Source organism: Chlorocebus sabaeus, chromosome 22, assembly GCF_047675955.1.
Source record: "Chlorocebus sabaeus isolate Y175 chromosome 22, mChlSab1.0.hap1, whole genome shotgun sequence".
Taxonomy (NCBI): domain Eukaryota; kingdom Metazoa; phylum Chordata; class Mammalia; order Primates; family Cercopithecidae; genus Chlorocebus; species Chlorocebus sabaeus.
In genome coordinates this window covers 87,623,546-87,764,991 of record NC_132925.1, presented here as the reverse complement: position 1 = coordinate 87,764,991, position 141,446 = coordinate 87,623,546, and the positions used below count along the sequence as shown (strand labels likewise).

Sequence of the window (141,446 nt, the reverse complement as noted above, 5' to 3'; positions counted from 1 at the left end):
CTGGTAGAGGGGGTTTATTTCCTAATGGCTGGTGGGGACTGGGGTGCTGAGGGATTGTCACAGACTGACTTCACTTCCCCATCCAGGAAATGAGCCGGCCTAACTCTGCCTGGATTTTCCTCATCCCCTGGGGAGGGTTCTTGCCTCTGAGTTGGGGTAGGGAGAGACTAGCCACCCTCAGAGACTGGGTTCCAGAGGAGCCTTTCCCAGGATGTACCCAGGGTGGCTGCCACCTCCTACCTGCTCCCCTGCCCCACACACCTTCGGTTCTCCTAATGTCCTAACATCCACATGCTCTCCTGCTCTGGGGTCACTCTCCAGGCAGTCTTCCTAGATTGATACAGGCTGGGAGGAAACATGTTCCCAACACCCAAAGCAGGCCTGGCCTCTGCCTGCCCCAGCTCTTAGGAACCCTCCCCAGCAAGGCTTGGCCTGAGGCCGTGGGCCTCCACCTTCCTTCTCCTGTTCTCTTGTGGGTGCTGCCTCTCTTCAGTCTCTGTCCTACACGTCAGCCCTCCGGTTCTCCCTTGTGTCTCTCCGTCTTGTTTCCCTGGGTTTTATCTTTGTCCCTTGGTCTCAGACTCAGACATGGCTGTGTCTCTGGTTCAGTCTCCATCTCTGCCTCTCTCTGTCTCAGCAGTTGGACTGGTAACTCCCTGTCCCCTCTCTAGCTCTGCCTGGCTCTCTCTTGTCCTGTCTCGGATTATCTCCGCCTCTCTGTCGTTGTGACTCTGGAACCCTCCCTGCCTGGCCAGGATGCCTGCTCAGACATCTGCTCCAAATGCCACGCACTGGGCCTCACGAAGAGCTTAGGGGACTTGTAGTCTCAGCTCTGGCCCAGTGCCAAGGGAGCCACTGTGATTCCCAGGAGGCAGGCGAGGGAGAAACCAGACAGAGGGCCTCGTGCCTGCTCTGCTTGTCCCTTGGGGAGCCTAATGACACTGGGCCTCCCCCTGCTCAGGTCACTGGCCATGCCCCCCCACCCAGGCCAACTCCCAGCACCACATGGCTCATGGTCACCCACCCCCCCACTCCACTCCCCACTGTATCTGTGTGACCCTGGATGAGTTTCTGAGCCTCAGTTTCCTCTTCTATAGAATGGAACCAGTTCCAAGGCCAGCTTCAGCAGGCGTCAGAAGGTTAAATGTCAATGCACATGGCAGACATCTGGCACTGTGCCCAGCCTGCCGTGGTGTTCAGTAGAGTCCCCGTTACCATCACTGTGGCGGTTATTCCAAAGGATCCCCAGAGCCATGGCTAGTCGGATGGTGGCTGGGTGGAGCCACTGCTGCTTGTCCCCATGTGCACCCTGCGTCCCACACCCGTCCTTCCTCTGCTGGGCAGTAGACGCCCCCACAACCTGGGACCTGCCTGTCTTCGGAGCCAGTCTGAATTCTACACAGTGATGCTCACCCAATTAATTTTCACTGGCTTGGGGATATATATATATTTTTTTAAGAAGACATTTTTCCAGGGGGAAAAACACGCAGGAGCTATAATTAGTTGGGAAGAGGAAAGAAGAGCGGAGTGTGTGAATCACCAGTCCCAGTGACAGACTGTTGGAGCTGAGCAGAAGTTTCAAGAGAAGCCACTGGGGTGTGGGTGAGTTGGGGTGGTGTGTCGTGGGGATGGCACGCTGCGGCAGGCAGGCTGGGGTCCTTGAACACCAGGTCCAGGGATGGGCACCTTCACCCCTCACCCTGAAGAGTTTTTTTGCCCTGTCTCTCCCTAGACCCTGTCACGCAACACCCCATCCCAACGTTCAGCTTCCCTGCAGCTCCTGTCTGCCCTGACCGACCCCAGGACCTCTGCGCTCCCCAGCCCTTGCTGACACAAGCCTAAGCAGAGAGACTAGCACTCAAATGGGGAGAGGGAAACTGTAGAGGATTTGAGCTCCAGGGTTTGGAGACTGTCTAGTCCAACTCCTTATTCATTCATTCATGCATGCATTCATTCACTTAGTCATCAAATGCGCAACTACTGCTCTCTGCCTAGCCCACAGCCAAGCAAACCGAGGCCCAGGGAAGTGCCAGGCCTTGCCCAAGGCCATACATCTGTGAGTGGGGCAGCCTCTCTGCCTGTCCGTCATCACTAGCTCTGCTGAGCCAGACTGTGGCCAGGGCTCTGACCAGCAAGGTGACCACAACTGGGACCCACTCTCAGAGCCCCTATCCCGATGGGAAGGCAACCAGGTACCTGTTAGAAAAGGAACCTGGAGTGGACCAGCCTGGTGGACATGGAGGACTTCCCAGGGGAGGAGGAAAAGCAACATGACAGCAGCCGTCATGCTGGGAAGGACCTTACATGACTCAGTGTGCCTAAGTTCAGGGAGTGGCAGGAATTGGGGTCAGACTTGCTAGAGAGTGAGGCTTCTCGGGCCAGGTCATTACAATACCCATTTTGCCCATGTTTCTTCTGAGCTCTTGCCTGAATGGGCGTGACCTACTGGCCAGGGGCACCCTGGGGCAATGCTCACCATGTGGCCTTGGTCCTTGGAGACCCTCCACTGGTTCTTCCTGATGCCAGGAGCACCAGTCAGTCAGTGGACCAGACAGGCAGTGACCAAGGAGTCTGGCCCTGGGTTTCTCCCTCCCTCCCTCTCCCCTGGCTGAGAACCAGCTGCCTGACTCTCTAGGGGCCTCAGCTCAGGCCTCAGGAGGGAGCACACTGGAGCAGTGTGGCCTGCAACTGAGAGCAGAGGCCCCAGGTCCCCAAGGAGGGGATGCTTCCTCCCCTGGGAGAGCGTGGCATCATTCGGCACACAGAGAGCTCCCTTCTAACCCCAGACCAAATTAGCCTTCCAAATTATAGGCTGCGTTTCCTCTAAATTGGAGACTGGGTGGGAGAACAGAGGCCCGGCTCTCTTTCCTGCTTCCTGTTCACAGAGGGCCCTCAGTTGGTCTAGTCCCAGATCACAGGACCACATTCAGAAAGAATTCAGGACACACACACCCTCCTGCGCCTCAGTTCAGGGATCTCCAGGTCCCAGACCAGCACCCAGGGCTCAGGGGAAGCCTGTACTCTTCTGGGGTTTGACAATGAGCTTAGAGCCAGCATGGTTCAGATAAGGCCAGCCTAGAGTTCTGAGGTCATTTCTGGGGGAGGTCATTCATTCAGAAAACACTTTCTGGGTACATTCTCTGTGCCAGGTGCAGGAGAGAATGAGAAGGTGCACAGGTGGCTGTGGGAATGCCTGGTGAGGTTAGGGAGGGCTTCCTAGAGGAAGAGGCATATACACTGAGACCCCAAAAATGAATGTGCCCTTGGTGAGGGGAAGAGCGGGGAAGACAATTATAGGAGGAAGGAGCATTGAATGAAAATCCCAGGAGCAGAGAGTGAGGAAGTGGGCATCAAGAAGTTGTTGGAAACATTGGTTTGTCCAGATTGGGGGGTGGGGAAGAGTGTCAGTCAGCCACAGTGGGAGGATTGCATTTCATCAGGGAGGAGGCCTGTGAGCAGGGGTGAGGGGGTGGGGAGTGCTGTGCAGAAGCAGGGCTGGACCCATTGCCTGACCCAACCGGAGGGCTCCTTGGGATCTCTCACACTGGCCTCCCTTAGGCCCCTTCCACATGGCCTCAGGCCTTTGGAGAAATAATTAAATTTACTTCAAGGAAAACATGGGACATGGGTTTTATTTCATGTGACCTGAAATGAAAGTGGCTTCCTATGTTTTTGCTAATTGGCTTGGGACTTTTTGTGGTTTTCTTTTAGAAGAAAGTTATTCTAGATGTTGAGAATAAATGCAATTATTGTTTGGTGCTGAATGCAGAAATAAAAGGAAAATACCTCCCTGAGCTCACCCACTCCGGTGTTACAGAAGAGACGAGTGAGGTGGGGAGGGGAGGGACCTGTACAACGAGGCCCCATAGCCTTGGCAGCCACACTACTTGCTCCAGGGCAGGAGAGGGATGACTTTCAGGGCTCAAACGGGACAGAGGATGCTTAGTGGGGAATATTCCTAACGGGGTGGAAGAGAGGAACTGGGAGATCCTCCAGCTTCTGATCTCACTTGCATAACTCTCCAGACAGAGAGCTCACTGCTTACCAACTGCCTGGTAAATTTACCTAGCTGCAGTAGTTGGACAGTCCTTCTTGAGTGAGGTGCTTCTCCCCTCAAACTCCCAGCCAAGGTTTTCTGCATCCTAACCTCTACCCACCCTCTGCCCCAACTTTTCATCTTTCCCCCCTTGGCCTGAATGGAGTCTGGGGCCAGGGTGGACTCCGTGGGTAGGGCCCTGGGCTTCTGCAGGCTGCATGACACTAGCTGCCCATCTGATCTGTCCTGGGAATATGGCCCCAAATGGCTGAGGTGGGTTCCAGGCTAGAGCCTCCCCAGCTGGCTGCCAGCGTGTGCACGTGAGGAGAGGCACAGTCTGTTTCCTGGACGCCTGGCCTGTCATCCTGCACATCCTGCCTGGACTGACCAGGTTGAGGACACAAGCCAGTGGGTAGAGGCAGGGCCAGACAATTTCATAGGCATTGACAGACAAGTGGAGCACCCCATTAGTGACCTCCCTTGCTCAGCACACATCTGTTCGGCCCCTGCCACGTGTCTGTCCCTGTGATGGACACTGGGCCCTCAGAAATGAATTAGCCGGGAATCCACATCCTGCCCTCCTAGACCAGGAGCCCTAGGTCTAGACAGGCATGGGGAGACCACAGGGAACAGTATAAAACCTGCAGCCCTGGCCATACCAGCAAAATCAACTCCAGACTTTTGGGAGTAAAATCCTACAGAAGCCACCTTCCACCCAGCAGCCAGAGAGGGACCTCTCAAAATCACCCCGACCTCCTGCTCCTTCTGTATGGCCGGCCATGGCTCCCCAGTGCTGGACCTATGAGGCCCTGTGTGCCCCTGATGCCACCTACCCTCCAGCCTCCTCCCTGGAACTCGACTCCTTCCCTCCCCTTCCGCTGCCCCAAACGCTCTCGGGTTTTCTTGGTCCTTCTGGCCGTCTGGCCCTTGCCCAGGTTTTCCTCTCTGCCTGGAATATGTTCTCTGTCCTTTTCACCTGCTAACTCCTAGTTACTCTTCAGATCCCAGCCCTCTCCCAGGGCAGCTTGCTCAGCCCCCAGACTATGACAGCTCATGGCACCTGCTCCTGTAGCCCCTTGCTCTGCTCCTCATGGAATCTGCAGTGAGAACCTCAACTGTATGATTATTCAATTGGTGTCTGCACCCACTACAAAAAGCAGGCTGTGTTCTCTTGGTCACTGCTGTATCCCATCACCTCACCCCCTGGATGAGCCCTGGAGCACATGCTTAATCAATATATGTTCAAGCCGGGCGCAGTGGCTCACACCTATAATCCCAGCACTTTGGGAGGCTGAGGTGGGTGGATCACCTGAGGTCAGGATTTCGAGACCAGCCTGGCCAACATGGTGAAACCCTGTCTCTACCAAACACACAAAAAATAGTCGGGCATGGTGGTGCGCACCTGTAATCCCAGCTCCTTGGCAGAATGAGGTGGGAGAATCACTTGAACCCTGGAGGCAGAGGCTGCAGTGAGTTGAGATTGCACTACTGCACTCCAGCCTGGGCAACAGAGTGAGACTCCCTTTCAAAAAAAAAAAAAAATATATATATATATATATATATATATATATATATATATATATATGTATATGTGTGTGTGTGTGTGTGTGTGTGTCCAGTGTGGAGTAAATAAATATAAAAACCAGTGTTTCCGCTAGTAGAAATTTAAGGTCAGGATATCAGGCCAATAGCATTGAAAATGCAAGTCCAGGATGGGTACGGTGGCTCACACCTGTAATCCCAGCACTTTGGGAGGCCGAGGCGGGTGGATTGCCTGAGCTCAGGAGTTCGAGACCAGCCTGGGCAACATGGTGAAACCCCATCTCTACTGAAAATACAAAAAATTAGCCAGGCATGGCGGCGTGCACCTGTAGTCCCAGCTACTCAGCAGGCTGAGGCAGCGGAATTGCTTGAACCCGGGAGGCGGAGATTACAGTGAGCTGAGACTGCACCACAGCACTCCAGCCTGGGTGACAGAGGGGGACTCCATTTCCAAAAAAAATTAAAAGAAAGAAAGAAAATGCACATCCATACCCTCATGCTGAGGATGTCAAAGATAGTTACACTCAATCATAAAATGTAACCATCCCTGAGCCAGCCCCAATGTCACTGGCAGAGGCTGGTTCCCAGGCAGCCGGGAAGCTAAGGGAAGCTAACCACAGCAGCAGTAGCACTGACCATGTGTTGGGAGCCACCTGGGCACCAAATGAGTGAGGAAATTTTTTCAATGAAACACATTCGAATGTAAGAATTCAAATGTGTTTGAAAGTATCAAAGCAGGTGTAGCCCAGGTTCACTTATTGACAGCCCTTCCCTCCCTCCCTCCCTCCCTTCCTTCCTTCCTTCTTCCTTCCTTCGAGTTGGAGTCTCGCTCTGTCGCCCAGGCTGGAGTGCAGTGGTGTGATCTCAGCTCACTGCAAGCTCCGCCTACTGGGTTCAAGCCATTCTCCTGACTCTCAGCCTCCTGAGTAGCTGGGACTACAGGCGCCCGCCACCACACCCAGCTAATTTTTTGTATTTTTAGTAGAGACGGGGTTTCACCATGTTAGCCAGGATGGTCTTGACATCCTGACCTTGTGATTGGCCTGCCTTGGCCTCCCAAAGTGCTGGGATTACAGGCGTGAGCCACCATGCTCGGGCATCGACAGCCATTTCTTCAGTGCCAAACTCTGTGCCAGGGGTTGCCTGGGCACTGAGGTTGTGGACAGACAGACCCTGCCTTTGCCCATCAGGCTGAAGCCAGGAGGCTCAATGGACCTGACCAAAGGGAAGGGAAGACATTTTCTCCCGTGGGAGGTGCGATCTCTGGGCATAGCTGCCATCTACAACGCAGCAGAGACTGATCCTGTCCTGCAGGACCCTGAGAGGCTTGGGCCAGCCTGGGGCCCTAGAACCTCCTGTCCCTCTGTTGGGGGCCTGGGCCATCGCCCACGCCATCTGCGGCCAGCATTCAAGCAGCTGCAATAGCAGGTCAGGGCAGAAGGACCCACAGAGACAGGCTGGCAGCTTGCCCTGCTCATGCCTTCCCCTTCCGCAGGGCACCCCTCCACTGCCAGCCCATGGGATGCAGCCTAAAACCAGCTTCTGCTAAGGTCATGTACGAGTCACAACTCAAAGCAGCCCCTCCCTGGTGCTGGGGCACTGCTCAGTGTGTCTCCATGACCCAGACTGCATGATGTGTGTGTGCTGGGTGGGGGTGTGCAGGGGATGGGGGTGCTCTGTGAGGATCGACTCAAGGCAGGACTGAGTCTCCCCATCACACCAAAGTCCCCAAGGGCCCTAACCAGGAACATGATGCAGCCAGCCAGCTTCCCTGGGGCCAAGCCCCCATCCCCACCTGGCAAGACCCTTGGGTCAGTGGCCCGGGATCTTCAGCGGCTGTGCTGACGTGCCTCAGCCCAAGGCTGCACCCAGCTGTGCCCCGTGCAGGCAGGCAGGGCTCTGAAGGATACAGGAAGCTCTTCCTCTGCCAGGACAGTGGGACCATCTATCAGAGAGATAAGCGGTAGCCAGAGGGCAGAGCTGGTGGAAGGAGCTGTCTGGAGGAGATAACCCGGGGTCACTCAACAAAGGGCAGCTCATGGCCCCACTCAAGCCACCTAGACCTGGGCTCTGACACCCTGCCCCCATGGCCTGCTGGCCGCAGACATCTGGTTGCCATACCTCGGAGTAAATCCTAAGGCCCTCTGTGCACAGGTTACTCGGGACCTGCAGTCGGCATGGAGTGTGGTTCTTCTTTGTATTCTGTGCCATGGCAGGGCCTCTACTATGGTTCTGTCTCACTCATTTACAGACTTTACAGATGGGGAAACTGAAGCCTGGAAGTGGCTTTGGTCTGCTCTGGTCCAAGGGAGCAGGCACAGGGTCCTGACTTCGCCCTCAGCCCCCCAAGCATTGGACAGGGAAGAAGCCACATGGCGCTGCATCACTGGGCATTTATTGTGTGTGTCCCCACATGCTGCAGTGCATGGCCCCTGTCCTGTTCCCTCTGCCCTGCCCTGTGGACCACCAGGTCCTCCTTTCTAAATGGAGACAATGCCCAGAGAGGTGAGGTCACCAGCCCAAGGTCACACCACTAGAAAGTGAGATTTGAATGCAGGCCTCTTAGAGCTGCATTCAGAGCCTCAGCTGACCAATGAACAGCACTGTCTGCCCAGAGGGGCCTCGGGTGCCCAGTAGAGGCCAGAACAAACCCCCAGGGCAGAAAACGGTTAAAAGCTGTCACCCACAAACTGTCAGAAGACCCTGGGCTGATCTGGCCACCCCACCTCTTATTTATTGAGTAGGACCCAATAAATCTGAACAGATTAATAACTCAATATTGAGCAAACACATGGGAATACATAATACAACCTTTCCCCTTTCTGAGCCCCTGAAGTTGTTCTGGCCCATCTTTAGGGCTTCACACACTGGTCCTGACAGCTCCCTGGGACACACCTGTCCATCATCTGTTGGACTCTCAGGAAGAACCATCAATAAGGACAGTGCCACCTGTGGGAGCCAAGAACCGCCCAGGCCTTGGATCACAGAGATGGGAGGAGGAGGGTGAAGGAGTGAGGAGCCCCTTGGCCTGGACTGGGAGCCAGACTCATCATCACCCTTTGGTGGAGACTTCTGCAGCCCTCACTGTCAGGGTCTCTAAGGGCTGGCGTGTTCAGGTATTGAAGGAGGCTGGGGCCAGTCTTGGGGATGAACCCTGGCTTTCTTCTCTGCCCCAACGTCCAGGGCAGTGGACACAACCCAGAAGCAGTTGAGAGCTTTTCTGGAAAGTATTTTCCGGATGAATGGTTGGAAGGGGCACCTTGCAGAGTCTTGGAATTCATCTGGCAGGCAGTGGAGGGATGGGGGCCTTTAAGGGGCCTGGGACCTTTCTGGCCATCATCAGCATCGGGGGGTTTCTGGGTGCTCTTTAGCCTTGGCCACCCCAGGAAGGGACAAGTGTGTGTAAAAGGAAGAGTCCCTGGGGCCTGGGGAGGGAGCCAGGGAAAAAGATGGTCACTCAGAAAGGAGCCCACAGGCTGTCGGATGTGTGCCAGCCCCACCACCCCAGCCCCTGAGAGGCTTCCACACGGAACGGGTCCTTCTTTGAATCTGGCTGAGGACCTCCACTTCCACCCAAGGCTGGATTCATGAGAACTTGAGGGTGTGAAAAGGATTTTTGCCACATGACATGGGTTGAGTCACCTCATGCTAACCCAGAGGGGAGATCCAAGCCTTCAGTTCCCCTGAACCAGAGACCAGGCCCAGGCACGCTTCTTAGCAAAGCTCCCACCCTTAGGACCTGGGTGGTTGCTGGCTGCAAGATCCCAGCCAGACCAGGCAGATGACACTACTGACAATAACAGGAACCTGGGGAACAGCACCCTTCTCTTGTTCTGCTCCAGACACTGACTAAGCTTGGCTTCCCAGCACTCCCTCATTTAACTTAATTCTCATGATCCTGGGAGATTTGCCCAATTATTTTCCCCTGTTTTACAGATGAGGAGCTGAGGCCCAGGGGAGTTGAAATGCTTGCCCAGAGTCACAGAGCACCAATAACCCTAGTACCCAGATGCACACTCAGAGGGACTGAGACACTCTGCTCAGCAGTCTCATTGCTCACGAGCACACTCTTTGCAAGAGGGTCTGTGACAGCAGAATCCTTAATGGCAAATCCCTGGGAAACTGGAAATGTCCATGGCTGGCCTTTGCACAGGACCCCATTGAGCCAGACATGGAAGCTGGCACAGAAGGCAACACAAGCTTGTTGCTGGAGGAAAGGCAGCTGCAGCTAGTATAGATCAATCCCACTTATGCAACACGAGTGTCAGAGACAAAAACTGGGGGCGGGGCACGGTGGCTCACACCTGTAATCCCAGCACTCTGGGAGGCCAAGTCAGGGGCATTACCTGAGTCAGAAGTTTGAGACCAGCCTGGGCAACATAGTGAGAACTCATCTCTACAAAAAATAAAACAACAAAAACTTAGCCAGGCATGGGGGCACTCACCTGCAGACCCAGCTACTCTGAAAGCTGAGGTGGGAGGATCGCTTGAGCCCCTTGCTGCAGTGAGCCATGATCACACCACTGCACTCCAGCTTGGGTGACAGAGTAAGACCCTGCCTCAAAATGACAAAAACAAAACCAAAGCTAGGTGGCTTGGGGAGCAGATGGGACAGCCCGCTACACGCCCACTGGAGGGTAGCCACAGATAGGGCCCTAGGACCACATCGCCACATGTCTGCATGCTTGCATGCACACAGACCCCCCAGCCCCCCGGGGGACCCTCCTGGCCTCTCTGCCGGGGCCTCCCTGCCTACCAGGCTGGGATGAAGGGACTGGTGGGCTGGGCCCACGTCAACAGCAAGGAGTCCTGGCCAGTCCATGGCAGTCTGGGGGCCTTGGCTCCGCCCTTTCCAGCAGCTGCCTCCTCCTTCCTTCCTCTTTTCTTTTATCCTGCTTGCTCCCACCTCTCTGTCACCTCTGAGAGGTCCCGAGAAAGAGTCCTCAGTGGCACCAGCCACACACATGACATGTCCTGCTGTTCAGTCCCACACTGCATTCCTGCCCCCAGCCCGTAGCTGCAACAGGCTGCCCCGTAAAGACAGTTTCCCTCACTCCATCCCTCCTTCACGACCACAGGGTGTGCCTTAGCCTTGCAGAGCCTCAGTTTCTTCATCTGTAAGATGCAGAGAATGCCACACATATGTGGAGAACAGGTGTGTCTCGTGGGCTATTTGTGAAGATGCATTGTACCCCCCAGTTTCATTGCCTGAAAGATGGGGAGAAAAATTTCTTCCCATAAAGATGAAAGCATACGAAAGTCTTCGTGCAGAGCTTGCACAGAACAAGGACTCACTATACGGAAACAGCACTCTCATGATCACGCCAGGCCCTGCACTGCCCCACCTAAACCTCTGGGGTTCTGGTCTCACACTCCCCATTTTCCTAAGGAGGAGTCTGGAGCTTAGTAGGGTTAGCAATGTCCCCAAGGTCACACAGCTGTAGGTGGCGGAGCTGGGGCTCCAACCCAGGGTTGTCCTATACCTGCAGGCTCAACTCCACTGGATGACCTGCTCAGCCCATGTGGAGGGCATCTATGGCCCTCACTGGAAGGCAGCCAGTTTTGCACAGGGTTCTTTGTCTGAGCCCACAGAACACCAGGGGAGGAGGCTCAGGCACGCCTGCCTGGCTCTGCGTTCAGCCCTCTGGACAGGGCTCTGAGCCCAAGTGGGTGGCTGGGCAGCTGCCAGCTTGCAGAGAGGGGCTGAGGGCTCTGCAGGAGCTTCTGCTGCCCCTGGCACCACTCTCCCAGGTCCTGGGGTGGGGTGCGGTGGGGGCAGGAGCAGGTGGCCTTGGGTTAATTCACTCTCCTTTTCTTGTGTGAGGACCCCTGAGGCCACAGCACCTCATGCAGTGTGGAGAGACCAACCCGGCCTTGCCTGGAGCAAGCTAGGCTCTGGGCAGATGGTCTCTGCGGCTCAGCTTTGGAATTCCAGGCACATCCTGAGGCTGCAGCAGAGGCTGTGGGGGATAAGCCAGGGCCTGGGCCTGCATGGCTGGGAGAGGCCAGAGCAGACACCCCCAGCACCTGCTGCGGCAGCATGGGGAGTGACCCTGCAAGGTCTCAGGAGGACAGGCGCTGTGAGTCTCTAAGAGGCCTCCACCTGGCCTGCGCCCTTCTCCCTGCTCTCATGCCTTCAAGGACTCCCTCCCCACTGTTTGTGAGATTATAGCTGAGTTCCTTGGCTGGGTGCCTGAAACTCCCTGTACATCCCAATTTCACTGTCTGAAAGATGGGGAGAATCATTCCTTCCCATGAGGATGAAGTAAGGTGGTATGTGCCTAGAAAAGAGCCTGATACACATGAGGGGCTAAACCATGCAGGTTCCTCTTCCCTGAGACTTCTGAGTTCCCTGAGACTTCCCTGAGTTCCTCTTACCTGTGACTCCTGAGAAATCAGGTATCACAGTTTAAGCTGCCTAGGGTGGTGCACGGTGTTGAATGGATTAAGTACCTTCTCACTGTGCTGCACTCCTTGCCCAGTAGCCTGGCCTGTGTCTCTCTGTTTCTCTGTCACTCTCCCTTTTTCTTTTTTTGAGATAGGGCCTCAGTCTGTCTTGCAAGCTGGAGTGCAGTGGTGTGATCATAGCTCACAGCAGCCATAAACTCCTGGGCCCAAGTGATCCTCCCACCTCAGCCTCCTGAGTAGGTGGGGGTCACCATGCCTGGCTAATATTTTATTTTTTTATTTTTATTTTTTGAGACAGAGTCTAGCTCTGTCGCCAGGCTGGAGTGCAGTGGCACAATCTCAGCTCACTGCAACCTCCTTCTCCTGGGTTCAAGCTATTCTCGTGGCTCAGTCTCCTGAGTAGCTGGGATTACAGGTACTTGCCACCACACCCAACTAATTTTTGTATTTTTAGTAGAAACAGGGTTTCACCATGTTGGCCAGGATCGTCTTGATATCCTGACCTCGTGATCCGTTTGCCTTGGTCTCCCAAAGTGCTGGGATTAAAGGCTTGAGCCACCACGCCCAGCCAATGCTGGGCTAATTTTTTAATTTTTTGTAGAGATGGGGTGTTGCCATATTGCTCAGTCTGGTCTCAAATTCCTGGTTTCAAGCAATCCTCCATCCTTGGCCTCCTAAAATGCTGGGACTACATATATGAGCCACTGCACCCAGCCACCTCTGTCTCTTGGACTTACAGGGAACACAGGGCAGAAGTTCACTTACCTCCTGCTGGAAAAATAGACTTTGTAGGCAGCAAGGGCTGGAGGCAGGGGGAGGAACAGATGACCCCCTGAGGGCCTAGAGAGGGAGGGGAAGAGGGAGGCCTTGCCTGTGTCCGGCATCCCAGGCTATGCTGTGTTGAGGCCGGGCACTGCCAAAGCCAGGGAGCATGAGGCTGACCAGCCAGGTGTGTTGTCATGGTGCCCTCATGATGCCTAGGGAAGGGCAGCCGTTCAGTCTCACACCCGCTAGAGACTCTTGGAATTCAGCAGGGAGTGGTCAAACAGCACTATGGAGAGTGGAGCCACCTCATACCCACAGGGAGGACAGAGGCCTCCAAAGACCTCCACCTGGGGGCACACAGGGTGCAGGATGCCCATGGATGAAATCTGAGCAGACTCCCTGGAGGAGGGGGCCTCTAGGATGCCCATGTTTGGGCAGAGAGAAGCCTGAGTCCCAGAAAGGTGAAGGATGGACAGGGAAGGTCCACGAATGTGTAACACAGGCCTGGGCAGTGGCCTGGGCACCGTGGGCCACATTCTTTGGGGAGGATGATGGACATGATCCTATGGGAGGGAACAATCTCACTGGGGGAGGCTGGACAACAGCCGCCAGGTCCAATGTGAGCCAGAGAGCCACAGATCAAGTTAGAGGCTAACCCACTCCACTTCTCCCTTCCTTCAAGCTGTGATTTTCTTAGGGCAGATTCCCAGGAATGAGATTACTGGATTAAAGGTCGTTCATATTTTTAGGCCTTTCGATTCAAGTTGCCAAATGGCCTGCAGAAAGCATCTCCAGATCCCCCACCGTTGGGTTATGAGGCAGCCAGGGAGAGCTGAGACACCATCCCACCCCCACTTCAGAAGGTCAGCTATACCTGTGGCCTGGGACGAGGCTGCCTGAGCTCCCCCTAGGATAAAAGGACCTGCTGTGACATCATGGCCCACGCCACAGCCTCATGGTCCCTTCTCTGGGCTTCCCTTGCTCCCTCTGTGGGAACATAGGAGTGGGTGAGCCAGCCCTACCCTCGTGGAGTCTTATGGGTGTTCCCATAGACAAACAAGTCCCACAGCACCAGGACAGGGTGGTGGGCACAGCGAAGGCATTTCACTCAGCCTGGGGCTGGGCAGCTTCCTGGAAGCGGCAATGCCAGCCCATGCAGGAGGCAGCCAGCTGGGGACAGGAGGATCAGGACAGGTGGGCCTTGGAGTGGCCTTGTCCCTGTGCCTCTCTAGGGTTGACCCCAGGACGAAGCATCCTCATTCCATCCCTCCTGTCTAGCCAAGGGCTGGGGCTCTGGGTTCTCCTGCCTCACATTCTAAGTCACTGAATTTCTCTGGGCCTCCGTCTCCATACTCACAGTCCAGTGGGAACCTCGTGAAGGAGTTAGAAGCACTTCTGTGAAGTCTTCAGCTTGGAGCAGTGGTTACTGCTGGCCCGGGTACCTGGGAGGGAGAGTTCTTCTGGGAGAGGAAGCATGGCTGAGCCCACTCAGTCCGAGGGCTCCCCCAGCCCAGGGTCAGGCTCAGACTGCAGCATTCAAGGAGCCCTGCTGCCAGAGGAGAGACACCTGAGGCCTCCTTCCTTCTGGGCCTGACCTCTGCGTCTCTCTGCCCTCTGTTCCCTGAGACCCAGTGCCAGGGCAGAGTGGCCTAGCACCCTCATCCTCCCAGCCACCCACAGGGTCACCAGACGGTGTCCCCCATCTTCAAGGCAGCATTTCCATCCCCCCTGTCCTCCAACTGGGGCACACTCCACAATGGCTGCTTGGACAACCCCTGACGATGCATCCCCAGGGCTCTTCCCCCAGCAAGGTGAGGCACCCAAACTCACTCCCAGCCCAGAGACTGTGGGGTGCTGAGGGGTGCCTGGGAGCTACTGCTCCCATCCCCCAGCAGGCACAGCCCAATACCAGCTGCTCTTATCCCCCAGGGCCTGGTGGTTCAGACAAGTTCTCCCACACCTGATGAGACAGGTCCCTTTATGATCCCCATTTAAATAAGGCTCAGAGAAGGGAAGTACCCTGCCCAGGGGCATACAGCTGATGCCCTCTGAGGGTGAGATTGGAAACCAGTCTGACTCAAAGCCAGACTCTCAGCTGTGCCCCAGAGCTCACCCCACTGGGATACTGCCATATGTGATGCTCACCACCTGGCTTGGCTATGTTCAGAGCTTTTTTTATTTTTTGAGACAGAATCTTGCTCTGTTGGTTGCCCAGACTGGAGTGCAGTGGTGCAATCATAGTTCTGTGGCCTCCACCTCCCGGGCTCAGAGGATTCTCCCACCTCAGCCTCTAGAGTGGCTGGGTCTGTAGGTGAGTGCAACCACATTCGGCTACTTTTTTTTTGGATTTTTTTGTAGAGACGAAGTCTCACTGTGATGCCTAGACTGGTCTCAAACCCCTGAGCTCAAGCAATCTTCCCACTTCAGTCTCCCAAAGTGCTGGGATTACAGGTGGTTTTCAGAGCTTTTGTTCATCAGAGGTAACTGACCCTTACCATAGCCCTTGGGGAGGGGATGCACTTACTGCCTACAGGTGGCAGCTGAGGCCCAGAGACGGAAGGGCTGGATCACATACCGACCACTCACCGACACCGGATGCTAGTGGAGTGACACCTATACAGAGGGACGTGCTCAGGAGGTCCAGGAGTAGAGGCTGCTGGGCTGGGGGAAGGTGGGAGGAGGGGGCTGGTCTGCAAGGGGCTTTCTGCCTATCCCAGGCCCACCACCCCAGGGCTGCACTTTCAGCAGCCCCAGTATTTTATTGCCTGAATGGCAAAAAAGCTTTCAGCATAAACAGTGCTGTGTGAATGTGGAACAAGGTCTATAGGTTGGCCTTTCGAGGCCAGGTCTCCCCACCTCTGTGAGGACCCTGTCAGCTGCCCCAATTATAGCCCTGGCTCGCCTTGTCATCAGACCATCATTGTACTTTTCTCAGAGTGCCTCTTCACCAGAGGACAGAGTAGGATCCCCTCCCAGAAATCCTCAGGACAGACAGGGTGACTGTTGGGGGCCTGCTGGTGTATTCTGCCTCGCAGGTATGATGCAAGAACTTGCAGTATATGGACTGCCAATAGCCCTCTACAGGAGTCCAGCCAGTGTGCAGATGGGGAGACTGAGGCCCAGAAAGGCCAGGGACCTGGCTGCGGGCCCACAGCCCTTCGGGAGCAGAGCTGGAGTCAGGCTCCAGAGCCTCAGCCTCCTGGCTCTGCCTAGGAACACTCAGGCCAGTTGTGCTTCGCCCTCAGGCCGCAGCAGCCTCCTCTGCCTAGTGCAGCCCAGCTCAGGCAGGTGCTGGCCACCTCAGGGCTTGAGCCTGGGGCAGAGGCTGGAGCAGGCTATGTTGGAGCTGCGGCCCCGCCCTGGATCCAAAAGTTGCCTGAAGCCCCATCCCTCTTCCCTTATGGCAGCTGCCGCAGATCATCCAGGGATCCCAGAGGAGGCAGCCCCCAGTGTAAAGAGGCCAAACTCCCACTTCTCTCCCAGACATCTTGGGGTAGCCTCCACCTCTCTGTTCCTTGGATGGACACAGTTCAGGGGCTACCTTGAAACTGAAGGAGGTTGAAATTGGGCTCAGAGCCGAGGCTTTCCCCTTCTGCTGGGGGCTCGGCACCTAACCCCCTCCCTGGGTCTTGGGCTTGACTAGGCTCGAGGAAGCTTTAGGCACCAAGGACTCTGAGGCTGGGGTGTCAGCAAGACTGGCAGCTGGGACAGAAGGGGTCCTTGGCCAGGTCTGGATGAGACAGCACCCGCTTCTACCCCCGACTGCCTGATGTTGGCCCAGGCTGAGCCCAGCACCCTCAAACCAGGGGAGCAGCCTCACCCCCACCATGTGCTCCTGGCAGCCTCTGCCAAGGAACCCAGAGAGGGTGACAGGGCAGGCAGGCTCTGGGGAGGCTGGACTGGGCATTTCCTGCCAACAAGTGCCAGGGCTTGAGTCCCCTGAAGGGGTGAGCCTTTAGCCTTAATCAGAGGAAGGGAGGCAGGGCAAATGGGCAATGTGTGTGTAGTGCCGCCGACCTGGCAGAGACCATGGCTGAGGGGATGGGCAGCCATAGGGACTGCAGAGCAGGCCTGGCCCTGCAGGTCTCCAGCATCCTTGTAGCCATGTCTGCCCTCAGCGGCCGTGTACTGCCCAGCACCCAGGGCGGTCACCCTGTGACCAGGCCCCTGCGGTGACCAGCCCGACCCAGCTGCATCCTGACCGAGTTGCTGAGTCTCTGTTCTGCCCCTCACCTGCTGTGGGGTTTCAATGATCACTTGACCTTTCTGAGCCTCAGGATTCTCATCTGGAAAGTGGGGAAGACTGTGGAACCCAGGTGCCCCCGGTTTCTAACTCAGTCCACTCCTGAGTTAGAAAGAGCTCACCAGGGTAGAGTCTGCTGTGTTGAGGGGGTGCCCTGCTTCGTTGAGCAGAAGCGGCATCCGGGCCCGTGCAGCAGGGCCTTCTCAACACAGACTGCCCGGATGGTTTGTGCTGCGCAGATGACCCAGGGTGAGCCCCCAGACCCATCAGCCTTGAGAGTCATCTGCATTCCCACGGGGCTCAGGAAATCGAGCTTCCCTCCTCACCCCTGGGTGATGAGTTATCAACACTCTTGCCATCTGCAGGCCCAAGGCTGTGAGCACCCTCCAGGAGGCCACCAACCTGTCCCACAGCCCTTATTTCCGAGGATGTGGCTTGGGCCCCTGATGGCTGGATTCTCAGGCATTTTTCCTGACCCAGTTCTGACCATGCAGGGTGAGAGGGTGCAGTTTCTGTCTTGGTCCCCAGACTGGGGTCTCTTCATCAAGAGCAAGACAAGGCCTCCCACCCCTCCCCACTAGGAAGCCCCCAGCAAACTCTCAACATGTGGAGAAGGGAGGAAATGTGGGGCTCCGGGTTCCAAACCCCCAGGCCCTAACAAAGGCAGAAGGCAGAACTGGGCATGGGGGAGAGAGTCTACCCTGGGTAGAGCCCTGTCCCCCTGGGTCTCTGTACAACCTAGTATTCATGGAGGGCTCAGGCTAGCCCAAGAGTGAGCAAAAATGGCCTTGGGCTAGCTCACATCATGGAAATTCACTGGGAACAAAAGTCTGGGCACGGGCCTGGCAAGGACTCAAACCACAAGGCCTCTTCTATTTCCTGTCCCCCATGGGTCAGGGACTCCTCCCCAAGGAGGCATTGGCCCATCCCACTTCAATGCTCCCTCTTGGGGACCAGGACTGGGTGGGGGCAGAGAGTACAAGTAGAAAGGCTTACACCTTAGAGTCATAGACCTGAGCAGAGCCTGGGGGCCCATCTCTCCCAGCCCCCTTTCCACAGATGGGGAGACCAAGGCTCGGGGAAGGGAAAGAGCAGAGCAGAGCCAGGTGTCTTCATAGAAGGCCAGCAGTGAGCCCAAAAGGCAAAGGTGTGGGAACTGAGGAGGGTCCTGGGACGGATGTGGCTGGGCCAGATGAGAGACCGTCCCGGGCTCCGGCCAGCCTGGGCAGTCAGCCTCCCTTCCTGGGCCCGGCTGGGTGGGGGCAGCAGGGCTCAGGCAGGCGGGCTGTTGATCCAGCCCGACAATGATGAAATGGCCCCTTTGTCCTGCGGCGCCAAAGTTGCTGTGACTGGAGGAGGCGTGACGTGAAAGGGTCATTGTTCCCACTTGGGCAACCACTCAGGGAGCTGGAGGACCGGCCCAGAGCAGGCTTCATGCCAGCACTGCAGCCCTGCCTGCTGCCTGTGGCCGGTTGGGGTGTCCTGGGCTCCCTGCTCCTACTGTGGCCAGTTGCTCCCCAGGGCCAGGGCCAGCTTGGGCACATGTATCCCTCCTCCACCACTATGTCCCCCTCCCTTCCCCTCCTCCCTCCTGTCTGGAATACATCACAAATGAGGTATTCCACATACACGTGAACACTGCTAGATCAGACGCCTGCAGGTACCAAGGAGAGCTGGGGGGTGGGGGGTAAAGAAGGTGCTTTATCCTGGGACAAGGAAACATGCCAGTGACATTCACATGCTGAGGCTGTGACCTCAGGAACATCTCCTCCCCACTCCCACCCCCAACCTGGGCACCTTGTGGATGGAGGGAGAGAGGGCCAGAGAAGGGAAGTGGGCAGCCCTGGGCACCTTGTGGATGGAGGGAGAGAGGGCCAGAGAAGGGAAGTGGGCAGCCCTGGGCACCTTGTGGATGGAGGGAGAGAGGGCCAGAGAAGGGAAGTGGGCAGCCCTGGGCACCTTGTGGATGGAGGGAGAGAGGGCCAGAGAAGGGAAGTGGGCAGCCCTGGGCACCTTGTGGATGGAGGGAGAGAGGGCCAGAGAAGGGAAGTGGGTGGCCCCGGACCATTCAGCACAAGCTCATGGGCTGATGCCCAGATTGGACCTCACTCCCCACCAGCCCCTAGACATGATGGACCTCCATTCTCTCTGGAAACCTGAGGCCCCTTCTCCATGCCCCCATTCCTCCCTTGTCCCTTCAATCCACTCGCCCCTGAGCAGCTGTCCCTCGTGAGATCTTTCTAAAACCAAACGTTAATTGGATCCCACCCTAGCTTCAAACCTGCTATGCCACGTCCAGAGAAATCCCAAGCGCTTGTGTGGCATTCAAGGCACAGCAGCAGCCAGGGCCAGGAGCCCCTGTCTGGATCCTCCCTCAGCCCCTGTGCAGGAACGCAAATCACAGTAAAGACTACTTCATCTTCCCAGGTCCAGCCTCCACCCTTTCGCTCTCACAGGTCCTGCCTCTTGAGTACACATTTTCCCTCCTCCAGGTCCCACTGCCTCTGGCCTCTGGGGCTCAGGGTGGGGGTGGTCAGGAGTGGCTGGTCTGGGTTGAAGTGAGAGTCTCCCTGGCCTAGGTGGCCCACTGGCTTCAGTGCCCAGAACTACTCTCCTCTTGGGCTCTCCACTGCCCCCAGCAGCTGGCATCAGGCTCAGCCTGACCCAGGCTAATTAAACCCTCCCCCAGCCCAGAGGAGGCTCTGGCTCCAGCTCTAGACTTTTTTCCCTGGAGGGACAGAGCTAATTAACCGAAAGGGTTTAATTAATCAATTAGCGTGGCCTCCAGACCCCTCCACTTAGCTGTGGCTGTGGCAGATATTTATAAACAGGAGCTGCCAGACCCTTCTCTGGCTGGAACCTGACAGAGGGGTGGGCAGGCGATCATGGTGGGCACAGGAGCAGTGAACACGGCTGCAGAGGCAGGAGGTCCTGTCAGAGCTGCGGAAGCGCCAGCCCCAGCGCTAGAGCACCACCAAAGGCCTGGACACATGCAGTCAGTGACTCTGGGACATATGGGGGGACACAGTGAGGCAGATACTCCGGGGCCCCGTGCAACCCCTCTTTGTGCACAAGTCACACAGGTCTGACACCCAGAGCTAGGTAAGTTCCCAGAGGTGCCCCAGACATATGGCCAGGGTTGCTGATGATGTCCAGCTGGACACAGCACCCTGGTCACCAAGACCTCCAGGGATGGGCCTGCACAGAGGGCCATGGGAGCCAGAGGAGACATCAGAACCCCAGCTGTGGGACAAGGTGAGGGAAGACTTCCTGGAAGAGAAGACATGTGCAGTAAACTCAGGGAAAGAGCAGACAGGCCAGGCGCAGTGGTTCACACCTGTAATCCCAGCACTTTGGGAGGCCGAGGTGGGCAGATCTCTCGAGGTCAGGAATTCTAGACCAACTTGGCCAACATGGCAAAACCCCATCTCTACAAAAACTACAAAAATTAGCTGGGTGTGGTGGCTCATGCCTGTAATCCCAGCTACTCAGGAGGCTGAAGCAGGAGAATCACTTGAACACAGGAGGCAGAGGTTGCAGTGAGCCAAGATCGTGCCACTGCACTCCAATCTGGGTGTCAGAATGAGACTATGTCAAGAAAGAACGAACAAAAGGAAGAAAGGGAAGAAAGGGAAGGAAGGAAGGAAGGAAGGAAGGAAGGAAGGAAGGAAGGAAGGAAGGAAGGAAAGGAAGGTAGGTGCCTCATGCCTGTAATCCCAGCACTTTGGGAAGCTGAGGCGGGCAGATCACGAGGTCAGGAGATCAAGACAATCCAGGCTAACACAGTGAAACCCCGTCTCTACTAAAAATACAAAAAAAAAAAAAAAAAAAAAAAAAATTAGCCAGGTGTGGTGGCGGGCACCTGGAGTCCCAGCTAATCGGGAGGCTGAGGCAGGAGAATGATGTGAACCCGGGAGGCGGAGCTTGCAGTGGGCCGAGATCGCACTACTGCACTCCAGCCTGGGTGACAGAGCGAGACTCCGGTGAAAAAAAAAAAGAAAGAGAGAGAAGAGAGAGAGAAGGAAGGAAGGAAGAAGGAAGGAAGGAAGGAAGGAAGGAAGGAAGGAAGGAAGGAAGGAAGGAAGGAAGGAAGGAAGGAAGGAAGGAGGGAAGGAAGGAAGGAAGGAGGGAAGGAAGGAAAGAAAAGAGAGGAAGAAAAGAAAATAAAGAGAAAGTAAAGAAAGAAAGAGGGAGGGATGGAAGGAAGGAGAAAGAAAGAAGGAAAAAGAAAGAAAGAAAAGAGAGAGAAAGAAAGAAAAATAAAGAGAAAGAAGAAAGAAAGACAGAGGGAAGGAAGGAAAAAGAAAGAAAAGAGAGAGAAAGAAAGAAAGAAAAAGAAAGAGAAAAAATAAAGAAAGAGAAAGAGGAAAGAAAGAGGGAAGGAAGGAAAAAGAAAGAAAGAAAAGAAAGAGAAAGAAATAAAGAAAAAGAAAGAGAAAGGAAATAAAGAAAAAGAAAGAAAGAAAAGAAGCCAGGCGCAGTGGCTCACACCTATAATCCCAGCACTTTGGGAGGCCGAGGCAGGCGGATCACCTGAGGTCGGGAGTTGGAGACCAGCCTGGCCAATATGGTGAAACCCCATCTCTACTAAAAATACAAAAATTAGCTGGGTAGGTGGTGGGCCCCTGTAATCCCAGCTACTCAGGAGGCTGAGGCAGGAGAATCGCTTGAACCCGGGAGGTGGAGGTTGCAGTGAGCCAAGATTGTACCATTGTACTTTGGCCTGGGTGAAAAGAGCAAAACTCTATCAAAAAAAGAAGAAAGAAAGAAGAGAAAGAGAGACAGAGAGAGAAAGAGGGAAGGAAGGAAGGAAGGAAGGAAGGAAGGAAGGAAGGAAGGAAGGAAGGAAGGAAGGAAGGAAGGAAGGAAAGAAAGGAGGAAAGGAGGGAGGGAGGAAAAGAAAAAAAGAGAAGTGAAGAAAAGAAAAGAAAAAAGAAAAGAGGGAGCCCATTGAAGGGGGTTGCGGCAGGTGGAGAATATTCCAGGGAGAGCATGTAGCACGCACAAAGGCTGGAGGCAGGAACAGCAGGAGGTTCATCTCCACTAGAAGATGTCCCCTTCTGGCAGATGCCCCCAGACTACCTTACCTGTTAGAACTGGGTGTCCCTGACTCTCTGCCCCTCCGGCCTGTGCACTCTAGGAGGACAGCCCTGTCTCCACACTCCCTCCCAAGCCTCCCCAGCTGTTGTCAGCTCTTCTCTTCCATTTCCCCGCCTAACCCAGGTAACCTACAGGTGCATCGCAGTCCCTTCAGAAAGGGAGTTCAGGGCTCCTTCCCACAACATGCTGCTTTCCTCGGGTTGGCACAGGTGGGAGCCCAGCTGGTGTCAGGGATGGGAAGGGGTCAAAACCCAAAGGTCTCCTGACCTCTCATGCCTGGAGTAGTTGAGAGCAAGGACTCCCAAGGCAGCCAGACCTGTGCCCAGACCCCAGTGGGGCCCCTTCCTGACACATGGTTTCACAGTTCTCTGTCTTGGCTTCCTCATCTGTCCGTGGGGGATAATCCAGCACCTGCCTCCAAGAGTTGCTGGGGAGATTAAGTGAGTTTACCATGTAAAGCCTGCAAGACACCCGGCCCAGCACAAGGGCCATGGTTGTGTGTTATTATTATGGCTCTTACTGCAATTTGAACTGCCAGGCGACCGACTACATCGGAACGGATCCCAGGCAGGACCAGGCATGAGGGGCATGGCAGGACCTCACACTGAGGAATGATTCAGCCCCCAGTGCTGTCCTGGGCGCCTGCCGTGTGCCTGGCACTGCCAACATGTGGCTTCTCTAAATCAGCAACGGTAATAGCTGAACGTAAAAGACAAACAACTCGGCGTTCCTTTCGGAAGCCAGTCTGGAAAAATGGAGCAGAGGTGTTTGTCCCAGAAATGCCACTTCTGGGAAGGAGGCCCAGGGAAAGAATCTGAGATGTGGAAGAACCACACCCAGACTCCCTGCCCAGAGGTGCTGGTGAGACCACCCGAGTCCCAGCAACCAGGCAGGGACAGTGGTATCCAGCCTGCCTCTCCCCCAGCGGCCAGGGAATAGGGCTGCAGGGGCCCGGCACCAGGGATCTGGGGAAAAGTGTGAGCTGGGCCTTCGCTCCTGTAGTTCCTCCACTGGGAGCCCCAGCCCCAGCCCCTATACTAGGTTCCAGGGGCTGAGGAGAGAACTAGGTTTTGGGCATGCGAATTAGGGGGACCAGAGGCAGGCTCAAAGGGGAGTGGTGCTGAATCTGAGGGCCAGGTCCCTCAGGGTCATTATTCTATCTCTTGTCAGTGGAAACAGGGAATTGGAGAACTGAACGGGGGACGAGGCTTGTCTGAGATCACACACAACAAATTGGCAATGGTTGGGCCGGAGAGGTGCCCCTCAGCAGGGGTGGGGATGCCACAGCTAAACGAACTCACCTGGGCTCCTATTCCAGAGGTCTAGCTGAGCAACAGGCCCTTCATCCTGCTCTCTCCTCTTGAATTGGCAGTTCTTATCCCCATTGTACAGATGAGGAAACGGAGGCTCTGAGATGGGCCGTCAGGGCTGTGCTGCCCTGGGGGAGTTCCCAGGATGCATACGGATCTTGGGGCCCCCTGGCTCTCCCTAGGTGCCTAGCATGTGGCTGCACAGTGAGGGTGAGGCAAGCTTCCCTCAGGGGAGGTGAGTGGGGGCTCAGAGTCCCATAGGCCCACGCATGCCCCAGCTAAGCTATATCCTTCTGCGTGGCACAGTGGCTGGCTTTCACTGTGGACGTGGCGTCAGACAAGCTGGGACCCTCTGTTCACACCATGGGTCTCGATTCCCGTGGGGCCCAAGTCCTGCTGGTCTGCAGATGTGTCCTTCTCGCACCCTCTCCAGCCCTCCTGACCCACCCTCAGCGACTGTCCCAGCCTCCTCCCTGTCCCTTGGCCTGCGCGCTTACCTTTCAGGCTGCTGTCCACTCAGCAACTAGATACTAGATCTTCATTGTGACAGCCAGACCTCATCAGCCCTGTTCATGATGCCCTCTAGGGGCTCCCCTGTCCCCTAAAGAGGTTCCTCCCTGGCCCATGACGCCCTGTGGAAGGGCACTGCAGCTTCTCCTCCGCCTGCAGCCCTGAGGCCAGAGGAGGAGGTGAAGGCACAGAGGGAGGCGCGTGGAGACCCCACACATGCGCGGAAGCTACATGGCAGACAATGGCCCCTGGAGGTGTGCAACAGGATGGCTCTGGGAAGGGGGCTGGCTGCCTGGGCAAAGAGGGGTTCTAGCAAGGGCCAGAGTCTGCGTCACGGTCACCTGTGGGGGCTCATCTGCCCCAGCCAGAGACAATGGGGCCAAGGCCTCTAAGAGTTGCTAATGATAGTCTTTAATGACCATGCCTGGAAAGAGATGACTTCACCCAGGACGCACCCTGATGAGAGGAGGCTACAGTCACAGGCAGGCGGCTCCTCCATGGCTATGAGACCTGCATGGGCTTGTCTAGTCAGAGGATGGCAACACTGTGTGTGTGTGTGTGTGTGTGTGTGTGTGTGTGTGTGTGTGTGTGTGTGTGTCTGGTCCCTCACAGAGCCAGGGACACCCCACCCCTCTGCAAACCTCACCTTCCCCATCAGCACAGGACTGGGGAGCAGAGTGATTACGAGCCTTCCCGGGGCTCTCAGGTGGGCTGGGTCTCAGGAGTCAGGTGAGAGCACTGTGTCCCGGTGGGGCCCAGAACAAGCAGGGGAAAAGATGTCAAGGATCAGGACCTGGACACCCTCCTTCGGGGCACCCACAGGTTAACATGCTAATGTGCTCCCTCCAGAGAAAGCTGGCTCCCACATCAGGCCCTCTGGCTTCTGCCAAGGATCTGGGAGTAGGTGTTGGTGTCCCAGACATATCCATTTTGACACAGAGGGAGGCACGGTGCAGTCATGGTGTTGACCCAGGTGCGCAGTACATGGGCAGTAGTACATGGGCAGTAGCAGGGACGGACAGGCTCCAGTGCAGGCTTGCCACCCACCCCAACCCTGGTCCATTCACAAGGCATGACTGCCCTCTGGGGAGGGGCCCCGTGGGGGCGGCAGGCAGAGCATGGCCGTCTCCTGAGGGCTCCCTCTGCCCCCAGGCTCAGAGCGGGACCACCCTAGGGAAACGTTCATCTCTCCTGTGGTCTCCTTGTCGGAACCCCTTCAAGGTCACCGCTCCACAGCGCTCCAAGTGCTTCCTCGTATCCAGCCTTAGTCAGTCCTCATGTTGCACTTGATTCATTTATCAGAGGACAAGTTGAGGGCCCCATTATCCTGCCACCCAGCGTGACATCACCGAGCTTCCCTCAGGCATGTTCCCTCCCTGGGACTGCCCAGCCGGCACAGGAAATGGCTGCTGGATGAATGTGCAAGTGAGTAAGTGTCTTGGATCCTCCTCCCATGTGAACACTAAGCGGCCAAGGAGTGGACCAGATCCCCGGGGCCCAGGCTGAAAGGAGGCAGAAACAGGGACCAAGGAGGCAAAGAATCTCAGGAGAGCAACAGGACTGGGGGACAGAGATAAAGCAGGTGCACCCCCAGGGAGCCAAGTGTCCAGGAGCTCAGGATGGCTGCACTGAGGGCCTCAGGCACGGATGGCCTGGAGCAAGCAGGGCCTGAGGAGGAGAGTATGGTAGAAATGGGGTGGGATAGGAGGAGCTCAGGACGCAGGGCCACGAGATGGGAGCCCGAAACCTGGGGGTGGGGGACCGCAGTCCTGTAAGTGTGGCCCAGCCCAAGGTCACAGAGCAAGGACCCAGAGCCTCGGCCACTCAGCCATGACCTGGCCGTCTGTTCCCCCGAAGGGAACCTTAGCCAGGCCCAGTGCTGAGGTAGGAATTTCTACAGGTAAGGAGGACACAGACGGTCAGAGAGACCTCTGGCCCCAGAGTGCACAGGGGTAAGTGGCGGGGCTGGCCCTCTTCAGGCACTCCCAGTCCTCAGTCTGAAGAGCCGGCTCAGGAGGTGGCTACTGCTCCCCCACCCCGTCCTGTGCTTGGGCACGCTGGCACTACCAGGCACTTACTTGGTTTGTCGAGGGCCCAGCCCCCAGCCCAGCACCCGCGGGCTTCCCCAGGCCTGGGCAAGGGCAGCAAGAGGGAACAAAGGCCCAGTCTCTGCCTGCTCAGGCCCCCACCCCCTTGCCTGCCCCTGGCACAGAAGGAACAGGGCCCTGAGGGAGCCCAGGAGCAACAGCAGCACCACCCCTTGTCGAGGATGCAGCGAGAAGCCCCCTCCCACCCACACAGGCCTGCTGGCTGAGCAGCAGGGTTCTTCCCAGCTCCAGATAGGAGTGTTCGGGGGGAGAGCTGAGGGACTGCAGCCACACAGCTGGAATTTGCACCCAGGCCCCACAGCAGGCAGAACCTGCCCTCTACCCCTCACCACAGGCTGTGCATGATGGTTGTGACTGTGTTCTGGTACAGAGGAACTGAAGAACAGAGATGAGGGAGAGAAGAGGAGAGCCTGGGCACCCCAACAGGGCAAGTCCCAGGCTGAGCCACCCTCACCCTCCCGGCCCTACCCACCTACCTTTCACCTGGGTCCAGCTCAGTGCTGATCACGCGGTTTGCTGAAGGGATAGAGTCGGGGAATGTCAGAAGTGGGGAAACTAAGTCAGCTTCCAGGCCTCTTAAGTCCTTGACGGGGGTTCACCTGATCCAGCCAGAGGCAAGGGAGACCTAAGCCACTCTGGAGCCTCCATTTCCTGATCTGTAACTCGGGGCTTGTTGCCCACTGGGGGCCTCACTTCCCCAGACTGTGGCCCCAATCCTTCTCCAGACCTCCTCCCTGCTCTAGCCCAGGGCCTTGCTTAGACCCTACCCCCAGGGGAGCCTGGACGGAGGCTGATGCCCACCCTCCCCTGTACACACCTGATTCCTCCCTGTGAACCCAGGTCAACAATGTGCTCGTCATGCCACAAAGCTGAACAGCACTCAGGAACCAGGTGCAATCGGCCCTAAGGGACCTGTCCAAGGCCACCCAGCCCTTAAGCAGCAAAGAAGGGCTGACCTGCTCACTGCCCACTGACATCCCAGGACCTGCAGGGGCAGGGTTAAATGCACATTCTCCTCTCTCATCCACACAGCAGCAAGAGAAAAGGTTAGGGTTCTAGGGGCTGCAACCTGGGCAATGCCTAAGCAGATAGCCTTGGACAATGAAGGGCGAGTCAGGGCTCAGTTGTGTGAACTTGGTCCATACAACCTCTCCAAGCCTTGATTTCAGCAGAAGCCCACAGAGAAAGCCCTGATGCCTCTGCCTGCCAGTGCCTAAGAGCTGGGGAAATGCCACCTGCCCCAGCTTCATCCAGAAACTTTGGCTGCTCCCTCCCATCTGCAGGGCACCTTGATTAGTCTAAGCAAGTGCCCAGCAGACCCGAAGCAGAACCAGGCCAATGCATCACAGAGCAGGCACTAGGACGCCGGTGGACAGATTCCTTCACCTCCTTCCCAGGCCCCAAGCCCTTATCAGACACGACTCATTTTAAAGAAAAAATAATATTTATTTGCAATATAAACAAAGTCCCGTTGTTGGTTCGGGATATATATATGTATGTGTGTGTATATATATATGTAGGGTCACAAATCTTCCTTCATAAGATCATAAAGCAAAACTGGCCACCTTCTGGCATACCCTCATTTATACAAATCTGGTGCATCTTTCTGGGTTTTCTTTTTAAAAATAAAAGAGAGAAAAAGAGAACCATGTACAGCATGGAAGCTTGTTGTCAATTTCTCGACTGTGGCAAGATTTTAATCTGCTGCCTTAAGAATCCCTGAAAACCACCCCTGTGAGGTAAGAAGCAGTGGGGCAGAGTTTTCTGTGGCCTCACTCACATGCTGAGTGCTGCTCCGTCAGGGACCCTGGCCCGACCCCTCTCCCTGCCCTAGGCCCTCATGCAGTCCTGACACCTGGTGAAACTGAGGCTGGAGAAGGAACAAAACTGGAGGAAGATAACGGAATCCGTGGCTTTGTTCTGTGGAGGCAGGGGGAAGTGAACAGAGCCTCACCCCCCTTCTGCTGGTCCACTCTTGCCCCACTTGCCCCTGCCCTAGGGTTGAAATGGGTGCAAGTCTCCTGGCAGTAGAAGGCATGGGCAAGATGAGGGCAGGGCAAGCTTCCAAGGGGACAAGGGGGCTGCCAGTGGCAGCCAGACCAAAGCGACAGGTAGGGAGAGGGAAGAACCTGGAGGTAGGGCTGGGTCTCACCACCTAAGCTCTCCCCAGCCACTGGGCCTCCACTCCCAGTTACAAGAGAGAGGAGAGGGAGAGGGAGAGAGAGAAACAGACAGACAGAAGTAGTGGCTAAGTATATAAAAGGGCTCAGAGCCCAGGCCCTCCTAGGGGCTGAGCCCAGAGGGCTAATGCTACTGCCTGGCAGTCCCCTGCGGCCCACCTTCTGCGGGACAGCGGCAGGGACCCGGGTTCCCCACCTTCTGCCTCAGGGAGGTCTGCAGGGACCAGCAGAGGGATGGATGAGAGGGCAGAAAATGCAAAGCCCACCATCCAGCCCACCAACCACAACTTGCAGCAGTCATCACAGGCGAGTGCAGGGCCAAGTCAGACCGGGCCAAGGGTGGGAGGCGGCACGACTGGGGGTCCCAATACCTGAAGAGCAGTAAGCCACCCCTTCAAGAAGGGCCCGCCGAGGAAATGGAGGCTTCACACATGTGCAAAACGCATTTGGTCAAGGTCAACATGGGGTCTGTCTTTTCCATTAAAAAACAAAAACAAACACAATACTTGCTTTTTGAAATTGAACGAAAAACAAAACTGATAACATTTCTCTCTCTCGCAGGATCAGGAAAGGGATGAAATACTGGGTTATACAATCCACTGTTGCATGTAGCCTGAAAATAACACTTTTTGTTAAAAAAAAAAAAAAAAAAAAATCAAGAAGAGCTCAAACACTCTTTGTGCTCCAGGGAGCTTGGATTTACCTGCCAAAAGTAAAAAGTAAACTCAGGTCCGTGGATGTGTCTTTAAAAAATAGCCAAACTGGCTGGGCCATCAGCAGAAAGGAGCGTCCTGGACAGGATGAGGCCCTGGTGGATGCCCAAAGCCACGTGTCCGAGAGCCGAGGCCTCTCCAGCAAGCCCTGCAGAGGGAGACCTTGCCTGCGGGCCCCGCCCCCAAGGATGGTGAGGGGCGCTCCGACACTGAGCAGCCTGGGTCTCTGGGCACAGGCGACATCTGGGGGTTCCTCAGGCCAGAGGTGGCAGGCTTGGGCTCTCCCACCTAGCCTTGTGGAGAGCCGAGCAGGGGCCTGGTGCCATGCCCCCCGTGCACCAGGCCTCACGTGGACTCCAGCGTATTGAGTGGGAACAGGTTGTGGTTGGTGGGTGTGGAAAAGTAGAGCTGCTCACTCGGTGCATGGTTGTCGCACGGGCTGCTTAGCCCCAGCGTCCGCTCAAAGTCCAGCAGCTGCCCCATGAAGTTGAAGTTGGGCGAGATGTTGGACTTTTTTCTCTTGACAAAGTCATAGGCGTCGTTGAGTGACAGGTTCATCTTCTGCATCAGATAGGCCACAGTGACCGTCACTGAGCGGCTGATGCCTGCCAGGCAGTGCACTAGGACACCACACTTCTTGGAGCGGGCTTCATCTGAAACACATCGACATGGGTCAGGGAGGTGCCTCCTTCAAGGAGCCTTCCCACATGGGTGGCCAAGTTGGGCTGGGACACAGAGGGCAGCATGGCCGCTGGCTGGTCTTGCCCGACCCCTGAGGGACCTGGCCAAGCCCAGTGTGGGTAGGGCAGCAACTTGGAATAGAGGTCAACAGCACTGCTGTGGAGAGGGCTCTGCACACTTTAGCCCCAAGGCACTGGACACCCGTGTCTCAATTTCCTCATCTATAAAATGGGCCTATTTATGTACAGTGGTCTCATAAGGACCTGTGAGGGGTCAAGAAACATGAACTACTGTAACGCCTGTGACCATGGCTAGTTCTACCACTGCCATATGCATTGTGACTGCCTCACGGGCATCACCTGCATCCTCTTGGGTCATCGGCACCATGGCCAGTGAGCCCATTTTATCAACGAGGAAGCAGACAGAGACAAACTGGCAAGCCCAAGGCCACACAGAGGCTCCTCCTAGCTCAGCACCCGCTGCTGCCAGGCCGTGGCCTGGGACTGGGGGCTGGGCTGGTTCTCTTGGAGCTGCTCCCATGGGTTTTCCTCGAGAGTCTCCCAGGAAAGTGGCCTGAGGGAGGCTCCTCTGGAAGGAAGGAAGTGGCCTGGCCCTGCACTTCGCTCTGCCCTCTGCCCAGCTAGTCCCCAAGGCCTTAACTCCAGCTCCTAAGACACAAGGACTGCGATGCTGGCCACACTATCACTTGTGATGGGGCTTCATAAGTGAGGCGTGCTTAAATGGGCCCCACCCCCGCCACTTGCTAGACCTTCCGCAGAGGCCCATGTGCCAGTGATATCTCCTACCACAGCCGACTGGATGCGGCCAACCTTCCTGTCCCCTTTCCCCTCCAACCCTCCCAGCTTCCCCCAGTGCCACCCTCAGACTCCTCTGCCTGACACATAGAAGCTCAATAAATACTGGCTGAGCTACTGAACAACTCAGTCTTGTAATCTCTCCTGGACCCTGGGGCAGCTGCCTCTCTGTGTGCCACAGCTGTGCCAGGGACATAGATTCACAAGAGGCAGCCATGGGGTCCTTGATGTCCCCACCACCCTGACTCTGAACCCTCCGGGAGCCAGGCACACAGCTAGCACTCAATCAATGCCTTCCTACAAGACGACACATGGGTTCACCCACTGTTCTTCATTGCCTTTGTCCTGGCAAAGCTTCCTCTCTCGTCCCCGCCCAACCAAGGGTACCAAGGATTAAGCATACAGTAGGTGCTTCCTCCAGACTCAGGGACTGACAGGGGGCCCCATGGCTAAGGCACTGGGGCAGGATCATCTGTCGAGGAGACAGACATTGTGGCTTCATGTGGAGCTATGTGGTCTGACCTCGAGATTAGGGGTGGGAGAAGTGTGTGCTGGGATGAGCCTCCAGCGGTGACACCAGGATGTGAGGAACGCCTGGCCCCCAAACCCACCTCCAGGTGATCCAAAGAGAGTCTGTTTCTGCTGGCTTTATTTTTGGCCTTTTCAGGGTGTAGCTGGTGACTGATCCTGTCCCACTGACTCCTAAGGGATGCCTGGGCCTCAATTCCTTCACTTGTCAAATGAGGAAAAAGGTCCCCCTACCCAGATGGGGAGGAGCTTTCAGGAACGATAAAGGCACCCATTAGCCAGGCCCAGCCTGGCAAAGCCTGCTTTCCTCTCTCTTTCCCCCTCCCTCGTTGGGGGAGTTCAAATGCTGAGGCAGCACCCATAGCCCTCTTGGCCCCCAGGGTGGGGGGCAGGGCTGAGAAGCTCCAGGCAGCCCCAGTTGCAGCCCCTCCCCCAGGCCTCAGCTTCCTTCCTTCCTCCCAGCCAGGCACCTACTTTTGGTTCCCAGTAAGCGGATGAGGCGGGGAAGCCTCCCACTTCCTGTTGTTAAAGCTAGCCCAACCCAGCTGACACCAAAACGCCCTCCACTGGACACAGCCACCATAGGGAAAAGACGGCCCAGGCCACCCCCACACCTTGCCACTGGAGGCTGGGCAGAAACATTGGGTCACCAGGCTCAGAGATAGAGCGTTTACATTCATCCTGAGCCCCCGTGCCCCTTCCCTGCACCCTGGGCCAGGGGAGATGACCTTCGGTCTCACAGCCTCCAGTTGGCCAAAGAGTAAAGCCAGCAGGGGACCCGAGTCTGCTGAGGCTGGGGATACAGGGACTCAAAGGGCACTAAGCCAGACGGCAGGACACACTGCTCTGGGGAAGGCCTTTCTCCACTCCCCCACCTTCTCTTACACTCCTCCCTACACTCCAAGCGAGCCCTACATGCTGCAGAGAGCATCTGGAGCCTGACCGAGCTAGCGGTCACCACATTTCAATAGCTGCCTGTTTGGGGTGTGCCTCTGGCTCCAGGGAGGGCTACCTTTCAGCCCTCTTAAGTACACATTAAAGCCCAAAGAGGCAATATGACAACCCCATCCTGGAGAGACACGTGTGCTGAGGCGTGATGTGGAGCAAGTGAGACCCGTGGGAGGTCTGCGCGCTGTGATGTTTCAGCTTGCTAAGCCCGAAACAACATCTAAGCCAGGAAAACACGAGCTGGACAGCAGAGAGCCCATGAGGTGCTGCCAGCTAGGGGGAGCTCAGGGCTCAGGAGACTGCTCAGGCCCCAACAGGTATAGGGGCACAAGGGACTCGGTGACTCACAGTAGGCATGGGTACACCCAGGGGCACACGCTGGCACACGCAGGGCACACACAGGTCTCAACAGGCCCAGAGGTACCCAGTCAGGTGGGGGCGCCACCCAGAGTCCTGCATACACCTTGACACGCCCACCCCCCCTGCCCAGCACACAGAACCTACCAATGAAGCTGATGGCCTCAGGGAAGAACTGGGAGAGGTTCTGGCTCCAGTGGTCAGAGATGGGGATCTGCTTGTAGGTGAACTCGCCGCCGTGCTCAAAGGCATTGGGTAGGTTGGGTGTGACGTTGAGGATATACTTGATGCCGTACTTGCCGAGCACGTCCAGGTTGGTGGAGTCCTTGGCGCAGCCGAGGTAGAGGTAGGGCAGGATCTGGACAGGGAAGGCTGGTTGGCTGGATGGCACAGGGCTGCCGTCCGACTCGGTGGCACTGCTGGGCAGCTCTCTGTCCGACTCGCCGTCGGAGCAGTCAGAGCTGATGCGCAGGCCCCCCAGGCCCAGCACTGAGGTGGGTGGCGAGCTGCTCGGTGAGGAAGAGCTGTCCACGTTGGTCTCGCAGTGCTCAGAGTACTCTGTCTGAAACTTGTTGAAACCACCTGTGTCCGGAGTGAGACAGGGCCTGGGTGAGAGGCTGGTGAGAGCCCAGATGGGCTGCACAACCCAGATGGGCTGACCAGAGATGGCCAGGACTCCCCACGCCAAACACCACGACACCGACGGCCAGCATGGGCCATGCCAAGCATCTTACACGTGTGCCCTCTCTTGTGTTCTCTCCATCTAAACCATGACCACTTCACAGACAAGGAAACTGAGACCCCAGGAGGTGAAGTGACATGCCTGGACTCCAAACTGGTACCCATAACACTTCAGGGCCCCCAGCCATGCCACCAGCTTTAGGGCACTTGAGGACAGGCCCCAGCTAATTCCTCTTCTGCAGCTCCCACGCACACCTAGCATCCATGGGTGTTCAGTAACAGCTAAGTGGTAAAGAAAAGCAGACAACCCCATTTAGCCAGCACCTCTGGGTTGGCAAACTCCTCTTATAGATGAGACCACAGGTGCCAGAGCCACATCTGGCTCAGATAAGAGGCAGAGAGGTCCTGGGCTTCCTGAATGGGAGTCTAGTGGTTGCCCAGCCCCAAAACTACAGCTGGGGAGGGTAGTGGGAAGGTACTGGCTGGCCCCTTCCCCCAGGAGGGGCAGGTTTTTGAAGGGGGTCCTGGCTCCACTTCTCTAGAATCCTCCCTTAGAACACAAGCCTCCCCAGCCTTGGACCTGCATCGGGGGAGGGCCACTGGGGCAATACAGGGACAGGAGAAATGGGGAGCCCCTTGCAGTGAGGCATGGGCCCTGCGCCCGAGGGTGCCGCAGGCCTCCCCTCCCCTCCCGCCCGCCCCGCTGCCAGCAAGAGGCCATTTTGGAATGTTAATTGGAAACACCGGCCTCAGCCACTCGCCCCCCGGTGCTGCCTCTCCCTTCTGCAAGCTCTGTGGCATCAGGCTAGGGACCTGGGGGTCCCGAGAGACCCGGGCCAGGGCAACGGTCCCTGCCCATACCCTGCCCCAAGCGCCTCCTAGAGGCAGCAATTCTCCGGTGGAAGGCGCAATTCCCGGATCCAGGAGACCCCAACCCAAATGGTCTCCATGCGCTGGAGATGAGGATGGTGCTATGAAAGGTGCCTTCCTGATCCTGGCCTTCCAGAAACACGAATTCCAGGCTGGACTCGGGCGCCCTGCTGCTTTTAGAGTTCTGGGAGGCAGCGCCTTCCACCTCTAAGGGGCTCCACCGGTGCCTAGGCACTACTGTCGCCCCATCAACAGGAAAAAAAGGAAACCCCAGGCATGGGAAAGTTTGTTCCACCCACTCGAATCGTGCCGAGAAAGGGGGCGCAGAGGGAGCCCCGCGCCTGCCAAACCACACGGTGGGGACCTGACTCCAGGAGGGCGGATGCAGGCCGGGGACGACGTGGCGCCCAGCGGGGCAGGCCGAGCGCGTGGAGAGGAAAGCGCCTCCAAGGGGGGCGTCAGGGAGTCGCGGGGGGCCCCGATCCCGTAAGGCGTCTCGGTTCTGCCCTCACCTTGGAGGTAGTAGGCCTGGCAGCCGTCGTCGCGCAGCTTCTGTAGGAGCAGGCCGAGCACGGAGGCGGGAGCGCCGGGCTCGGGCTGCCACTCGGCCGTGGCCTCGTCATAGAGCAGCACAGTGGCCGCCTTGCAGCGCGTGGCGAAGCGCTCCTTGTCGGCGTGGTTGGGGATGATGGAGCGGATGGGCAGGTTGCCCTTGCGCAGGCGGCGCAACATGAGGCCTGGGATGGCCAGGTTGATGGCCGTCTCGATGTGCGACGACTCGAAGAGCTCGTGCGGCCGGCAGTCGAGCAGCAGCAGGGACGCGCCGCCGCGCACCTCCAGCTCCTCCTGCAGCCACTCGGCGCTCTTGCAGGGCATGGCCCCTGCTCCCGTCGCCGCGCCCGCCCCGGTGCCTGCGCCGGACCCCGACCCCGCACCGGGCTCGGACCCCGCCCGGGTGCCCCCAGCCGCCGCCGCCCCCGAAGTCGACATGTGCGCCCGCGCTGGGGGGCCGCGGAGCTGGTTTTTCATGGGGACCGCGGGCGGCCCGGGGCCGGGGCCGGGGCCGGGCAGCCCTGCCCTGGGACGTCGCCCCGGCCGCGCGGGCCCCAGCCGCGTCTCCGGGCGCCCGCCTCCCGCCGAGCTGCGCGCCCGCCGCCCCGGCCTCCTGGCCTCCCGGCCTCCGTCCCGCCCGCCCGGCCCTCCGCGCGCACCGCGGCCTGACAGCCCCAATTAAACAGCGGCTCCGGCGGCCGCGCGCCGAGGCGTTCTCCAGAAGGCGGGGCCGCGGGGGCCGGCGCCCGGGCTTAAAGGCGCAGCGCCTCCACCGCCCCTCCCCACGGGGTACGCGGGCGCGCTCGCGACCCGAGCCCCGGAGACCAGCGGTCGGGCCCTCCCCGGCCGCCTCCGCACCGTCGCCCCCTGGACTAGCCCGGAGCTGACTGCGATGCGCCTAGGGGCCCCGGTCCAGACGCCCTCACGGGTTCACTCTGCGCGTGCTCCCAAGCTCTTCTGGACATTACGGGAAGAGCGGCCCTGGGGGCGTCCTATGCCTGGCACCCCCACCCCACATTCACAAGAGCATAGTTTTTCTGGGACGGGGCGTGGTGGGCGGGGGTGGTGGTCAAGCTGAGCAACCTCTCCTCCTCCCGCCTGTTATCCCATTCATTCTTTTTGTCATCGAGTTCATTCAACAAGTGGGAATTGAACGCCTACTACGTGCCAGGCACTGTGCTAGGCAGTCACCGTTTCGGGGGACCTCATCGTTTTCCTGACGATCACAGGCTCCAGACCTGAGGGGGAGCGTCTCACGCCAGCAGGCCTGATGGGAAATCAGGACCTGGGCAACTGGCGGGGTAGGAAGACTCAGGGCCGTGCCACCTTCCGTGGGCAGGGGTGGAGAAATCCTGGAAAGGAACAGCTCTGGGAAGGGAACGCGAGCCCTTTAAGAAAGCTTTACAAGCGGGGTGGTGACAGGCGCCCAATGAAGCGCCACGTGACTTTTTCCACGGGGCCGGTGGGAGTGGAATGCTCCTTTATAATCAGCCTGCCTTCCCCAGCCTCCCTCTCAATGGACCAATCAACTTCCGCGGTAGGTGGGCGCCTGCCATTCAGAGGGCCAATCCTGGCCGAAAGAGGCGGTGGCGGAGGGAGGCGGGGCCCGCCGCGGTTTCCACCCAGCGCGGAGAAGTGGGCGGGGACTCCGCCAGCGCTGTGTGTCGATTTGCAGGCAGGCGGGGCAGCGGAGGTGAATGGACCCCGCAGGTAGCTCTAGAACAAAGGGGCAGCGGAGGTGAATGGACCCCGCAGGTAGCTCTAGAACAAAGCGGCTCGACTTGGGCGGCGCGCTTGCGCAGGACCTGCAGTACTTTCCCTACGGAGCCAGGATAGGAGCTCTAGGCTGGGCCCTGCTGTCTGTCTGGTCCATTCTTTTGCCTGGCGGGGTGCCCCTCCTTGGGGCTTAAACGCCCCGACTCCTCCCAAGGCTGGTCGGCTCTGAGACACCTTGCCCCCATCCCTGACTGTGGGGAGCGGTGGTGCTTGAGGGAGGGCCTCTGGAACCCCGAGGATTTGAGCTTTCCGCTAACCTCTGACCAGAAGGCACGCAAAGGGGTGGCTCAGGAGCAGTCCCTGTCCGTCTTTCAAGCGAGGGATAGTCTTTCTGAAGGGTTTCATCCTGGGCCACAGGGCTGTGTCCCAGAGGAGCAGGGGTCTCTCCCACAATCACACTCTCAGAGTGTGAAAGGAGAAGCAACTCTCCGCCCAAGGTTGTCCTGGGGGTCCCAGGCCTTTGGAAAGAGCTTCCAGGGCCCAAGAGGGCAAGACTCAGATTCTGTCCTGCCACTTGCAGGTGTATCGTGTGACCTGAGTACGGTTCTTCCCTCTGGGCCTCGGTTTTCTCAGTGTAGGAGAGTGCTAGTGTGGACAGAGCCCAAGCCATCTATGAATGCATCCGACTGGGAGGACATGGTCTGCAGCCAGGCCTCTTGACTGGCAGGCTGGATGCTGCTTATCAGGGATGGAGGCAGCACTCAAAAAAGAGGCCTGAGCAAACTCCCAGGGAAGGGTGAGCTGCTGAGCAGTGCACCATTCACTCAGCAAGCTTTGCTGAGGGCCTCCTGAGCACCAGCCTACCTGGAGCTGGAGTGACAACAGTGGAGCCTCCGTCCTCCACTCAGGCCTGGCTGCCTCTCCCCTCTGCTCCACCACGGGGTTGGATGCCGGTCTGGGCACTCCCCCAGGCCTACCACAGGATGCACAGAGACTCCTCTTTCTCTAGGGAAGAGACTGGTCTTGGTGTTCTCTCCCCAGACGGGTCCATGGTAGCTCAAGAAGGTGTCAACTGCCCAATAAGTCAGGGTGACATCCCTGAGGGGCAGGCCAGAGTCACATCAACAGGAGGCTCATGCTGTCCTCAAGTGAGACTGGGCGCATGTCCCACGGCACTGAGGCACACTTAGTTCTGAGTGCCTGGTGAGGAATGGGCCATTGCTCTCACTAGCGAGGGAACAGCTGAAATGGGAGCCTCCTCTGAGCCTCCCCAGATCCCACTACCCACACGAGAGGAAGAACTACCCTGGAGAGAGGAAAGGGGCCCCGCCATCCCTCGCATTAGCTTGCAATGACTCCTGTCTCTCTCCCTTTAGACTTCTCTAGCGGGGCGTACACCCTGGAGGAGAGATCTGTGAGAATGTGTGGAATTGGAAAAGCTCCCGCAGCAGGAGGAGAGGGCGTCCTCTAACAGGGAGGTAAAGAGAGACAGATTTGGATGAGTTCAGGAGAAGGGGGAGCATGTGGAGAGGGGGTGACAGTGGAAGCAAAGGGTTGGCAGGAAAATTAACCAGCCCCTGAGGTGCCAGCAGGACCCTGGGTCCCCACTGGGCAGGTTGGAGGAGGTTGGAGGAAAGGCCCTAAGTCTTGGTTCTCACTAGGCGGAAGAACCCTCAATCCCAGACTTACAAGGCCCAGAGCAGGGGAGGAACTCGCCTGTGGTCACATGGCAAGAGACCAGAGCTGTCCCTGTCCGGGGCCTTGCCTGGCAACTGTGGGCTTCCTTCAAGGGAGAGGGTCTTTTTTGGCAGGAACCAGGTGCCCTGGGTGATTCCAAGGCCTTGGAATCATTCTTCCTCTTTAGAAATGTGGTCTTTCCTGCCAAAGGGTTCAGGCCTTCCCTCACCTGCAGCTCCCACAAGGGGTGTCCAGCTCACTAAGGTCTCCCTGAGGGGCAGGGTGGGGGAGTGGGAAAGAGGCTGCCGGGAAAGGTCTGTCCTTGGGGATGATCTGGTTTCAGGAGGGGGAGAGGAAGTGCAGGTGGGACATGCTTAAACTCTCTGAAGACTGTCTCTCCTTCCCACACAGCCCCAGGCCTTGGCATAGGTATTTCCCCTGCCTGGACAGTTTTCACCCTCAGCCTTTGCCTGCCTTCGGATCCCAGCTCAGAGTCTCTGAGCACAGGGGCCTCCTCGGATCATCCAGGCCCAGATTAGCTTCCCTGCTGCGTGCTCCAAGGACCCCTGTCCCCTCCTCACCCCATCTTTGCTCTACACCCTATCATAGTCACTGTCCACCACCCACCACCATCTACCACCACACTACACTTGTCACCTGGAACGCCCAGGGGCAAGTCTGCCCTGCCTCAAACCTGCTCCTCCTCCTGCCATCCCTTCTCATCGCATTCAGCCAACTGCCAGGCATGAACCCACGAGGCACATCTGGAGCTGCCTTCCCTGTCTGCACACATCCAGCCTCAGAACCACACAGAGAAGGGGCCTTCCTGGCAGCACAAGGCCTCGCCGTGGTGGCATGTTTCATGGCCCTTTGCTATTCCTCTGGGAGGAGCTGAAGGTCCCTAAGAGCAGATGTGAGCTAGTGTGCACCCCTTTCCCCCCAACACACACATTCATGTGACTGGGTGATCAAGGAACTGTGTCATCAGGAACAGTTCAAGTGCCTGAGAAACAGATTTACCTTTTCCCACTAGTGCCCATGGATTTCTTGCAAACGGGCCACCACGCTTCTAATGGACAGGCTGAAGCAAGGGGAGGGTCAGCTTCTTGCCCTCCTGGCCCTAAGGAGGCTGGCACAGATCTAAGCTAAGGAGGTGGCTTTCTATTATGGGTCTGTCTCACATCCCACTGTAAGGGATGAGCAAGGGCTGAGCAGGGGCCGGGCACTCCAGTCTGTGGTGCCTGTTGCTGGAGAGTAAGCCAGCTTCTGCCCAGAGCAGCCCCACTAGGCTGGAGAGGTGCTCCGATGGAGGCCTGCTGAGACCTAGACTTGCTCTGCTTGCCCTTGAACTTTGGGACAGCTTCTTCCCCAACCCTTGGTGGGGTGCCTGCCTGGGCCAGTGTTCAGCAGCATCTAAGCCAGGCCAGGAGAGGACTGTGAAGGGATGGCAACTCTTCTGCCCTGTACAGAACTCCTGGCTGCACACATACACATATACATATAAGGATACACACAACACAGGCACCAACACACATAGTCCTATCCATATAACCACATATGCTCATGGGCACATAAGTGTATGTACAGAAATACACAGATACAGACCTATACGTGTCTGCGGAAATACATAATACACGTGCACACACACTCTGTTGTATGTGGACACACACCTATCCAGACCCACATCTGGGTGCTCGCGACTCCTATTGGGGGGATGCCCACAGACATGTCCTCCAGAGGGGCGGTTACCAGGCTGGCGGGATCCATGCTCCTCTTCCCCTGCCCTCTAGTCACCTAGGCTCACATTGTCCCATTGGCTGTTGCTGGTATCTCCGTAGCAACAGGTTCTGGATGGAACCAGAGTCCACCCCTGCCTTTCCAGCGGGGGCCTGTGAGGCCCTAGGTAATGGCAGTATAGTGTGGGAAAGCTGGGACAGCTCTGGGGTGGGGGAGCCATGTGCCTATTTATCTGCGCCCTCTCCTGCCCAGGTGTGCAGGGCAGACCTGGTGAGAGTGCAGGGCCTGGGGGAGCAAGTAGCCCTGGCAGAAAAGTGGGTCACGCCCAGGATGCTTAGAGCACTAGACATGGCAGGACGGAAGCAAGGGCCTGGGAGATCTGTGGGGAATTCCCAAGGCTGCTTAGAGAAGGCAAAGGGAAGAGGGAGGAGAGAGCCTGGCCAAAAGGGAAGCCTCCCTGTTCATTCTCAGACATGTTCTCTGTACCTGCCCCATACCAGGGAGTGTGCAGAACAGTGAAGGGGGGACTCGGATGACACAGACCAACATAATTCCTCTCTCTCAGAGCTCCCCACCCAGCAGTGACAGAGCAAGCCCTTGGCCAGCCTCTCCACATGGAGTCCCTGAGTTCACTCACTTGAGGGTGGGCTTTTCCAACCACAGCCCAAGGGGCCAGCCCAAGGATGGAAAACAGAGGACACACACCTACCGCTCTTCCATGCTTTGTCCCTGGCAGACATTACTAGTCAACCACAGCACATTTTCTTGCTGAGCCATGCCCTGGTCTCAAAACCCTCCCAAGCAGGCATGACCAGCCGATTGTCACAGGCGAGAAAGCTGAAACCTATTTGCTTAGGTTCTAGTTCATAGCCAGACCAGCTATGCCCCTCCTGTCCCCACTGCCAGCTCAGCTCACCCTGACTTCCTCCTGCTTGCTTCCTACACTGTGCACCAGATACAGTGCCCCAGTATCCACATGTGTCTTCATTCCATGCCCCAACCCTCTGAAATCATCTCCAGCTTCTGAGGGGCCACAGCCTCAGGAGGCCTTCCCTGCCTAACTGCAACAGTCTGCACCTTCTCCTAATCCTTTCCTGTGGGGCCCAGCATTTTACTTCATTTTGTTTTATTTTTATTATTAGTTTTTTTGAGACAGGGTCTTGCTCTGTCACCTAGGCTGGAGTTGCAGTGGCTTTGCCACAGCTCACAGCAGCGTCGAGCTCCTGGGCTCAAGCGATCCTCCTGCCTCAGTCTCCGAGAATGCTGCGATTACAGGTGTAAACCACCACACCGGGCCAAGTCCAGCATTTTCTACCCTCTACCCACTTAAGGGTACCTCAGCCTGCAGGGTCTAGGGTGGGGCTTCACCCCTGTGGTTTCTTCCCCTAGGTTAGCCTCCCTTTCATCATCGAAGTCCCATCTCCCATGAGGTCACCAAGGTCCTGGATCCCACCCTGCCCTCCGTTGCAAGCTCTCCCAGGCATGGGGCCCCCTTCAGAGCAATGGGCTTCTGCTGGGCTGGTCAGCCTAGGCAAGTGAGCATTTAAAACTCTGCTTGGAGCCAAGTAGGGACTGATGTCAAGAGGGCCTGGTTTCTGTTCCCACCAAAAGGCCACACCCTGCTTTGTCCCCACTCCATTGCAGCCTCTTGCTTTCACATCCTCAGCCCTGTATTCACTCCGGATTCCTCAGTGGGGTGAGCAGAGCAGGACTTGTCTGGCCGTTCTACAGATAGGAAAGCTGAGGCCCAGGAAGGGAAGTGTCTTGCCCAAGGGTCTGGCTCCAGCCCCAGTCAGTTACTCACTCACCCACCAGGCCTGGGGTGAGTCATGGTGGCCCAGGTGATGGGAAGGAAACACATAAACACGGGCAAGTGGGAAGGACGGTCTGCAGGGAGGGTGGATGCCTGCCTCGGGCTCCCAGTGATGAGTTCCCACACAAGCTCTCTTGGACTTAATGGGCTTGCACACTCCCGACTGTCTCAAAACATCTTCCCTTCTGGCCTCGAATCCAGGCTTTGCATCAGCCATGGGAGCACTGCCAATCCATTTGACAAATGGAGAAACTGAGGCCCATGGCCATAAATCAAGCAGTGACAGGGGGCTGGGCTCCAGACTAAAAACCCAGAGCTCCTTTCCCCAGTCCAGGGGTTCCCAGCTGGCTCTGACTGTGGCTCCAGTCTCCTCCAGGCTCAAGTACAGTCCACAGGGAGCCCCTACTCTGCCAACTCTTTTCCATCTCTGGGGAGACCCAGTGCTAGCAGCGGGGGAGACAGACTGGGAGGACAGGCAGCTGTGCACACCCGTAAAGAGAAGGGCTGTCTTCCACAGAGCATTCGTGCTACCAAACGCCTTTTCTGCCTCCATGACAGATATGGATAATCCATCCCAGGACTCAATTTCAGAAGCCATCTGGTCACCACTACACAGCCCAGGTTCTCCCGCTTCTCCCCTAGACCACATCCCGCGCCTCCTCCCCAGGCCTCTGCCTCCATCCCAACAGTCATTCCCCACACAGCAGCCAGAGGGATCTTTTGAGAAGGTGGAGGCAGCCTCTCCTCCTCCACAGCCTCCCACTGTCCCCAGTATAGAGTCCACACTCTGCATAGAGTCTACACTCTACTCTGTAACCCCCTCCTCTCCCTCTTCTCCTCATCCTGGATTCTCCAGCCACTTTCAATCTCTCACCCGTACTTCCCCAGCCCAGGCTCCCTCTGCGGGGCCTCTGCCCTCATTGGTCCCCCTGCTGAAACCCTCCTCTCCCAGCTCTTGCCTTTGACTACCTTCTTATTCTGTCCTCCAAACCCGCTCATCCTCTAAGGGCCACAGTGGGCACCTGGGAAGTGGCAGAGCCAGGATTGGAACCCTGGCCTACTTCTAGACTCTTCTGTGTTGTCAGCCATGAGCATATGGTCCTGTGATTTAAACATGTTTGGGACCAGGTGCAGTGGCTCACACCTGTAATCTCAGCACTTGGGGAGACTGAGGTGGGTGGATCACTTGAGCTCAGGAGTTCGAGACCAGCCTGGGTAACATGGTGAAACCCCATCTCTACAAAAAAAAAAAAAAAAAGCTGGGTGTGGTGATGCATGCCTGTAGTCCCAGCTCCTCAGGACACTGGGTGGAAGGATCTCTTGAGCCTGAGGGGCAAAGTCTGGAGTGAGCCATGATCATGCCACTGCACTCCAGCCTGGGCAACAAAGCGAGACGCTGTCTCAAAAGAACAAAGCAAACAAAACCCACAAACAAAACCAAACAAAACATCTTTGGCCCTCCCTTGCCACACTCGATTCCAGAAGCCTCTCACTTCCATTCCCTCCTTGGGCCTCGGCCTGTTCTGTATGACCTGCCCAGAGTCACTCAGTGAGAGTCTGTGGAGCCAGAGGGCTCTCTGCCATGAAGGGATGGACCTGCTGGCACCTTGCCTGGCAGGCCTCATCCTGGCCTTGGACCATAGCCCTCAATTTCCCCCACCCAGCTGCAGCTCCTCCGTCCTCCATAGAATGAGCCCAAACTCCCATCTCTTCATGGACCTGAGGGTCCCTGTGGTTGTAAGCCTGGGTTTTAGTACTACACCTCCTCACTACCCCCCTTCAAGCCTGGAGGGGGCGCTGGGCTGGGTCAGGGGCTCTGACTCACCTGGGCACCCCATCTGCTGACACTGAGGTCATCCCTAGAGAGCCAGGAGAAGCCACTCAACAGCCCGGGGAAATCAGGTGTGCTGTATCTGATGTCCTCAGGCCTCAGAGGCAGCCAGAGGAGAAGGGGAAAGGACTCAGATAAGCACAGGTGGACTGCGCTCCCTGCTCCAAAGCCAGAGTGAGGGCTACATCCTCACCTCTTGCATCCCCTTCCCCACAATCCTCAGCATCTCTGCCCTGGGATGATCTCTCGCCCTGCCTTACACTCCAGGGCTTGTGGGCCGCACCCCATGAGCCCACCTGGGAGCCTGAGGGATGGGAGCCAGGGCTTTGCAGGAGCAGGAATCCTTAGCTGCATGCCCACCTTGCCACCATGGCACCCTTGGCCCCCTGCTCAAAGTTGCTGATCCTTCGAAGGCCACCTCTGCAGGGAAGGGCCTGGAGCCCAGGTGGTTTGAGCAGGGGATGGGGAGGGGGAGAGGACATCTCAGGCAGGCATTTGCTCAGCCAGAGCAATGGCAAGAAGTAGTGATGGGGCTGGGGGTTGCCCTGGTTCTGTTTTTGCCAAACCAGCCTATGGTTTTTTGATTGAGAGAGTTGGCAGTGGGAGGTTCCTGACAGTGAAGACAGTCCAACCTTTGAGGCGGGGAGGGCAACAGAGGCCAGGAATTCTCATGGCACCTGGTGGGCGGATGTGCCAGGGGGCTGGGTTGGGCCTGCCTGAGGTGGGCAGGTCTCTCTGTAGCTGCTAGCCTTAATTGCCTCATTAGCATCTGCCCGCTGCCCGGGCCTGCCTGGTCCCCTCCCTGCCTGCCCACACGGCCCCGTTTTTCAGAAATCCTTCCTATGAAGCATTGATGGTGACAGTGAGGGTGACCATGACGAAGCTGGGAAATGGCTTGGGAGCTAGCCGGCCTGGCCCAGGTGCAGGGTTGCTGGCTTGAGGTCTCATAGTCCAGCACCATTCCACGTGGTTCAGCTGGCCAGCTGCCTGCTGGGACCTGGATGCGGGCTGTTCCCAGGTAGGCAGCAGCACGAAATAGTCTAGGGACTCCCCTTCCTGCCCCCGCCCCACCCAGCCTGACTCTGGCCACAGGAGCACATGCCCCAAGACTTGGACAACTCCCTTCCTGAAAAGATCAGGCCCTCAAGGAGGGAGGAGGGGTTCAGTGGCTCTCTCAGGGCTTCTAGTGGGCCCTCCAAGGTGGGGACAGGATGGAAGAGGGCCTACTCTGCCTGGGCCCCTGCCCACCTCCCTGCCCCTCCCTGTGGCTTATGTAGTCTCCCAGCAGAGGACAGCACTGCCCTGACATCCATCTCCAACAGGACAACCCTCTAGCCTGAGCCCTAGGGGCAGCTGAGAGCCCAGGGCTGGTGGACTGAAGAGTGTTCGGAAGCATTTGGCTGGAGCTGGAGCCCTCTCCAGAGACCCTGAAGCATCAGCCAGCCCACAGCACCAAGGCCCCGCCCAAGAACTCAGGCTGTGGGGTAGCTGGATTCCCTAGGCCATGGGTACTATCCAGACTTGGAGCTCCTGGGAACAACAAAAAGGGCCTAGCAGCTGGAGCCCACGGAGCTGGGGAAACGGCTCTGCTGCCTGCTATATACTTGGGGGGCCTCTGCAGTGCCCCAGCCCCTGGGCCTTAATCTCTCCATCTATAAAGTAGGGCAGTGCTTTCTGCCTCCCCTGATTCCCAGGAAGTATGGGGCAGCCAGGAAGCTTCCACACTGGGCCCATCAGAGGGAAAGGAAAGGCCTCTTTGTCCTAAGTGGCTGGGTATGGACCCTCAACTACCCGTATGCAGCAGGAGTGGCCTTGGTATGACCCACCTGTGCCAGAGAAGGTCAAGTGCTGACCACCTGGCAGGCCCTTTGCCAGACATAGCAGGACAGCCCTATGTGGCCCTCAGGTGACCAAGGTGTGAGTGTGCCATGTGTGCTGGGACAGGGCAGGGGTAAGATTGGGTTGGGGTGGAGATAGGGGAGCCTGACCAAGACACTTGGCTCCAATCTTGACCACCACTGGCCTCCCCTCTCTAAGCCTCAGTTTCTTCCTCTATAAGGAGTCCCCAAATCCTGGGCTGTAGAGTACCATCTGAGCTCCACCTCCTGTCAGGTCAGCATTGGCGTTAGATTCTCATAGCAGTGCGAACCCTATTGTGGACAGCACATGACAGGGATCTAGGTTGCATGCGCCATATGAGAATCTAATGCCTATGATCTGAGGTGGAACGGTTTCATCCCGAAACCATGCCTCCAACCCAAGTCCATGGAAAAATTGTCTTCCATGAAACTGGTCCCCGGTGCCAAAAAGGTTGAGGACCGCTGTCTATAAAATGGGGCTTCAGTCTACCATACAAGAGTGTTGCGAGACAGGAGATGAGCTATGTGAAGGGTCTGGTCCTGCCTTCTACTCAACCTCTTTGTGCCCAGAAAGTAGAGCGAGCACCCAGGGATAAGCAAGGACTCCGTGTGGGAAGCCCCCTGGAGCAGAGGGATGAGAGCCTGTGAGCAGCTGTGCCAGGGAGTCTGGGCAGAGGGGTTCTGAGCAGAGAGGCTGGCCCCATAGGGAAATGGAAACAAAGGAGCTCGTCTGAGCCTACAGCCAGGGGCTGCCCATCCCCAGGTTGATGTCACAGTGGGAGGGTAGTGTGGATACTCCCAACACCCTGGGCCTGCCTGTGCAGGTCCCATCTCCTGGGGAAGGCCCTGCCTGCTGGCCTCTGCACCCACGCCAGCCCACTCACCTGCCTGTTCTCCCATGGGGAAGAAACATCAGCGTAGGGAGGAACTGTGGGTCCCCAGGACCCAGCTGGCTCAAGTGAGGTCCCACCAGCCCCTGCTGGCTCCCGCTCACCTGTCCTTTGTTGTCACCCCCATCAATTCCTACCCTTTGCTCAGACCCAGCAGGTAACAGTTCCTGATGGGACCCTCAGGGAGCTTTTCCTGTTGTGGGGTTTTGACCCATCCTTACTGCCTCCTCACTGTTCTTCCTGTACCTTTTTCTAAAGTGGGCTCCATAGAATCACAGGCCTGCCAGGTACGCTGCAATAAAAAGGGCCATGTGGTCAAATGTCTGGAAACACCGTGAACTCTATGGCCCAGCTGCAGTGCATGGGAGTGTATTAAAGGCTCTGACAATCCTTCAGGGAAGTAGCTGTCTTTACTTCGTTCATCCTGGCATTTCCCAAATTCTGGTGACCATAGCACCAGTTTGTTTTGCATAACCTCCGCTAACAGTCCATGGAACCGGGCCTTCACTGTGTCCTCTAGGGAGGATGTGGACCTGTGTTGCTTGGTGGCTGTTCCACGTACCACATTCTCTTCCCTGGACTTCCCTTCCCATTTTTCAGATGGGAAGCTGAAGGCCATCGAGTTCATCACTCAGAACTCCATACCCTTGGGCCTGCTCAAGTGGCCCTGGGGTCTGCTTTTCACATGCAGGTCCAGCTGCCCCGGCGGGATCAGAAGCCACCCTGGCCCAGCTGCTGGGGCTAAGATGCCTCACCAGGCGCCGGGATGCGGCTGGAGAGGTGAGGAGTGAGATGAGCCGGCCGCCAGGCCGTGCTTCCTCCACCGGCACCAGCTGGGTCCTTGTGCTCTCCAGCCTGTGACTGCACAGGGCCAGACAGGGGCCAGACACGGGGAAGCCGCTGTGGCTCAGCATGGGGGCTGCGGACAGGGCCCCCTCCCCAAGCCTGGGCCAGAGTTGGGTTACGAGCCCTGAGGGTCTCCTAACGAGTTCCACATGCTAGTGGATGCCTCAGAGAGGAAATAGGAAGGGGCTGGGGAGGGGAGAGGGGGCCTGAGAGGGGATTGGAAACATGTGTTTGTGGAGGAGGAAGAAAGGGAGGAGGAAGGGAGAGGGAGGAGGGGAGCAGGAGGTGGGAGGAGAAGACTTTATCCCCGGGCGGGCGTTCTGGTGCTCATCCCTAGCGAGGTTGGCTGCCAGGCACACAGGCCCCTTCAGGAGGCCCCTAGGCCAGTGGTCTGCGGCGGGAGTGGTGGGAGAGGCCCCTTAGAGGCCCACTCCTCTCCTTCAGACAGAAAAAGCCCAAATCCCTGGCTCTGCTTGGCTGGGGTTCTGAGCCACTAGCGGGGGCAGGATAGAACCAGGTGGTGGGAGGGTCTGTGGGGGCATGAGAAAGCCACCCCACATCTCATCAGCCAGCCAACAGTGAGATGCACATTTGAACCCAGCCCAGCCACCTGCACCCTACCCAAGAGGCCCTGGTGCCTCGAGGCCACTGATCCCTCCAGCCCTGACACCACCTCGGCCTCTCTCAGCCAGCAACTGGTGGAGAGGCGACCCCTCTCTCGCTCCCTGTCCTGTGGGGCTGGGCGAGGCACCTGGCTGGGCCTGGTGGTTGGAAGCTTCAATAGGAAAAGGCTGTACAGGAGTCACACGGGCACGTGGGGTGGGGTGTCCAGTGAGCAAGACCCATGGCAGTTACTGAGCAAAGTCTAAGGACCTTACGGGACACAACGGCTCCCACTCCCAGGAGCACTGGTTGAGCCCCAGGTTGGCCCAGCCGAGCAGCTGAGGCTGAGCCTGGAGTGGGCCTTGTAGGCAGCTGGTAATCAGTCCCCATTCCCACCCGTCTCCCTGGGCCACCGATCGCAGCCCAGCAGGGACAATGCCAGCTCCTAGTGCTTTGTGTGAATTGTCTCAGCAAGTCTTCCCAGCAATCTCATGGGGTCACTTGCTCTTACCCCATGTTATGGATGAGGAGGCTGAGGCACAGAGAGGTGAAGTCAGAGTATTCCCAGCAGCAGGAACAGCAGGTGCAAAGGCCCTGGGGCTGGAATGAGCTGTGGCTGGAGGAGAATGAGGGGAGGGGGACAAGAGACAGGGGTATGGGTGGGCAAAACTGAGCAGGCCTCAGCTGCGGGGAGCATTCCTGTGGCCTGTACTTGGAGGAGGCTGGGAACTGCTCGGGAGGTTGGGCAGTGATGGCATGAGCTCTCTTACAAGCGTTCTTACTTTCTACTCTTGCATCTCAGCAGACTTTGGCTACTGTGTTGAGAACAGATGGGGTGGGCTGGGGGCAGAAGTGGGAGACGAGGTAGGAAGTGAGCAGACAACATATCGGCAGGTCCTGGCTCCTTGAGGGTCTCGCTCCAGATGGCCTAAGAGGTGGGGAGGCCTGAAGGTGTGGCGGCTGGAGGGGATGCTCACCCGACCTGCCCCAGCCTGAGGCTTCCATCCCCCACCAGAGGGGACCATGGAACTGAGACTCCCCTAAACCAGAGGCATTTATCCCCAACAGGAGATTTTGGGATATTTCTCAAAGGGCCATGGGCATTCTTGTGGGGCCTCACAGTGGCTCTATTCCTGGACACACTGTAATTACTTGGGGAGCTGGACCCAACCCCAAGAAGCAGGGGCAGCCCTGGGAGCACAGGTCAGCTTCACAGTTTCAGCCAAGAAGGCTCAGGGCAACAGCCTAGATATGGGCCATTGCTGGCCTCTGCGACAGAAAGCACCTTCTGTTTCCAGTTAGCAGGCGCATGAGTGCTTCTGCCTGGAGGGCCAGGGAGGACTAATTACATTGCTTCTCTTGCTCCAAGTTTCAGAGGCGTCTGAGGAACAAATCCAGGAGCAAGTTGTCTTAGGAGGGAGGTTCTGGGACCTGAGCTGGGGTGGAGAGGGTGGATGTGATGGCCCTGGAGAGCATGGCCAGTACTCCCATTCCAACTGGGCACGAGGACATGTCTTTAGGGTGGCTGTGGCTGGGGTCAGAGTTTGAGGGGCCCAGTGCAGAGGTGGAATGGGCACCATGGGAACTTCTGAGGGAGTTGGATGGTTTTAGAGAGCGCTGCCAGGTCAAGGCAAGGACTCTGCCTGAGCCTAGCCAGGGAAGGTAGAGGTCTGGAAGAAGACACCAGGTGGGTAGGGCATCTGCAGGACACATGTGGCCTCAGCCAGGCTGGAGACCAAGAGGACAACATGGGCTGGATAAATGTGGGCCCAGGTGCTCAGGGCCGCCCATGACTCTGAAGTCAGTCCTGACTCCAAAGTTGAGTCCAGATGCCACGCTGGGAAGCATGGAGACGGACAAGGGCTGGCGTCAGTATGTGTGGCTGAGTGACACTGCTCAGCATAGGCCTTGGCTTCTGCAGGCCAAGCCTCTACCCACTGGGTACCCACAAAAGATGCCAAAGTCCCACTTTCAGGAACACATGCTGGTGCCTAAAAGAGAAGCTTAGGGCTCAGTAAAGGAAGCTGTAGGAGACATCACTTCCTCTCCTGCCAGTGTTCCTTGTACCAGCATTCCGATTTCTCATGGGTGGCAGGAGAGAGTGGGCAGGGGCAGGAGTGTCTGCCGCAAGCAGCACTCCAGGCGGACAGGTCTCTTGGTGGCCTCACCTAAAGTGAAAACAACTGCTGGCCTTGCTCTATAAATAGGTTCTTGGGAGAGTGTTTCCACATGGGTAGCTCCTGGCAGGAGGAGGGGCTGGCACGGGATGTGCTTCCTAATGACTTTCCTGCAGGCTCTCTGGGCTGGCTCCAGCCTTGTCTTGAGCATGGCTGTGGGGGCCCCATGGGTCACGGAGGCAGGGTGAATCTTCTAGGGAGGTACTCCCCACAGTGACCAAGTGAGGGAACCCAGAGTGCCAGGGCGGGTTGAGCCTACCAGGCAACGGGAAGAGACCCTGTTCCAGGATGGCAATGCTCACAGGAAGTGGAGCCATGCCCCAGGGCGCCAGGACCGCCCCGCCTGCCACCGCTGCCTGAGCACATGTGGTTTCCTCAGCAGCCTGCGGGGGCGGAGCAGGGGTGGTAAGGAGAGAACCCCCAAGGGTTCTCTAGGGAGATTCTGCTCCCCCTTAAATGACCGCACACCAATTAAAGTTGGAGCCATCAGGGGCCCATCTCAAGCAAATCATTTCGGAAATGAGGTTAATGACAGGGCACTGGGGTGACAGGACCAGTGTGACTCACCATGCCGTCGCTTACTCAGCAGGCTGGACTTCCGGGATTCGGGGCAATCACAAACACCCACCCTCAAGCCTGTGCTCTCCCCAGAGGTGGCCTTGGTGACAGGAGGAGATAGCCTTAGAGTGCTTGCCTCCTTGGGTGGGGAGGGGCCCAATCCCTTCTCACCACCGGGGACACCCATGGCAGGGGCCATGGGATCAGGAGATGAGAACTCTAGCCACCTAACATTACATAGCCAGAGGGACCCTGGGACCATGAGCCCCCCCATCCCCACTGGCACATGGGGCCAAGTTCCAGGGAAGGGGCCTGATCCGCCAGGCCAGTAGTGGAATAACATCAATGGTCACACACTAACCACACTTACTTGCACCAGCCACTGTAGTGAGTGCCCAGTGACACAAGCACTATTGTACAGAGGCCCAAAAAGGTCACCAAACTAGTTGGCGAGAGCTAGGGTTTGGACCTGGACCATGGGTTGGGGGCCTCCTGACCTCACCACTCTGCTCTTGCCCCACAGAGCACCCCCCTACCCACCACTGAGAAATCACGATGCTGCAGCAAACCACAGGACAGAAGTCCAAGGACTGTGCTGGGTGGCAGGACGGCCAAGTTCCCACAGCAGGCTGGCATGTGCTACCTGAGTCTCTGAAGTGGGTGGCTAGGTGACCACAGGCCTGTGGCAACCCCTTGACACAGACTGTCAGGTGCTCCCAGGGTGTGGTGACTTGGGTGAGAGGTGGAAAGGCTTTGCCACAGGCTGGGGCTGGACTTGGAGGCTTTCACCTGGGAGCTGTCTGCCTTGGTCATCCCGGCCACCTCTCAGCTTCTCCAGCAGGAAGTGCAGGTTCATCCCTGGAACCCACAGAAACTGGACAATGGTAGGCAGCAGGCTGCAGTTTAAATCATAGACATCTATTCTTTTATTTCATGTTGGGAAAATTAGGGCATGAAGGGGTTGGGGAGGCGAACGATGGGGAATTGCTGCTGATATGCACTTACTGACAAAAATGCTAACCTAACTTCATCTTCCTAACAAAAAAGAGATTCCTGCAATTTGGTTTCTGAGAGCTGTTACCAAATCCAAAATTAGGAGAGATGACGGCTGAGCCGAGCCATTTGCATTTCCAGAAGGGCTGCTTTTGTGCTTGGCAGCAAGAGTGGGGGATCAGTAGCAGCCCCAGCTACAGGGAGCCATCGGGTAGGGCTGGCAGAGTGTCGCTTAGGGAGATTCTGCAAGAAAGGCTCCGTCATGTGGCCCCTACACCTCCCCAAGCCACCTCAAGCCCACCCAGGCCCCACATTCCTTGCTGCCTATGAGGGCCCTACACTCCCAGGCAGTGTGGTGTGCAGCTCAGGAGGCCTGCAGCGTCTGCACAGGGAGGGGGTGGGAGTACAGAACTGAGGCTAGAGGGACAGTGCCCACAGCGGTCACAGCTGCCTAGGACCCCCGTTTCCCTCCCCTCAGATTCTCACTCAGAGCAGTGAGGCCCTGAGTCAAGCCTCCCATGAGCAAGAAAAGGAACTCAAGAAGAACTCAGGCCCCAGGTGGCAGCCTTAACGCCCACCCCACCCCCAGCTCTGCCCTCAGCATGGTGACACACATTGACCCCCTGGCTTGGTGGAGGCAATCTCTGTGCTGTTTTTTGTTTTTTTCTTTTTGAGACGGAGATTTGCTCTGTCCCCCAGGCTGGAGTGCAGTGGCATGATCTTGGCTCACTGCAAACTCTGCTTCCCAGGTTCAAGCAATTCTCCTGCTTCAGCCTTCTGAGTAGCTGGGATTACAGGTGTGAGCCACCACGCCCGGCTAATTTTTGTATTTTTAGTAGAGACGGGGTTTCTCCATGTTGGCCAGGCTGGTCTTGAACTCCCAACCTCAAGTGATCTGCCCACCATGGCCTCCCAAAGTGCTGGGATTACAGGTGTGAGCCGCTGCACCCGGCCTGTCCTGTTTTAAAGAGCAGCATTCCGAGAAGAACATCCTGCCCCCAAATTCCAGGTCTGGCTGGTGACTCCATCAAGGGAGGGGTGTGGGCATGGACACCCAGACCACTCTAGCAGAGCCCTCCGACAGTCTGTGGGGCTTGAGCGTGGGCCTATTCAAGCTTGGCCCTGGCTCTGGCCTATTTCTATCTGGACAGCCCACATCAGGCTGTCCCAGGACACGCTGATATCATACTACAAGAAGTGTGTGGGGGCGAGTCCTTCTTCCTGACCCCTTACATCTAGTAACCAGTGGAGCTTCCACTGGCAGTCAACAATCAGGGACAAATACCACACCACTACCCCTAAGACCACCTCCCTCAACTCCACATGTCCTCCAGCAGAGAAAGGTGGATTTCACAGAGAGATTCCAAACTCGATCCTGGTGTAAACTGAAGACAGGGGTGACGGCAACTTAGTTTGGCCTGAGAGCAAGAGCTGCCACAGGACACCTTGGAGATCCTGTGCATGTCCTGCTGCCCCCAGCGAGGGGCCATCATCTGTCTCTGGAGATGACCTTGCCCTGGGCTGGTTGCTGAAATCATCAGTCTCCACCCATGGTAGGTCCAAGCCCAGGTCCAGAAGCCACAATAGGCAGCCCAGTGCTGGTCCGGTGGCAGGAGGGCTGGCATGGGAGGGAACCGACATGGCTGGCTCCACAAATTGCACCTCCTCTGAGCAGGCTGACCTGCAGTTGCCCAGACTCCCCTTCAAAGCCTCCTGAGGTAGCCAAGAGACTTACCTGTCAGCATAAACCAGCAGGCCTGCCAGGCTCTTCCACACACCGGCAGGGCCGCGTGGGAAAAGTGCAGCAGGTCCTAGCAGCTGCCAGAGCACCCTGAGCCCGCAGCTTCTTCCTATCGACAGTGCAGGGGGAGTATGGCGTTGACGGCATGCCCTGTCGATCCAGTGGGACTGGTGGGGATGGGGAGTGATGGGCTTCTCTTGAGCACTTGCTCTGCACTGAGCACAGTGCATCGCATACCTTGTCTCCAGAGGACGGTATCACAACCACTTCACACAATAAGAACCCAAGATTCAGAGAGGTTAGGTCACAATGTTGAGGTCACACAGCTGGCAACAGGAAGCTCCCTCCTCCCCCAGTGTAGGCCAGAGAAAGCGTCCCTGTCCTTGTTGTTCATCAGGACTCAACACAGCTGCCCTCTTGTCAGTCCAGGCTCTGAGGCATGAAGGCTCTGCTTCCACCTGAAGGCTGCAGAGGCTGGGAACTCACTGACCACGTGGTACTGACAGTTCCTGGGAAGATCTAACACCACCTCCCATTCCCCAGGGCAGAGCAGGTGTGTTTGAGGATAAAGACCTCCTTGGCTGGCTGAGCCCAAGAAGCTGAAGACGGAAGGCACGGGCGACACACAGACACAAGGAAAACACTTGCCCTGGCTTCCCCAGCAAAGGGGCAGAGGTAGGAGCCTATGGAAGCCCTCCAGAGCAAATGGAAACTCAGGTGCCTGAAGCCTCCAAGTCCCAACAGAAGCAGTCAGTGGGAGCCAGCCAGGGGGAGGTGGGTGCATGCAAGGGCTCTGACTGCCCTTGTTCCCCGACACCCTGAACAGCTGAAAACAGGGGTGTCCTGGCCTCAGAGGCAATCCTGGCGGAGGCCCTCCCAAGTCACCATTCTCATTCTGTTTGGGCCCTGGGGATGGGAAGATTGATTAAGTATCATCCAGCATAAGCCACTCCTGCAACAAGTGCAATGAAGTCACGTTTAATTTTGAGATTCCTGTGCTCTCACTCACGCAAGGAGGAAGCCACCTGGCTCCAGTGAACACGGGTGGAACAGAAATCAGGGCCACTGAAAGCCACCACCCACTCGAGAGGGCTTGTTCTCGACAAACCTGACTCAGATGGGCCCACTTTGGGCCTTTAGTCAGATTTAGAGAAAACCCCCGGCTCATCCAATCAGTGTGCAGTCAATTTCTACACCATGGCAGGGGTGGCAAAAGCCAATCACGTGTCCAAATGATGAGTGAAAATCAAGGCATGGTGGGGCCACCTCCTCCAGAGGGGGAGCCACAGTCTCAGGACCCCGAGGGAGCAGGCATTTTCAAGTGGCTCCTTTACATTAAGGAAAATGTGGTCCTCTCAGTCGGGTCTGAAGCATCATTTGTGTGTGAGCCCGGCCCACTGGGGACCTCTGGCTGCCAGGTGGAGAGCCTCCTGGTGCAGACAGCAAGATGGAGGGCAGAACTGCAAAAATCCAGGGCTCCGGTATGGATGTGATTCCCACAGAGTTCAGTTCCCTTTATTTACCCAAGTCCCACGGTACAAATCCCTGGCCTGCCACCCGCAAATCAACCGAGCTCCTGATTCTTGCTCCCCAGATCACGGTGTTGCTCTCTGCATGATTAGCTGCTGGTTCTCCAGACACTGCTTCAGCTTGTCTTCTGTCAGTGTCAACCGCTGCTCCAGGATGGAGACTGTCTGCAAAATAAACAGTGGTTGGGTCAGAACATGGAAGGGCCACCAGGCTGCTCTAGGGACCCTCCTTGGCCAGTCCCCACTTGGCTGCCTCAGCCACTGCCCAAATGCCAGCTGGCTCTTTCCACCCAGGGGTTCTGCCAGGCCCCTTGTCTCTGGTGCTACTGGGACAGCCCTTGCCTTTATGTCTGCTTCTCCTGGCTCTGGATGGCTGATCTCTGATGTTTGTGGGCAGGGGGTGGGGACACATTGAGGGAAACTAGATGGCAGGTCCCACAGCCTTTGGTCATTTCTCAAGAACCAAGGGGTCAGGAACTCCCCACCCTGGTGGCCTGGCATTTAGATTGGACTTCTGGAGCAAAACCAGCTTTCTTGTCTGAGCCAGGCCCTGTCCATAAACAACTAGAGACCATCAACCACCTCCACTCCAGAGGTGAGAAAACTGCACCCACAAATGATGGCACTCCCTTGGGTCCTTCTCCTCACACGTGGAAGAGCTTCCCAGGCTGGCAGGGAACAAAGGCAGGGAGGTGAGTCCCCTAATCCCAGGAGGGTCTCTGCCTGTCCAAGTCCAATGAGGACTACTATAGGTTATATCATCTGGGACTTCAGCCCAGGGCAATCACAGGCCATGACAACTTCATCTCTCTGAGCCCACTTTCTCCTCCCAGTGTGAAGGACAACCAAGCTCATGGCCTAGGTAACTCAGCAGCCCAGCAGTTGCTCACCCTGATGGTGCTTGTCGTCATGCTGCCTTCCTGAAGCTGGGACCTTGCTCTCCTGGCCTCTCTTACACACCCAGCACAATGGCTCACCTGCGGACCTGCCTGCCTAGCCTGCCAAAGGCCCCCAGCTGCTGGAGCTGTGTGTGCTTCATGGGCCAGGGCCAGTCTTGCAGACATAGCTCCCAGACAGGCTGGGAAAAGCTGCCCTCCTCCTCTGGCTTTGGACAGAGTGTCAGCAGAGGGGCAGCACTGTCTGGTAGCCTGCATGCTCCCCAAAGAGGGGCTGGACCAGAGCAAGCCTGCCCCACTCATCACTTGCACAGTTGGACCATGCTGGCCATGACGCCTCTGGCGTCATTTCACTTCCCTCTTTAGGGTTGGCTGAGTGCCTTACTGTATGCCAGGCCCCCACCGGCCACTGGATGAGCCCATGTGAGTATGGCAGCCTTGACTCTGATACCGTGCAGCCCATAGGCATCAGGAGGGTCAGATTAACCTCACCTGTGTGCTTTCCCAAGAGGTTTTGCCCCCTTCCCTGGGGCTCCATGAAGTCCTGGGCCTTGGTCCAGTGGAAATAAAACTTTCTTTCATACATTTAATATAACATTGAAACATTTTAGGAGGGAGTTTCCCCTCTAAGGCTGCTATAAATTCTTGCAGCGTCCCACACGGATGTCAGCTGCCGTGGAGGGTGCTCCGCCTGGTGGCTGGCCCCTTCTAAACGAGCCAATCTGGGCTGTGAGGGCTCTGAACCCTCTGTCACTGGACAGAGCCTGGAAAAATGCTGCCCTTGGAACACAAACTGCACCCTGAGAGGCAGAGCTGAGCTGAAAGAGACCATCACATTCCCCCTGTGCTGTCCAGCCAGCCAGCCAGCCAGGGAGGGGGTCTGCAGCTCATAAAAGTGGCGGCGGAAACAGCCCCCGGCTGGCCTGGGGCAGCATTCCTGGAAGTTTCCACTGGCTGCTGTGAAACTCACAGGGCCAAAATCATTCCTCATCCAGACTTTTTCCGATGGCCCCAAACTCAAGGCCACAGCAGAGGAGCCTGTTTTTCCTCTTCTGCCTTTATTATTTTTATTTTTTTTCAAACTTTTCACAGGAACTCAATTTGCAAACGTGGAGATAGTGGGCCCAGAAAACGTGTGCGAGGTGTTGGGCCAACGTCAATACGGGGGCCTCCACTTAGTTCCATAGGGGGCCCATACTTCAGCTCAGTAGGAATGTGACCACTAAATGTGTCTAAATTATTTGAAAAGAGAAGCATCACCTGTTTCACAACCAGCCCCCTGCATGAAGGTGCCACCCCGTTGAGGCCTTCCTCTCAGAGCTTTGAGGATCACTTCACAGCATAGTAGACAAACAGGCTTTTTACGAGGCCCAACACCCCCCAAGGCAGTTTCTCCCCCGCCAGCCTAGCTTCAGAGGAGCTGTGTCATCTCTGCGTTTGGTCTCGGCTTCCCCTGTTCCTTCTCTGCCAAGGTGCCCAGTGGTGACCACCATCAGGGAGAAAGAAGTCCACCAGGCCCTTCCCAGCACATGTGATCCCAGCTGCCCCCACTCTGAGCCAGGAGAAGGCCTGGGAGAGCAGGATGCTTTTTGGATTTCTGTACATTAGAATGCTGTCTGGCATTCTCTGCTCCATATAGTTAAAAAAAAAAATCCTACTTTCTTAAAATTTTTTATCTTTTTCTTAAAAATCAAATTATCTTAATAAAGCACAGGGCCTCATTTTCACAGAAAATGGTGACTCCTTAGAGAAAGTGAAACATGGAAATCTCTTTTTTTTTTTTGAGACGGAGTCTGGTTCTGTCGCCCAGGTTGGAGTGTAGTGGTGCGATCTCGGCTCACCGCAAGCTTCACCTCCCGGGTTCACGCCATTCTCCTGCCTCAGCCTCCCGAGTAGCTGGGACTACAGGCGCCTGCCACCGTGCCCGGCTAATATTTTTGTATTTTTAGTAGAGACAGGTCTCGATCTCCTGACTTCGTGATCTGCCCGCCTCGGCCTCCCAAAGTGTTGGGATTATAGGCATGAGCCACCACGCCTGGCTGAAACATGGAAATCTCAAATGCTGCTGGTGTGCCTTCCCTCTATAAGGGGAAGGAAGGGGTTCCCCCATGATGGAAATGCCCCACTGGGCATCCAAGTGGCAAAGTGAAGACATACTCAGGGCTGGTGGCACATACAGGTAGGAGGGCTGGCAGGCCACCTGCAGGGAGTCTGTCTGGGCCACAGGCCCAGAGCAGCCAGGACAGGCCACCACAGTGCCACTGTGCTTCCTCAGCTGCACAGAAGCTGTGGGAGGAGGGCAGGAGAGCATCTGAGATGGCAGAGGGGGTGTGTGGGGGGCATCCCTGGCACAGACCGGTTTGGAGCCATATCATGTGGCCTTGTTCAGAATGTAACTTTACCTGTCGGTTCAGAACAAAAAGTAAGCATATCCCCATGCGAGGGTTCAGAAAATATGTGCTACCTCGGTGTACACAAGCCACTGCTGTTCCCGCCTGCTGCCTAGTGGCACAACTCCCAGCGGGGCCCAGCCAAGCAGGCTGCTCCCCTTGCCTCATGCTCCGTCCACCCCGGGAATTCTCCTGCTACACAGCGCCTGTCCTCCCCAGGCTGGAGACAAGGCCACACCTGCCCTGGAGGGTGAGGGGGAGTGCTTTGCAGGCAAACACCTCTGCAGCCTCCCCGGGTCCACACTCCATAGCCTGGCAGCCTTGACTTTCATTTATTCAAGGGCAAATGAGTGCTGACCTTCCAAGCAGCTCCTTGATCACACTGCCTCTCATCCTGTGCTCTGTACAGGGGAGCAGGGGCCAGAGGTCTGGTCCTAGCCCCTCAGAAAGTCCCCAAAGAGGTACAGGCTGGGTCGGGCACCAGGTGTCAACAAGGGAAACTGCTTTACCTGACACAAGTGTCCATGGCTTCTGGCGTTGAGGCAGGGTAAAGGGAAACTGACACAGGGGTTGAGGAGTCCAGGGCTCTGGCTGCTAGAGGGGCAGCCTGGGCAAAGTGGCCAGGAAAGATGGCCCATCTCCCAGAACTCCCTCATGCTGGGATCCAACCTCCCACAGTGCGGCCCCTTCTGTCTGCCGACCTTAGAGAAACCAGGCAGCTCATTCCCTCTCCCAGGACTTGGTGCCGCCCTGGGAACATTCTTAGGTCCTCCGTGCAGTATGAGGGGGACCAGCAGGAGGTCCTGGGACTGGGCTCTGGGCGATTCAAACCTGATGATTGACCCTCTGCTCTGTGGGCTTCTCTTGGCAGCTGACTTTCATGGGGCGCTCGTGTGTACCAAAAACTTCAAGAAACCTTCAGTGTAGGAGCTTTTATCATCCCCATTTTACAGATGAAGAAACTGAGGCACAGTGAGATTAAGTAACTTGCCTAAAGTTACACAGCTTATCAGTGACAAGCCTAGGCTGTGAGCCTGGGTGGCCTGGCTGCAGTGTGTACGCTAAAGCACTGCGCAGTGTGCATCTTGGCTCTGTCCCCATCAAGAATGCCAAAGGAGAGGCCTGCTGGTGTCCCATCCCACTTCCAGCCCTGATGCCCAAACGCAGGCAGCCTGAGGAAAGACTCAGGGATCCCTGTCCTCACCCAGCAGCAGCACCTGCTGTCCTGGTTTAGGCTGCCTGGCCTAGCTGCTCCGAATTAAATGAGCAGAAGCTCCTACCTCAGCCAGTGGGAATGGACAGCCCCCAGGGTCACCCACCCCTCACATTGTCAGCCTCACGTGTCACCTCCCCCTGAAAAGCAGTCTCTTACCTGGCTAAACATTTAGGTTTGGAATTATGACAAAGGTCATGAGAATAATTCATGTGAATCATGAAAACTCAATGTAATAGGAACTGAAAGGACACAGAGACAAGAACCTCCTCCTGGATATGCAACGAGAAGCTGCCCCAGTCGCTTCACTGTCAATGCTTCTTTCACCGGCACTCGTGCCACTGCAGCATTAAGTGATCAGTCCCAAAACATGCTGTGGAACTCACCTGGGTCACTGCTGGGTGCCCCATCCCCTGAAGACAAGGTTCACCTTTAAACAAGGTACCTCTCTCTCCGTAAGTCGGAGTGACAGGAAGCTGGAGTGAGGACCCTATGGCCTAGGCACTGTCACTCCTCACCCGATACTGTCCGCCTCCCAGGTCAAGGCCCTCATGGCCAGTGTCAGGAAGCCTCATGGGGTGTGGTCAGCAGGGCTCCAGAAGTTTTATATTCAAAGTCACATCTGCCTGAGGTTCACCTGGGGGCTCATTTCTGAACCCTTTTCCTACTCTGTTACCAGCAATTTCTGGGAAGCCATGACCCTTCTCAAGAAAACCTTGGTCTTCAAATTACTTGTTTGCCATCGAATGTATTCTGCTGTTTCTCTAGACCAAGGGTTAGCACACTACTGCCAGTTGCCCCTTTGTGTAAATAAGGTTTTATGGATACGCATGCTGGTTTCTGTATGGTCTCTTCCGTATGGTATCTGCCTTCTGGGTCCAATGGCAGGTTGAGTAGTGGTGACAGAGGCTGCATGGCCCACAGAGCCTAGAATCTTTACTGTTTAAATTTGCTGACCCTTGCCCTCGCTCTTCACTTACTCAAACTCTCACCAAGCACCTCCCCGTGCTGGCCTGTCCCGGGCCCAGGGTGACAACACCCAGACAGACTTGGCTGGGCCCACAGGGTACACCCCAGTTCAACGAGGCAGATGCTACACAGGCACACAGACAGTGGGCTACACTGGGGGACAGAGGGGCAAGAGGGGCAGGAAGAGGATCAGGACCCAAGGAACAGTGTGCTCGAAGGCCCTGAGCTGGCCACTAACAAACGGGAAGGATGGACCAAAGGAGGCGCGTGTACTGGAGCAAGAAGAGGGGGCCTTGGGGGAGGCAGGAGATGGGGTTGGGCCCTGCAGGTCACGCCTAGCAGCTTCATCTTTACCCTCAGAGCAGGAGGGTGCCAGGCTGAGGGGATTTGAGACCCCTCTGGCTACTACACAGGGACAGTCTGCGAGTGGCTTTATGGCTGTGAGAAGGTGAGGTGCAGGCAAGAGAGAACCAGAGGGGATGACGGTGGCTTGGACTGGGGGCAGGAGAAGCCAGGAAGGAAAGTGGATAGAACCAGAGATAGCCACAAAGAATGAAGCACCAGTACCTGGTGACGAGTTAGATGGGGGTCTGAGAGAGGAGGAGATGTGCTTCAAGGCCAAGAACACAAGACAAGGACTGGCCCTGCAGGAGAGGCAGAAGACGGGCTCCAGATGGCACAGGCTGAGTATGAGGACCCCCAAGAATGTTGAGAGGGTCTGGCAGGCATGGGGTGGTCTGAGAGGCCTGAGCCAGCAGCAGAGTTCCTCTGCATTTTTGAGACTGGGACTACTGAGGATCTTATCGGGGGCAGCCAGTGGGTAAGGAGGGAAGGAGGAGGGGGAAGGGGGAGGGCAGCGGACCCACAAGGCCCCTGCAGGCTGGAGAGCAGAGTCCAGTGCAGGGGAGCCAAGGGCCTTGCCAGGACCCAGGGTGATGTCAGCGATGGGCTGAACCTCCTAGAAAGCTCCTTGGTGGGGATGAAGGAGGGACTGCCCAACCCAGGTGACCCAACAGGGAGGATGCTGAGATGCTGGGGACCAAAACCAAGAGCATGGTGACAGGCTAGCTTGGGTTGGCTCTCAGTAGCTGGATAGTGGATCTAGGAGCTCAGGCCAGGTGGTGGTAGGGCTTCCAGCCATGATTCATCCACCTGAGTTCTCCAAGGAAAATCCCCCCAGGAGAGGCTGAACAATGGCATTCTATTTGAATCCTAATTTTCCTGCTCAGGGGACACTGTGATCTGTCCCATTGGGGCAACATTCAGAGGGCGAGTGTGCCTTCTCTCACTCGCAGTTCAAGACGTGTAAGACATTTTATGTAACACCTTAAAGGGCCTTCTGAGCATGGTATAAAAAGAACTGATTTTAAAATGACAGGCTTTTATTTTTAGCCCCCTAAAAATTGTAGTGATGCCCAAAGAAGCTGCACTGAAATACAAGTCCTCAGAGACATGTCTGGCACCTGGGCCCCCAACTCCAAGTAGAAAAGGAACACTGGGGACATTTCAACAGACACCTCCAGTCTGCACCTCACTACCTCAGATGTGTCCTTCTCTACTGACATAGAGTAATCAGATGTCTGCTGAAAGCCTGCTATGTGCCCCACAGGGCTCCGAGGTTGGAACAGTTGAGCCCAGATGCCAGATCATCCTCCATGCCCACCAGTGGCCCAAACTGACCAGTTCAGATGTCCTGCCTGGGACAGAGCCTGGGTTTATGCAGCTGTGCTGGCCTCCAAGGTGGCTGGGGGGAGAGCCTTAGCTTCTCTGATGTGTGTGATGAGGACTCAGGTATCTGGGGCATCACAAAAGTTCACAGGGACCTCTGCATGACTACCCAGCTGGCAAGGGGCACGGGTGGTGTGACACTCCCACGGGCTCTGCAGAGGTACAGGAAGAGTTCCTCTCTGGACAGGCACAGAGGAGGTGGGAGCATAGTGCTTCCGGAGAGGGTGAAGCCCCCACCCTCGTATGTGGCAAAATGAGCAAACAAGGACAGGTGCGACTCACCTGGCTGCGCCTCACACCCCATGGAGTAACGTACGGTCCCTTGTGCCCACTTTCTCCCCTCAGGTCTAGTTACACCCCAGCACTCTCCCTGGGCTACGTGGGCTTTTCCTTTGTCCCTCCTTTCTCCTGCTGGCCACCTCCTACCAGTGTGACTTCCCCTTCTTTCAGCCCCAGCCTCTTTTTCTCCCTAGCTTGGTTTCCTCTTGAGGTGGGCTTGTCCTGCATTTTTTTCTTAGCACTTTTCTCCCAGTTCTATTTCTATTTCCTTTCAAGGCCTCTTCATTCCCTTTTCACTCTGTGTTTGGTGAGAGAGCGAGGGGAACAGGAGCAGAGAGTGTGTCTGGCCACCTGGGACTGAGCTCTGGGTGGAGTCAGGCCCCTGCCACGGCTCACCTGCTATGGGGCTGATGCCAGGGCTGCCCGGCCTGGGAAGGACAACATCAACTCTGACAGGAAGGCCTCTGGGAGAAAGCAACACAGGATGAGCTGATGCAAGTGCTTTCCAAGTACTAGGTGCAGCAGGTGCAAAGGCCCTGAGGCACACTCTTGGAACTCTCAGGAGGCCAGGGTGTTTGGCCTCAAGTGGTTGAGCAGGGAAGAGATATGCGCCCTAGGGCCCTTAGCTTGAAACAGAAGGGAACAGAGAATCCTCCACTCCCTGGCACTGCCTCACCAGGCTCACAAGTCTGAGCAGGCACAGCCAGGGAGGATGCTGCTCCCACATGCCTGTGGCCAGTTTGTAGAACGCTGGTTCCAGAATAAACTCTGGGAGAAGAGCCTCGACCTAGGAACTGACCACAGCCACCTGGTCCCACAGGCCATGAAACGGAAGGACTGGTACTTCAGAGCACAGACCAAGGTCACACCCTCAGAGACATGTCCCTTCGAGGAGCTGCTCCTCCTCCCATGACCACTGTCATCAGCACCTTTGCTGAAGGCTTCCCTCACGCACTCATGTGCGAACATGGCAGGGAAGCTGGAGCCGTAACTTCTCCAAAACTGAGGAGTGTGGGACACTCACAACCGTCCTCGGGGGCGGCCAACAACATCATTCACTTCCATACACCTGTCAGGCACCCACCACAGGCAGCAAACAAGGGACCCTAGCTCTTGGGGGCTTCCGAGCACTGACACGGCCGCAGCACCAGTCCCGTCTAGGCTTGGGGAAAGCTACTCCACCACCACTGACAGCAAAGAACATTTTAGGGGCAGGAAAGAACAAGGCTGGCCAAATCCTTAAAAATACTTCTCCAAGTGCAGGCCTCACTCGAGGATTCCCCACTCCATCCCCCGCCCCCCAGCTCTGGGGCAGCCCCTCTTCCCAGGGGCCTCGTGCTCACCTTGGCCAGGGTCCTTCCCCATATCCACATCCTGCTCTTAGCAGAGCCCTGGGTGGTGGTACCTGGGGCCCTCCTTGGTGAGTGGTACTGGTTCCTATGGGAGCCTCCTCTGAGCTGGAAGACAGGTGGCATGGAGGTGGACAGGGTGGTTGGGCCAGACTGATGGGCGGAGGCGGAGCCAACATCCAGCCATGTGTCCCACCAAGCACTCTGTCTGGGCTGGGGACACAGTGGCAAGGGGAGCTGCAACTGTTCTGGGCTGGTAGGTTTGCAGGGAGGCCAGGAGATAAGGCATCAGTGGCTGATGGGGCAAAATGGGAAGCTGCACTGACTAAGGGAGAGACAGCAGCTGGGTGAAGCCTGGGAGAGGCAGTAGGAGGGTGAGCACACAGGGCTATGCTGTCCCAGGCCCCCCTGGTGGCCACACGGGGTTGGTCAGCATATCATTGGCAGGGGTAGCCACATCAGGGCTCTGGCCTCGCCAGACTCAGGCAGGCACCCCATCCCCTGCCCCAGCTGGGCTCCTCCTGCACTAGGGCCTTCCAGGCAGGGTTCGAGGTACTTCCCTCTTGGCACTCAGGTGCCCCTCCTGCCTGCTCCTCAGTCCCCATCCTCACACCTAGGCTTCCTGGTGACTCCCCTTGCCCTACTCCTGGGACACTCTTCACCCTCTGCCTCCTCACTGCTTCTCCATGACCCTTTCCTATCTAAGAGCTCAGGAATAAAGGCCAGACTCCGTGGCACGGCATTCCTGTGGCCCTCCAGGCCCTGTGCTGCCCACCAATACTGCCTTCCCTGCCCAACCCCACCCACCTGAGGCCCACCCACTCTCCTACCCCAGGAGCCTCCTTGCCCTGGCCCCACTGCTCGGATGCCTGCCTTCCTCCCCTCACGGGTGTGGGCCCTTGGAAAATGCCACTGAAGGATTCCTAGTGGGGAACCTTGATCCTATGTGGTAAGCACGAAGGCTCTTCAGCTATATGGCCTAGGTTCAAAGGGAAACTTGACCACTAACTCACCAAGCAGCCCTGGGCAAGTTACTAGACCCAGGGCTTCAGTGTCTTTGTCTGTAAAACACATCTCTCGTAGTCACTGCAATATTCATATTAACAGCTAATATGCATGTAGCACTTGCTCTGTCTGGCTGGGCACAGGTATGCACTATGGGGAACATGACTCCTCTAGCCATTGCCCTGGCTGAGCTCTGGGATACTGGGGGAGCCATGGGCACAGATGGGGCTTGATGAGGCCCCAAATAGGGCAGCCTGTGGTCAGGTTTGGGAGGGTGTGAGCCATTGATGCACGTGGTGGTCTGGCTGCTTCTTAAAGTTCTCCTGTGATGAAAAGCTCCTTTTAATCATTTCCCGGGTTGTGGTTGATGTGGGCGCCCCCACGAGGTCTCCCTGGTGGGGCTGGGGTTCCCAGTCTCCTCCCCACCAACACAGGAGCCAGATAACTGGGCTGGAGGTGGGGTGGCCCCAGCTGCTCTGAGTCTCAGGGAGAGGGTGCAGTCACCCAGCCACACCACTGAGGACATTTGTGGCAGGCCAGGGCAAATGTCCTCAGGCTGGCCATTGACTCAACACCCCTGGTCTCAACTGTGCTGCACTGAATGTCTAACTTTCCTTTGGCTTCACTGCAGAGATGAAAAATGTTGAATTAGTCTCCCCTGTAGCATGGTTTTGACTTCACTCAGATTCTGAAGATCTAAAACAGATGCAATAAAAGGGGAATCTCTTTGCTGTGGGGTCTCATGAGCTATCAAAACAAAGCAGGGCTGCCGGGCCCCACTGCCTACCCTAGCTCTGCATTGTCTCCTGCCAACTCCAGCTTTGTCACTTGGTGTACGCCTGTGTGTGTGCACACGCAGGGCCCTGCCTTGCTGGTGGTGCCCTGGCTAGCCTGCTGCCACATGTCAGCAATGACTGGGGGGCCAGAGGAGCCAGCCTAGCCATATGCAGACAGGGCCTGCTGGTCTAAGCCCAGCCCTTCGCACTACCGAAGGCTCTGCCTCCTGGCCCCAGCCACCACCCAGCACCTTATGGTCTGCAGCTCAGGGGCCTACATGTCAGAGGGTACAAACGATGCCCTTCAAGCAGCCTGTGGACATCAGTCAGTCTGTGTGCCAGTGCCATGAGGACAGAGATTGTTGTCTATTCTTCCTCATCACTGTCTTCCTGCTCCTAGACAGCACTTGGTACACAGCAGGTGTACACTGAGTACTGACTGGATGGACAAATGCCCAGCCCTGAGCGCTGTGGGAATGCAGGGAACACAGGCCTGGTGCCTGTCAGCCCAGGTCCCCCAGGCCAAAGGGCAGCCCTAATCTAGGGGTGGGTCCACCCAGCTTGTGAGGAACACTCACCCCAGCGTGGGTCTCGGACCTGGTGGGCTTGAAGGGACAGAGGAGAGTGGGGCAGGCAGTAGGAGGGCCAGCCCCCACTAGCTAGTCGTGGGAGGAGGAAGCCTCATTGCTTCGGCAGGAAGTGGGGGTGGGAGTCAAGGAAGCAGTCCAGTTCCTCCCCTCCCCTCAGTCCTGGTCTGATGATGACTAAAATCTTTGAGGCCTGAACCTCAGAAAGGAAGGAATGGAGCTCCCCTCTAATGCTGATGTCTGACATGCTAACATGCCCAGGATCACAAACAGCCGATTCACAAAAGAACCAATTTCTAAAAAATTCTTCCCAATCTCTCTAGACCCAGCAACTGTCTTTTTAACCACTCCCCCTAACCCCACAGTCTGCTGCAAACAACAGAAAATGAGCTTTTGGTCCCTTGAGCCTACGGTCCATGGTTCTGTTTCACATTATCTCAGGGATATAGGATTTCTCTGACGGTTTTGCATCCCCCAGCCCCCACCTCTACTGAGGATTAGCTTCGGGAAGTACATGAAACACTATTTTCTATTAGTGGATTAGCCACCAGATTAAGGAATCTTGGCTATTTACCTACCTCATGGCTTAAAGGCAACTCCTTTTACATGAACACAGCTCTCTTTTCCATATCACTCTTTCTCCCAAAAGGAGAAGCCATAAAAAGTGGGTCCACTCAGACCATTCATAAAATCAGATGCTCCTGGGACCCATGGGGTACTGCTCACACCCAAAGGGAGGACCTGAGTCACAGCCCCACTGACACGGGGTGGGTTCAAGCACATCCCTGCCAGCCATGTACAGGTCACCAGGGAAGCCAAGTGTCTGACCGGGATAGGCCCCAAGGTGTAGGACACCAGTCATGCTTGGCCATCGGCTTTGCTGGACTCTGACTCCAGGGCTGAGCATGGGGTGTGGACCTCGGCCTTGGTCGCCTTCTGCATCCCATTTCTTCAGAGGCTGACTTTTCCAACAATCCATATAAAGTAGTTAGTTAACTACTTTCTCAAGACCCAATAAACAGTATCATCCTAAGCCAGAGAGACAGCTTGATAGCTTGCTGGAGGCCTGGAAGTCTCAGTATAGTCTGGCAAGTCAGGCTGCAGCTACCACCCAGCAAGGCCACCTCCGGGAGGAAGAAGGGCACAAATCACTAGGGATGGAGTCTCAAGGCTCCCCTATCCTGCCAAGCATCCACTGATCCACAGTGAGGAAACCTGGGCAATAATCTTTTCTGGAGCCACTGGCTGGGCCCAGATCAGAAGGGCAAGGGGCAAATAATTGCTTCCCAAATGCCATGCTAAGTTCAAGGCTTCCTGTGCTTCCTCAGCCATGGCCACTGTGGGCATGATGAGGTTCTGTGCCCATAGTACAGGCCTGGATCAGGGCCCTTAACAGAGCGCATGGGAGGAAGCAGCAGGCCCGACTACAGCCCTTCCTGGCGCTGCTATGGTGGTGCCTCATTCAGGAAAGCACCAAGTGGTCACGGGGTCAGCTGTGATGAACTAGGCTGTGGCTTGCTTAATCTCAGAGCCATGCAGGCCAGTTTGGGGCTCCTGTCATAACACTCAAGGCCCCTTTCTTGTGGCCTGTGTTTGGCCTTTCCTTGGAGGGCCCTCAGGTCCCAGAGGAGCAAGGGCAAATCACCTGGAGTCCCCTCCCTTCCTCCTCTCAGAGCAAGCCTAGATTCAGCCCAAATGAGATGTCCCTGCATGGGCCTCTCTCCCTGCTCCCAGCCTCTGCTCTCCACCACCCGCTCCCGCCTACCATCTCCCAGCCCTCCCCCATCTCCAAGCCTGCTCAGAGCCTCACAGAAGAAATCTCATACGACCGACCATGAACATTCCCAGGCCCCAGAGGTAACCACAGCCACTGCCGAGCCCATCTGGCAGGCAGGGGCCTTCAATCTGCAGCCTCTTTGGGAACAGGGTGCTTTCTGCCACAACCACAGATGGGATAAAAGATGGAAAACCTGAGTTTTTTGCCAGACCCCCATGGGAGCTGCCCAGTCCCCCGGCAAACACGAGCTTGCCCATTTTTGAGTGCTGTTCGCAGGCTGCGTGTCACGAGGGAGGCAGGGCACTGGCCCTGACCTGAGACTTGGGGAAGACGCAGGTTCCCCTGTCCCGCCGCATTTGCAAAGCCAGAGGAGCCTTTGGGAAAAATGCCAAAAACAGTAACAGGGCTGGGGAAGGGCCAGGAGCCCAGACAGACAGACATTTCCCCAGTCCCTCTGCCACCAAGTGTGTTCCTGGCACAGACCTGACAGTGTCTTGGGTCCCTTATCCCCCAGAAGCAGCCTCTTAACAGAAGGAAAACAAGCCTCTTGTTTCCAAACCCCTACAAAGAAGTTCAGGTTGTCTTGAACATGACTCTGGCCAAAAGGGCAGCCCATGAAGGTCCACAACAAGGAGGGTGGCTACATCCACTCTGGACCAAGTAGGTGAGCTGGCTAGATGTGCTGATGCAGAGAGCGGGCCCATTTTTGCAGAAACAACCCACCACCACCCTTACGGCCCTGTCTGCCAGTGGCAGCAGTGTTAGGAGGGCTGCACACGCCCTCCTGGGATGATGGGAAGACGCACCGGGTGACTTTCACTCTATACCCTCCCAACAAATTCTGTCTGCGTGCACGTGGGAGGACCGATCCCCAGGGAAAATGGTATAACTATAAAATTGGGTGTATATTTCCATAAGCAACAGCAAGCCCTCCCAGGAAAGAGGGATACAGAGAGCCCCTGAGAGTGGTGAGGCAGCTTGGCCCACATCAGGGCCAGGCACTGCCACCTTCCCCACCAGTGTGGAACTAGATGCCTCACCTGAGCAGCCCGTCAAATAGGAACTGCCAGGACTACCATGGGTGTGTGGGGGCAGCAGGTTTAAGGTATCTTGAAGCAAACAGGCCATTCTGTATCCCCAAAGCATACAGGCAAAAATCCTTGGCCTTGCTGAGTTAGGACAGCAAAACGCAATGACTTGAACATTTAACAAAATTAAATGCAAAAGACACGCAAACAAGCAGGGCTGGCGGGCCTGCTCCCTGCCTGCTCCCCACCACATGCATTTTCAAGTCCCATAGCCCAGCAGCCTCCATGAGTCACAGGAACTGGAACGTGACATCACAGCATTGCTGTGGCCAGCCTGAAACACTGGGTGCCATAAAAAAACAGTTGGAGCAGGAATTTCATGGCTTGGTATTTTTAAAAAGCAGCAAGACGTGAAACTGGAGTCAAAAATAACTTTGCTGTGGGCTTCTGAGGCAAAACCACCAAGCCGCGTGTTGGGCCTATGCCGGGCCCCCCTACAGCAGCCTCCCCAGCTCCTGGGTCACTGTCCACACCCCCGAGTTCCACCCCCTTGCCCTAAGGAAAGCCCAGGACCTCTGCAACTTCCAGATACCACTGGAACCTCCGTTACTCCTGAGGGCAGCTGAGCACTGTGCAGCAGCCCTCTGGCCTCTTGAGGGTTCATGAAGGAAGCCACGGAGCCGGTGTGGAGGTGAGCTCACGCAGCAATGACTATTTGTGGAAACAGCCTCTCTCCCTGCTCACTGGCAAGTTTTCTGGCATCTGTGAAAAAGACCCCTAGATCACCTGGCAGCACCCCCAAGAGCACAAGGGGAAGGAGTACCAGGGTCAGGGTCAGGGCCTCTGCTTGTACACCCCCTGAGCGCCCATCCCTGGGCAGGCCGGCCTGGCAGCCTCGGGGACTGGCCTGGAGTCCTCCAGGGGTGACCAGAACAGAGGAGCCTGGCCTGGGGGCAGGCAGATGAAACAAGGCCTCAGGGGAAGTCCTGGCCCCACCTGAGAGGCTGACCTCTGCTGTCCACCCCATGGGACAGACAGACAGAGGGGCAGTGCTTAAAATCTCCCCTCGTTGGAAAGCCAAAAAGAGGCAGAGCCGGGTCTGAGCAGCTGCAGCTTCTGACTCCTGGTCTGGGTTTTTCTCTGGAACCCTTGGGCCTCTGGGGTCGAGCCAACTTTCTCAGAAGACTTGAGGCAGGCCCAGCAGGTGAGTGACCCCAGGGCAGCCACAGGACAGGCGTGTGCTCTCTCCAGAGGGCACAGGGGAGGGGTGGGTCTCAGGACAGGCTCAGAGCAGGGCCCTTGGACCCTGAGGGAGGGGCATACGATCTCTCAGTGGGGTGGGGAGCTCGCAGCATGTGACACCCACACTCCTGACCTCAGGCCTAGCAGTTCCTGAGAATTCCCACAGGGGGCTTGAGGAACAAAAAGTCCTCCAAAGAAAATCCTCAGTTCCATTGTTAGGAAATACACGTTCCCTAAAAACCATTACAGTATCTACATTCAAAGAATGTACTGTCACAGGAAGTACTATATACATCTTCGAAGAGCTTCCATCTTGGCCCCTGTTGCCTAGGTCCAGGTTAAAGGGTCTGATCTAATGGGCCCCATGACCCATGCCTGATTTTCAACAGTGTCTATGTGTACCCCAGTGCCTCTGTCACCTCCTGTGCCTTCCTCCTTCCTGGGTTGGGGAATGACTTCTTCTTTCTCCCCTCTCTTATCCTCCTGCCTAGCCAGACACTAGAGTCTCACTGGCAGCTCAGAAGCATTCCTGGGACTTGAGTCCAGCGACATGGGGACTGTGGAATGTCCACTCCTGTCATTCCTGTGCCACAAGCCTGCCCTGGTGCTTTCCCATATTGCTCCCAGGAGAACATCGACTCACTGCTGTGCTTCACAGAACAGCTGGCACCAGTCTAGCACACCCAGTTAACCAAGAACCGCACAGCAGAGCTCAGAGGACCCAATGAGGTGTCTCTCCCCATTTTACAAGGGAGAAGACTGAGGCTCTGGGATTGAAGTCACCTGCCCAAGGTCACCCAGGTGATACATGGTGGAGGTGTGCCCAGGCTGACGGGCAGGTGGCTCACTGGGTGAACAGAGTAGCCCTGAAACCCAAGGAGGAACAGTTGCTCCCCAGAGCTGGTGGGGACGGTAAAGCTGAACAAACCCCAGCTGCTCAAAGCATGGCATCAGCTGGGATCAGGGCCCCGAGGAAGCTTAGTGAAGAAACCAATGGCATCCCAAACAGCAAGCTCAGTGTTTCCTGGGGCAAGGAGGGGTCATCCCCACACAGGGGCAGGCCAGGGCAAGGGTGTGTGTGCTCTTTGGCTGCTGACCTAAGGTGCTCGGCCTGCTGGGCTCTCTGATCACAGAGCCCAGGGCAAGAGCTTCTGGCCTTACCTTTCAGGGAGGTCAAGTTTGGTTTGCAGAATTTCTTGATGAAGCCATGCCTAACTCCACCTAAACTGTTTGGCAAGGGAAGCTGGGGAAGCTCTGACCCACAGTGGTTGAGATCAGGATCACCTGGCCCCCTGGGGAAGCCCCAGGCTGGCTGGACCCCGAGGCTGGTCCAGGCACAACAAGCCATTATTAACACGTTATCTGCACCTGGCATGATGCTGCTGTCATGTGCCAGGTGGGAGGATAAAGTGAGGGCCACACAGGGAAGTCCTTGGAAAGTAGCAGGCCTCCGATAAAAATCAGGAGGATGACAATTATGATGAGTATGTGATCCCCACACTCTGAGGACTTTCCATCTAAAAAAACTATGTGGGGAGGCCTGAAGACTGCACCTGCTCGGCTCGCAAGGTCACCCCAAAGTCTATTTTCCCCATATAAATACACTTTTGAAAAATAATGTACGGATTTTATAAAAAAGGCATTCATAAAAAAGTAAAACACCAACCCCATTTCTGGAGTTAAAGGGTTTCTGATGCTGTACAAGTCCCAAGGGCACTTTGGTTTTCTCTTCATCTGCAAGGCCTCTTGGATTGCAGGGACCAGCCAAAGTGCTGTTTGTCTCATCGCCCCTGGGATGGGGCCATGATAGCACTGTCCTTGCTCATGTCTCAACTTCTCTGTGTCCCTATCTCCACTCTACCCCAGACCCTCAGCATGGGTCAGGCCTCAACTTTGCCTATTGTCCCATCAGGTGAGGATGAACTCCTGGGCTGCTGCTTCTGTTACCCCACACCAGAGGACCCATGGCCTTGACCCAGTGTCTGGACTCCCACTTGTTTCCAGTGATTCCAGTTGCCGGCTCCTCTGTGGACGCCTGGCTCCGACCTCGGCAGATTCAGTCCTGAGTTCTTCCTGAAGGTGGGACCGGGTCTCACACAGGGCCCACCACACAGAGTGGGCTCAGTGAATGTGTGTGCATGGAAGGAACCTGCTACCTCTGCTCTGAGGGCCAAGGAATGGCTTCCCGGGTAGGGAAGGGTCTAGCTTCATGAGGCAGTGGAGAATTGGGAGAGCTATTTCTGGTGCTGTCATGCAGATCCCCCTGGCCCCCAAGCCTTGGATAACGACAATGGCAGCAACAGGAGCAGCACCCAACACATCAGCAGTGCACGGCGTTGTCAGGTACTGTTCAAGGAGCTTCCCAAGAGGCCTATGAAGTGGGTACTATGATCAGCTCTGTGTTCCCGATTTGGAAAGTAAGGCACACAGACGCGAAGTGACTTGCCCGAGGTTGCTGAGCTAGGCAGTGGGGAAGCCAGATAAAGCTAAAGCCACTCCTCTCCACTGGCTCACTCAGCTTCCTGGCTTCCAGGCTTTTCCTTTACACAGAGGAGCTGCGGAAGGCGTCACCCTGGGGAGGACTGAGATTGGGTCCCTGACCCTCAGACTGGTGAGAGACAGACCACAAACACCCACAGAGGTGACCTTGCCACATGGGGCCATACCAGCCTGTTGAGCAGAAAGGCAGGCTTTGAAGACTGTGAGCCTCTGAAATAGGGTATCCTACCCAGGGGCTGGAGACTCTGTGACTCACTCAGAAAACATCCCTGGCCACTGCCCGCTGCAGCCCCATGGCTCTCGCCTGGAAGGATGTTCTGCAGGATGGAGGCCTGAAGGACCTGGAAGGCAGCTTCCCTCTCAAAGGCCACTTTGAAGTAGACTTCCCTGTGGGGGAGGGAAGGGGTAGTGGGGGCGACGGAGGAGAACAGCATAATTCACATGGATGACGTTTTAGTAGGAATCAGTGCTGGGGTGGCTGGGCATCCCACCCTTCCAGAACAAAAAGGCTCTTCAGGACTCGGTGGATGGCGAGGAGTGCTTGCTGATGGGGTGGCACCTGAGACCAATATCCACAGACCAAGAAGGAAGGCCAGCTGAACAAGCCACTTGGGAAGATGGATGTGGATGGTGGTGGCCGTCTGGCACAAAGCTTCAGGGGAGGGCTGGGTCAGTCTGGACCACCTAGAGTGGGGCCTGCTGTGGGCCTGCCTCTGCTGGGCCAATGCCAAGAGAAAGGTGCAGGGAAACTTTCAACCCCCTGGTGGAGATAGCTCTGGTTGTGGCTGAAACACCTCAGCTAGAGAAAATCTCAACTCCAGGAGAGAAAGGTGGGCCTAGAAGACAACCAACAGCCAAGCCTGAGGAGAACTTGCCAGGATTAGCACAAAGGTGCTATGCACAGTTCTGAAAATGGGTTGAACTTTAAGGCCTCAACTGGTGCTTCATCTGCAGAACTCAAGTTTCCTCGGGATGCATTGAGTCCGTCAAGAACATGCCTCGCTTTATGGCATCCAGAAACACACAGACACTGTCAGTTTTGCAAAGCAGGTGACTGGCTGATATTGTTGGCATCTGGTCGGGGGTGGCCTGCCAGTTGGATTTGCAAAGGGGCTGAATAGTGTGAGGTAGGACCAGGGTGCCACAGAGGCATTGAGACACCCAGACACCCAGCCATGGGCCGAAGGCCACAGGCCACAGGCCAGCCTTCACTTATTCTCTGCAATGCAAGTTTTTTAAAAGTTACTATCATACTCCTAACTGCGAACACATAACAAAACCTTCCATGTGCACCCCTAAAACACAGTGACAGGAAATGTTTTTAGTGTTATACTCCTCTGGATCCAATGAAGCTATTTTTAACCACCTTCTCAGACTTAATTTCCAATTTTATCCTATAAAGTTCTAATTGATTCCACCTCCCCTAATCTCTCACTTGGCGAGGCTGTGAAAAACATGAGGCAGTTGCTGACGGGTTTGAAGTGGGGTGGTTTTTAAGTCTTTGCATGCTGCTCACATCACTCTCAGCACATGCCTTCTTCTCAGGTCTTAGCAGCCTCTCAGCAAGGTCTGTACACTGTGCCCTGGAGTCCCATAGCCCCCAGTCATGACACTTGGCCTTTCCCTTCAAGAGTGCTTTCTTCAGTGGGCCCAAGGTATGCCCCAGCTGGGCTCTGATGACACACCCTGGAAGAGCTTTTCTCACTTAGCCCACGATCCCAAGCTGGGGAAAGGATATGCCATCTCAGCTCCATTTCCGTTAGTGACATCAAGGGTCCTTTGCATCCTTCATGTGAGCTGGACTGGAGACCACTCTTCCTTGCTTCCCCACCCCCTGCCCCCTGGCTTTAACACCTTTCTGTTTTCCTCATGGGCCACATGTGTCCCTCCTGCAGCCTCGCTCTACCCATGTGATGGCATGGCAGAGGAAGATCTGCAGAGTCCCAGCCTGGCCTCAGGAGCCAAGCAGATGAGGAATTGGGGAACCTCTAAATCCCGCCTTACCCCCCACCCCATCACCACATATCCACATGCCAGCCACCTGGAGCTTCACTCATTCCCTGGACATGCCCATGGCCTCTTCAGAGCCATAGGCAGCCAGGACCTCTCTTCCTCCCTCGGGTGGGATGGCCCTGCCAAGCATGCCCTAGTGCTGGCCACCACCTCTTGTCAGGGGATTTTGCGCTTAATGAAACTGCTACACTACGAGCCTGTGTTATGGCTGCCAACCTACGCTCCCAAGGGCGGAGCCCATATCCATCTCAGTGATGAGGGTGGTCAGGGCCACAACTAACATTCGTTGAGCAGTTACCTAGGGCCAGGCATGGGTCAAACATTTCCCAGATTCATCTCCCTTAATTCTCATCATGAATGTGGCAGGCAGAGTCCACAACCACCAGCACTTTACAGATAAACATACCAGGGCTTAGAGAACTGAAGGGATTTCCCCAAGGTTGCTCAGAGGATAAGGGCCAGGCTCAAACTCAGAGCCTAGGCTCTCAGAAGCCCTGACTCAGTTCCCTGGCATGCCCCTGCAGTGCCTATCCGGCAAAGAGTGGGAGGAATAAACAAACACAGTGTTTCTTTCAAAGCTCTTCAGTGGCCCAGGCCAGCTCTAGGTGAGCACACTCCAGTAGTACCCAGCATTGGGGATTTTGGAGTCTAGTGGCCTGGCCAGGGCTTGAATGGCTCCAAGAGCCAGGATCCCCGGGAAGGCTCTGCAATGTCATTAATCTGGACTGGAAAAGAGGTCCATTATAATTATGTTTTTAAAAATCCAGCACCTGTTGTCCAACTTCAAAGGGACCAAGTACAGATGACGGGTGAACCCACAGTGTGGCTTACCTGAGTGAGGACATCCAGCTGGCCCACAATGTGCTCCAGCGTGCTGGTCAGCGTCTGGGGCACGCTCACGGGCTCCTGGGGCTGGCTCTGCACAGACTCCACACTCCTGCCTCTGCCTGGGGGGCCAGGGAAGTCCACTTCTGGCTAAAGACAGAAAGAAAAAAGTTCCTCAGTCTATCCAGTGCTTGAAGAAATACTGTGAGAGGAATAGCCCCTCCAAAAGATGAAAGGGAAAACCACCAGCAAACTTGAGAAGGTAAGCTGCAAGTGTCAGTGAGAAACAGCAGCGTGGCGGCGCTCCCACATCTGGGTCCACATGCACACCTTTCCAGGCAGAGGCCTTAAGTGAGGAGTGGAATCAGAACGCCTCGTGGTTCAGGCAGAAAGGGGCCTGGGGAGGAGGGCAGGTAGGTCAGTGAGTGGCCTCAGTCTGCTCTTGGAGCCCCACAGGGAAGCTGGCTGCCTCCCATCTCTTCAAGCAGCTGGCACCCACCAGCAGGCATCCAGGTGAGTCCAGAGATGCTGAAGCCTGGCCTGGGCCTGAAGTTCCTCCTCTTCCTGGTCAGTTGAACTCTAATTCCCCACCCCCCAATATGGGGATGTGTCAGGCTTCACAAATGCCTTTCCCAGGCCCGAGGAGCTGTGGCCCAGAACCTGGTGGCAGTGTGTGTGTGGCAGGGAGAGGGGTGTTCCAATCCCATCCCGTCCCAGATCCCCTGGAAAAACAAAGATTTCTGTGTGCATGTCCCAGGCTGGCACATGGCTGGCAGGAATCTGAATCCACAGGAGAGGCACCCCAGGCTGCTTCAGATAGGACTCCAGGAGGTGAGGGGCTTAGTGTTTCTGCCTAAGGCCCTTCAGCCCCCAAATTCAGAAAAGTCAGCTCCTTGTTCTATGCACAAAGGCTTCTGTGGACTGAGGAAGTGCTGTGCACATGTTCAGTGGGCGGGATGCTGGAGCCATGGGTGTCCAAGGGCAGGGCTGGTCTTAGAGCCTGCAGTTCCTCTGTGGACTTGTTCCCACGGGAATGTGGTTCAGCACGTGGACCCTATCTGCATGTTTTCCTTTATTAGGTAAGTATTCTATTCTCATAGATCACAAACTTTCAAGGGCATGCTGATTTGAACTTGGAAAAATGCTGGCCCTCGTGATGGCTACAGGAGAACCTGAATGTAAGACATGAGCCAGAGGGATGTTCTTGAGAACATGAGCAGCACCGTGTCCACACGCCTATCATCAGCATGTCGACCACTTCCGTGGCCATTTCCACAACTTCGGCCATCAGGGCTGAGTCTCTTCCAGTCCTCCAGGAATCAACGTGCTTCAGATCTCAAAGCTTACCCAGAAGCCCATCCCAAAAGGAAGTTTCAGAAGTCCACCAGCCTTGCCAGGATAGACTTCAGCCTACCACAGTGGCCCCCAGACTAAGGCAGTTCTGTCAGGAGACACAGCAGAGTGCAGTGGTGAGGAATGGTGACTCAGACACTCACTGACCAGCTCTGGGCCTCCACTTCCTCATCTAGACTAGGCCAGTCCTTCAAATGGCTGAAGCTACCAGCAGGCCTTTCTTAAGAAATGTTCAGTGCTGTGCCCACTCCTTCCAGAGGAGCCCCTAACCTGTAGACACACACACTCCTCCACTGGAGGAAGGGTGTGAGCAGGGAACTCTTCTGTCCCACAGCCAGCATTGTCATGGAATGGGTCAGAGTCTGGTGCTGCTGGCTGCCTAGGAAGGAGGGAATGGAAAATCTGAGTTTCTGCAGAATGGCCCAGAAACGGACAGTGCTAAGCTCAGCCTCTGGAAGCACAGTGGATGCTGCAGGGAGGCAGGGTGAGTACCACTGACTTTAGCAATAGAAACCCTCCTGGATGAGCCAAAGTTGAGCCAGCTCCAAGGGAGTATTAAAGACAGCAGCCGCGGGGCTCCAAGCTAGAGAGGTGGCCTTTACAACTGAGGGTTGCAGCAGCCACCATGTTTTCCCACCTATACCACACTTTCATGGGCTGTCTCCATTTGACAAGAAAGAGAACTAAGGCTCAGTCAGAAAATGACTGTCCAAAACTAACCAGCCTCAAACTCTAGGGCTGTCTGGAGCCATTTCCCTGCCTCCTTGCCCACTCTCATCAGAAAACATCACAGCACTTAACACTCTAGCAGTCCAGTAATTGCCATGGTTTACTTGCCATCCACTGTGTGCCCTCATTTAATGTCACCTCACTTAATACATGTAACCTCACTTCATCCTTATGATGGCCCTTCCCAGTAGGCATTATTAACCTTGTTTTTCAGATATGGACACTTGGGCTCAAAGAGGTTAAGTAATTTGTTCTAAGTTACCCAGCAAATAACAGAATTGGGATCTGAACCCAAAATGCAGGCTCTTCCTGGGCATGAGACAGCCTCTGGCAGGTGACATTGACTGTAGCTGGGCTTCCATGTGCACAACTCCTCTCCAACGTCCCCGTAGAGGCCTCTGAATCCTGGGTCTAATGCTTTTTGCGTTACTTCCTCAACCCAGCTGCCCTGGAATGATTGCCCAGCACAGAGCTGAACTCAGAGCAGGCCCTCCACAAACACTCAACACCCCAAAGAGCAAAGCCCACCGAGGTAAACTTTCTGTGTAATGAAACCTCCCCACTGTCTGCACTGTAGCAAAGGGCCAGCAGCCCCGCCCCTCACAGCTCTGGAGCCACTCACCTGCATGCCAGCACTCCGGAGCTGTGGCATTTCCCTGAGAGCTGGGCAAATAAGCAAGAAAGCAGAGATAAGAAAATGACACGCAAGAGTGGGAAGAGACAGTCGTACCAGAGCCATGAGTAATGACAGTGGCAGAATAACCCAAGCAGCATTTAAATGCAAAAGTCACATCAGCGTTTTGTCTGTTCAACATCAAAGGGTCCTAGCGGTTTTGCCTGGTGGTTCTCAGTTAAGTATAACATGAATAAAATAACACAAAGAGGCCAGACACGGTGACCTACCCCTATAATCCCAACACTTTGGGATGCCAAGGCAGGCGGATCACTTGAGGTCAGGAGTTCAAGCCTGGTCAACATGGTGAAACCCTATCTATACTAAAAATACAAAACTTAGCCAGGGATGGTGGCGGGCACCTGTGATCCCAGCTACTCAGGAGGCTGAGGCAGGAGAATCACTTGAATCCAGGAGGTGGAGGTTGCAGTGAGCTGAGATCACGTCACTGCACTGCAGCCTGGGCAACAGAGCAAGACTCCATCTCAAAATAAAAAGTAATGCTCACTAAAATAACAACAAAGATTAACCCACACACATACCCGTATAGATGTACATCAATTCAAGAACATTTCACTTTTGCCAAATATAAATATCTTAATACCAAAACAAAAAAAAGGTGACTCTCAAGAGATGGCTCTAACTTTCGGAAATATCACTTGGGGCCTGCAGGTGTCTCCTCTCATGCCACCCTGGGGTGGGACTCTGGTTTCTTACAGTCGGTTAAGTGTTGCCCACCTCAGTTCCTGTTTCCCCTGCTGCCTGCCTTTCATACACCACCAGGAGCTCAGCACTTCGCACACAGCAGGAATTGCCTAAATATCTGTGGCTGATACTCAGCCACCCAGACACAAGAGGAACCAAACCATAACATTTCATTAAAAACAAAAAGAAACAGCTTGTAGATCTTCCTTGTGACAAGAAATCAACCCATCTGGAGTTGACTTCTTGAGAGGTCTCTGAATTGACCGTGATCTCACTCTTCCATCAAGATACAAGTATGGCTAAGGAGCTGCTGCCTAGGATATATAAAGCTGGGGAGAGTGTTAATTCCATCCTAACAAGAAAAAGACTGACAATCTAAAAGAATCATAACTTCTCTTAAATCAGTGAGCTGAAGTCACAGAGCAACCAGTAGCCTGAAATCTATGGAAAGACAGACACTTCCAAGGAAAACAGAAAGTGAGCGTCAGCTGTGGGTCACCTATGGCAAAGCATGAAGAGAAGAGACACCAAGTGCCATACGAGTGGGTAAGTTATAGTTTTAACAAATTGCTGGAGACCAAGTGTAGACTAGGGTAAGAGTGCAGAACCCCCAGGTGCCACAGGCACAAGTAGAGCTTGAACCCATGCACAGGTTCTTCTCCACAGACCTCTCCTGGGCTTTCATAACAAACAAATGGGGGCAGAACAGTAGATGGGAGAAAACCATTCCTGGAGGTGCAGGCCTAGGAGAGAGGAGTGAGCAAGGAAAGATATGAAGCCCTGCCAGGACCTCTCCCCTGTAGAACAGCATCCTAAAGCTACCAGGGAAAAGCAAAGATAAAAACACCCCTCACTGAGGGAGAGGCAGGAAACTATCCTGAGCTGAGATTATCAAGGTCTCCTTTCAATGAGGAAGGAGCAGGACCGCTAAGAATGTCTGACTTTTGAGACTCAGGGAGACAAGAGTCTGCCTAAGACTGAAGCTGGGTCAAGACAACAGAGCCCACCCCCAACCCCTACGAAAACAAAAAACAAAACAAAACAAAAAAATAGCAAGCACCAAGCAACAGCAGCCTATCTAGGGAGGAGGGCCAAAAGCATGGAAAAAAGCATGCCCCTCTGAGAGGCAAGACCACAGGGCTGGCTGAAAGGTGAGAGTGAGGAAAATGATTGAGAAAATCCTCTATCACCCAGACCTCAACCTAGGTACATTAGGTAACACTAAACTAAGCTCAACTCCTGATAAGACTATTTACCTCAGTCTTTACTGTCCTAAACATGATGCCTGGCATTTAATAGAAAATTATGAGACACAAAAAGGCAGGGAGAAAAAAAACCCCACCATCAAGAGACAAAGCAATCAGTAGAAGCAGACTCAGATGACCTAGATGTTGAAACTATGAGATACAAAATTTAAAATAATTATGATTAATATGGTAAAGGCTCTACTGAACAACACACATGATCAAATGGAGAATTTCAGCAGAAAGGCAGAAATTATACGAAAGAGTCGAATGGAAACAACAGAAATAAGAAACCCAGTAACAGAGAAGTATGGCTATAATGGGCTCAATGGGAAAATAAATTAGTGATCTTAAAGATAGATCAATAATTCCTCAAACTGAAACACAGAGGGCTAGAACAGAGCTTCCATAAGCTACAGGACAATATTGTCTCTAACACATGGACAACTGGAATCCCAGAAGGAGAAGAGAGAGAAATTAGATATTTCTTTTTTTTTTTTTTTTTTGAGACGGAGTCTGGCTCTGCCGCCCAGGCTGGAGTGCAGTGGCCAGATCTCAGCTCACTGCAAGCTCTGCCTCCCGGGTTTACGCCATTCTCCTGCCTCAGCCTCCGGAGTAGCTGGGACTACAGGCGCCCGCCACCTCGCCCGGCTAGTTTTTTGTACTTTTTAGTAGAGACGGGGTTTCACCGTGTTTTTAGTAGAGACGGGGTTTCACCGTGTTAGCCAGGATGGTCTCGATCTCCTGACCTCGTGATCCGCCCGTCTCGGCCTCCCAAAGTGCTGGGATTACAGGCTTGAGCCACCGTGCCCGGCCGATATTTCTTATAAATACAAATTTGCTGGTTAAAAAACTGTCAGCTTTGGTTTGTCTAGGGGGAAAAAAGGTCTTTACTTCCCCACCATTTCTAAAATATTTTTGCTGAGTACAAATATTGGGTTGGCAGTTTTTCCTTCAAACTTTAAAGATGTTACTCTTTCAGTTTGTATAGTTTCATGAGAATTCTTCATAATTCTTACATTTGATCCACTGTATGTACGTTTTTTTTTTCTCTGGCTACCTTCAAGATTTCTTTTTTAATCCTTGGTTTTCAGAACTTTGAATATAACTCATCTAGGATTTTGTTTTGTTTTGTTTTTTCTCCAGCTTGTTTGTTGTTTCTCTGAGCTTCTTGGAACTATGGTTTAATGCCTTTCATTATTTTTTGAAAATTCTTGGCCATTATCTTTTCAGTAACACCAAAACAACATGAAGTATATATTATTAATAGTTTCCTAGGGCTACTGTAACAAATTGTCACATTTGATGGCATAAAAGAATAGAAATTAATTCTCTCACAGTTCTGGAAGTCTGAATCAAGGCAGGGCCACATTTTCTCTGGAGGCACGAAGGGAGAATGCTTCCTCTTTCAGTTTCTGGTGACTCCATAATTCCTTGACTTATGGCTACATAACTCCAATCTCTGTCTTCACATGGCATTCTTCTCCTTTCTCTGTGTGTCTCTCTTCTGTGTGGCTCTTCTAAGGACACTTGTCATTCAATTTAGGACTACCAATCCAAGATGATCTCATCTTGAGATTCTTAATTACATCCACAAAGATCTTTTCCCCCAAGTAAAGTCATCTTCACAGTTTCTGGGGGTTAGGATGTAGACATATCTTTCAGGGAGGCTCCCATTCAACATACTACAAAATGCTTAAGTATAAATCTAACAACATATGTGCAAAATGTGTATGTTGAAAACTACAAAACACTAATGAGAAAAACTGAAGACCTATACCAATGAAGAGATACACCGTGTTCATGTATTAAAGGCTCAACGTTGTAAATATGTCAATTTCCTCCCAAATCACCTATAGGCATCAAGAAGTTGATTCTGAAATTTACATGGAAAGGCAAAAGAACTAGAAAAGCCAAAACGATTTTGAAAAAGAGAATAAAATTAGAGGAATCACACTACATGATTTCAAGACTTAGTCTAAAACTATATTAACCAAGACACTGTGATATTGGTAAAAGGATAGACACATAGATTAGTAGAACAAAGAGAATCCAGAAACTCTAGACCAGTATCTGGCCAATTAATTTTTAACAAAGGTGCACAAACAACTTAGTACAGAAAAGTTAGTATTTCCAAAGTTGATTAAACAATTGGGTATCCAAGTGCAAAAAAATGAACTTCGGTACATACCTTGCACCACATACAAAAACTAATTCAAAGTGGATCATAGAACTAAGTGTAAAACCTAAAACTATAAGGCCGGGTGTAGTGGCTCATGCCTGTAATCCCAGCACTTTGGGAGGCTGAGGCAGGCGGATCATCTGAGGTCAGGAGTTTGAGACCAGCCTGGCCAACATGGCAAAACCACGTCTCTACTAAAATGCAAAAATTAGCCAGGTGTGGTGGCAGGCACCTGTAATACCAGCTACTAGGGAGGCTGAGGCAGGGGAATCGCTTGAACATGGGAGGCAGAGGTTGTAGTGAGTTGAGATTGCGCCAACGCACTCCAGCCTGGGCAACAAAGTAAGACTTCGTCTCAAAAAAAATAAAAAACAAAAAGCCAAACCTAAAACTATAAAACTAATATACATTTTTCCTGTAAAACAGAAGATCTCTGTGACCTTGGGTTAGGCATATTCCTTAGATATGATACCTGAAGTATGATCCATATAAGAAAAAATTGATAAAATGAACTTCTTCAAAATTCAAAACTTCTGCTCTTTTTTTTTTTTTTTGAGATAGAGTCTTGCTCTGTCCCCAGGCTGGAGTGCAGTGGCGCGATCTTGGCTCACTGCAAGCTCCGCCTCCCGGGTTCACGCCATTCTCCTGCCTCAGCCTCCCAAGTAGCTGGGACTACAGGCGCCCGCCACCATGCCCAGCTAATTTTTTTGTATTTTTAGTAGAGACAGAGTTTCACTGTGTTAGCCAGGATGGTCTCGATCTCCTGACCTCATAATCTGCCCATCTCGGCCTTCCAAAGTGCTGGGATTACAGGCTTGAGCCACTGCACCTGGCCAAAACTTCTGCTCTTTGAAAGACATTGTTAAAAAGGATGCCCGGCCAGGCGTGGTGGCTCATGCCTGTAATCCTAGTACTTTGGGAGGCCGAGGCGGGCGGATCACCTGAGGTCCAGAGTTTGAGACCAGTCTGACCAACATGGAGAAACCCCGTGTCTACTAAAAATACAAAATTAGCCGGGTGTGGTGGCGCATGCCTGTAATCCCAGCTACTCAGGAGCTGAGGCAGGAGAATGGCTTGAACCTGGGAGGCGGAGGTTGCTATGAGCCGAGATCGCGCCATTGCACTCCAGCCTGGGCAACAAGAGCGAAACTCCATTTCAAAAAAAAAAAAAAAAAGGTGTTCTACATCATTAATCATTAGGATAATGGAAGTTAAAACCACAGTGACATACAACTCTATGCCTATTAGAATAGCCTAAAGGAAAAAAAAAAAACTGATCATGCCAAGTGTTGGAAGGGAGGTGGAGTAACTGGAACTCTCATATACTGCTGGCACGAATGTAAGACGGCATAACCATTTTGAAAAGTTTGACAGTTATTAAAAGGCTAAACATACACCTATTATATGTCCCAGCCATTCCATGCCTACGTATTTACCCAAAAAAATGGAAGCATATTTCCATAGAAAAATACATACATGAACGTTCATGGCAGCTTTATTTATAATAGCCAAAAATTGGCCGGGTGAGGTGGCTCACGCTTGTAATCCCAGCACTTTGGGAGGCCGAGGCGGGCGGATCACGAGGTCAGGAGATCGAGACCATCCTGGCTAACACGGTGAAACCCCATCTCTACTAAAAATACAAAAAATTAGCCGGGCGAGGTGGCAGGCGCCTGTAGTCCCAGCTACTCGGGAGGCTGAGGCAGGGGAATGGCATGAATCCGGGAGGCGGAGCTTGCAGTGAGCCGAGATTGCGCCACTGCACTCTAGCCTGGGAGACAGAGTGAGACTCCGCCTCAAAAAAAAAAAAAAAAAAAAAAATAGCCAAAAATTGCAAATAGCCCAAATGCTCACCAACAAAACAAAATTGTGGTATATCCATTTGACGAAATAAAAAGGAATGAACTACGGATACATATAACCATGTGGGTCAATCTCAAAATAATTAGGCTGAGTGAAAGAAACCAGACCAAAAAGAATATATAACTGTACAATTTCATTTATATCACATTCTAAAAAATACAAACTAATCTATAGTGACAGAAAACAGATTAATGATTGCCTGGGGCTGGGGGTAGAGTGAGTAGATTGACTACAGAGAGGCAAAAGAGAACATTTTGGGATGATGGAAAGATTCTATATCTTGATTGTGGTAACGGTTACATGACTGTATCTGTCAAAACTCAGAGAACTGTTTGCTTTCTAAAATGGTGAATGTTACTATTTGTAAATTATAAAGCCCAACTAAAAACAAAAAACATGTGGTTACAACTGAAATGTCCTTAGGGGACCAACCTACCCATCACAGGACACAGTTGACACCACCCATCACTGCCACTCTGCACTCAAGGTGAAAATCACCAGCTCTCCACAGGCCATTACCAATGGGCCAAACCCAAGGCTGAAGACCCCAGGTGAGGCCCACAAGGTCCACCATCAGTCTGGGAATTACAGTTTCCAAATGCAAAGCCAGAGTCATAACTCAGTGCAGTTCAATTTCCAAAGCCCCAGTTTCCCAGTGGAATTCAAGAGAGCAGCAGAGGTTCCCAGGCAGGGTTTCCCAAGCAGCAGACACGCAGTCCATGGAGTGTCAGGCCTCCGCTGCTTAGGAGTCTGTACACAGCTTGGCAGTCAGGAGCAAGGTCTGCACACACCTGGTCAGTGGGCTGGAGCTTGAGCAGAGATGAAACACACCCCTCTCGGGGGGTGTGAAATGGACAATTCTTAATACCTGCTCAAGGTGGAACTTTCTACTTTTTTAAAATTTCTAACACTGGACCATGCCCTTTGCCCAGCCTGCTCCTGAAACGAAACTCTGTAATAAACAAAAGCGTCCAGGAACTGGTCCAAAGCTTGATTCTAGGCAAGAGAGGGGAGAAGGTGACCTGGGGCCAAGAGCTGGGCTATCTCACTCACCCTTCCTGTATAGACCCAGGTGAACAGCATGTCTGGCCACTGCTCACTGAAAACCAAGGCACGTCACTACATTTCCAAAGCAGGGCTGCCCTGTGTAAAACTGGAAGAAATGGACACAAACACACCCCTATGATTAAATCTTTTCAGCCGAATCTTTGATTGAACTGTTCACTGTATAGCCTGCTAAGTGTGGAGAAGGAGACTCACAGACACAGATGTTTCTTAGTCCTGGCCTCAGGTCTTTGACAATTTGCCTTCATGAAAAGTTGACGGCCGGGCGCGGTGGCTCACGCCTGTAATTCCAGCACTTTGGGAGGCCGAGGCGGGCGGATCACAAGGTTAGGAGATCGAGACCATGGTGAAACCCCGTCTCTACTAAAAATAGAAAAAATTAGCCGGGCGCAGTGGCGGGCGCCTGTAGTCCCAGCTCCTGGGGAGGCTGAGGCAGGAGAATGGCGTGAACCCGGGAGGCAGAGCTTGCAGTGAGCCGAGATTGCGCCACTGCACTCCAGCCTGGGCGACAGAGTGAGACTCTGTCTCAAAAAAAAAAAAAAAAAAAAAAAAAGAAAAGCTGACAGGCATCCATGTCTGTCTACCTCCATGTTTGCTAAACCTGCCCCTAGGGAGGGAAGCAGGGAACACACTGAGCTCACTTGGACTCAGCCTCATGTCCATCTTCTCAAGAGGAAAGGCACAGGTGTTTTCTCAAATTAAAGCTCAAAAGAAGCCTATATTGAACTCACCACACATATCTGCAGACTAGATACACTACAGTCTTATTTGCCCTGTAATTTAGGGTTCTGGCCTAGAATCCAACAGGAGAAGAAACTTCTGATTCCAAACATAGCCCTGAACCCAAGAGAAATTCTGGTTTCCTAAAACCATCTAACTTTTGGCCGTCCTGCCAGTTCTGCCTCCAGGCAGCCTGAGCATGAGGGTGGGGTATGGCCCCACCGCTGGCTTTCATCTAGGGGCTATGAACATGCAAGGTGCCTTTTCACATTCCCCATGCCAGACTGTGAGTAGGGCAGGTGCTGGGTCATTTCTGAACGTTCAGGCCGGGAGCGGTGGCTCATGCCTATAATCCTAGCACTTTGGGAGGCTGAGGCGGGCAGGTCACGAGGTCAGGAGATAGAGACCATCCTGGCTAACACAGTGAAACCCCGTCTCTACTAAAAATACAAAAAATTAGCTGGGCCTGTAATCCCAGCTACTTGGGAGGCTGAGGCAGGAGAATGGCGTGAACCTGGGAGGCAGAGCTTGCAGGAAAAAAAAAAAAAGTTCAGAGACACGGGGCCTGGAGGTCCACACAGCAACCTCCAAACCAAATCAGATGTTCCACAACTACAGATCACAGTCAGGCCTCAGAGCCACCCCTTGACCTCAGGCCCCTGCCGATGGGAAACCAACACGGTGTCCTTTGGACTAAAACTGTGAAGGGGTCAGGTGTGATGGCATGCGCCTGTAGTCCCAGCTACTCATGAGGCTGAGGTGGGAGGATTGCTTGAGCCCAGGAGTTGGAGGCTGCACTGAGCTACAATCCAGTCTGGGTGACATTGTGAGAGATCCTATTTCTAAATAAATAAATAAAATAAAAATCATAAAGGGGTTGAAGGGTGGGTCTAAAATGAAGGATGGGGAATCTGCATGCCTGACCAACCCCTGGATTCCAGGCCTTGTCACACACAGAACCAGGACCACAGGCCATCTCATAGTCCCCTCTCAGAAAGTGGTCCCTTTGAGGCAGGGATCACAGGTGCCTGTCATCCTATTTCACCCATGCTGCTCACAGGCGTTGGGCATGTAGGAGATGCTGTATGCACAAACCAAGACTGCGTTCTCCTCACCCAGGCCCATGGCAAGACGGAGGAGCTGCCCCAGGGCTGTGATGGCCACCCCTGGGCTTGACCCCCATCAATCTGCTGACTCCCCAGCAAGCATTGGAATGCTCTGCCAGCATTTCCAAGAATTTTCCCCCACACAAAGGGGTGATTCTTCAAAATAGTGCAAGGATTGCCTTGATAGGCAAGAAATGGTAAGTTATTTGGTGTCCGACATGCCCCCAGGAGGAAGTTGATCTGGGAGGTGTATCTTACTGAAGTGACACACACAGGTGAGGGAAGCTGGGGAGAAGAGAGCGAGATGAATCAGGGAGGTGATGGCTAAGTGACTTCAAACCGGTAGAGACCGTGAGGAAGCAGCAAGAACATGCCTTGGCACAGAGCGATTCCTTCCCTGGAGGGGTTCAGTGGAGGCTGGAAAACAACCCCAGCCTTTAGGGGCTGGAGCCCTCCAGGTCATCACACTTGTTACAGTGAGAAATGCACATGAGGGTAGGGGGCAGCAAGGTGGAGCTGGGTTTAGAAACACAGAGGAGGGGCAGGGCTGCATGGTGGAGGCTAGGAAGCCTCAGGAAGAAGCAGGTCCATCCTGGGCCAGGCCCACACTCCCGCTGAGTCTGTTCTGGAGTTCTTGGAGCAGATACACCTCTGGAGCATCCTCAGAAACCACGACATAGGCAAGCAGGCAACCCACCTTGCCCAACACCTGTGTGGGAGCATTCCCTCTCAACACACTTGCGCTCCCTTGAGGGTGGCTCTGGTTCAGTTCAGCTCCACAAACACTCCCAAGGGCTCACTCCCAAGGGTGCTGAGTATCTTAGGGTTACCTACCCCTCCCTGGAGACAGAAATGCCTACCCTCCCACAGCACACACCTGAACCGAGGTACCCTGGGAGGGAGATCAAGGATTCCAATAAAGCCCAAGTGCTGACTGTAGATTTTTTTTATATTAAACTGGTTTGAACTAATTTTAGAATTGGAGAAAATTTGCAAAAAATAGTACAGAGAATTTCCATATATCCCTCTGCCAGTGTTAATGTCTTATATAACCATAAGACAATGATCAGACCAGGAAACTAACACTGTGACAATACCATTAACCAAAATAGGGACCCCATTTGAACTTCACCAGTTTTTCTACTAATGTCCTTAGATCCTGATGTTCCAGAATCCTATCAATGCATTTATTACGTATTTAGCCTCCTCCCGTGTCAGTTCCTTAGTCCATAGTTCCACTAAGGAATTCTGTGTCAGTTCCTTAGTCCTCCCTTGTCTTTCATGACCTAGACATTCTGAAGAATATTGATCAGTTACTTTATCAAATGTTCCTTGACTTGGGTTTTATCATTAGATTCAGGTTATAAATGTTGGACACCACCAGAAAAGTGATGTGCACAGTGTCACAGGGTTCATGTGGAAGGGCTTATTACAGGGAATGTTGACGTTGATCAATGGTGACACTGACCTCTCTGCCAGGTTTCTCCAATGCAAAGTTACTATCTTTCCTGTGTAGTTAATTTTTGGGGACTGTGGATTTTTGAAGGGAATGTGTTGCTGTCATTACAAACCCTGTGTCAGCTCCGCTTGCAGCTGCCCCACAGATGAGGCATCTAATGAAGACGAGCGGCAGAGCCGACATCTCTGGGAGACGCCGCAGCTCTCAGTGACAAAGAGGAACAGTAGCAGTTTATTTATAGATCCACTTGAAGACAGCTCATTGTAACTACTGGAGTTGAATTTTTAAAACCTCGGAACAAAGGCTGGCTATTTTAAACTCTCCTTGCACTTAGTTCAATGGAGAGTGTTAGAGCCACCGACCACACCCCAGGCATCACTCCCAAGCTCCGTAATTCATACTTTGTGCAGCATCACAGGACACTAGCAAAGCCTGCCAAGAAAGATAAACAGGACTGGCTCTGCCCAACCCGCAGAAGCAGCAGCCCTCAGATCAGCCAGAGCCCTCCACCAGCAGCCCCACAATTCCCAGGGAGGAGTTGCAGGAGGCAGTGTCCCATGGGTCAAATAGCCTCTCCTTTCCTGGAAAATAAAGTTGCAGACAGCTGTTATGAACCAAGGTTACATCACCTCTTCCCTTCCCTCCCCCTGCAGGCTTCAAAGATAGCCAGTGCCCCCCAGCGGATGCCTGCCCCAAGATAGCTGGCAGTAGCTGGCCCACCTGTGCCTGACCCACCTCCAGGAAGGAGCGAGGAGCTCACAGTACCAAACTCTCCTGGAGGACATCAGGAGAGTGGTGTGAGCCCAGACGCACCCTCTTCCCCAAGCCCAAGACAGTTCCAGGCCAAAGCCCCCTCAGCTACTCCATCTACCAGAACCATGGGTGGGGGAAGGGGGAGCAGAGAACACAGGTTTTTCTCAAAGCTTCTCGCATCCTTATTTGAACAATGACACAATGTGGGAAAACGTGAATGTGGACTAGATATTTGATATGAAGGAACTATTAATTTCATTGGATGTGATAAGATCCGATTATATAACCAAGAAATGGCCTTATTTGGAGTAAAAAATGACATATCTGGGATTTTTAAAACTACTTAAACTCTTCTTCAAAATGTGGGGGAAACAGATGAAATGGATTAGCAGAATGTTGAAGCTAGGTGAGCGGTACATGGGGTTTGTTACATTCTTCTATCTTTTGTGCTAGCTTGAAATTTCCACAATACAAAGGTTTTTCTGTTTTGTTTTAATTAAAAAAAAAAAAAAAAAACTTCCTGGTGACCGAAAGGAGCTGTGGAGCTGAGGCCAGGCGAGCGGGACTCCAAGAGGAAGCTCAGCCACAGGATCACTCCCACTCTGGCGTCCTGGGATTTGCAAGCATGGGAGGCAGATGACTTTGTCTAAGTCCACGGAACGTTCTGACCAGCCTTTGGCACTGCCACAGAGAAAGCCCCTGATGGCAATGAGTACTCAGCGAATCCTGCAGCAATGTCCGGACCTTCAAAGAAACTAATTGTAAGATAATCTCCATGGAAACCATCTATTCTGATTTTTTTTCCATGGCAACCAATAAGAACATAAACACAAGCACTATCCAACACCCTTACACCACATGGCAATGCTGCTGTCCAATCTGGAAAATATAAACCACAAAGGATTTTTTTTCCATTTAAAATGAAAAGAAGTTCTGAAACTTCTAGTCTAGGCATGCAGACTCTAACACCCTCTGTTGCCCCACCACTGCCCACACCACCCCATATCATCTGCCCCCCCGAAACTGACAAATAAGGCCAGAAGGCAGCTTCCTTCTTTTAGTCTGAGACCATCAAAAATGCCAAAAGAAAGACAGCCCGCCTCTAGCCTCACACACTCAACTTATGCTGCCCACAGACGTGAGAATGCTTTGACTTCCTGAGCATTTTTTATGTGCCAGACACATACTGGGCACCATGGCAAGAGCAAGGCCCCAGCCCTCCAGGGAGACAAGTTAAGTCTGTAAATAACAGACAACAGGAGATGAAGACTGCTCCAGGCAGGAGAGTGCTCCGGGCAGGTGAAGCAGGAAGAACTCACCAGCTGCCGGCCTCCCTACGAAGGCTGCATGGAGGAGGTGCCATCTGGAAAGAGACTAAAAGGATGAGTGCAACCCCACTAGGAGCAGTGAATGGTAGCCCCAAGAATCACAGTCAGACTTCAGTGACAGGCTTACTTCTACCTGTGGCTCATTTATTTCATGTTCAGGTTTTGGAGCTTAAGAAAATAGAATGAAAACAAAAAGAACAAAATAAAAGGAAGAAAGATCCTTAAACGCCACAGCCCTCAGTTCTTCTCCACCCTCTCTGCTTTGCAGCAAACAATTGTTACAAGACTCTTCTTGTAGCCTCTGTAGGCTCTCCTGTGGAGAGATGATGATGGGGCTCTAGATTGCCTGTCATCACCATCAGCAAAATGGCAGTGTCATAGTGGTGCCCCCAGTGTGTGAAGCAAAAGGTCCTTTGAGGCATGCAGCCTGGCTCTGCCTGGGACCATGTGTGCCTTGTAGGAAAGCATCAGTGTTGAGACTCCACTTTCTGTCATGTGACTCAGGTTCACTTCCCCACACGCACATGTGGAATCTCCAATAACCCTGAGCCCAAGCTTTGGCTGCCAGGGGAAAAGGAAAACCCCAAACAGTTCTGGAACTCTTGAAAGAGATAACGAAGCTCTCAAAGGAGTGTGTGTGCCTGGGTTTATGTGCCAAATGTGTACTGATGCATGCAGAGCTGGACCCAAGGGTCTCCAGCCTTTGTCTGGATTCCTGAGTCAGGCTGCTGTGTCTTCCTGATACTGTGATTGTCTTAATATGCTTTTCCCTAGATGTCTGAGAACACGCCTCCCATTGGTTTAAGTCATTAAATAAACCTTCCATCCTCAGCATCATGCAACTCTCCTCTGGAGAGGAACCTACTTCCTTTTAGAATGGATGGGAATTTTTCTAGTGACAGGAAACACCATCAGCCCCTCAAGGGGGCAGTTCAGAGAAGGGAGTTCTGGCTTCCACTCCAACCTTGCCACCTCTAACCTAATCGCTGTTTCAGGGCTTGTCTCTGCTCTTGCTACCTGGAGGCACCTCTTCAAGAGGCTCTGCAGGTTGGGTGCAGTGGCTCACACCTGTAATCCCAACACCTTGGGAGGCCAAGGAGGGCAGATCACCAGAGGTCAGGAGTTCGTGATAAGCCTGGCCAACATGATGAAACCCTGTCTCTACTAAAAGTACAAAAATTAGCCGGGTGTAGCCAGGTGTAGGCGCCTGTAATCCCAGCTACTCGGGAGGCTGAGCCTCAGCAGAAGAATCTCTTGAACCAGAAGGTAGAGGTTACAGTAAGCCGAGATCACACCATTGCATTCCAGTCTAGGCAAGAAAGGCGAGATGCCGTCTCAAAAAAAAAAAAAAAAAAAAAAAGGCTCTGCAAATAAGACCTTCATCTGGGGTTCTAATGTTAAGCCATATACACCCAAGTTATCTCTGGCTCAGAGACTCTCACCCATCTGCTTCCCTAAAGCCTAGCAGGCTGTCTGGAGGATGGGAGCTAGCCTAGGCATCCACATCTGCAGGATGAGAAGTGGGAGACAGGACACCAAGACAGCAGGGGAGACACCAAGGATAACATAGGAGACAGGTGGCCTGGAGAACACAGATCCAAGAATAGGTGACTGGACTAATGGCAGGAGTACTAAGGGGCAGGACAGGAGCTGGGACAGAACAACAGGCCTGGCAGAGGCTCATAGCAGAGCCACAGTGACTCCCATCTTCCTTACTACTGATGTCCTCAGCTGGTAATAAAACCACATGCCTGCCTGTCTGGTTGTAAACAGAGCCTTGGTAGGTGCCTTTGGGTTTAAAAGGCCTACGGGGCAGCACTGGGCTTTCTTTCTTGCTTTCTTTCTTTTTGAGAAAGGGTCTCACGCTGTCACCCAGGCTGAAGTGCAGGGTTGCAATCATAGTTCACTGCAGCCTGGAACTCCTGGGTTCATGCAGTTCTCTCGCCTCAGCCCTGAATAGCTGGGACTACAGGTGCATGCCACCAGGCCTGGCTGGGCTTTCTTTAAACAGTGCACTGAGATTAGAACCAAAGTTGGCTGGGCGTGGTGACTCACACCTGTAATCCCTGCACTTTGGGAGGCCAAGGTGGGTAGATCACCTGAGGTCAAGAGTTCAAGACCAGGTGGCCAACATGGCGAAACCCCATCTCTACTAAAAAAACACAAAAACTTAGCCGGGTGTGGTGGTGCATGCCTGTAACCCCAGCTACTCGTGAGGCTGAGGCATGAGAATTGTTTGAACCCCAGAGGTGGAGGTTGCAGTGAGCCAAGATCACGCCACTGCACTCTAGCCTGAGTGACAGAGCAAGAGTCTATCTCAAAAAAACAAAAACAAAAACAAAAACAAACAAACACACAAAAAAGAACCAAGGTCATACCCTTTTCCTCTTCTGGAAAGCAGCAGACTACAGTGGGCTGCGACAGACACTGATTTTCTGATTGCCTCTCCCAAGCTGTACCCATGACGAGTCATAGAAACTTCGAAGATAAAGAGACTTTCTTCTTCCCCTAATTCCCCTGTCCAGGATGCCATGGTCACAATAGGCTAGACTGTTTTCCAAAAGACCAGTGGTTCTCCAAGCGAGTTCCTGGATCAGCAGCATCAGTATCACCTAGAAATCTGTTAGAAATGTGAATTCCCTATTAAATCGGATACTCTGGGTATGGGGCCCAGCAAGCTGCGTTTTAACAAGCCCTCAGAGTGATTCTGAGGTACACTAAAGTTTGAGAACCACTGCAGGAGGCTTACTATGATAACCGTCAAATGTTGAAAGGCCTGTCTCTTCACTGTCACTGCCTGGGAAGCCCAACTAGCATCTCCTAATGGATTTCTGCAAATGCTGTCCTCATGCTTATCAAAGGCAACTCCTCCCTCGTGGGAAACATAGTAATTTTTTAACATGTACCTGGCAATAACGTCAGTGGTAGCCTCTGGAAGAAAAAGGAGCTGGGACCCTGCCCTGGGCCTGGGTGGTCCCACTTCCAAGAGCCCTGGCATCTTTGGTGCTCCTGGATTTTGCAAACTCCACATTACTCACCAGCCACTGGCCAAAGGTACTCTGTTTCAAGCAGGAAACATTCTATAAAAACTGTAGTTTGGGGCTGGGCACAGTGGCTCATGCCTGCAATCCCAGCATTTTTGGAGGCCGAGGTCGGTGGATCACCTGAGGTCGGGAGTTCAAGACCAGCCCAGCCAACATGGTGAAACACTGTCTGTACTAAAAATACAAAAGTTCCCCAGTATGGTAGCGCACACCTGTAATCCCAGTTACTCAGGTGGCTGAGGCAGGAGAATCGCTTGAACCCGGGAGGCAGAGGTTGCGGTGAACCGAGATCGCACCACTATACTCTAGCCTGGGTGACAAAGAGAGACTCCGTCTCAAGAAACAAAAACAAACAAAAAAACAAACAAAAAACAAAACCTGTAGTTTGGTAACAAATATTGAATCTTCTTTATTTTTAGTATCCACTCTATTCCCACAGAAACTAAGAAACCCAGAACACTTTCCACGAATTCTATTGAGATAAAGGTGGAGGAAAATGCAACCCGAGTATGAAAGGGGCATCTTATCTGGCAACCTCTGCCACCTAAAGTAAAGGCTGCTGTGGCCTCTCTTCTGCAGGAAGGTCCTTTGCAGAGTGAGCCCATGACATGAAAAATGCACAAAGGATGCAATGTAGACTGCTGGGGAGAAATCGGGTGCAGAGAATGGAGACAACCTGCGTGAAGTTACAGGAGACACACCACCTCAGGCTGGGTCCCAGCCTCGGCTCAGACCAACACACTGGGGCAGCGCAGTTCTTACTGCCAACTAAGTTCTTGAAGTGGCTCCCAGAACCAGAAGCTTCTAGTATCCACCTTCCACTTTCCTAGTGGGGCTGCCTGAAAATCCCTTCCAGGAAAGACATGCTTGTAAGCTGCCTGTCCTCATACAAGGAAGGTGCCTAGCCAGATCCCTGGCATCCCCCATGCTGTGCACAGCCCCAGTACATCCCATGTAATCTGGAGATGCCCCACAGAACTGGAACCACGGGGTCTGCAGGGGGATTACACAGAGGAGTAAAAGGGAGATGCACTTGACAGAGCATTGTGGGAATGTAGACACCAGAAGACCCTGAAGCAGCACTGACAGGGGTCCACACACGAGCGTGCACATGCATACACACAGGGGAAGGCACGGTTATCTGTCCCAGGGGTGAGGATGCTGGGCTCCTTTTTCCCACTGAGAAATGAGGAGACTCCCCCTTGCTCTTTTCCAGTCAGGGGTCTTTTATTAGTGTTCCTGCACGTCAATCCCAGGGACAAGGACTTGGCTGGGGCCCAGGCTATTCACCAACAGGTCACCTCTGGGCTCAAAGTTCCTCCTCTGTGTGGCATAGGGGGCAGGAATGAATTTCCCCCAGAAGCCAGAGATGGGCCACCTGGTAAGTCCTAGGAAACATGAAAAAGAAAGTCCCCACTGTTCCCAAGTCATCCCATAAAGCCTGGCCCTGGCAAAGCCCCACAATAGCCACACGAAGTGGAATGGTGCCGCTTAGAAGAGGGTCTGCTTTCCCATTTCCACCAAGGTCTCACTCACACCGATAAAAAGGACTGTGGGCAATGCCAGCTATTCAGCCAAAGGGTGTGAGCAAAGTGACAGCCACAACACATTAATAGGCACATCTTGACCACCAGAGATGCCCTGAGCCCAAGGGAACGGGCAGCTTGAGGCGTTGGGGGTTTGGGCCCCATGAAGCCATGCCTTTTCCAAGTTGGATAACTTGCCTGGGCATCTTCGGACTTACCTGCAGCAGGCAGAAAGCCAGGAGTTCCCTTTAATAGTTTTTTTTTTTTTTTAAGAGATGGGGGTATTGCTACATTACCCAGGCTGGTCTTGAACTCCTGGGCTCAAGCCAGCCTCTTGCCTCAGCCTCCCAAAGTGTTGCGATTACAGGCGTGAGTCACTGCATCCTACCCGCTTTAATGGTCTTGAAAAATTTAGGTGCCAGGATTGGGGTCAAGTGGAGAAGGAAGAGGCTCCCCTCTAAGACATACAAATCTGGGGTTCATTCCTGCTCCAAACACTCACAACACCACTCTTGCTAAGAATCCCTTGAACCCACACTTCTCCCCTCTACAGAAAGCGAATGCCAGACCATAAATCTGTGTTCTCATTAAGCGACCCAAGTCCTCCCAAGTGAGAAGCAAATCTGCTGCAAGGTCTGGGGGCTTGTGTCCCTTAAAATTCCTGTGTTGAAATCCTAACCCCAAAGTGATGGTATTAGGAGGTGGGGCCTTTGGGAGGTGATTAGGTCATGTGGGTGAAGCCATCAGGTTTGGATTAGTGCCCTTATGAAAGAGACCCCAGAGACTAGTTAGCCCCTTCCACCATGTGAGGACACAGTGAGAAGGAGCCATCTATGAAGCAGAAAACAAACCCTTACCAGACACTAAACCCATTGATGCTTTGCTTGGACTTCCCAGCCTCCAGAACTGTGAGAAATAAAATTTCTATATTTATAATCTACCTAGTCTATGGTATTTTGTTATAGCATCCTGAGCAGACTAACACATAATCTATGAGGCAAGGGATGAGAAAATAAATACTTAACCAATATACTGTACATTACTTGGGTGATGGTTACATCAAAAGCCCAGACTTCACCCCTACACAATATACCAGGTAACAAAACTGCATCTGTACTTCTGAAATATATATGAATAATTTTTAAAAATCTATGAGGCAGGTGAGGTGGAAATGGGTTCCCTCTCCCCGCTTCTCCAACCCTCTAATTCCTCAGGCAAGGCACCTGGAGTGAGAATTCAGATCTTAAAAATTCACAGGCACCCAGGACCCCCAGATCCACAGCATAAGGGAAGCTCTACTGCCAAGAATCTCTGGGCCAGGAATCAGGGTCCCATGAACCCCTAAGTGAAGCCCACCCCTGTGGCAGTGCCCCAAAACTGAAATGTGAGAGCTGAAGGACGGGCACAGGAGGTGACTGGTGCTTTACCCTCAGCATCAGAGGAACTAGGAAGAAGAAATAGGCCATCCTTCAGCACGGATGAGGCTCAGGTCAGACGTTCTCAACTGACCCAGCCCCCTCTTCCAGAGGACAGTTCAAGCACGGAGGCTCTGGGGGTCCTGGGCATCTTGTCCTGAGGAATCCTGGGGCAGAAGGACAACTGTTTCCACCCACTCACAGATCTGCTCTCTCATCTGGGAGCACAGAGGACTTGGGTCTGCCATCAGGAAACACAATTTTGATGCCTGCAAGGGTCTGAAAACCTCACTGTCTCTCACTACAATGACCTGCAGAGAGGGGTCAACATGGAAAATTGTAAGTGCTCCCATTCTTGCCCACTGTCCCTCACCCTAGCAAGTTTTGAACACATAATCTCCCGGATTGGCTTTCAGTCAGGGAGGGGAAAAGAACCCTTTTTAAAAATAGCTAAAGCTTGGTGGGGCAGGCATGGTAGTTCACACCTATAATCCCAATGCTTTGGGAGGCGGAGGCAGGAGGACTGCTTGAGCCTAGGAATTGAGACCATCCTGGACAAGGTAGGGAGACCCTTTCTCTACAAAAAATTTTAAAAATTAGGCCAAGTGTAGTGGCTCACGCCTGCAATCCTAGCACTGAGGCTAAGGCAGGTGGATCACCTGAGTTTGCGAGTTCGAGACCAGCCTGGCCAACATGGTGAAATCTCGTCTCTACTAAAAATACAAAAATTAGCCAGGTGTGGTGGTGCACACTTGCATTCCCAGCTAGTCGGGAGGCTGAGGCATAATCTCTTGAACCTGGGAGGCGGAGGCTGTAGTGAGCCAAGATCGCACCATTCCACTCCAGCCTATGTGACAACACAAGACTCTACCTCAAAAAAAAAAGAAAAAAAAATTAAAAATTAGCTGGGTGTGGGGGCACTTGCCTATAGTCCCAGCTACTCAGGAGGCTGAGATAGGAGGATTGCTTCAGCCTGGGAAGTTGAAACTGTAGTGAGCCACAACTGCACCACTGTAGTTCAGCGTGGGTGACAGAGTGAGACCCTGACTCAAAAAAAAAATAGCTAAAGCTTGATGAGCACTTGTCATATGCCAGGCAGATGCACCACGCATGAAATCCCATGAAGGAGGGCCCAGTCTCTCCCCATACGACAGAAGAGAAAACCATGCCTCCCAGATGTCTGGCCACTTTCCCAGGGCCACACCCCAGGCAGGGTAGAGAAAGGATTTAATCGCAGGTTGGTTAGAGCTAGAACCCAGGTTCTTAACCACAGATGAGCTTTCCTCCTTAAAATGAGATCTTGAGAGGTGAGTGGAGAAAAGCCCTTAGCCCTAGAACTCAAGGTTAATGTGTGAACCGGAGAGCAGCCAACCCTTAGAACTCAGGAAGTGGTTTTTTTTTCCCCCCGTTTCACTGAATTACCTAGAACTCTGTGTTCTCCTCCTACCCCACCCAGCGCAACCTTTCTTCCCCATTGCATAATAGGCCCTCAGACATTTGGAAGGAGGGCAAAAATAAGTCAATCAAGCAAATACATTTTTGCTATTTAAAAAGTGGTTAAAAAAATGCTTCTGTGGTTGAGCAGAAGTCCGTCCTATAGTGGCGGGGGTTTGGGAGGTGTTAGATTCAAGTTCAGCCAAGATACAGGGGTCTTTATGCCTTCAGGACAGGCCCCAACAGACAGACAGCAAGAGGGTGGACAAGAGCAGAGGGGGCCAGGGCCATGGCAGGGGACAGAGCTAAGCACCAGACCCTTGAAAACACTAGCACAAGCACCCACTGCAGACAACTCCCAGGGGCTCCCATCCCTTGCCCATACTCAAGCCCCTCTGGGAGGTGCTCATTTGCCTGCAAATGGCTCTTCCAACCTTCCTCCAGCCTTGTAGCATGTCACAAGGCAAAACACGGAGCTTCTGTCCACCCTCAGCCCAGAGCACGGCCTGGAATCCTTTATCTGCAACCCTCTAAGCAGAGAAAGTTCCCCAGCTACAAGCCCTGAAATCCCTCCTCATGCACAACTCAGCCAAGAATAGAGGGAAAATGGAACCCATTATTCTCATTCTGAATGGCTGGGAAATGGCTTTTGCTTTTCAACATGAAATGTGCCTAAAAATAAGCTGTGAATTTCAACCAGAGGTTGAAAATAGCTCTGCAGTGAACAGAGCTCTATTCAGAGTGGGCTCAAGGACAACTTCATTCCAAGATCTGAGAGTTGAAGTGCTGCAGTCAGAGAAAGGGTCATGGGTAGGGGGTTTTCCCGGGCAGAAGGACCATCACAGGCTCACAGGGCTGCCCTTGCCGTGGTCTGCTAGTGGGTGAGTAGAGTAGGGGGTCCATGCAGGGTCTGTCCCTCTGGCTTTCGACTGCTACACTGGAATGGGGGCATGGTGAGGAATTCAACACCTACACCTGCCCAATGGGCTTCCCAGAATCCCCAAATGCCCAGGAGTGTTTCACAAGGCTTCAGGGCCTGAGGCCCAGGGTGTAGACAGAGCTGATGTAGGCAGAGGATCATTAGATTCATGAGTTCTTGGGGCACGGCTATGGCGCCCATGGGCTCTTTGAGAAGTCGAGCCACACTGGTCAGCCACCAAACCACTGACCAGAAATTCTCCCAAAGCCAGGGAAGGGAAGCCTTTAGCCAGGAAAGGCAAAAACAATCTCCAAGGTTTAAGTGAAGAAAACCAAGTTGCTAAAGGCAAAGGTTTTTGTGTGTTTTTTTTTGGTTGTTTACCATCACCTCCAGAAGACTGAGACCAAACAAGATTCCTGCAAAATGACTTCTGTTAGAAACCCAGGCTGAGAAACCTGGGCCACCATTGCTGCTGCTGGTGGGAGCCCAAATCTGGCCCAACTGAGCAGAGTCCTCACACTCAGGGCTGCTGGAATGGCAGTCCTCGTCCGCATGCCCAGGGCCTCTCCCACCTCATCCCCGTGCTCCTCCCACTGCTAAGACAGCCCCATCTCCAGGCACATTCCCACACTCCTCCCACTGCTAGGTCAGCTTCTTTTCTGGGCTCCCCACTGAGGCAAGACTTATTGCAGTGATTCTAAGCTGGGGACAATTCTGCCCACCAGAGGGACATTTGGCAGCATCAGAAGACTATTTTTTTTTTTTTTTCCAGAGACAGAGTCTCACTCTGTGATCCAAGCTGGAGTGCAGTGGTATCATCATAGTTCATGATAGCCTCCAACTCCTGGGTTCAAGTGATCTTTCCGCCTCAGCCTCCCAAGTGACTAGGATTACAGGGGAGTGCTACCATGCTCAGCTAATTTTTAAATTTTTTTGTAGAGACAGGATCGTGCTGTGTTGCCCAGGCTGGTCTTGAACTCCTGGGCACAAGCGATCCTCTAGTCTCAGCCTCTCAAAGTGCTGAAATTACAGGTGTGGGACACCATGCCTGGCCTAGAAGACATTTTTGGTTGTCACAACTTGGGTTGGTGGGAGGGTGAAGATGCTACTGGCATCTAGTGAGTAAAGGCCAAGGATGCTGCTAAATATCCCACAATGCACAAAACAGCCCCCTACAGCAAAGAATGATCTGGCCCAAAATATCAATAGTGCTGAGGGTGAGAAACCCTGGGTTACTGGAAGGCCAGTACATGGACAGAGCTGGAGGGACAGAGGCTCACTGGACTCACAAGCTCCTGAGACACGACTGCAGTGCTCCTGGGCTCCCTATGGGGCTGAGACACTCTGGCCAGTCATGGAACCAGTCCTCAGATACTGTCTCAGTGCCAGGGAAGCCCTTGGGCAAGAAGGGCGAGAACACACTCATCAGCTTCCCTTCCTATCTCAGAAGAAAACCGCACCACTGAACAGTGTTATAAAAAGTAGCTCTCCTCAGTTTGGAAAGATGAAGATCTTCTGGAAATAAGACGGTGATGGTTGCACAACACTGTGAATATATTTAATGCCACCAAATTGTACATTTAAAAATGGTTAAAATGGTAAACTTTGTGTTTTATATATATCACAATAAAACAAGACAAAACAAACTAAAAACCTAGTGCTCCTCTTGGCCTGGAAGTCCTGAGATCAGAGAAGTCCTGAAGGTTGACACCACATGGCATGTATGTGTCAGCGAAAGTGTGTCTGGAGAGGATAAACGTCCACTCAGGGTCTCAGAGGGGCTTGTGACAAATAAGGAAAGAGGTCTGATCTCAACCAAGAATGATTTTAGGATTAACAAGTCACTTGGTGGGGGTCTCAAAGCTCTCGTCAGAGCCTGCCTACGTAGGTATTCAGGTACCATGTGGAAATGTTGGTTTGGGAAGACCACGTGTTTTGCCTGGGGCCACACACCTAGGGTTCAGACCCAGTTCTCTGACCCCAGGACCAACATCCTTTCCCCTATTTGAGGCCCATGCAGTGAGGGCCAGTGGGGAGAGCTGTGACTACAACTCCAACATGAGCCTGTAGATAGTATGGGAACAAGTGGTTGCCCTGAGCACTGCCGAGCTGTTTACCCCTCATGCCCCATCCTGCCATGCTGGGATTCCCCCACCCACAGCTCTGGGAAGCAAAGGTGCTCCATATTCCATCGCTGAGCCAGGACTAAAGGAACAAGAAGCAGTTCATCCAAGTTATTTTCCTAATAACTGTAAGAACATGGGATTCTCCCCCAGCTGGTAGATATTAACCATTCCCAACAGGCAGATGTCAGTGCCCTCCCCTGAAATGGGGAAAAGCAGCCAGCAGTCCTCTGCCACCTGCAGTTTCTAGCTTTGCTCAGAGGGGTCAGCCTGGTGGGCCCCCAGCTCCAGGCATCTGGGAAAGGTGACTAAGCCCCAGGTGTCTCATCTGTGAATTGAGCAGTACCTTTACCCACTCATTCTGATGAGATAAGGAATAAACAGGGTAGTGAGCATAAAAGACCTTGGCTGTGGCTCACCAGAAGTGCCCAATAGATAAGGATTCACAGGAAAGAGGGCAGGGACCTAGAGGTCTGCTGGGTCCCAGGGGACCCCAACCCTGCAGTGTGAAATGTCTTTCTGGGTGGAAGATGAACTGGCAGCAAGCAGTGTCTCATGCAGCCCAGTCATCCCCCAACAAACCCAAAAGCTGAAAACTGGCCACAGACTAGCAAGTACAGAGGACAGCCAACGGACCAGGCAGGACGGCAACCCTTGTAAGAAAAACCATAAATCCCAACTGGTCCAATGCCTAGAGGCAGCCCAGGACACAAAACAGGGGACATGTGTATGTGTTGGGGTGGGGAGATGGGGCGTCTATCTGCTGCAGCCACAGAAGCCCCGGGACAGACTCAGGAGGCTTCCTAGTTCTATTCTGGGCCCCAGCCTTGACTCGCTGGAGGCCTTGGGCGAGCCACTTCCTGTTGTTTGGGCCAGTATCCGTGTGGGGGAGGCCACACTCTCTCTATGGTCCAGCAGAGAGACATCTAAAGAGCCTACGGCCATAGGAGCTTAAAACCCTCAGGGTTCCACAACCTTGGCTTTAATATTTATTTCAGTCCAAGCTGAATATGACCTTATTTAATGAGACTGTATCAGTCATCAATTTTTCCCCCAAATATTTGTCAAAAATGTTAACCATTTAAATTCAGGAACATTGAATATTCTTTTACCAACAAAGGTACTAAAAATGGTTTGTGGCTGAGGAACTTCCTCTCCATGGTTAGAAAAAAAAGGGTGGGGGAAGTGAAAGCAACAGGGCTGGGCCTTTCCCATTTGTCCCAGCTGTGGCTTCAGGCCCTGAACCCTCTAGGAGCCCCACATTTGGGTCCTGTGGCCCAGGGTTCAGTATGGGATGGGTGCCTCATCTCCTGAGGTCTCAATCAAACAGCAGCATATGCCATGGAAACACGCTCCCACCAAATGGCACAGGGCTGGGGCACCCAGCAGCTTGCTTAACAGCCTCTTTGTGTCTTATTCGCTCACTCTAGATGGAAAACAAAGCACCACAAGTTCCAAAGTATTTGGTAAATGACAAGATCTTACTAAGGTCCCTTTCCAGAGATGGGCCTAAACCTCCGCCTTCACCATCTCCAAGCCCAGAGCTGTTCACCATGACCTAGCCCACCAGAGTCACAGAGCTCAGGACATGCCTGCCAAGCCACTTACCAGATTCCCCGTGGAGCTGGCCAGTGTGGCTGGGGGCCTCGACACTTTCATGACTTCTCCATGATCAATAATATCAAAGTTACTCTTCCAAACCATCACCTGCCAAAACCAACAGGTGTACCAAGTCAGGGGGAGAAAATCCCCTTGCCAGTGGGAAGGGGGATTTGAGGAAATCCCCCTTCACTGAGGAAATGGGCTCAGAGGCCATGCCCAAAGTTCTGAGCCATGGTGGGACAGTGGTCCCCACCTGACACCCCAATTCAATTCCGGGACCTACCCCACCTCCCTGGGGAGCAGGCTTTGTGGACAGGCCTCAAGAGGACCTGGATGTGACCAGGATGGATCATTGCAGCATGACACCGCCAGGCCTTGGCCATTGCTGGTTCATCTCCCTAGGGTGTCACAGGCCCGAGCTTCATGGGGTTGGCTCCTTCGCAGGCTGAAGTGTCTACTTCAACAGCACCACCTTCTCAGAGAGGCCTTTGTGAATGTTTAAAATCTAGCCCTCTATTTACTTCCTTCATAGCATCAGAGTAGGGAGTTATTTAATCCATTTGTCCCTTTTCATTGTTTATCATCTGCCTCTGTACTAAAATAGAAGCTCCTGCGGGCGGTGGCCTGGCCTGTTACACTGTGAGAAGTGGTTAACACATGGACTTTAGGTCAGAACACACCTTACTGAATGGCCCAAGGCAAGGGACTCAACCTCGTGCCTCAGTTCCTGCATCTGCAAGACAGGGATGAGCCTAGTTCCCATCTCACGGGGCTGCTGTGAGGCTCACAGGAGACAGTCTGGCGGACACGGGCACACAGGAAGTACTCAGCAACACACTCGTCATCCCAAGACTAACTCAGCCACGAAAAACACGTCCTATTCCGAGTGTCCTCCTATTAGCAGGACCATGTCCCTCGGCTCCTTGAACACAGCTGAGGGAGGCACCTGGCTGGGGAGCAAGAGTGCTCCCTGCTGGAGACTGCTGGACACGCATGACGGTGTGCTTCCAGGGCCACTTCCAGGATAGCTGGCTTGGGCGTCACAGAGAACTGGGGAGTGTGTGGCCAGTGGTCACCTGAGGCCACAGAAAAACCACCGTATCCACACAAGATCAACACTCCATGTGCCCCAGACACCATCCCTGTCTGTCAGGATGCAGCTGTGAACCTCGTTCTTCAGGAGGCTCTTCACTGCTGTCTGAGCAGCTCCACTGTTTCCTCTCCCACATGGATGGCATCTAGGGTCATGCACATATCACCTTACAAATAGAACGTTAGCACACACGCACCCTTGTTTACAGGGTCTTCACGTCACTGTGCAAATCCAGCTGCTGAATAAATGAATAAATTCCTAATAGTAGAGTGGTTATCGTGAATGCAAACAGACAATGTCAGTGTCACTCCGAAAAAGCTCAGAGTAGATACTAAACAGGCAGCCTGGGAGCTGATGGCAGCGCTGCTGGGACCTATTTTCCACCAGGCTGCCTCTCCTACTATGTCAGTTGATTCTACCATGACTCTATTTACTGTATGAAGTTACCAGTTTCCCATCTTCTAAGCAATAAGCCAGGCCTCACGCTCAGGGAAGGCTCAGGAGTCACTTTTGCCTTCCTCCTCCCTCGTCTGCTAGAGCAGGACTGGTGCTGGTGTGGGAAGACGCCTGCTGTCTCTAATCCAGGCTGTGGTCAAATAGCCTTCAACTACCCTCTGCCTTACTGGAAGAGACTCAACCAAAATTGGTAGATTTGGCTGAGACCAGGACTCATGTAGGCCAACAGGACTTTTCTAGGCTGCGCAGCCAGAGTTAAGAGACTGGGCCGCGGTGGAATAAACATTCTCGGCCATGCATCAGGTCAACAGTGGCACAGAACAGCCACTCTTTCCTCCTTGCCTCATCAGGGGCTGTGGTTCTCTGGACGAGGGGACCATGTGGACACTGGAGAAAGACTGCTGATGGGTGGACTCTTCAGTGCTTCTGGCCTCCCCAGTGCCAAGGTCTGGACTAGGCCCCAGAAGCAGGGTGCCTGCCAGGAGACAGGTCACTGGTGATTAGCCATCAGGGCACAAGGCACCAGGGCTGACAGGCTGAACCCTCAGAGCAGAGGGTGACAAGGTAGGATAGGACCTCTTCACAATGTCCTCTCTCTGCAGCCAAAAATAATGAAAATGCTGACCCCTCAAACAGTGTCCAAGTGGGCTGGGAGCAAAGGACAGCAGATGACACAGCAGAGGCTCCCAGGGCAGGAGAATGGCTCTGAAGTGAGACATGCCCTGGTGCCTGCCCCAGCTCTAGCATCTGCTGGGACTTAGTTTCCTCATCTACAGCATGGGGAGATGAGACGGCCTCATCTCCCACATGGAGATGTCACGAGAATTAAATGAGGTATGAAGCTCTTGTCACATTGGCCATATTCCCAGGCCTGCAGTAAGATCATATTAATAATAATCATTATCTATTTGTTTAGAATCAGGAAAAGAACTAAAAAAACAACTTTTCACGACAACCATAGCCCAGTCTCCTTCCACTAAATGCTAGCCTGAGCAGTAAGGATTCTGAGATGCGGCCATGAGGTCGGCACCTGCAGGAGGGCCATTCTGGGATGGCAAGGGCCCCAGATCTGGGCACACCCATCTCAAGCTCCATCAGGGCCTTTTGAGTCGCTGAAAGCCACCAAGGAAGCTGGCGAAACCCAGCTCACCCCCCAAACACCCTGTTTGGTTCTGAGCAGAAATCAGCTCTGATTCCTTTCTTCACCATTTCATTCGACTGCTCTCTACTTACTTGTTCATCAGAGCCTCCAGAAGCAAAATACTCCCCCGTTCTTGAAAAGGCAACAGTGGTGGCTGGTCCCTGGCAGAACAAACAAAAAATAACACACATCAAAGGTCATTCTCGATTCTAAATGCACAGGAAGAAAACGAGACGTTCCTGAATGAAAGCAGCAGCAGGATAAAGGACTGAGAGCCCACTCAGCCCACAGTCCTCCATAACCTGTAGCCCAGGAGCCTGCCTGCGGCCAGGTGCAAGCACCACTGCTCAGGCCTCTATTCCTGAGCACTACAACAGGGACAAGGCCAGGCTATGACAATGTGGGTGACAGAGATGAGTGAATGGGACGGTCTGCGCTGGCAGCCCTCCAGGGCTGGCCTCGTCCCCACTTTTCCAGTAAGAAACCACAAGTCAGAGAGGTGCACTGAGTCACCCCAGCCATAGCACTGAGATGAGAATTTGGTCCCTTTGACTCAGACCAACCCCAACATCCAACATCTCCCCAACATTGCACAGCTGCTGACCAGAGAAATAGAGGATCTCCAAGGAAGAGCCAATGGCTCAAGCAGTCAGGGCATAGTTCAGGGCACAGGTGACAGGAAGGAGGTTTCCAAAGGTGCTTGGGCAGCAGAGCAACATGACATGTCTCTCTAATTCACTTTTCTTATGTTCAGGCCATGGGTAGTGATGTGCCCATTCTGGCTTCCCAGATGCTGAAGGTCTGTGTGACCATCTGAAGGGGAATGCCAGGCACATGCCAGGCCATACTCCAAGGGCTGGGGAGCAGTCCAGGCCAGGGGGGATGGGGGATGCATGATCTCCTAGTAAAGGAGGGTTCTTCCCACATACCTAAAATCCATCCCAGAAAGGTGCACAGAGTAACCATCTGTTTAGCTACAACACCATGACCACAGCCACCACCATCTCTTCCTCCCTGTCGAACATTTACTGTGGCCAGTACCTGGTATTCCCAAGCAAAATCAGATAAAAGAGGTTCTCTCCTAGAAGACAGCACAACCACTGTCAACAAGTCCACCTCAGTCCCCTCAGACCAGTGCAGGGAGTGGCAAGAGCCCCAACTGCCCATGAGAGGGGCTCTGGCAGCACATCTACAGCTGACCCATCAGTGAGAGGAACACTGGGAGGTGCCTTCCACTCAATGCCAGAAAAGACCAGCCAAGTTCTGGGAGGGAAAAGGGACCCGAGGCCGTAGAGGAAGGCAACTTTTGTACCCCAGAGAGACAGGCAGGTTGAGAGGCCTCAGACACACTGGACAGCAGGGAGTATGCCCACCCACGCTTCCAGAGTCCACCTTCGGCTCTTCCTCTCAGAGGTGCTCAAAACAGGGGTGATGAAAAAAGTGAGTACAGCACTGGTGAACACTGAGCACTCAGGTGCTCAGAGCACAACACCTGCATTTACCCACTGAATCCTGAGAGAACAGTCTGTGTGGTGACCCTCAGTCCACTTCTGTTGCTATAACGGAATATCTGAGACTAAGTAATTCATAATGAGCAGAAATGTATTGGCTCACAGTTCCAGAGGCTGGGAAGTCCAAGATCAGGGGGCCAGCATCTGGCAAGGGCCTTCTTGCTGAGTCATCCCACGGCAGAAGGGCAAAGAGAGGGTGAAAAAGAAAAGGGGGCCAAACTCATCCTTTTCTAAGAAACCCACTCCCGTGGTAACAAACCCACTCCTGCAAGAATGGCATTAATCCATACATGTGGGCATGGCCTCATGACCCAAACACCTCCCATTATGCCCCACCTCCCAACAACCCCACACTGGGGATCAAGTTTCTAATACATGAACTTTGGGGAACACATTCCAACCACACTACCTTTCCTAAGGGTGCCATGTCCAAGTGCAGGGAACAAAGCCTGAGAGGACACAAAGACAAAGCCTCTGGACTACACCTGTCCTCCTGACTTCTTCACACAGGTAGAGCTACAAGGGCCCAGGAATGCCCCACTCCCAGCAGCCCTGGGAATCCTAAGCCACCATTAACCAGGATAATACAGATCCACTTTTACTAATAGGGGAACAATGCCCAATAACATCAGTGAGGGTGAAATCCCAGGTGTAAGACATCACGGGCTGTGTGGCCCCTGCTCATGCAGGGCCTGAGTGCAGGATGGGGGCAGGGCATCCATCACTCAGATACCCTTTCAGGTGGACAGTCACCAAGGGGTTAACAGAGGCGTGTGAAGTAATTTCAGGTAACTTTTACTTGATTCTTAGAAATTTTGTCATTTTCCATTACTTTGAACCTTTTTTTTGGAGGCAAAGTCTCACTCTGTCGCCCAGGCTGGAGTGCAGTGGCGCAATCTTGGCTCACTGCAAGCCCCGCCTCCCAGGTTCACGCCATTCTCCTCCCTCAGCCTCCCAAGTAGCTGGGATTACGGGCACCCGCCACCATGCCCGGCTAAATTTTTTTTGTACTTTTAGTAGAGACGGTGTTTCACTGTGTTAGCCAGGATGGTCTCGATCTCCTGACCTCGTGATCCGCCCGTCTTGGCCTCCAAAGTGCTGGGATTACAGGCGTGGGCCACCGCACCCGGCCATGAACTTTTTTTTTTGAGACAAAGTCTGGCTCTGTCGCCCAGGCTGGAGTGCAATGGTGCAATCTTGGCTCACTGCAACCTCCGCCTCCTGGGTTCAAGCAATTCTTGTGCCTCAGCTTCCCAAGTAACTGGGATTGCAGGCGCCCTCCACCACACCCGGCTAATTTTTGTATTTTTAGTAGAGATGGGGTTTCGCCATGTTGGCCAGGCTGGTCTCAAACTCCTGGCCTCAAGTGATCCACCCTCCTCGGACTCCTAAAATGCTAGGATTACAGGCATGAGCCACCACACCTAGCCTACTTTGAATTTTTTTTTCCTTTTTTTTTTTTTGAGACAGAGTCTCACTTTGTTGCGAGGCTAGAGTGCAGTGCTGCGATCTCCATTCACTGCAACTTGTGCCTCCCTGGTTCAAGTGATTCTCCTGCCTCAGCCTCCCGAGTAGCTAGGATTACAGGCACATGCCACCATGCCCAGCTAATTTTTGTATTTTTAGTAGAGATGGGGTTTCACCATGTTGGCCAGGATAGTCTCAATCTCCTGACCTCTGATCCACCCGCCTCGGCCTCCCAAAGTGCTGGGATTACAGGCGTGAGCCACCGCGCCCAGCCGGAATGTCAAAAAAGATGGGCCTTTTGCCCGCCCAGAGCTCACTGAGTAATGGCAGGTTTCCAAGAAGTCACAGTAACTAAGGGACAAATACTTGCAGGTCACTCTCCTTTCCTGTCATGGCTCAACCACCAGATGCCAAGTTGGGAAAAGGTGGTGGAGTCAGAGCAGCAGCAACAGCAGCAGAACCAACAAAGCCCTCAGCTCAGCAGGGGTCAGGACCAGAGCACAGGCATTGGGAGCCCTGCAAATAAGGAGTGGAGTGCTAGCGCTCCTTCCCCAGACCAAGCCCCAGGAAGCTCCAGGGATGAAGCGAGTGATAAGCTACGTGGATCTGGAGTCCTTGTCCTCCCTAACAGTGCCTGTTTACCAAGAGGACCAAGCAGCTCCTACTCCAGGTACCTTCCACAAAGCCTCCTGTTCCTCTGTCTAGCAGCCCGGGGCACTCAGAGGACAGCACAGAGAACACCTGGGCTCTGCTGTGGGCCAAAGCCAACATGTACTGTAAAAGAGACGGTCCACTGCTGACATGCTTCAGGGCCTAGCCTTGGAGGCTCCAGATCACTTCGGGCCCTGCCAACCTTCTAGGCTCTCTCCTCCCCAGCCCCAGTGCTCCTCAAACACCATGAGGTAGACAGAAAAGGTGCTCTCTTTCTCTACATTCTTTCTGCTGTCGCCTGCAGTGAGTTCTTAATTCAGGTATTTTCAATCTTTTTTTGGTTTTATATAAATTCATTTAAGGCTACAAATTTGCCTCTGATGACACCTTCAATAGATCCTGGAAGTTTCCAGTATGCAACATTTTCAGTCATTCCCTTCCAAATGTTTAGTTTCCACTGCAATTTCCCCTTCAGCCCATCGGTTGTTTGGGAGTGCATTCTAGAATTTCCAGGCTGGGCATGGTGGCTCACACCTGTAATCCCAGCATTTTGGGAGGCCGAGGCAGGAGGATCATTTGAGGTCAGGAGTTTGACACCACTCTGGTCAACATGGTGAAACCCTGTCTCTACTAAAAATACAAAATTAACCAGGTGCGGTGGCATGCACCTGTAATCCCAGCTACTCCAGAGGCTGAGGCAGGAGAATCACTTGAACCTGGGAGGTGGAGGTTGCAGTGAGCCGAGATCATGCCATTGCACTACACCCTGGGTGACAGAGTCAGACTCTGTCTCAACAATAAATAAAATAAAATAAAGTTTCCAAACCATAGGTGCCTGAGGAGTCTCTTCTTATCATTGCCAGCAGCCAGATATGATACATGTTCTCGGAGACTGTTCTACCCTCATGATGGCTTATTCCTTTTATTTAATCAATCACTCTTCATGCATCAGGGTATCTACTTGGGGCAGGAATGTTGCCAAGTCCATCCTCTCCAAAGGCAAGACCTGTCTCTGGGTGTCTCTGCACACCCCTGAGGATTCCTCTAAGTAGCGGCTCCTGGCTGGGCCTTCAGCAGTGTGGATGCCAGCCTGTCCCCAGCCACCAGAGGTGTCCACCTGTGGGAAGCCCTGGTCTCCCTCTGACTCCAGGCCAGGTTCACCAGCAGGGATACCTCACAGGCTCAGTAAGGGCCTCCCTCCCTAACTTGAAAGACCAGGCAGAGTCTTCAGGGAGATGGTCCTGGTTCACCAGTCATGAACCCAGACGCAGCCTGGCCTCCCTGCTACTCTCCCTGCTGACCGGGCCATACCTGGCCCTGGAGCTTGGCTGGACCCACAGTCAGTCATTTTACCACACATCACCATCCATTGCCAATTTCCAGACCCAAAAAGGACCCACATCACCTAGTTTCTTCAAACAACAAAGTATCAACAGAGAAAGTTTTTTTTTTTTAAGGCAAAACAAAGGAGCCCATGGTGGTTAGATTTCACAGTCGTGCTGGCTCTTGCTCCACTGCTCCGGCAGCTCATGCTGACCTCGCTGCTCTCCTCATCCTCCTCACCTTCTCCCACCTGACTCTCGGAGGCCCCTGTGTGCCTGAACTCTGACTGCATGCCCACAACAGCTATGCTGGCAAACCCACCACCACCTCTCAAGAGTTGCAAAATATTTTTTGTTGGCTCTCATATGCAGTCTTCCAGTGAACAAATAGGACTGTCACACCACATGCCCCTCAGTCAGAGGTAAAAGCAGAGGACATCACACAGAGAATGGAACTGAGGAGGTCCAACAGGCCTCTGGGGTGAGTGCTGTGGTCTCCGACCCCTGTGCTCAGACAGAGAAACAGCAATCCAGCCCACTGGGATGCTTCTTCCAGATTCCCACCAGGAGGCTCCTGTACTCACTTACCAGGGTCTGCTGTGAGCTGGGCTCTCGTGGCTGAGTGGGGCCCATAGGAGGCCATCATAACTCCACGGATGGGGAGTAACCTCCTGGCCCTGGCTGAAGACACCTGCTCCCAGCCTTCATCTTTGGGCTGCTGGCAGGGGACAGAGGGCCAGGCCGACCTCTTGGTTTCTTAGGGTGAAGTAAATGAGCCGTTCTCTCTCTGCATGTCCTCTCACCTCTCACAGGAGGTGTCCAACCACCCAAGCCAGGTGTGACCCTCCTGAGCATCAAAACGGTCCTCCAAAATGCCTAGACAGGAGCTACAGAGCTCTCACAGAAACAAGGGAGGGGCGGCCCACTCCCAGAGCTGCCCTCCACCTGGGGTGGCCAGAGGGATGACCCACTGACCCAGCCACTGTCACACGGCCACCTCCCCTCCTTGAGGGTGTGCCCCCTTGGCTGCTGCTTTCCCAACCTCAACCTAGGGCCCAGCATGGCGCAAGCACCCCGTAAGCACCAATGGGTCCCCTACTCTGAGCCTGCAAGTTCCCACCAACTAAGCCTCCAAGCATAGCCCTGAACACAGACAGCAGCGCCTCTGCAGGTCTGGGTCCAGGGCAGGGGCTGCTCATCTACACGGGGTCGGGGGGGAGGGTGGCGGGGGCGCATGGCACCGCGTGCAGCTCAGTCACTCTACAGCAAAACACACACCAACTGCACAGCCACAAGCACCAGATTTAACTCCCCACCCACAACCCGCCCACCATCCTCTCCCAAATAGCTCTAGAGAACTTAAACCAAGTAAGTGTGGCTCAGGATTATGTTTCAGAAAATACAGAAAGATAAATCTGTATTTCTAGCACACTGCCCCCCACGCTTGCCACACATGGGGCTGTGAGGGCCTCACATGGGGCATGAGGCTCTGAACAGCAGTGGTAGTTGGTAGGGAAGCCCTTCCCTCTCCTGACCAATGTTCCTTTCTATAAAATGAGGCGGCGAGATGGGGTGATGAGGCTCCATTGCAGCTCTGACAACCCAAGTCTGTATGACATCCAGTGAGAGGCAGGGACTCCCTTTCCTCCTGCTTAACGTCACAGTCGTGTCATACCCCCTGACCAAGACTTCCCAGAGCTCAAATAGGGCACTGGCACCAGTGCCACCACGTGGGTTTCCTGATCCACCAGCCATCCTCCAGGAGTCAGGCCCTCGAGATGACTGGAAGGACAGGCCTGACAAAGGGCAGTGCAAATGGACATGTACACCAAGGCACTCGGCAAAGCAAACGCATGAGGGCAGCTGGTGGGGACACCGAGTCTGGGTCGGGGAGTCTCCCCAGCCCACCACCAGGGGACAGATTCCAGGAGCTGCGTGATGGAAGAAGTCAAAGCAAAATGTTCTGGGGAGACAACAACCCTAAGCAAAAGTAAAAGCCAGGTGAACCCATGAGAGATTCCGAAGGTGCGCAGGAGAGGAAACACGCGTGCCTCCAACCCCGAGGCAGAGGCCACAGCCCCATGCCGGGAATGGGGCAGCTAAGGCACCAGACACCCCCATGGACCTGTTTTCCTGATAAACAGACTGCCCACCCACTCAGCATCACCAGGACCGTGTCCACAACAGAAACTTCTAATGCCCTTTTAAAGAGCTCTCACCTAAAATGGCATTGTGTCATTTTCCGTGAGCTCAAGTGGAAAGTGATTAACATCTATGAGGACCTACTGTGTCTGGTGCTGGGAAATTTAGACATGTCCTCTCCTACCATGAGGCAGACAATGGGATGCCAGTCTCACAGATAAGAAAAGAGGCTCAACAAAGTCAAGGTCTTGCCCAGTGTCACAGAAAAAGAGGCAACACTGGGATCATCTGACCCAGCACCCAAGCCCATTCCTCCCCTCCTGAAGCTCAGGCTGTGTCAGATAAACAAGATGGGAAAGGACCCACAGTTTTTCAAAACCAGAAATGGGTGGGTACAAACTGTTTGTTCCTAAAAATACTGGGGTTTTCCTGAGAAAGCTAAGTATCATCCCCAGAAGACAAGGCTGTGTAACCTCCCCAGCTGAACACATCCCAGCACTTGGCCTCAATCAAAGATGTTTGCAAAGGTGACTGTGCAGGTTCTAGTGTTCCCAGGGCAAAGGATGTGGAAGGAGGGCAATGCACCATACCCTGCAGGCAGCACCTCCCCCATCTGTCCACTCTCCTCTCAGGGTGGGCAGATTTGAGAGGCAGAGGGCCCTTTGTCAACCCGAGTCCCCCCAAGCCAGGACTGCAGGAGAGAAGCACCAGAATTCTTCAGGGCCACAATAAACTTGTAACCAACGTCCACCCCTGCTATGGTGTGAATGTTTTTGTCCCCACCAAAATTGATATTGAAATTGAATCCCCAGCCAGGCATGGTGGCTCACGCCTGTAATACCAGCACTTTGGGAGACCGAGGAAGGTGGATCACTTGAGGTCAGGAGTTCAAGACCAGCCTGGCCAACATGGTGAAACCCTGTCTCTACTAAAAATACAAAAAACTAGCCGGGTGTGGTGGCGTGTGCGTGTAATCCCAGCTACTCGGGAGGCTGAGGTGGAAGGATCGCTTGAACCCGGGAGACGGAGGTTGCAGTGAGCCAAGATCGCACCACTGCATTCCAGCCTGGGCAACAGAGTGAGACTCCATCTCAAAAAAAAAAAAAAAAAAAAGAAAGAAAGAAATTGAATCCCCGAGGTAACAGCGTTGGGAGGTGTGGCCTTTGGGAAGTGATTGAGACACAGGGCTCTGCCCTCACGAAGGGGATTAGGTGCACTCACGAAAGGGCTTGACAAAGGGAGTTTGGCCCTTTCCGCCCTTCCACCTTCTCCATGTGAGGACAGTGTTACTCCCCTCAGATGACGCAGCATTCAAGTCCCATCTCGGAAGCAGAGAGCAGCCTTCCCCAACACTAGTACCTTGATCTGGGACTTCCAGCATCTGGAACTGAGAAATAACTTTCTGTTCTTGATAAGTTACCCAGTCTCAGGTATTTTACTACAATAGCACAGAACAGACTAAGACAACCCCTTACTCTCACAAAGTGAGCCTGCCCAAACCAAAGGCCTCTCAAATGGGCCGATGTGTGCCACTCATGTGCTAGAGAGCCACCAAACCACCTGCACGATGATGCCTGGCTGATGAGCTGCCCTCAACACCAGCACACAGGTCCAGCCCAGGAGACCCAGGACTACACTGGGTGATCCTCATCTTAGCCGGCACTTGGCAAGTTCCTCTGTCCTGGCGCTCTCTGTACCTTAGGAGACAACTGAAAGGTACATTGGGGTGAGTCTGGCCTCAACTCAGACAATAGAGTTGCAGCCCAACAGCACTGCACCCTGACCCTCCTTTCTCTATCCCGAAACTCCCCCACAGTTTCCCCAGAGGGCTTGCTGGGGCCCTTTTCCTGGCACCTGCAGAGCCCTCACACTTGGGTCAAGGTCTGCCTCATCCCACAGCAGCTCCCTGTGGCTGACCTCACTGCTGCTCACCCCCAGCCTACACTGTCCACTTCTCAGATGCAGAAATGGAAGCACAAGGGAGTTGCTGCCCCACTGTCCCTAAGACTCAGTGGCCCTCTCTCCCACAGCTCTCCCAAGCCAACTCTGAGGACACAGCAGGTCCTCTGCATCCAAACCAAAGTTTCATGGGGCTCCCTTCTGCTGGATCAGAATGGGGTCATGTAGCAGCGAGATGGGGACACAAGCCAACATAAGCCTGCTGGTTCCCTACCCAGACCTGTGAGCTAAAAACAAGAGTGACATCTGTGGGAGTTATGTGGATCTTATGAAGACAGATTAGACTGGTGGTTACCAGGGCTGGGATGGGGAAGGGGAGCCAGGGAATGAAGGGGTGCAAAAAAGAGAATATAAATATATTTATTACCACTGAACTGTACACTTAAAAATGGTAAAGATGGTGAATTATATACATATACGTTGCCCCAATAAAAACAAATAAATAAGAACAAGAAGGTTGGATGCAGTGGCTCAGGCCTATAATCCCAGCACTTTGGAAGGCCGAGGCAGGTGGATCACCTGAGATCAGGAGTTTGAGACCAGCCTCACCAACATGATGAAACCCCATCTCTACTAAAAATACAAAAATTAGCCGGGTGTGGTGGCGGGTGCCTGTGTAATCCCAGCTACTTGGCAGGCCTCAGCCTCAAGCAGGAGAATCACTTGAACCTGGGAGGTAGAGGTTGCAGTGAGCCGAGATCGCCCCACTACACTCCAGTCTGGGCAACAGGGCGAGACTCTGTCTCTGAAAGAATGAATGAATGAATGAAACAAGAGTGAAATTACAAATGGAATTTTAAAAGTCATATGTAGGTGTGATAGAAATTGCATAGACGCAGGTACTTGTCCCAGTTCTGGCACACTAGGAGTCACAAGATCCCCTACTAATCCAGACAGCTCTCATTTTCACCACCTGGACTCAAAAAAAAAAAAATGCTTTCCAACCTGCCATCTTCCTTATCCATAGGACAGAAGCCTCAGGCACCCGAGACCCACTCAGGAGCCCCGGGCTGCTCAGCCACACAGTTCAGGAAGTGGCCGATAGCAGCTGCACTCCATCAAGCCCTTGGCCACCAGGACCCCACCACATTGCCACCTCCTGGAACAGAATGTGAAAGATGCAGTCACCAAAGAACCAGCTGCACATCTTCCTGGAAGGTCTGGGTGAGTGGGAGCCCATGAGGACTCTACACCTGCTGCAGAGTGCCCAGGCGGAACTTAGCCCCTTTGTCAGCAGGCCCCTGTGATGTGGCCCCCCAGCCAGGCCCTCAACAGTCATGAACATCCTTGGAACCAGTTGCATGACAACACAGGCCCAGCCCCTACGGATTTCTACCCCCAGCTGGAGCAAAGCCACCTCTGATCCTAGCCACAGATCTCCATAAGCACTAGGTATTCTGCCCAGTCAGTGGACCCTGTATCTCAACCAAATGCCCAAATTAAGGCTGCTTAATTGCACTATGCTCCCTTAGGAAGCCACCATTAGCTGACTCTGTGTTTTGGAGAGTTTTCTGTTTTGAGACAGTGTCTTGCTTTGTCACCCAGGCTGGAGTACAGTGGCACAATCACAGATCACTGCAGCCCCAGCTTCCCAGGCTCAAGCAATCCTCCCACCTCAGCCTCCCCGCAAACTGCTGGGATGACAGGCGTGAGCTACCGCACCTAGCCCATTAGCTGACTCTGAGTCACTCCAAACCCAGGGGCAGAGCTAAGCATGACAAGGAGCCACAACAAACCCTGGCAGACCTGGGTCCCGGGGTGCCAGGCTGTGGTATGGAGGTGAGTTGGTCTTTGCTGGAAGTAAATAAGGCCTTCTCTTGGGCATCCCTGCCCCATAAGTGCTAACACACTCACACCCCTACCTCAGCCTTCAGCCTGGCTCTTCAATTATGCTGCTGCACATCATTAGTAAGGACCCCAAAAGAAAGCTCTCTCAAGGTAGCAACCCACACTGCAGGTGGGAGGGGCACAGGAATCGGGCCAGGTTTGTCCACAGCGGGACCTTTCAACCCAGGCCAGTATTGAGTTGCCACCACCAGTTGGAGTGCATGGTTGGTCTGACCATGGGTCTTAAAGAGGAGGGATGGGAGAGAATCAACCTCTAGAAAGGAGCAAGGATTAAAGCAAGTGCAGAGGTAGGGGCAGAGTCAGGGTGACCCTGGGCAATTTGTCTCCTGGAATCAGTTTGCAGAACCCTGAGCAAGCCAGGCCCAGGGGTTCCTACACCTGGATACCTGGAGTGCCCCACAGAGGGGCTGGGTGTCATCAGTATCCCAAGACAAAGAGCCCCTAAAACTTGTGGTAAATCAATCCTGAGTTCCTGTATTTGATAGGGAGTTTAGGGGGCTGGGAGCAGAAAATAATTCGAGGCTCATACCCTGACTCCCACCTTCATCTGAGCTGTACCCTGGGAGATGGGCAGGGCCTACCCACCTTCACCTGCCCTCCAAGTACTTCCTAAGATTCAGCCTACCTCTCAGCCAGCCTAACTTGTCTCATGCTGCCTTCAGCTCTGTCAGCCTCCTTGTGGAGTCCCCCTCTGCCCAGGCCAGGAAGCCCAGGAAGTAGAGCTATAACATCCATTTCCTATCCCCGGTGCCCAGACCCATGAGCTAGAGCGCCGATGATGAATGAACAAACAGATAGATGGCAAAATGAACAGAGTTCGGTTCGTTTCTTGTCTTCTCCTTTCCTCTGGGCATTGTGAGCCTGGTGCCCTGAAGAAGAAATGACCCAGCCCTATCCACACCCCAAACCATCAGCTGTCCCTCGGCCAGGTTCCCATTTCTCTAGGTTTAACAGCAGACAAGCGACCATACAAGGGAATGTGCCATGGTCCTTGCTTCACTTCCCAGAGAGAACAATGTCGATAGCTTTCGTTTACGTGCCGGATGCGATGCCAGAACACCAGGAATGACATTTTAGATTTTAGATCCCACATTCAAGTGTTCTCAGGCTAAGCGTGAGTTAGCTATTTAAGGAACACTCACAAAAAGAGGTGATCACTTGATAGGCATCTGTTTCAAACTGTTTCTGAGTTTTTTTTTTTTTTTTTTTTAGGGGAGCAGGAATGGCAGCAGCATTCACATGATTTGCAAATGCCCTCCTGGGCATAAGATCCCAAACAGTAACACATGAATCTGAATAATTGGCTTGTCCAAGGGCTTGGCTTGTGAACAGGCTTACACCAGGGCCAGCAGCCACCCCCTCTGGATGTGTTGGCCTAGGGAGAACAGGCCCACTAGTCCTGCGCACTGGATATGTCTCTGACAGGGAAGGCAAGGGGTCACAACAAGGCTGGGGGCAGCAAGTAGCCTCCAGGCCCTGAGGAACCAGAAGAAAAGGCCTATGTCCTATGTCCCCAACCCCTAGTCATAGTCAAATGGCCCCCAAGTGCCCTAACTCAGATGGCAGTAGAAACACAAACAACAGCTCAGAAAGCACCAGGCTAGACACCTCACACCCAGCTGATGGTCCAAGACACATAAGCACCCCCAGGGCCTCCCTGAGCCTGTCAGGCAGATTAGAGACAAACTTGAATTCAATGGACTCCAGACCTCCCATCCCAAATGCGCATGGTGACTACACCCCAACAGGAGACATTCTGACAACTGCTCTGGTCAGGAGGGCTCAGACACTACTTCCTAGTCGGAGTATTAGATGTGAAAGGCCCGGAGCCAGGCCAGCTCCTGGGGAGAACTGCATGTGGCCTACTCCCCACAGCCGGCCCCCAGGGGCCCAGCCCACCCAGGGAGACCAGGGAACTGGCTGCTTTGAAGCTCATTCAGAAAGGAGGCCTCTGCTTCTTTGATTCCATTCCAGGAATTCTCAAACAACAAACATAAAGAGGATTTCCCTTCTTCGGTTCAGCCTCTGCAAGACACCTGAGGTTGCCTCGGTCTCCAGACACATTGATGTCTGCCAGTCCGAGGGCCTCCAGAAAACCCCGATGTCAACTCAGAGCATGGGTTCCAAGGCTCAACTCAACCTCTGGACCAAGGGATAGCTGAGGCCATTAGGGGATAGATTCCATTCAGGCCCCTAGGGGTCAGCTTGCTAACCATGCCCAGATACAGCCCCCAACCCCTGCCCAATTCAACTCTTATATAACCTTCTCAGTTGCACCAGTCCCAGGCCCAGCAATCTGCCCAGGTCACAGGGAAAGGCCTCCATCCATCTCCCTGTAGGCTGTGTGGGTGCCAAGCCTGTTTCTGCATCTTGCCCAATGCCCAGGCTGTGAGGGTACCACCACTCCACACCACTCAGCACCCGGCCAACACCTCTCACCTGATGCCCATGGAGTGTGTAGAGCAGCCGGCCCTCCATCAGGTCCAGGATCTTCAGGGTCGAGTCACTGGAGGCCGTGATCAGGTAGTTTCCCGACGGGTGGAAAGAGAGCCCGTTCACTGCAGCACTGTGCACTAGGGGAAGGACATCAGTCAGGTGCTGGCTGGGAGGCACAGGGAGCACAGCTGAAGCCCGGGACAGGCAATCAGGGCCAACTGAGGCTCAGCACAGCCCTAATGGGGCTGGGTCAGGATGGTCATTGCTCAAAAGAGCTGTGGGGAACCCAACAAGGATTTCCCAGGAGAGGGGCACAATCAAAGAACAGGAAAAGGCCCATTCAGAGCCAAGGGCAGGCAGTAGAAGACAGGGAGACAGAAACGGATGCAAAAACCAGAGGCAGCAGATGATTCCTCCATCTTCTCCCACAGCAAGTGGTCAAGCTGGAGCAGAATAGAGCACTCAAACATACAAACATAGCCTTTGGTCTATCTGATATATTCTTTCTTTAAAGAAACCAAATGGAAAATAAAACCCTTGAAATGTCAATACAATGCCACCACCATACAGGGAGGGCATGTGTGGGGGCAGATGAGCAGAAAGCTAAGATACTCTTAGGAACCAGTCAGGACTACGTTCCAACCCCAAGCCTCCTGCCTGGGCTCACCCCATGACCTTTTTTGAGAGACAGAGTCTCACTCTGTCGCCCAGGCTGGAGTGCAGTGGTACCATCTCAGCTCACTGCAGCCTCCGTCTCCTGGGTTCAAGAGATTCTCCTGCCTCAGTCTCCTGAGTAGCTGAGACTACAGGTGTGCCACTCTGTCCAGCTGATTTTTGTATTTTTAGTAGAGTTGGGGTTTCACCATGTTAGCCAGGTTGGTCTGAAACTCCTGACCTCAGGTGATCCGCCTGCCTCGGCCTCCCAAAGTGCTCAGATTACAGCCGTGAGCCACCACATCCATCCTGAGCAAGCATCTTGACTACACTGAGCCTCAGTTTCTCCATCTGTACCAGAGCACCCATGTGTAAGGGGTGCTGTGGGGATGCTACTAAGTTAAGCACATGAGGCCTTTGCAGAGTGAGCCATCCAATGCCAACACGGATGTTCTTCTCCTTTGCCCTCTATGTTCCATGTAACCCCAGGTCCTGCCACGTCACCTACTCAACAGCTTGGCCCTGTCCATGACTCTCTTTTCCCTATCATCCCAGCCTAACCCCACCATCTTTTCTGGTGTCCCTCACACTCCAAGATCCAGCCACCCCAGCTCTGTCAATTCCCCCAGTCACAGAACTTTTTTACTCCTTGTTTCCAGTGGGCCTGGGAGACTCTTGCCCTCCCCTTTCCCTGATCTTAAAGCTTAGTACTGGAAGCTACCTCCTCCAGGAAGCCTCCCCTGGCCTCCCGATTAGGGCAACCCCCTTCATTTGTCCTTCCAAAACACCATAAGCCTGCCATCGGTTCACTCGTCACATTTACATGCAACTATCTGACTCACAAGTGGATCTCCCATGAGACCATGAACTCCATCAGGCAGGGGCGGTGTTGAGTCCCTGGCTCCCAACTCAGTGCCTGGCACCGAGCAGGACTCAGAAAGTGGTTGGTGAGCAGGTGCTTAAGTTGGGTATCCAGAAGCTCCAGCAGGTTACACAACCCTCCCTCAAGGCCAAGAGCATATTCTAGGTGAAGCTGGGGGCAGACCTGGGCAGTCTACATGCGGACAGAGCAACTCCACAGCCAATGCATGGATCAGCTGCATCACAGCCTCCTAGGGTGGCTTCTGAGGAAAACCCCAGTGTCTTTCTTCCCATTACCACAGGCCCGATGAGGAAAACCAGTGGGGCTAAAATAACCATGACCCTGCCAAGTCAGAATTGCCACCAACATAAAGGCAGACTCACAACCAACCATCGTCTTAGGACTGAGAGGCTGCAAGAACTACTGGGTTGGTAAACACACCCAACACAAAACGGCCCTCAACAAGGCCCACAGGGTGCACGCAGTCCCTCAGATGCCAGCCCAGCTGATGTGCTGATGTGCCGGGGAGTCTGGATACATGTTACCAGGCACACTTAGGGGGAGACAGCCAAGGTTTTACGTAACATGATATTTATATCTGAACAACACCCTCCAAGTGCCAGGATCTCCAGGAGGCAGCCTGGAGAGGGACCAGTGGGGTCTCTGAAGCCAGCTCTTGGAGGCAGATTTCAGAGATCGCCCCCACCACAAAGTCTGCACTGGGATGAAGGCCACCCCCACACCTCCTTGACCAGAAGCTGGCAGAGGAACAGCCAGTGGCAGGATGGTGCAGAAGGGAAGGCAGGCTCAGGGAGCTCTGGGCTTCCCAGCACCACCAGGGTGGCAGGGTCAATGTATTAATGCCACACCAGGGGCCCCCACCTGGTCAAGTCCATCCAAGGGAAAGAATCTCTCCCAGAGGAAGGGCAACAGAAGCCCCACTCCACGTAAATGTCAGGAATACCCAAGCCTGGGTAGAAACACCTAGAACCATTTACTCCAGAAGAGGGGCTGGCCTGGCATACCAGGCTTTGGGGGATGCCCCAAACACCAGGACCCACCCCACCTTTCCCCGCTTGCTCTCCTGCCTCATCCACTGGCCACACCAGCCTCCACTCTCACTCCTCCTGCCTCTGTGAAGGTGGTGGAGAGTGGGTAGTCTATGGAGGCGTCATTGTAAGAACCACCCCTGCATGAGAGTCTACCATGGAGGCTAGGCTGCCCCATGAGGGCATGAGCCTTCGGTCATGATGCCTTGAGTGCCAAATGTCTGAGAATGATCCACTTTTTGTCAAGTCCAAGGCTGCAGGCCTCTTCTTGGCTCCATGGCAGATATCAGTGATGATACACAGTGATGATACACACCTGGATGGCAGCTGTGAGCTTGTGGCTCTTATCCCATCCTCCTCACCCCAAAGAGAGAACCCTGACTCCAGGTCAGAGATACACCAACATCAAACTTCTACAGATCCTTAGGGGCCCAGGGATGAGGCCACCACAGCCCCTGCTCCCAAATACCAAGAACTAGTCATAGCTTGTGGGCAGCAGGTGGCCTAAGCAGAGACCTGAGTACACCCACTCCATGCTACTCTGCATGTAGAGGCCTGGGCAAATCTAGGCCCACTACCTGATGGGCTCCGAACCAGCCAAGGGCCCAGAGAAAGCCTGGGTGCCCAAGCAGGAGGTACCTCTCTGGAGGAGACCATGCCAGGGCCAAGCCCCACCCTAACATCCTTCCACAAAAGGACCACTCATTTTCCCCAGGGTGGTCTCTTGCGATGTGCAACTGGTGTTACCAGTGACATGGTGGCGCTGGGTTGACAAGAGGCTTTGGATTCATACCACAAAGGTTCTCTGATACCAGCAGCAAAGGACACCTAAAACACTCCTCTTTTTAAATGCCGTGTAAGTGCTCACTTCAGGACGGTGGGAGAGTAGGTTGGCTAGACCAGGTGGGACAGCACCACTGTACCTCAATCAACCCTTTTAGTCTCAAGACATCGATTACAGGGTACAGCCCTGCCCTGCTAGCTGCAACCACTTAAAACCCTCCAGCCGGGCACGGTGACTCACGCCTGTAATCCCAGCAGTGTAGGAGGCCGAGGTAGGAGGATTGCTTGAGCTCAGGAGTTCAAGACCAGCCTGGACAATACAGTGAGACCCCAACCCCATCTCTGAAAGAAAAAAAAAAAGACAAAACCCTCCACGACCATGTATGAGGCCAGGCAGGGGTGCAGGGGTGCACTAAAGGCCAATGGACAGAGAGCGTGGGACTCTATGAGTTCTTAGCCCTGCTGACAGCCAGCCAAAGAGACCACCTCTCCCAAGGAGCCTGGGGAGTAAATGACTAGAGTCACTGAAGTGAAAGGAGTGCAGCGTGAGACGGTCAACAGAATGCCAGACTCAAAGGCCCTGAGTTGGGGACTCAGACCCACAGCTGTGTGACTGTGGGCCGCATGTTCTGCATCTGTGAAATGGAGAGTAGACCTACCTTGCTGGCCACTCAGGCCTGTCACTGGATAATGGACCTGCACGTGCTATAAGCCACGAAGCATATTACAGGTTCTGGGATGGGGGCTGCTGCTCAGATGCCTGAACAGTCTTAACGTGGGCTCAGAGCATATGGAGCTAACCCATCACCACGGGGATTGGCATTCAAAGGGTTCCACCAGTCCATCAACTCCTTGCTGAATTGAGAAATCAGAACTGCTCTCTGCAGTGATAGGCTACAGCCAAGAAACTCCTTGTCTGGCAGGAGAGTCAGCCAGCGCAAGACAAATATTCCAGCTGCCTCCAATAGCCCCAGACCCCAAGCAGGCTTCAACTCCAACCCTAGCAGGAACAGGAAGTGCCCTCATAGAGCACAACCATGGATGGCTGGACACAAGCAGGTTGGGGCTTGCTAGCCACACACTGCAGTATCATTAACCAAATCCTCTCACAAGAGCCCATCAGCCTCCAACACCAGAAGGCCATTCTGGAAGTGCCTGCTGCCCATCCAGAGTCACTAGGGGAGACACTGAATGACACTGTGTCCATAGGTTTCCCTTGGGTTTCCTAGGGATCAGGGACAGAAAGCAGATCAGGCATCTTTTGCCAGAGTACTGGGAGCCCTTCCTGGGGAATGAGCCTACAAAGAGATTCTACTGCACCTATCGGGGTGGGGGAGCCACTTGGGTAAAGGGTTTCCCCTTAGTTTCAGCTAGAGGTTTTCTGGGGAGCCCCAAGACCAGAGCAGACCTGGTCATGTCCTCCCGTCAGGAGAGGATGAGAGGTATGTTCCCCCTACCCAGGGAGCTCAGATCAACCTGGCTCACTGCACCCCTAAGGGTCAGCCTAGAGGCTATGGGATGAGTCTGCTATCCTGTGAACACCCACTACTGGCCATGGCATTGAGCAGGGAGCTCAGGGGGAATCGGCTGTGTTTATGGGCACTCCAAATCCTGCTAAGCCTCTAATCTACACTAGGGATGGCTTAGGGATGAGACACTGCAGGCCCACTGAGAGGGTGTCATAAGAGGCAAGGCCAGAAGCAGACTGCAATCTCCCAGCAGGGCCTGTCAGCCCACACACTCAGCTCCACTCAGGACTCGGCCCTTGGGGCTCATCTGAGTCCACCCACACCTCCCCAACCCTGCCATCATGGAGATCCGCCCCTGCCCTCCACCAAGCCTGCTTCCTCCAGGACCCCGGCTCCCTCTCCCCAGTACCCACCACTCCTCGGCTGCTCTGCATCGCTCCACCTCCTGACAACCCTCTTCACGAGACCCCACTCTCCTTCGCTCTCCAGCCTCTGCCCTCCTCAGCTCTCCCATGCTGGGAGACGGGGCTCATACCTCTCACTCTGGCTGCTTTGTGGGCCTTTATCTTCTGTGGCCCCCTCAATTATAGGGGTTCAGAATGTGACCTCAGCCATACTCACATCCCGGATCCCTGGGTCCAGCTGGCCCCTCCACCCCAACAGGGTCAGCTTCTCTGCTTCTACTCAATCTCTGCAACCCATCCCCGACTCTGATGCCAGTCCCCACTTTGATACCAGGCACAGCCAGACACCTACCCATCACTGGGGCACATGGGGCACACCAGCCCCCAACCCCAGCAGACTCTGGACACCGCTATCCTCTAAGATGTCCTTCTTCCCTTCATACCTTAAATGATGAGGCCAGTCCTGGCACTGCCAATCAGGCCACATCTTTGGGACCCTGAGCTGGAGATGGCATCTGAGGCCCTTCCCAGAGGGCATCTGCTGTTATACCCATGAACACCAGGCCCAGGCTCCTGATCCATCAGAGATGGGCCTGGACCCTGCCAGGGTCACCTAGAGATCCTCTCCACCCAGTGTCAGGACTTATGTAGCACAAACCACATACCCAGTCCTGTGTTATAATCCTTATATGGCTTTTCTCATCAGAGCCTCACAAAGCCATGAGGAAGGCCTATCGCCACCCCCCTTTACGGAAAGGAACCCAAGCATGTGCTCCTGACCACTGTCCTGCCTCATCGCCTTCCACTCCCGTCTCTCCCTGTCCAAGTCCTCCCTCCTCTGCACCTGCCCATGTTCCCCAGGCAGCTGTGCAGATGTGCCCCATCCCCGAGCTCCAGCCCTTCACTCAGGCCTGGTCCAGAGCAGAAGGCTGAAGGAGGGATGGGAGAGGTATGGGCTCCAAGTGGAGGCAAGCCCCACTGCTTTTCTACTCCAGAAGCCTCTGTCTGAAAGAGCATTGGTAACAAACCCCAGGGTTTCCTGTGCGGGGCGTGGGGCAGGGAAACAGGTTCTTGCGGCTGGCTCCTGCCACCTGGTGGTGCTGTAGGGTACTACAGGCCTTAACCAACCAGGTTGGCCTCACCAGACCAAACAGGACCAAGACAGTGTCATTGTCATCATCACTAACGTTGTATCTCCTTCCCCTCATTTTGTGCCAGCCACCCTCTCAATTCTTGATATGAAACAACTCATTAACCCTCCCAACACCTCCTGTGAGACAGGCCCCATCATTGTCCCAGAGGCCCCACAGAGTCAAATGACCTGCCCAACATCACAAGGCCAGGAATGCTTTAAAAGCCGGCTGCGGCGTCCACTCTCCACCATGTGCTTTTCAAGACTAGGATCTTCTCCCCATTCTGGAAAGGCATGCTCACCTCCATTACCCCAAAGAAAGTGCTGTCCTTGAACACCAAGAGTCAGCTAGGAAGGGTGTGCGTGTGGCAGGGGTGGGGGTAGAGTGGGGGGTGGTGGTGTCGGAGCCCCACACCTGTGTCCAGCTATGTACTTCCCATTTCAGGTGTGGTTTATGGAAGCAAGCCCAAGAACTTTAAGCTTAGTCCCAGGTTAACGACCACGGTTCTTCAAACAACTCCAGCCTTCCTTCCTGGTCTCTCCCTGGTCCAGTCTCACTTATCTCTGTTTTGTCAGATGCACAATTCCCAATTTCTCCAATGACTCCTCACCAGCTCCCTTCCCTGAGCCCATCCCTGGAACAGGGGTGCCTCGTGGCCCTGCCCACTCATACTTGCTCTGAGGCCAGTTCCCTACCCAATACTCTCAGCTAACTCATCCTGGGCATGTCTAAGTCTGCCCTCGCCCTCCAACTCCCACCTGGAACCTTGCATGAGCCCATGTCCACTGCCTGCCACCCTGCCTTCCAAGGGCTACCATCCTGGGCCTGGCCCCTAGCTACATCAACCCTCCCTAAGACTCTACATCTGTGGAGGGCACTGTAAGACCAGAGGTGGCCATGGTCCCACCAATGCTGGCCTCTACTGATAGCCCTGTTCCCTTTACCACAGGTCAAGGGCTGTCACCTTGGCCCTGGAGGGCAGAGCCTCCATCACCAGGAAAGGCAAGTGGCATGCCCCTTAGAAGTGGTCCTCAAGCAAAGCCCTGGCCAGAGCTGCAGTGAGGACTCCCCATCTGGCCCTGCAGTATGTGTGAGATTCTGCCTCTTCAGAGGTGGGCATCGAAGGGCTCAGTGGAAGCCAGGTAGCACGAGGCTCCATCTCCTGGCCAAGGTTCCAAGCCAGGCCAGCCAGGGCACAGACTCTCACCCCTGGAATCCCAACAGACCCAGGATACCTTCCTGCCCAAGGCCATCTCAGTCCCATTTAAGCACTACAGCACAGAACAACATCCAACACCAGCACAGTCCCACTAGGGCTGCCCTCGGGCCCAGGAGGCTGTTCACCACTCACACTGATAATGCTGCAGCAGCCGGTGAGTCCGCACGTCCCACACCTTCACTGTGTTGTCCATGCCGGCAGCGGCAATGCACGTTCCACTGGGGTGGAAGTCCACGTAGGTGACAAAGCTGGAAAGACAGGGACCACTATGCACTATAGGAGGTCTGCCCTGGTTCAGGATGGACCCAGAAACATTTAGTGCTTTCCCATCCCTGTGTCCTGCCCATGCTGGTCCCTTGACCCAGACACTTCCTTTCTGTCACATTTGTTTACCAGGTGGCCAAGGGAGAGCAAGAAGTAAAAGGTGAGAACAGTGGCCAGCAACAAACTAAGGTGGACTGACCAGGGAGCACATCCCACCGCCCATTTTAAATACAAGTTGAGAGAGCTATCTTCAAACCCAAAAGTCAGCCAGGCTCCCCTGGGGTTTTCAAAGTTGGAACTGGTACCTTTCCCAGGGGTGGCTGCGGGGCAGATCCTGCCACCTGAGGCACAGGTGGAAAGGTCCAGCAGGGCTACAGGGCCACTGGCCCACCCCTCTCTAGAAGACAGGCCAAGAACCCTCACTACACCCATATGTGATTCCCAGGCTGGTATCACATCCAGCTCTCAAGGAGCCCTTGTGGCTCCCAGCCCAACGAAGGAGGGCAGAAGCTGGGGTCTCTACTCAAATGCGGGCACCTCTCTCTCCTGATGATGTGGCACAACATGAACAGCCACCATCTGCTACAAGAACCCAATGAGAATTTTGTAAAGCCATCACCATGGATAACGTACCAAGAGGCTTTAAAATGTAGTTTGGGCAACTGAGTGTCAACTGCTCACAGACAGACAAGTTGTAATCCTGAGAACCAGAAAGTGAAGGAGAAAAAGAGGAGCACCAATAATTATACAGCTCCAAAGAACTGTGTGGCTTGAGGTTAAGCACTTCTGCTATTCATGGGATGGAGACAAAGCTACCATCCACACAGGAAGAGATACAATGCTAGGTTGCCAGACCTCACAAAAAGCACCAGACAAGGGGCAGCAGTGATAAGGCTGCTGGTTCCACGGCTCCAGCCACTGAAGGCCACTGGGCCTCCTCAGGCCCAGGTCTGTGCTCTGTGTTTCAGCGCCTACAAGTGGAGGACAGCATCCGGAGACTCACCCGCCATGCTCGCAATACGAGTGGACGCATTCCCGGCTGCTCTTGTCCCACAGCTTAACAGTCTTGTCATCACTGGCAGACACGATGAGTCGCCCGTCGGGGGAGAACCTGAACCGGGTGGGGCACAAGTCACACCTCGGACTAACAGATGACATGGGTGCCACACACCATCTTCCACAGTCACTCTTCCCCGAGTGCCTATTATCTGCCTGCAGGAACCACTCGGGGTCACATGTCCTGCTGTGATTTTTTTTTTTTAAATTTGAATACCCTAATATGTCTTTTCAGAAACAAACGCATCGCATCCTAGGAGGCAATGTTACTTCTGTTTATTTGGTCATATCTTTTTTTTTTTTTTTTTTTTTTTTGAGACGGAGTCTCTCTCTGTCGCCCAGGCTGGAGTGCTGTGGCGCAATCTCGGCTCACTGCAAGCTCCGCCTCCCGGGTTCACGCCGTTCTCCTGCCTCAGCCTCCCGAGGAGCTGGGACTACAGGCGCCCGCCACTGCGCCCGGCTAATTTTTTCTATTTTTAGTAGAGACGGGGTTTCACCATGGTCTCGATCTCCTGACCTTGTGATCCGCCCGCCTCGGCCTCCCAAAGTGCTGGGATTACAGGCGTGAGCCACCGCGCCCGGCCTATTTGGTCATATCTTAAATTATACTTTGTTTCTGAAAATAGTTAACTTTTAGCACTTGAGCATTTTTCTTTTTTCCTTCTAAAGAGCTTTTCAGGAAACTATGACTAAATTTTGGTTTTGGTTTTGTTTTGTTTTTCAGACAGGGTATCGCTCTGTCGCCCAGAGTGGAGTGCAGTGGTGTGATCTCAGCTCACTGCAGCCTCAACCTCCTGGGCTCAAGTGATGCTCCCACCTAAGCCTCCCAAGTAACTTCGACTACAGGCATGCACCACCATGCCCAGCTAATTTTATTTATTGTTATTATATTTTTTTTTTGTAGAGATGGGGGTCTCACTATGTTGCCCAGGCTGGTCCTCTAACTCCTGGACTCAAAGGATCCTCCCGCCTCATCCACCAAAAGTGCTAGGATTACAGACATGAGCCTTCAAGCTTGGCCTGTGACTTAATTTTAAATGTTATAAAAATGCTTCCTTTATTTTTTTCTTCCTGAATCTGTGAAACTTCTTTCCTGTTGCTCTTGTTTCGTTCTTTCCTGTTGCTCTTGTTTTTGTTTTCTTATGTAACTTCATGCACAAACAGCCTCCCTCCCACCCCAACAGCAAACTCTGACCAAAAGGGAAAAAGAGAAGTTCTTTTTGACTTAGAGGAAAACCAAATATAAATAAATGAAAAGAAAAGAAAAAAAATGGTGCCTGCCTCACGGGTGAGCATAGAGCAGCCTCATGCACATAAAGCCCCAGCACTGTCCCTGATGCACAGCACATAGCAATATGCAGCCGGCACTGCCTGCCAGCAACATTTGCACAAAGGTGGCCAAAAGCTCACTATCAGTGTCATTACTCTGGGACCAGGTTCTCCGAGTCTACATTTGACTCAAGTGTGGGTCAGCAAGACACAATCTGCCAACAAAAGGCATGAGGTCCTGGGGACTGCCACCAAAGGCCCAATATGGACTTGACACCCAAGTTGGCTGGCCTGGCCCCTCCTGATCTCAGGATCCTAATCATAAAGCCTCTAAGAGCCATCAGGGGTCTCCTAGGACAAAGGAATGGGGGTGCCCTGGAGAACAGTAACTTGTATGGGGTCCCCAGAAGAACACAGCTCAATAGTCCCCAACTTCTGACTCATGTGGTCTCCTAATGTCACCTGGCACCCCAAACCCTTCCTCTGAAGCAAAGATATTTGACCCATGAGGAAGCTCTGTTGAAAAGAACCAAATAAGCTAGAAGTAGGACTATCTGTCTGCAATTCTTGGACCTTGAAAGGTCCTTTGGGTCACCTGGCCCCTTTTGCACAGCACTGGCTCCCCGGCCAGCGGGAAGGCCAGCCTCCAGGATAAGCCCCCCACCTCAGAAGCCTGGGCCCCTATCTGGGAGCTCTGGAGCAAAATCATCCTCTGAGAACACCCCACTGGAAAGTAGGCAAGCCTTACTGTCAGAGAGAGTTGGGTTTAAACTCCAGCTCTGCCACAGACCCACTGTGTGCCCTGGGACAAGATACTACTGTTCTGAGCCCCCATTTCCTCAAATGGAAATGATACCACTTAGCTTGCAGAACTGTCTTAAGAGACAAAAAGAAAACGTGTAGTGATAGTACTGAAAGTACCTAATTGTTGTTTTTGATAATAAATGGCCCCTGTTGACCCAGTTTGTGCTTTGCCAACACAGATGTCAGAGGGTCATCATGGCTGACTATGGACTAACTTACATGTCATGCATCAGCTCTGTGAAGCTTCTCAACAACTTACAATGCAGGAGTTATTATTGTTCCCATTTTACAGATAAGGAAACCAAGGCTGAGGAAGCTTAAACAATGCCTAAATAACTTGCCCGAGGTCACAAGTTGGTACCTAGAAGCCCCTGTGCCAGCCCCCAATCCCCAGGGTTCCTTCAATGCTCACTTGGCACAGCGGACCCAGTTGATGTGCTGGCTCAGGGAGAACAGGAATTTCTGGCGATGAGTTGCCCACACTTTGACTGTCTTGTCGTCAGAGGCTGTCACGAAGGACTGGCCATCACTGCAGAAGTGGACACTCCTCACTGTGGCTGTGTGTGCACGAAACGCAGTTGACTCACCTTTGCTACAAGGACAGGCATCCAAGAGTGAGGAAACCCATAACAGTGACATGAGAGCCCACAAGCACATCAGAGTTCTCCCTACTCCTCAAGCACCCCTCCCAAAGGTAGCCAAGCCCGAGAACCCCAGTCTCCACAAGGGAACGCCAGAGCCTCTCTTATGTGAACAGAGCACCGCCCCCAGGCTCCACCTACATGAACAGAGTAACAGGTGGCATTTCTTTAGGGATAGATGGGGTCAGCCCAGAATTCCTCTTCCAACCCTGAGGGGAGGGCTCCAACTACAGCCCCAGCCTCTGATGGCACCTCTTCCAAAGCAGAGTAGAAGTCCCACTGTGACAAGTCCAGAGCCAAGCTAGGGGACCTCGGTGGGGATGGCTCTGGCACCAGGGCCCCAAATTCTGACAAGCCTCCTCAAAGTCTATGACTCACACATTGGGTACCCAGATGCGGACAGTCTTGTCTCGGGAGCCAGAAGCAAGCAGGTGTCCCGAAGGAGAGAAGTTCACACAGGTGATGGCATCCTTGTGGCCGGTGAAGCGGTAGGCGCGTGATTGCGGCTTCATGTGCCAGACCATGAGGCATGAGTCCATGGAGCCACTGGCTGAGGACAGTGGGTAATGCTATGACCCGCAGCTCTAACGGGCTTCAAGCCTCCACCAAGACGTTGGAGAGGCAGGAGGAGCAACTGGCCCAGCTCCACCTTCCCTGGCATCCACAAACAGGACCGTGAGAAGTCTCCCATAGAGCAGAGCATATCTCGAGGTGTGGTCTGGAGGTGGAGAACCTGTGGCCCAGAGTTCTCCAAGGAGCACACTCACATGGGAACAAGACCGAGGCCCTTCCATGCCAGCCCTGGACTGCAATCCGAGCTCTGGGAAAACTCATTCCCATGGGGCCTGGGGTCTCCCTCCAGACACATCCTGAGGGCACCAGGGAGTAAGTCCTCCCTGGCTGGGAAGCCAGCCCCTCCCATTGAGAGGGTCCAACTCAGTATGAAGCCTAAAGGAGGTCCCCAAAATTGACCAAAAATGACTTCAGTTCCCTCTTAACCTTTACACACCAGAGGGCTTTGATGACAGGATGAAGGGGCAAGTCTCCTCTGTGGGAACTGGAAAGTGCAGTCATAAAAGTTGTGTACGAAACCTTATGCAACCAAGGAAGGGGGACACTCAGCTGCAGCATAAGGGCAGTGGGAGTGAGGGGGGTGCCCGGCTCTGCTCAACAGCCTTCTCACCGACAAGGCTCTTCAACAAGAAGGTGTGCCTTATTACTGTGGGCAAAAGAATCAATAAAGCTTCAAGGAAAAGGAGTCACTGTTTACGGCCCACACCAAAAGACAGACCCAAAAGGTGGCTAGGGTGTGCCGGAAAAGACCCAGATCCCAGTCCCACCCTCAAAAGCTGTGTGGCCTTAGCAAGGCCCCTAACCACTCTGACCCTCAGGCTCTGCATGTAAAATGGAGCTATGAAGCCCAGTGCCCAAAGAGCTGGCACACAGAAGCAAGACACAGGTTAGACAAAACTGTGCAGTCCTTGTGCTCTGCTTCCCAACCACCACACCTCCAAGGTAAAAACTTGGCCTGTTTGGCTCATAACCTAGCACCTAGACAAGGTGCCTCTTCTTACCCAGTTGCTTTGTGTTGATACTGAAGTCCACACAGGTAACTGCATCTCGGTGGCCCTTAAAATGCCTTTCCAGCGAGGGGTCCTCCTGGAGGAAAGCCAGGGTCAAATGTGTGAAGCCTGGGTGAGGAAGGGGCTTCCCCGGGGCCAGCACTCTTCCTATAACAGCCGGGGGGGGTGGGGTTAAAAATGTTCAAGGCATGACCTTATATAAAGAAAATCCTAAGGAATCCACTAAAAACTATTCGAATTAATATATCAACGGTGGAAACGCTTCAACAAAAACAAAAAGGAACAAATGAGTTCAGCAAGGTTGCAGGATACAAAATCAAGACACAAAAATAAATTATCTTTCTGTACACTAGCAATGAATAATCCAAAAAATAAAACTATTTAACTTATGATACATAAAAAAATACTTAGGGATAATTTAACAAAAGAAGTGCAGGACTTGTCCAGTAAAGATGACAAAACATCACTAAGAGAAATGAAAGAAGACTTAAAAAATGGAAAGACATTCCACATTCATGAACAGGAAGACTTAGTATTGTTAAGATACAATACTACAATACTCCTCAGATTGGTCTACCAATTCCACATAATTTCTATCAAAATCCCAGGTGTCTTTTTTGCAGAAACTGACAAGCTGATCCCAAAAATCACATGAAAATGCAAGACACCCAGAAAAAACAAAACAATCTTTTAAAAAAAAAAAAAAAAAAAAAAAAGCAGATACTGTAGAAAGCAATTTGGCAGTTCCTCAAAAAGTTAAACATAGGTCAAGTGCAGTGGCTCACACCTGTAATCTCCACACTTTGGGAGGCTGAGGCAGGAGGATCACTTGAAGCCAGGGGTTCAAGACCAACCTGGGCAACACAGCAAGACCCTGACCCTTCAAAAAAATTAAAGAATAAAGCACACGTAGTGGCTTGTGCCTGTATTCCCAGCTACTTAGGAGGGTGAGGTGGGAGGACTGCTTGAGCACAGGAGTTCAAGGTTGCAGTGAGCTGTGATCACACCACTGCACTCCAGCCTAGGCAACAGAGCAAGATCCTGACTAAAAAAAAGTAGTTAGCTGGGCACAGTGGCTCTGCCTGCAATCCCAGCACTTTAGGGGCCCAGGCGGGCAGATCACCTGAGGTCAGGAGTTGAAGATCAGCCTGGCCAACATGGTGAAAACCCTCTCTACCAAAAATACAAAAATTAGCCAGCTGTGGTGGTGGGTGCCTATCGTCCCAATTATTTGGGAGGCTAAGGCAGGAGAATCGCTTGAACCCGGGAGGAGGAGGTTGCAGTGAGCCGAGATCGCACCACTGTACTCCAGCCTGGGCAACAGAGTGAGACTACTAATCAAAAAAATAAATAAATAAAATAAATATAAATAAATAAAATAAAAAATAAAGTAGTTAAACATAGTTAGCAAATGACCCAGAGAAATTCTAGGCAAATACCCCAAAGAGTTGAAAACATGGTTTACACAAAAACTGGTACACAAATGTTTAGAGCAGCATTTTTCTTAATAGCCAACAAGTGAATGAACCCAAATGTCCATCAATACATGACTGAATAAACTAAATGTGGCATATTCATACAACAGAATATTATTCAGCCATAAAAAGGACTGAAGTGCTGATGCTTGCTGCAACACGGATGAACCCTGAAAACATGCTAAGTCAAAGAAGTCAAACACCAAAGGCCACATTTTGTCTGATTCCATTCATATGAAAAGTTCAGAATAGTCAAATATATAGAGACAGAAAGTATTAATATATTAGTGATTGTCAAGGGTTGGGAGAAAATGGGGAAAGGGAAGAAGCGGCGTGACTGTTATTGAGTATGGAGTTTCTTTTTGGGATGATGAAAATATTCTGGAATTAGCGATTACAGCTGCACAACACTGTGAATGTACTAAAAGCTACTGAACTGTACACTTTAAAAGGTGAATTCTATGGTATACGAATATCTTAATAAAGTTATGTTTTAAAAGCCTAGAGAGAGAAAACAGGAACCTTACAGCATCCCCCAACCTTTTCTCAGGAATCAGATCCTATCACCTCAATGCCACCACAGACTGGCCAGTGAACCCAAAAGGTCAGCCCTGGACAGGTCCCCATGGCATCACCACCAACTCAACTCTACCCAACATCAGAGAAACAGCAAGGCCATTCAGGACATTGCTTAGGAAAACACCAGAGAGAATATTCCGGAGACTCTGTCCTTCCAATAGCAGCTAGGATCTCAACACTTGAAAGGTTATAATTCAGCCACCCAAACAACTCCCCCTACACTAAGTATCGCAAACCTCAAAGAAGCACTCTGGGTGCTCCAGGAAGCACAAAGGCTCCTCTTGGGAAAGGATGTCCTTGGGGCATAGCAAAGCTACCCTACACAGCAGTAACCAGAACAAAGGCCCTATGGCCTTGTGCCCAGCTCCACCCCTAACGCACCTGTCAGAGTCTCCTTTCAACAACAGAGGGAGAAGTAGCTGGGGGAGGGTCCCCAAAAGAGCCTTCTGCTCTCACCTGAGCTTCTTGAAAGAACATGGGTAAGAAAGTGTCCGCCTCTAGGCTCAGCGGGCAGAGGCAAGTTCAGGTCCACCCCTGACCAGTAGGTCCCGTGATATCTCTCAACACCGCCTCCCCTCTGTAGTTCCCTGCATGTGGGCCTCATCTCCCTCAACAGTGGTTTACAAACGGGGCGGGGGGGGGGGGGGGCGGGGGGGAGGGGGCAGGAAGGGAGGTAGAGTACCAGATTAGGAGTCAAAAGGGTCAAAAGGTCGGTATCCTAGCCTGGACTCTCCATCCACGTCCTCAAGTGCCTCAGGGCATCACAGGCGACCACCTACCCTCCCTGACTCTCCAATCAGCCAGAGGGCCAGGCCGCCTCAGGGCATCACAGGCACCCAGCCTCCCTGACTCTCCTATCCGCCAGAAGGCCAGGCCCGTTCAAAGGAATCTCTCGAAATAAGGACCTCTGCAGGAACGTGGACTCAGAGAGGGCGACTCCACCCGGCTCACACTGCAGGCCCGGGCATCTCAGCGTCTTGCTGTACCCCCCTGCTGGAGCAGGGTGTACCCTCAACAAGACCCCACGCAGCCACCCACTGCTAAGGACAGGGAGAATGGCTACAGAGACCCGATACCAGCCCCAGGTCACACATGAGTCAGGACTTGGTCGTGTGTCCCTCGCTAGGATGCAAACGATGGAGGCAGAGGCCTGTTTGTTCGCTCCAGAAATCCAGCGCAGGGCCTGGCACGCAGGAGGGGCTCAGAAAGTGCCCGACCCAGCACAAACGGTAAACTGGACCCGAAGAGAACCACCCTGGAACCTGGCGCCCCACCCGCCCCTCGCAGCCATCGCTCTGGCCACTAGGCGCCCAGTGTCCCAGCGGGGAGACTGAGGCCTGGGGAGCTGCAGTCGGCTGGGCTTACCGCGCAGGGCGCAGCCATGGCCGGGCTGGCGGCGCCGAAGGCAGCGGCGGTGGCCGTTGCGGCCCGTTCAGTTTCCGCGCCCCCAACGGCCACCAATAGCAACGCGGGCCGCGTCGGCACGCCCCGCCCACCGCAATTAAAGGAGAAGCGCCTCAGCTTTTTGCCCCACGACTGGAAGCAGAGCTGGGTGACCGGCGGCCGGCGCCACGGTCTCCGTACCCAGTTCCCCAAGCTCAGAAAACCCACAGACAGCGCCGCCAAAGGCCTCTGTCTGCCGCCACTCGTTCCGCCTGAGAAATTAAAAGACCCAGGATGAGGGGTTCACCCCACCAGCCCGTCGTCCGGCTATTCTAACGGCGAGCGCAGCCTGCTGGGAAATGCAGTTCCAAGTCGCCCACGCCCCTATATCTGGAGGAAGGTGGAACTACACTTCCCAAGATGACGTGACGGCGGGCCGGGTTTTACCACCCGAAAAGATGGCATTAAGGATCCCGGAAGCGGAGGACACGTGGGTTGCTGTGACCAGATTGCCTTAAAGCACCCGCGCGCGCCGGCGCAGCCAGGTTTTCCCGCAGGAATCTATTGAGAACTGAGTATGCGCCCCTCGGGAACTCTCAATGGTTCGCCCGTCCGAACGTTCTTAAGACAAGTGTCGATTTAAAATAACGAGTTACTCGGAATCACAAACATGGACTGGAGAAATCTAGGTTCGATTCTCAGTTCTCGCCCTGATTGGCTGTGTGATCTCAGGAAAAACGCCTCTGCTGTGTGCCCCAGTTTCCCCATTTGTAACACGAGGGAGTGTGGTGCAGCCCGGCCCTGTCAGGATCCTTCAGGCCTAAGAAGCTGTTAGAGACCCAGTCTTCAAAAGAAGGAGAGGCCGGGCGCAGTGGCTCACGCCTGTAATCTCAGCACTTTGCCAATTTGGGAGGCTGAGGTGGGTGGATCACCTGAGGCCAGGGGTACGAGACCAACCTGGCCAACATGGTGAAACCCCATGTCTACTAAAAATACAAAAATTAGCCAGGCGTGGTGGCACGTGCCTGTAAACCCAGCTACTGGGGAGGCTGAGGGTGGAGAACTACTTGAACTCCCGAGGCAGAGGTTGCAGTGAGCCAAGATATCTTCACCGCTGCACTCCAGCTTGGGCAACAGATGGAGACTCCATCTCAAAAATAAATAAATAATAAATAAAATAAAATAAAATTTGAAGGCCACCAGTAACCATCTGAATGGACTCCCTGCTTGGCCAAGGCACTCTAAAATTTAACCTGAAAGAGTAGTTCAGGCCATAATGGGAAGTGGGGGTTGGACATGCCTCATTATACCCTCCAGCGTTAACATCAACACAAAACTTAAGTCTGATGAGAAACATTTACGATCTATTTTCTCGGAAACCTGCTACTTGGAGGCTTCATCTTCATGGTAAAACCTTGGTCTCCACAACCTCTTATCTTAACCAAGATATCCCTTTCTACTGATAATAATTCTTTCAACCAATTGCCAATCAGAATATGTTTAAATCTACCAATGACATGGAAGTTTCCCACTTTGAGTTGTCTTGCCCTTCCAGATCAAACCAATGTACATCTTACATGTATTGATTGATTTATTTTGTCTCCATAAAATGTATAAAACCATGCTGTGCCCAGGCCACTTGGTCACATGTTGTCAGGACCTCCTGAGGCTGTGTCATGTGTGCGTCCTTAACCTTGGCAAAATAAATTTTCTAAGTTGACTAAGACCTGTCTCAGATATTTTGAGTTAACAGTTTGGCAACCACAAAAGGATTCTGAGTGGAGGTGCCCCTGACCTTTGACAGATCTCCTATCGGTGCTTGGTACCAGCTTGAGCTATCTTTATGGCTCAAATCCATAGGACAATTTGCTAAGGCCTGGAAGCCCCGCTCCACGTTCCACAGAATTCCTGATCTTCCCAAATTTGGTTAACATCTAAAGTTTATTTTACTGTACAACTCCTTTTTCTGGAGTTTTACTTGTTCCAACAAGGAAGGCAAGTTTTCCTGCTTCCATGATGATGGAAGGCAGGTAACTCCTTTCTGGAGTTGGAGCTCGCTTCCAACAGAGAAGGCAAGTTTGAGTTTTTCTTACTTCTGGGATGGTAGAGAGCAGTCTTTAGCCTAAGACCTGTTCTTAGGTAAGTAGCCAGATTGGGGATTTTCTTGGTTGAAAATCAGGAACGAAGGAAGGAATCAGAAGAGGCGGGGCTCCCAGGGCTCCCAGGGCTCCCAGGGCTCCCACCAGCTCCACGGTGTGTGCAGCCCAAGCCATGCCTCCCTGCTGCAGCCAGCCTGATGGCATAGCCACTGCCATCAATATCAAGTGTTTTAAGATTTTTTATATTTGACAAACTCCCCAAAAGCACATTCTAACTTCGGTTTGCATTTTTTTCTTTATTAGTCCCCTGAAGTCCAGAAGAGATGTATTAGACTTGTTTGAGATAAATAATACAGTCATACAGGAAGTATTGTCAAATATGAAATGGTGTTTAACCTTCTTTGGATTATATTTATATAAATGTGTTATTATGTGTTCCAGAATTGTGTGAAATTCCTGTGATTCTGATATGTCTTAGCATATGTTATCAGAAGTAATTATGGGTCAGGCACAGTGGCTCATGCCTGTAGTCCCAGCACAATGGGAGGCCAAGGTGGGTGGATCAACTGAGGTCAGGAGTTCAAGACCAGCCTGGCCAACATGGTGAAACCCCATCTCTACTAAAAATACAAAAATTAGCTCGGCATCATGGTGGGCGCCTGTAATCCCAGCTACTTGGGAAGCTGAGGCAGGGGAATTGCTCGAACCCAGGAGGCAGCGGTTGCAGTGAGCTGAGATTGCGCCATTGCACTCTAGCGCCTGGGTGACAAGAGCAAAACTCCATCTCAAAAAAAAAAAAAAAAGAAAGTAATTATGGTTATTATGTAAAATTGTTGTATGCCACAGAAGTAACCAAATTGTTGTATGCCACAGAAGTAACCAAATTTCCTTGTCAATTGTGTCTTTAACTATGACTGCTCTCAGACTTTATCATCCACAGTTGTTTTACTTTTATCCTTTTCAAAAGATGTTTTTTATAATCAGCTATAGGACTCTGACAGGTGCTCTTGAATGCAAGTTTCTGATAACTTTGGAGACTGTGACAGTAGACTAGAGGAAAAACTTCCAAGACTCCCATGGAGAGCTGAAATGTTCATGAATATCAAACAGAACAGGGATTAACTGCATGGACTGAACTAATAGAAGACTGAAATAATCCTTTTATGACTTTTTGCTTAAAACATTGCTTATCTGGCAGGGCGCGGTGGATCAAACCTGTAATCCCAGTACTTTGGATGGCCAAGACAGGCAGATCACCTGAAGTCAGGAGTTTGAGACCAGCCTGGCCAACATGGCAAAATCCCATCTGTACTAAAAATACAAAAATTAGCTGGGTGTGGTGGCACACACCTGTAATCCCAGCTACTTGGGAGGCTAAGGTAGGAGAATCACTTGAACCCGGGAGGCGGAGGTTGCAGTGAGCCAAGATCGTGCCACTGCACTCCAGCCCGGGTGACAGAGTGAGACTCCATCTCAAAAAAAAAAAAAAAAAAAAAAAATTGCTTATCTTTTGTTTGTCAGAGCCAAGAAAACTTTCTTTTTTTTTTTCCAGACAGTCTTCCTCTGTCACCCAAGCTGGAGTGCAGTGGTGCGATCTCAGCTCACTGCAACCTCCTCCTAGCAGGTTCAAGCGACTCTCATGCCTCAGCCTCCCAAGTAGCTGGGAGTACGGGTGGACCACCATACCCAGCTAATTTTTTTTTTTTTTTTTTTTGAGGCGGAGTCTTGCTCTGTCACCCAGGCTGGAGTGCAGTGGTGCGATCTCGGCTCACTGCAAGCTCCGCCTCCCGGGTTCACTCCATTCTCTCACCTCAGCCTCCTGAGTAGCTGGGACTACAGGCGCCAACCACCACACCTGGCTAATTTTGTTTTTGTATTTTTAGTAGAGACAGGGTTTCACCGTGTTAGCCAGGATGGTCTCAATCTCCTGACCTCGTGATCCGCCCACATCCACCTCCCAAAGTGCTGGGATTATAGGCGTGAGCCACTGAGCCTGGCCAATTTTTGTATTCTTATTAGAGTTGGGGTTTTGCCATGTTGCCCAGGCTGGTCTTGAATTCCTGGCTTCTAGTGATCCGCCTACCTCAGCCTCCCAAAGTTCTGGAATTACAGGCATAAGCCACCCCACCTGGCCCTGTTTTGAGCTATTTGCAGCTTTTAACAGTTGAGTAACATGTACTGCTATAAACAAAATTTGGAACATATTTCTCTCTACCTGATTTTTTCCAAATTTGGAAACTATTTATGAGTATTCTTAACTTACGCAATACATTTATTTGCGTAAGTGCAATAAGAATCTGTTTTCTTTTGTGACAGGATACAATTGGAGACACTGGTTATTTTATCAAGGCTTTGACTGGAATGGCATGCTTTCAGACAGAAACATACTCCTTTAAGGAATCAAAGTTGACTTATAGGGCCAATAAAAGCCCCTAGGGAAAACTGGCACCTTGTCTACACAGTGCCTGTACAGGGTTCCTGACCTGTGGTAAGTAAAGAATATCACGCATCTGTAGTCCCAGGTACTTGGGAGGCTGAGGCAGGAGAATTGCTTGAATCCGGGAGGCAGAGGTTGCAGTGAGCCAAGATTGTGCCACTGCATTCCAGCCTGGGCGACAGAGCAAGACTCTGTCTCAAAAAAAAAAAAAAAAAAAAAAAAAAATGTTTAAATCTACCTATCACCTGAAAGCCCCGCCACCTCCCACCTTCAGGTTGTCCTCCCTTCCAGATCAAACCAGTGTAAATCGTATGTGTATCAATTGATGTCTCCCTAAAATGTAGAAAACCAAGCTGTGCCCAGACCATCTTGGGCACAGGTCATTAGGACCTCCTGAGGCTCTGTCATGGCACGTCATTAACGTTTTTGGCAAAATAAATTTTCTAAATAGACTGAGACCTGTCTCAGATGTTTTGGGTTCATACCACCAACGTTCACATTTTATTCAGTTGTTCTCTTGCCTGCCAGCCAAACATTTAGGGGAGAAAAATTAAAGAAGAAAAAAAATTAAATACAGAAAATTTGCAGTGAGCCATGATCACAGCACTGCATCCCAGCCTGGAGGACAGAGTGAGACTCTATCTCAAAAACAAGAAAAAAAGAAAAAAAAAAAAAAAAATGTTTAACTTAGCCTGCAGAACCAGCCCAGTGTCTCTTTTCTGTTTATCATGGGATATGAAAGCATGTGACTTTCAAATCAGCCGAACCTGAGTTCCACCACGCTTCCGTAGCGAAAATTTCAAAGCTGCTGGTCCCATCTTTTTAAAATGAAAAAAAAAAAAAAAAAAAAAAAAAGGCCAGGTGCAGTGTCTCACGCCTGTAATTCCAGCACTTTGGGAGGCCAAGACAGGCGGATCATGAGGTCAAGAAATTGAGACCATCCTGGCTAACACGGTGAAACCCCGTCTCTACTAAAAGTACAAAAATAATTAGCTGGGCATGGTGGTGGGCACCTGTAGTCCCAGCTACTCAGGAGGCTGAGGCAGGAGAATGGCGCGAATCTGGGAGGCAGAGCTTGCAGTGAGCCGAGATCGCACAATTGCACTCCAGCCTGGGCAACAGAGCAAGACTCCATCTCAAAAAAAAAAAAAATTAATTGGAAGAATGAATGGATTAATTAAAATAAATCGTATCAATAAAGTTTCTGGAACATAGTAAGTCCTAACCTCCTAACCAAAAAAAAAACAAACAAACAAACAAAAAAAAACTACCCATTAAATGTAAGGGTTCCTTTATTGTTTTTGGGTGGTAGTTTTGGTTTTTGTCAATTTTAGCTATGGAACACCCTGCTCTACAGGAGCTTGTAACTTAGAAGATTGAGTTTAGAGGCTGAACGCAGTTGCTCAAGCCTCTAATCCCAGCACTTTGGGAGGCTGAGGCAGGCAGATCACTTGAGGCCAGTAGTTCGAGACCAGCCTCACCAACATGGCAAAACCCCATCCCTACAAAAAATACAAAAATTAGCTGGACCTGGTGGCACGCACCTGTAATCCCAGCTATTCAGAAGGCCAAGGCACGAGAATCACCTGAATGCGGGAGGCGGATATTGCAGTGAGTCAAGATTGTGCCACTGCATTCCAACCTGGGCGACACTGCAAGACTGTGTCTCTGAAAAACAAACAAACAAACAAAAATTAAATGTAGAGAAACTCTTCTATAAATGGTTTTCAAACGTCAGATTTATTCAAAGTGAGAGTCACTAGAAGATTTTACTCACCCTCCTAATCTTTCCAGATCCTTCTGTCTTCCATCCCTATTCACCAGGGAGGAAGAGCTGAAGCTGCCCCACCCTCTCTTGCTCATTTCTTCACCAAAAAATGCAAAGTCTCTGACAACATGTAAACAGCCCAGGATCTGCTGCTAGTACAACCTGCATAAACCAAGTGCCTCTATTCCTTGACTGGGCAGGCCCCTACCCCAGTACCACCTCCATTAGATTGGACTCCATTTCTGATTGGGGCCTCCATGCAGGGGCAGAGCTCATTTCTGAAGGAGCCTCAATGTTGGGGGGACCTTCTTATTGAGGAAGCTGGAAGGGAGCTATTTTAGCTATCTTTTTTA

At 53.4% G+C, this 141,446-nt stretch overlaps 2 protein-coding genes across 11 annotated transcripts; both read right to left on the bottom strand.

The window, feature by feature from the left end:
* Positions 1-28,838: 28,838 nt before the first annotated feature.
* Positions 28,839-34,922, bottom strand: DUSP7 (dual specificity phosphatase 7). The gene is made up of 3 exons (XM_007984456.3): positions 34,308-34,922; positions 32,392-32,826; positions 28,839-29,568 (listed from the first exon to the last, which is right to left on the bottom strand). Exons 1-3 carry the CDS (start codon positions 34,822-34,824, stop codon positions 29,261-29,263), a joined length of 1,260 nt encoding a protein of 419 aa, XP_007982647.1. The 5' UTR covers positions 34,825-34,922; the 3' UTR covers positions 28,839-29,260.
* An 18,828-nt stretch (positions 34,923-53,750) lies between these two features.
* On the bottom strand, positions 53,751-135,157 carry POC1A (POC1 centriolar protein A). Of its 10 annotated transcripts, none has more exons than XM_073010106.1 (11): positions 134,772-135,151; positions 131,344-131,499; positions 130,148-130,315; positions 129,541-129,720; positions 127,003-127,110; positions 125,868-125,983; positions 118,166-118,299; positions 104,919-104,987; positions 102,143-102,241; positions 74,900-75,043; positions 53,751-54,482 (listed from the first exon to the last, which is right to left on the bottom strand). In XM_073010106.1, exons 3-11 carry the CDS (start codon positions 130,306-130,308, stop codon positions 54,384-54,386), a joined length of 1,110 nt encoding a protein of 369 aa, XP_072866207.1. In that variant the 5' UTR covers positions 130,309-130,315; positions 131,344-131,499; positions 134,772-135,151; the 3' UTR covers positions 53,751-54,383. The 10 variants fall into 10 exon arrangements, with proteins under 10 accessions (XP_072866207.1, XP_007982654.1, XP_007982657.1 ...); XM_007984463.3 differs by having other exon boundaries at positions 130,148-130,319; positions 131,344-131,428; XM_007984466.3 differs by having other exon boundaries at positions 130,148-130,319; positions 134,772-135,149.
* Positions 135,158-141,446: the final 6,289 nt, after the last annotated feature.

Coding starts and splice junctions, on each gene's coding strand:
- DUSP7 (XM_007984456.3), bottom strand. CDS start 34,824: ATGAAAAACCAGCTCCGCGGCCCCCCAGCGCGGGCGCACATGTCGACT. Junction 32,827..34,307: donor CCAGGCCTACTACCTCCAAG/GTGAGGGCAGAA, acceptor CTCCGGACACAG/GTGGTTTCAACAAGTTTCAG. Junction 29,569..32,391: donor TGAGGCCATCAGCTTCATTG/GTAGGTTCTGTG, acceptor GATGTGTTTCAG/ATGAAGCCCGCTCCAAGAAG.
- POC1A (XM_007984463.3), bottom strand. Junction 127,111..129,540: donor AACTGGGTCCGCTGTGCCAA/GTGAGCATTGAA, acceptor CACCCGGTTCAG/GTTCTCCCCCGACGGGCGAC. Junction 118,300..125,867: donor GCTGCTGCAGCATTATCAGT/GTGAGTGGTGAA, acceptor TCCTTCCCCTAG/TGCACAGTGCTGCAGTGAAC.